Source organism: Desmodus rotundus, chromosome 13 (assembly GCF_022682495.2).
Source record: "Desmodus rotundus isolate HL8 chromosome 13, HLdesRot8A.1, whole genome shotgun sequence".
Taxonomy (NCBI): Eukaryota; Metazoa; Chordata; class Mammalia; order Chiroptera; family Phyllostomidae; genus Desmodus; species Desmodus rotundus.
This window is the reverse complement of record NC_071399.1, coordinates 33,774,887-33,919,065: the sequence shown is the minus strand read 5'-3', so window position 1 is coordinate 33,919,065 and position 144,179 is coordinate 33,774,887. Positions and strand designations below refer to the sequence as shown.

At 38.8% G+C, this 144,179-nt stretch overlaps 2 protein-coding genes and 1 pseudogene across 3 annotated transcripts; all 3 read right to left on the bottom strand.

The window, feature by feature from the left end:
* Window positions 1–16,432: 16,432 nt before the first annotated feature.
* EFNB2 (ephrin B2) lies at window positions 16,433–67,547 on the bottom strand. The gene is made up of 5 exons (XM_024578892.3): window positions 66,765–67,547; window positions 44,500–44,783; window positions 22,385–22,477; window positions 21,549–21,662; window positions 16,433–20,131 (listed from the first exon to the last, which is right to left on the bottom strand). Exons 1-5 carry the CDS (start codon window positions 66,884–66,886, stop codon window positions 19,743–19,745), a joined length of 1,002 nt encoding a protein of 333 aa, XP_024434660.1. The 5' UTR covers window positions 66,887–67,547; the 3' UTR covers window positions 16,433–19,742.
* Window positions 67,548–74,060: 6,513 nt separating this feature from the next.
* ARGLU1 (arginine and glutamate rich 1) lies at window positions 74,061–97,539 on the bottom strand. Of its 2 annotated transcripts, XM_024578868.4 has the most exons (4): window positions 96,945–97,539; window positions 89,216–89,441; window positions 86,867–86,950; window positions 74,061–74,896 (listed from the first exon to the last, which is right to left on the bottom strand). In XM_024578868.4, the coding sequence occupies exons 1-4, from the start codon at window positions 97,289–97,291 to the stop codon at window positions 74,732–74,734; spliced, it is 822 nt and encodes a 273-aa protein (XP_024434636.1). In that variant the 5' UTR covers window positions 97,292–97,539; the 3' UTR covers window positions 74,061–74,731. The 2 variants fall into 2 exon arrangements, with proteins under 2 accessions (XP_024434636.1, XP_071076313.1); XM_071220212.1 differs by lacking the exons at window positions 74,061–74,896; window positions 86,867–86,950 and adding an exon at window positions 87,242–87,435.
* On the bottom strand, window positions 97,498–133,333 carry LOC112321453 (small ribosomal subunit protein uS13-like; annotated as a pseudogene).
* Between the last annotated feature and the right edge of the window lie 10,846 nt (window positions 133,334–144,179).

Sequence of the window (144,179 nt, the reverse complement as noted above, 5' to 3'; positions counted from 1 at the left end):
GTGGCTTTATAGTAAGTCTTGAAATTGGATAATGAGAGTCCTCCAACTTTGTTCTTCTCTTCCAATATCATGGTGGCTATTCTGGATCTATTGCCTCTTCATATAAGTTCAGTTTGAAGAGAACTCGTCAGACCAAATCTCCAGAATTAAGAAATGGTTTATTTTAGGTCCAAATAAAATCCTATTGATTACACTACCAACAAAAATAAACAAAAAATTCCACTTTGGAATTAGTCTCACCCTATGTTAATGCTATTTATGTTTGCAATGTCTTTGCCTTAGGAATATCAGGAACTGTGAGCTCTGCAATGCAGGAAGTGCCAACTCAGTTTATTACCTACTGTTTAAGCCCAACTTTTAAAAAATTTTATGAATTGTTTTGAGGAAATCAAATGAAAACGCTTTTTGCTTTGAATATGTTAAAGTGAATAAAAAAGGAAATGGTGGGTGAATTATCTTTACAAGCATCCCTTTTCCTATTTCCAGAGAAAATACTTTTATTGAAAAACAAAATTTTCATATTCCCAGTTATGCCAGTGGCCATCTCAGTTCCTCCTCTGTTTTGCTTTGTTGTGCTCTGCCCCCAAATATTTCTTCATTCTCTTGGGAGTCAGGGGCAAAGACAGTAGTCCTCCCTGCTCTCTGATATGCACTGAGGCTTCTCCCTCGCCAGCCCATTTTCTTCCTTGAACTTTCTCCCTGCTTCCTAAAGACCACTCATCCTTACTGGTGTTCACATTATTAACACTGTAGCATAGGGTTTGATTAACTCTATTTATGTAGCACACCAACACAGAAGTTTATAAGCAAATTATACCCCTTAAATTCTTGCTGATTTGAGCCTGTGTAGTGTCTGAATAATAGAAAGTAAATTATAAGATGTATTAAGTATGTAGCATGTGCTCAGCTATGTCCAAGTACCTTGGAGCATGGCCTGTCCTGCTCCTTATAACAATCCTCTAGGGGTGTAGTTATAGCAGGAGGGGAAACTGAGGCTAATGAAGGTAAAGAAACTGACTCTGGTGGCGGGATAGTTGATGAGTTAGGACTGCAGGAGCCAGTCTGACTGGAAAACCGCTACTCTTAACTAAAAGAATGTGTTCAAGCCATTTTTAATAATGTCATACAGCAGGTCTCCTCCCGTAGTTTTCAGTTTGAGAAATGGAATGTTTGACTCCACTCAGTGAGTCAGCAGCATCCACAAATGTCGCTTTTTAATGAAATCCTCCCTGTAAGCTCCATGTTATTCTATGAGAAGCAGGGAAACACACCATTCTTTCACCAACAGGAAATGCAGATACTTTCACAGCACATTGCAGTTTTGGCAAATGCCTTGAAATATCATTGCCACTCATCACTACTTCTGGATTTCATGCAGGTCTTGCTACTTAATAAACTAATAAAGAGCACTGGTACAATTATTCTAATATTTTGGTAATAGTGTTTCAAGATATTTGGTTTCCAGTGTGATAAGTCCATTTCATTATAATTAGTTTCTTTGGTGTCCTATGGGTTTTATATTATGGTTTCTTAAATACTGTTCTTAGAAGGGGTCCATGGGTTTCACCAGATTGCTGGAGGGGTCTTTGGCTCAAAAATTGGTTGAGAGCTGTTTTACTGCCTCTTTTGTGTACAGAAATCATTTGTCCTCAGCTGTGAAGCAATCTTCTTAGAAAAGGACAACTAGCTTCTTCACTGAGACAAGTGTGTGTCAGGTAGATGAGGTGAGCCTCCATCCGTAGATGGAGGGTGGGGCCTGGCCAGGTCTGGAATCAGGCAGGTCTCACCTGGGAGGGAAGTCCCACCAGGGCTGAATTAGCTGGAGGCTAGTTTGCTGTACCCAAGTTCCTGGGAACACTAGGTAAGGAGCAGCCCCATCCCATTTATAGCCCCCAGGCTCCTCAGCATTTCTCTTTAATTCTGACTTCTGGTTTCCCAGACTCTGTTGATTCTCCCCAGTTTGTCTCCATTTCTTATGTCTGGAGTTTCTGTCTCTGCTTTGAGTCATCTGACTACTGGCTGCCGGAGTTCCTCTTAACTGCCTGCTCTCTGACTAAGCCGATTTTTCTAGAAATGGCTGGGCTGACCAAGCTGTCCCAAAGTCCTGATATGACAGAGACAGGTGGTAAAATAAAGTTCTACATGTCTAATCACAACAGTAGGAAATGCTAAGTTTCTTCTCTTTTTTTGTTTTTGGTCTCCTTCATTCATTTTTTTCACCCCTGCCTCAAACCCCTACCTTTTGGCAAACACCGACCTGTCCTGTGTGTCTAAGTTTGTTGGTATTTTTTTTAGATCCCACACTTAGGAGAGATGATACGGTATTTGTCTTTCTCTGACATTTCATAAAATGCTAAGTTCCAATCAGAGGTTAGTGTAAACAAAGATTCAGGCAGGTCTGATTTGGTTCGGTTTTCCCTCTGGGTTCACAGACCCCTGAATAATATCCACTAAACTGTCCATGGGCCCAGGTCTCAAACCCCAGCCGTGGATGATCAGAAAGGTAATTTGTGATTCTAGGATCAAACTAATCTAGAGTTAAATGGGCTCCCTATTCTGCTCATAACCCAGGATTTCTCTTGCATGTCCACCTTCCTTGTAAGCTTCTTTAAATTCCCCTCTGCACCCTGACCTGTGCGGCTTGGTTGAGTGTCATTCTGCAAAGTAAAAGATCGCCGGTTCAATTCCCAGTCAGAATAAATGCCTGGGTTGCGGGTTTGGTCCCCAGTAGGGCAACAGGCAAGCAATGGATGTTTCTCTCTCTAAAAGCAATGAAAAAAAAAGTCCTTTGGTGAGGATTTAAAAAAAGGAAATAAATTTCCCTTAGTGAGTGTAGGAGTTCCTTGGGAGCGGTTTACAATTCCTCTAGACTGCCAGCAGATATAGTCAATGTTTTTCTCCCTCTGCTCCAGTTAACTGTGAAATGGCTGCCCACTGTTGCTGAGTCCCAGAGGTGTCCAGTGAAGTCTCACCATGTGACACTATTTCCCAAGGCAGTGCTGCTATGCTTCCTGCATGAGATGGCCCTAGCACCATCTCATGATGTCACCATAGAAAGTCAAGCTGTGCCTTCAGCGGAGAGCCTAACGCAGTGCCTGGCTGGAGGTCAGCATGCTTAGCTGTTTTCTGAATTGAAGTGTGGTCTTTTGTTTTCACCAGGCAAGAAAGATTTTGGTAAAATTGCTCTCTTAATCTGTACATTCCTTTCCTCTTGGTCCCTGGCCCAGGAATGGAATGTGAGCATGTGAGGGCTAAGCTGGGGGATATGGAGGCTGAATCAGGCTTTCCCTCAGACCCTGGCACATGGTGTTAAATCAAACTGACGAGCCCCGTCTCTTTCTGGTTTCCCAGTGATCCTTTCCCAGGAAGCACTTCAGCTCCTATTATGTGTAAATCTTGGGCAGGCAACGCTGCTGGCCCTCTAGCAGCCCTAGATGGGAATGTGTCCTGGGGTGACAGAGTTTATGCATAGACCTAGATTCCGAATCACAGCTGAGTGACGAAACCCAATCCTGGAAGTGAACCTTGAGCTATCCTAAAGTTCAACTAAACAAGCAACAAAGTTAGCTGAGCCTTTGGGGGTGGTCTTCATAACAGAAATGAAACCTGTGGTTTCTATAAAATAAAGGCTTGCCAATATTATTTACATTGGCCTATTGTGGTAATAATAGACTAGTGGAAACAGTGCCAGTTGTAACTGGGTAAGGATTATTAAGGCAAACCTCCTGGGAGATAATAATTTGCAACTGTATGTTAATTGCAATTTTTAATGGTTGTCCTAAAATGAAGTGAAATGTCCTAAGAAGTGAAAGGAAGCAAAAGTTCCCATCCTGTTATGATTTAAAAAGAAATAAAAAATCATTTAAAAATTGTTTGTATCTTTACCCGTTCACTAAAACAATAATAGCAATAAAGGTAACAACTTTACTATAGACAGTATTGTTTCAAGCCCTCTATGTTTACTAACCCATCTAATCATTCACACATCTAACTACTGCAGCAACACTATGATTTTGGTAGTGTTAGTTTCCCCACTTTACAAATGAGAAACTGAGGTGCACACTCAGAAACCTATAATCATCATGCGGCAAGACTTTAAAAACTAAAACCATGTAGATGTAAGAATATTTCTCTCTTTGTCAACTGCTTTAATGACCTTAGTATAATGCCCATATTACCCTTAATTTCTTTTGAGAATCATGAAATTCCTCTAGCAGTGATTTTCAAAGTGTGGACTTTGACCTATAAGACATTGGAAAAAGTTGTGAAATAAATAGAGTTACATTGCTTTTATTAAAAAAAAACTCCTGAAAGTAGAGCAAAATAGTATACAAAATATCAGATTACATTACATATGACAATGGCAAATGTTTGATGAAACTATTTTAGTTGTATGTTGTGTGTGTGTGCATATGGTATGTGTGTGTTTGTGTTAGGTGACTGTCACATATAACTGGGTTACAGTCGAAAGAACATCACAAGCAGTGTCTGCAGCCTGTGCTTGGCCAGGGGCAAGGCTGTGAAGGTTTGAGCTCACGCTGAGTTAACTGGACCTGCCTGAAAATGCTTAGCTGGTTCCTTGTCCTGATGAGAGCTAAGGTATTATATCCCCTTGCCTTGGGAACAAAATGACAGCTATCTGTTTCTTTCATGGTGACAGCAAAAGTCTCATATTATTTTCATGGCATGAGTTAAACACAGAACCCCAAGAAATGGAGCTGCACACACAGCATGAGTGACTTATGATGATAGTCACAAGAGAGCTATGGCGACAAGGCTTCTTGCCCTTGTCCCTCTCATAGCCAATCCTGAACAGATCTGCACAGTCACTCCATCTCTGGTAACTTGAACTAACCTGGAAACAAGAGAGCCACTGTGTAGGAGCCTCTGTATGAGTAACTTCCTGGTGGATGTTACCTGAGAAGCAACAGCCCTAATAGAAGACCTACCTCATCCTCCCTTGGATTGAAATAAGAAGTATCCTTGTGTACCTTCTCCAAAGTTTGAAAGCTTCTTGGTGATTGGCTAAGCCATCTGCATCCCGTACCCTTTACACATAGCTGCAGCTTGATGCATATTTGGTAAATTTGAGGGGTTTGTTTTGGATGTGTGCATTCATTTTAAAACATAATTTGAACAGAACCATTTTTAAAAAATAAGGATTACTTCAAATAAATGTGTAGAAAGTAAGTAACTGATAGACAACATGTTTTGAGACATGTCGCATTCATAGTCAGCATATAGGTAAACTAAGAAATGAAAAGCATCCCTGAAGAAGACAGAAGTTATGGCCTCTGAAGCTGTATTGCTTTAGCCCAATGTTGCAATCTGGCCTCAGAAACTTCTCTGGCTATGCAGGTGGGATCCAGTAGCAGCAAAGTCTGTCCTTACCCCAACCCTTTGGGGGAATAGCTTTGGGACTGTGTGTTTTTGTTGCCTACTTATCCTAAAATTTGCAAGTATAAGTCATTGGTAGAAAATTCCCAAGAAAATTCCTGACTATTGTCAGGTGGAGAGATATGAAAAATTTATGGTCTTGTCATGGCTCCACTTTCAACTTTGAATCCTTTCGAAAAATGTGACGCTGCCACCAAGGTAAAATTAAAGGTAGGGCAAAACATTTCCTTGCTATGTTGCCTATTGCATCAAACTCTCTGTGTGTCCTCATTCTTGCCTTCCTGATAATAACTGCCTGCGTTTAATTACCTAATGTTATTTATAATGCTTTTAGCATGTGCTGTACATTATGACAAATGTTTTATATTCACTGTCTCATTTGATCCACACAACACCTCATGTGGTAGGTACAACCACTGTGCCCATCTTATGGTGAGAAAACGTGACTGCAGAGCTTATCAGAGATTCTCAAGTTCGTAAACAATGAATGACGGCCAAGGTCTGTGGAATTCCAGACCCCTGCTCCAAGCTCTGCGCCACTCTGGCTGCCCAGGTTCTTGGCTGGCACTCTTCAGCTCAGGACACAGGAATGTCCAGCCAGGGCCTGATCCCCCTTTTTTTATAAGGACACCAGTCATATTGGTTTGGGGCCCATCTGGTTGGCCTTACTTTAACTTGATTACTCTGTAAAAAGACCCTGTCTTCAAATATGATCATGAACTGAGCAACTACAGATTCAACCTGTGGATTTGGCAGAAGACACAATTCAGCCCATTTGTACACCCATTAGATAGATGTACTATGAAGATGGTCAGATTCTCTACCAATTTGTGAGAACCACACTATTGTGGTCTGTCCAGATACAGAGCCCTCACCATCCCACTGACTCTGGAACACAGTATTAATGCTTTGCATGTCCTTTAAAAGAAGTATAGCTTTTTTTAAAATCAGCAGCATGGGGTTACTTGTGGTCAAGAGTAAAATCCATCACAAAGCCAAGTCTTGAGATCAGCTATTTGAAATACAGAAACTCTGTCCAAAGATCAGTATTGAGTGCCTATTACATTCTAGGCTCATTTACATATGTTACTTACACTAATCCTCACAACAGCTCTTCAAGGTGGGAGTTAATAGACCTCTTTTCACTGATGAAGAAACTGAGGTTTCAGGAGGTTAAGTAGCTTCCTCAAGAACTAACAGAAAATAAGCAGTAGGAACTGGATTCCCACCACCATTCATTGCCAGTGGACATGCACTTTCAGCTCTTTCAGGAAAGCTGTGGCTATGATAACACTGCATTTTTGAAAAAGCCCCTTTACATAGCAAATACTGAAGAATTTGGACTGACAGGAAGGCTACCACCTGCAGATTTTGCTCAGTGCAGAAAGTAGGAGAGACATGGCGATGAGCAACACCGCACTGAGTTGCATACCACTAGATTCCACACACAGAGGGAGATATCACTGGCTGGTCCAGCTTGCTCTTCTTGGCAATGTGATCTCTTTCTAATGTGTTTTTATAATGCTCTGATTAAACCTCCCGTCGCTCAGATCCACAGAGTGCAAGCCCCATGAGTTATTTCCCTGCATGTGGAAATTGGCAAAAAGAAAAGGAAAGAGCCTGGAAGAAAACAAATGGATTCCATTTTCTCTCTCCTTGGTTATCACCATTAGCTATTGATTGTGTTTGCTGAAATAATTAAAAGCCTCGCCCAGGTTTTCAATACCTCTAAGAGAAAATTGAGAGTGTTCATGGTCCTTACTGTTTTGGGGAACTACAGCCAAAGCCAATTCTACATCTGGACAGAGAAGCTTTTGTTGCCAAAAAAACATTTCTATATCAACTTGCTATGAGCTGACGTTTTATTAGGAAAAACAAGAAAAACGGGCATTGTCTTCAGAAGGCCCAAGTTAAATAAACCATGTGTTTCCTGAGCAGACCTTCTAACCTTTCAAAACTGTTCATCAGATTAGACAGTTGAAATTGGGGGGTGGAGGGATTGAGATACTAAACAGGAGACTGCAGTGGGTGTGGTTAATACCAAAGCACATTTTGCAGTTTAGTGATGAGATGAAGAGGGCCGGCCAGGAGGAGTGCAAGCCCAAGAGGGCATACGCAGGAGGCCCCACAACATGTGGAACGGATGGCTGGGAGGAAGAATGAACCAGAAGTGCAATAAACTCATTCAAAACCAACTTGGCCATTTTTCCTAAGGCCTGATCTTTTGCCAGCCACTCTGTTTAAAGTCTCTGATCTGTTGGCTGAATCTCTATTTGAAACATCTGTAATATATGCAGAATAGTGAGGCCCAAATGTGTATTGAAGAGGCCTAAAGAGTAGGTGTCTACCCACAAACGGTGGCTTTTGAAGATTAGGACAGCCTTACCCAAGAGCAAGTGAACAACCACACATGTAGTGTGATCTAGAGAGATAGAGATCTAAGTTCCAGTTCTAGCTCTAAGGAGTTCCAAATTACAGTCTGGCAGTAAATATATAGACACACACGCCTCCTCATCCCCATTCCTTCTTCTTATCTGATAATTGGGATTATGTTAGAGAGTTTACATCCTTTAATTGAAGAGACTGAGTACTGCTTAAAAAGGAGCTACCTCCATGAAAGAGAAAGCATCATGACCAATCTTTGATGCTTGTTGGGGGAAAAGGATTCTTAGGTCATACTCCACTCTTTATTGAATCCGAACTTCTGGCTATGGATATAGGGAGCTCTATTTTATTTTATATTTTTGTTTTTCCCCAGCTTCATCAAGGTATAAATGTGAAAAATTGTAACATATTTAAAGTATAGCCATGATGATTTGATATATGTATGCATTTTGAAAGAATTCCCCCTATTGAGTTAATTTAACAAATTTATCACTTCACATGTTTATCTTTTTTTTCTTGGTAACAATGGTTAAGTTCTGCTCTCTCAGTAAATTTCAACTGTACAATACAGTGTGATCCTTTATGGCCATCTCATTATACATTAGAGCCTCAAAACTTATTCAACTTCCAGCTGAAAATTTGAACCCTTTAACAACCTCTCCCTATTTTTCTACCCCCCAGCCCCTGACAACCACTTTTCTACTGTCTGATTCTATGAGTTTGGCTTTTTTAAAAAAGACTCCACATGTAAGTTGTACCATGCAGAATTTGTCTTTCTCTGTCTGGCAGGAAGCTCTGATTTAAAATGAGCAACAAAGTTGACAGAACTAGTTTGGAAGAAATCCATAATTCTTAGAACAATTCATTATTTTCCTAAAATTTTATCTTTCTTAATATACAAAATGTATTTACCTAAAGGAATATGTTCCTCCTGAAAACTAAGATTGAAGTACCAGGCTGTGATTGCTACTTTGACAGCAGCTGTATCTTAGGCACTTTCTAGTTCTCCTGCAAAACTTCCTGCTCAATTTTTGGCAAATTGAGGAGTCATTTGGGGAGAAACTCAGTAAACATGAGGTGAACTAAAAAAACTCATCTCCTAATATTTATAAAGAACTGTTAATACAACCTGTTACTGTTTCCTAATCCCAGTCCTCGTGCATATAATAAGAACAGCGGAAGAAGTAACAAAGTATATGAAATTCATGAACTATTGCCTAAATTTTAGATGAAACTTCTACTAGACTCTGGATACACACTGTGATTTGCATTAGCAAGGTAACTGACTGTGACCAAGTGGCTTATACTTGAGTATCTTCTCTACTAGAAGCAAAAATACATGTCTCTACATTATGATCTCAAGTCAACAGGTCAGGAGAACAGGTTCTGGACACACTGGGTCCTGTATTGGAAGAGAATACACTAATGAACATGGATACATGTTAATGCATGTGACTTATTCCTTCCCAGAACTTGGCATCAAAGTGGTACATAATGTCTTAACAATTGCTGCTTAAAGAGTTACTACTTTAATACAACACAGACAAAAACAAAAGTCTCCTGCTAGTATAATATTTTTTCATCCGTTTGCTTCTTGTAGGTTTTATGGCTTATCACAGAGTAAAAATGTAAACAAACAGGAGAAAGGAGGCAATAGAATGGAGCAGAAGTTATATATTTAAACCATTAAAAAAAAGGGAAATTGGAAGGAAATCTGGCAGTATCTACAAAAATTTCCAATCTGCATTCCCTTTAGTACAGTAATTCCACTACTAGGAATTTCTCTTAAGGATATAGTTGGAAAGTAGCTCAAGAAATTAATCATGTATGAGATAGGAGAGGTGGTACATGCTCTGGTAATAAAAGATGCCCCAAATTTTCTGGCTCAACATGTCAGTTTGATTTCTCATAATAACACAGGTCTGATGGCAGGAGGCTCTGCTCCACACAGTCACTCGAGGACCCAGGCTGACCAGACTTTGGAACCTGTGGCACCCTCTGTCACAATAGCAGGAAAGGAGGCAAGCATGGGAAGCTTATATCTTCTCTTTTTTGCTAAACACATCATTCCCATTCTAGCCCTTTGCACTTAACTTAATTGCAAGTGAGGTAGGAGAACTAGAGGAGTATATAAATCATCTGAGGAGCCCCTCTCTCTCTGCCACTTACCGTGCATGACATGTTCATGATGTACTGTGTGTAGAAGCTTAAGAATCAAATTCTGCTAGTGGGTGATGATTTAAATAAACTGTGGTATGTTATGTGTGTGTGTGTGTGTGTTTTTAAGTAGACCTGAATGTACCAATAAAGAAAGATTTCTAAGATGCATTATTTACAAAACTTCTGGCTTTGGATATAAAAAGCTGACATTGAACAATGTATACAATCTCTATAAAGATCATTTTAAGAGAAACATGGATTTATATGCATGTATGTGCATACGATATTTTTTGGAGCCAATAAATGCGATTCTATTTATGATGGTTATTTTGAGGGATGAAGGAGGGGTTGGGAAAGGACACTTAAAATTTTCCATAGTGTAGCTATAGTAATATTTTATCCAAAAATTTAAAAGCTAAAATGACACATGTAACAGACAAGTTGACTACATTATGACATTCGCATTAAGTTTGTCAAGATTGATAATGTTATTATGCTTATTTAAGGGGGATTCTTTCTTCTTAGATGCTAAAATGTGGGAAGAAAATTTCATGAGGTAAGCAACTACTTCCAAATGCTTCAGCCAGAGAAGAGTGTGTGTGCATGTGTGTACAAACTCAGAGTGTGAATATATGTGCAAAATGTTAGTTGTTGAATCCACTTTGTAGATGCTTGGGAGTTCATCATCTTGGTCTTTAAACTCTTCTGTATACCTGAAGTTTTTCAAAGTAGAAGGCTAAGGAAAATAAAATGAAACTCAATGATAAAAAGCATCCCACCATAAAACAGGAAGCTTCCCAGATCTCCTGTCTTTTTACTTCAGGGTTGATGTGGATGGAGTTTGGCAGTAACCACATTAAAATCTCAAAAACAGACATCAAAATCTGAATTGAAGACACATCAGAGAAAACACTGGTGATGATGGTGTGTAGTAGAACGAGTTCTCTAAAAGCATTTCTATCTGGGCCTATAAAAGGTTAGGGCAACCTTATTAAGTGTAACCAGACTATTTAAACTGCTTAATCACTGTCATAATCACAGTACCTGCTTGGCCGGTAATGACGTTTAAAACATTCTGTAGCATATTTCAAACACTTTTCTGGAATCTGTTCTTCAAGTTAGCATACATGAGACTTAAAAACAATGCACAGGGGGCTGAAAAGCCAGATGACTTTAATTTATTCTCTCCACGTCCTTGAGGTGGTGGTGACTCAAGAAGAAAGTATGTCCCTCCAGGTCATTCTTTAGGGAGCGAGATATGCTGCCAGTCCACTTGACAGCTGCCTCTCCCTGTGTCCTTAATGATCTCTACACACAAATGTTAATGAGTCCTGCTGGTTGCATTACACACAAACCCTGATGGTTCCCACATTTGGCAATTCTCTGTAGCCAAAACCCTGTCCCTGTGGCATGCCGCAAGGGAGCATGAGAGAAGGAACCACCAAGGTGTATTTTTCATTGTTTGACACAGTAAACCATAACTTCCTCTCTGGAATGGGGAATAGTGCTTCTGCCACGTCCAGCAGGCATTTTTTATAAACCCGTATGTGACTGCTACATACAGTCTGAACTTCTGACACTTGTGCTCCTGGAAAATGGTGTGTTCCTGGCTTTTCCTGACAGTTGGCCAACAGTATGGAGAAATAAATTCATGTAAGTTAAAGTGAGATTAACACAGTCATTATTTTTATCTAAAATATTTAAGGGAGTTGGTAGCAGTCCCTTATCTTTCCTCTCCCCTTTTACCAGGAGGGAAGTTAAAAGGCAGAGACCTGGGTTTCTGCAGGAGGAGCCCTGCATCTGCTCTTCTGAAATGCTTACGCTGCTTGTAATTTGCAGGTCACTCTGGCAAACATCCAGGCACTCAGACTTTATTTTTTTCCTGCTGTTTTTCAGCTCAGTGCTAACTACTGTTAGCAGACATAAAGCTCTCTGCAATTCTTTCCTCAGAACTAGCTACAAGAAAACTACCAATTATAGCCAAGAAAGAGTCTTTCAAATACACATACACATTGTAATGTGGGCTGGAAACCAATTGGAAACATTTTGATTTGCCCTTTAAGGCCAGAGGCAGGCACTTAAGTCAAACTCCTAGGATGTTCTGAAGAACAGTCATACTAAATTTAGCATCTAACCAGCAGTTGGCATATATGTAATGAAAGATTTAAAAGGGGAAAAATTCAACCCAAAGTAACAGAAGATGCAGGTGGATGTAAACAGGACTCCTAATAAATATCTTAAAAAAAAAAGATACTCCAGAAATAAAAAGTGGTTATGATCATTATTACTTCTTACAAATGTGTTTGAATTGCCTAATTGTTATTCATGAAAGTTTTAAAATTGCTGACTGAACTTTGAACTCCCTAATAGGAGGAATTCTGTTTTTCATGTCGCTCCAATGCTTAGTACACTACACTGCCCCACATATGTGAAGTACTAAATAGATGCCTGTCGGTTAAGTGAACAAATTAGTGTGTGCACGTGTGTGCGTGTTCAGCAGACAGAAGCTTCTAGGCTTGTAGATAAGCATGAGTCGGTCTGGGTGGGCTGGTTGTTAGCGTTGTGGCGGACCAGTCCAGCGAAAGTGCTCCAGCTGAGAATGGCTGAAACCATTATTTCTGCCTCTACATCATTGCTCTCTACTCATCTGTAAGTGTTCATGGCTGATAAACTACAGAGATAATGTTTTTGGATACGTCATGTTTTATAAGCTACACATCAAAATGAGATGCATGTAATCAAGTTCACCTTGGGAAATCTCCATGAATATCTCACAGAACTCATGCTGGGAAGGCTGGCCTCAGCGGAGGAACAGCTATGCGGTTTGCCTGAGGTCTCAGAGGGAGCCGGCCCCTCCAGACAGAGGTGTCTGGACACCGTGGGCTGTATGCTTTATCTCTGAGTCAAATGACACTTCATCCAAAAGGTGGACAGGAATCTAAACTATGCTAACTTACACATGTAAAACAAAGAAATTTGGAGTTATGTTGACAGAAACCTCCCCCATCTGATTAATATGCAGATTACCCAGTTAATAAAGGACTAAGAGACCAAATACTTACAGACTGGAATGAAAGATGAGCCTTGAACAATTCCCACAGCTCTTTCTTCCCCTCTTCCTTCACTTGATGGATCCTAGAGTTAAACATTAATTTCTACCACATTTTGGGTTTTTTTTTTAATGCTGTGTTAAGGAACCCACTGTACAAAAATGACATACCTTTTTGTACAAAAAATGAAGAATCTTGTAGCTCTTAGCTTCTGTTGATTATACACAATTTTCTGTGATGACATTTATCTCCCCTACTGTTTTTGGGCTTTCAAAGATAGTCACCATAGCTTTAGAAACAAAATACACGTACAATCGCTCAGCTCATGATTAAGCATGAATGGCACTTGGGAAATAATAGCACTATTATCAACTAAAAGATGTTTTTCAGTTATATAGTTCTTTGCCACCAAATACAGAATCATAGATATAAATAACAAAGAAGGTATAAATAATAAGGATGTGTTCCACATACCAGCATAAAAACAAACTATTAAGTAAGTACATTAAGCTCAAGACTACCAGGAAGACAAAGGGAAGCTGAACTAAGTTAACTGGTGGAAGAGACCAACACCTAACATGGTTCCTGGCCCATGGTGAATACGAAATATTTAAGTAGAAGATGGAGGCATGCTTGCAGGAAATGGAGAATGTTTTTTAAGAAAAGAGAGCCACTAACAATTATGTACAAAAGGCTGGAAACACAAGAGCACAGGTCTCAGTTTAATCAATATAAATAAATTGTTGGTTATTGGATTTTCTGAATTTTGATGCTAGGAGTGGGAGAGAACCAACAGCAGAGCCCTGAGCCCTGACGTGGGTTTGTGGCGGAGAAGCAGTAGGTGAATGGTCAAATGCAGCCAAAGGGAAGGGGTCCACTGAAAACAACTCTAGTGGTATTCAGAGGTTTGCCTGTGGGATGCCGGGATAAATAGAAGCTTGCATTAAGATACTTTTGTACAGCTGAAAATGCTGAGGGCTTTGCTTCAGATCCTAGAAAAAGTTAAAAGTGACCTTTATTAGAGTCCCACCCTCTCACTTTACAGGTGCACCTGAGGAGGCATAAAACATGAAAGGATTTGCTGAAAGGCCGTGGAGCAATAGGCAGCAGAAATAGAGGTCTAGGAGTGGGGTCTCAGCTCCCATTCATTTAACACATTTTATCAACTAATGCTTTGTAGTTATATGTGTGGAGGGTTTTTTTTTTATGAGAGGGTAGTTGTTTTTTAAAATATAATTAACTTCAACAGAGAATTGTTTTTAGGAGATTCTATTAATCAATTTGTCACAGTATAAAAATCTTGCAGTGAATGAATGTATCTTTAGCTTTTGGCGCACAGTTTAATCACTAAAAAATGGTTCACGTACCTGATGTGCTATACTTTATCAAAAACAAATATAGTATTTTAATAGCCCCCAATCAATGTTTCTATACTTAAATGAAGGGTAGAAAATAATCTTTTCTATTACAACACTGAAAATTTGTCTCAAAGTATGTCTAGAGTATAAATATCACAAACATAATTGCAAATCCTCTGAAAACAAAAACAAAAGCAGATACTCAGGTTAGTGTCCGTGTACTACATAGCACTTCTCCCTCCTTTTGAGCCACCAGCAGGCCTATTTGCTTCCCAACCAAAAAGTAGAGTTATTCTTTTCTACATGCATGAACAAACTGAGTTTTCCTCCTTTGCATTTCACTTTTTAGCTTTTCCTGATTCTTCTAGGGGTTGGAGGCAGAAGACTGACAGTAGGTCAGCCACACACTCCAATGATTGATATTTTATTGATTGTTTTCCTCATGTCCATCATGAATCTTTACCATCGTGTTTGAATGGACAACTGTTTTACCAAAAAGGGAACTGACAACAGTGAGAGCTGAAGAGCGGCCAGCTGGCCGGAACGGCACCCAGTGATGCAGTGCAGTGATGTTGCAACTGCAGCTTCACCTCTCAGACAGCACCGAGAGTGTCTCATTATACCTCTGCGAGAAGTGTCTCTGAGACTCCTCACCAGATGAAAAGAAAAACAACCTGGCCCATTTGTCCTCTCTTTGTTGAGTTTCGCTTACTCAATTTGGAAAATGTGGCTTCAAAAACAAAGTGGAAACAATGACATGGTGTATTTGGCCATTTAAACGGTAAGAGAGGCCACAAAGTAAATGTTGAAAAAGCAGTACTTCTTTTTCTTTGTTTTGTTTCATTTTTACCCCAACTAATCATTAGTGATCTTAGTATATAAAGTGGAGCATTCGACTTAGTGACTTGGCTATAAATTGTGCCTCTAAACTTGGATTTGCAATGGAGGGTATTTAAATGCAGCAGAATAAAATGCTGAAGATGAAACTACTATTCCAGCATCAATTAAAATTGTGGGCTTCTGGAGTTTTTGTTTTAGGGAAGAGAGCATTTGACACTCATTTCTTTGGTCCAACTACTGTGCTAGGTAAATCCAGCAAGACCCCTGCTTCTAAAACCAGCCTTTCAGGAGAACCCCCTGAGGAGAGCTTTCAAAACATAAATTCTACACTTACTAGCACTATGAGCTGGGGCAGGCCAGGTGGGCCTGGAGAACCTTCTGGATCGTTGGCTCACTTCAGTGGCCTTGCACATCCTCCCTACTTAAAATACCTCCCTGCTGGTGTTAAGGACCAACCTGAAATAATGTTGAGAGAGACCTGAGCACTCGTCCCTACCTAGGAGCTACCTTTGCCACAGCTCCTGCAGGTGATGATGATCTCCCCTGAGGGAGGTAAGTCCGGTGACCAGTCTAAACACCACAAGGGCAAGGGAAAACCCTCCCAACCCTCTGAGTGCCTGGTCACCCTGGTCACTGTCCCCAAAAAGGCCAGCATTGAAAATGTGGTTAAATTCACTGCTGGCCTCTGGCTTGCCTCAATCCAGTATCACAAAGCAAAGCAAGCTTTTATCAATGTTAAAGTTTTACAAAGAATATTTGACTTTTTCCTTCCTCTGGGATTATTCCAAGAAGAAAAATGAAACTGTTGATAGCAAATTACTTTGTTTGAATGGAAACTAGATCAATCTGGATTAAGCACAGAAATAACAAAAGTGTATTTCCCTCCCTTTCTTCTCACAGCTCCCTTTGTAGGTTTACTATTCAGGCTGTGCAATCCAGGTGAAACTAGAGCCATGTTCTGTTCAGGATGATTAGGACTTTATAAAACTTTATGATAAAACAATACTTGTGTGAATTCAATCGTTTTCTGGGGAAACCATTGGGCTCTCTGCAGCATTAGCACTCCCATTATGTGCATGTCCTGATTTGTTTGAAAAACGGGCACAGAAATGTCCACAGGCAGAAGGCCCCAGATAACTATCATAATGAATAAATAGGGTAGAAGGTAAATTAAAATAAACAAAAAAAAAGAAAGAAAGAAAAATGAAAAAAAAGTAGAAAAGGAAAATACTTTGAAGGCACTTTTTCCATAGGAAAAAAATATTTTATTTTTTTAAGAACAAATTCAATTTGAAACAGTTGTGGGATATGACTTCACGGATTTCATTTTCTGGGGGCTAACTGCAATGTGGAACTAAAGCAAATTGAAAACCTATGACAGGCTATTAAAATAAAACAAAGAAAGAAAAAAATATTTATAACTCAAGCATAATACTGTGTTACTTACAAATTGGACAACAAAATTTTAAATAAATATTCATGGTACATAATTACGGCACAAATATGCAGCAATTTGGCAACCTTTTATACCATTTTTTTCCTCATTACAGTGCAAAGGGGAATGACACTGCCGTTTAACAAGCTGTAGCTAAATACATTGCAAAATTCAGATTTTATACAAAACATCTTGCTTAGACTTTATAAAAAACCAACATTGCTCTATGTACACAATCTGGGTAAGAAAAGCCATTTCTGTCTTGTTTGCATGTGTATTTTTTATTAAAAAGGTGAATAAGGCTACTGTAACACCCCAAATCCATATACAGTAAAATCTGAACCTATTTACAGCATCTTCACTTAAACATTATGGTGCAAATTCCAAAGTCAGGTGACTACGGATGATAATACAAGCAAGGCATTTACAGTAACTTTCCAAAGCTGAACCAACTTCAAATAAAGGGACAGTTGGTAGATTGTCATATTCTGCACCAGACACAAAACAGACGCACAGAACATTTTTCAATTGGTCGCAGGTAACTCTTCATCATCTGATTTTTCACAGTTTAGCATGTAACCAAAATGTAGCCAACCAATGATACACACATTTGATTTCATTAAAATCAGACTATTTCCCATTTTTCCCCTTCTTGCCCCTCTCCCCCATCCTAAAGGTAATTTTAGATGGCTTACAAGAAATTCTTGTATGAATGCACATAAAGGAGAAGGTTGGGGTGATGGAAAGAATTACATATGTACTGTGGCTGGTCACCATGGCAACCTTCCACAGAAATATGATATAGATATATATAATATATATTGCAGATATATATTATACATATATGTACACATGTATACCACACACCCATTCATACATAAACACACACACTTTGGACCAACATCATTTTCAGGTTCAGGAAATAGAGAATAATTTCTGTTGCAACTCATTTTTGCAGGTCTTCACTGGAGGTTTGAGAACCTTAAAATGCTGTTGCTACATTTTTTCCTCCCAATTCAGAAAGCAAAGTGTTACCATAGTAACAGGACTATGTTAAAGATGTCTATTTTGCATAGCACATAAAAAGTAGGTTTCCTGTTTACTCGTTTTGTTTCCCAAAAGAGAGGGGCTGGGGAGAGGGTGTAGGAGGAGGGAGCTAAAGCCAAACTTTAAGCTGAACCCCTCTCGATGTGACCTGGTGGATTCTAGTGAACACTTCAGCCATAAGGCAAGGGAAAACACAACGCAGAAAATAAGTGCCGGAACATCTTGTCATTGTTAAATATATGATGCAGTAACATCGATTTCCTGGTATTTGGGGCTTGTATTTCCTAGTCTACACTTACGTGAGATGCCTTCAGAGGACTTGGTTATTTTTGTATTTGCTCTCATTATTGTTATTTTTGGAGTGATGTCGTTTTTCCCAGAAGAAGCTGTCCAATTTTTTTTCCTTTTTAAAGCACTGAGCATTGGGACCACTTAATTGCCACAAATGAATTTCACATCTTCTGGTGTATATTGTGTGCAATCTTAAAATATATATTAGTAAAAATCTTTCACTTTATATCCCTTGTGTTCTATACACCTATTATAAATACGTCCTACCCTCCTTTTCCCCCTTGACATCATAATTTATTTCCGTCTTAAGGACTGTAAGAGGTTTGCCATATGTGCTTCACCTTGACACAGAGCACCTGTGTGCAGCCTCGCTCAGTACCTGCACCGCGGTCCCCGCAGCCTGGACAGCACCACCATAAACCAAAGTGTCATAAGGCTCGATTGGGGAGGAGGGGCGGGGAAGGGGCATGAGGGGGACAGGGGAATCTGACCTACCTTTCATATATGAGAATTATTTAATGATGTCAATGATGATGAAATTACAGCCTGTTTGACCTTTGGCTTTTAAACTTCTAGGTCAGATTTGGCTCTCTGCTATTTTCCTAAATGCTTTCCCTGTGTTTAATAAAATGTGATAAGTATAGCAGCTGAGTCTGCTTTAAACATCATCCAAAGCAGACTGACTTCCCTACAGCTTCGGAGCTGTACATCTTATTGCCAGTACCACAACAGTCCTGCGGGATCTCCCATCAGTGGCCTGCTTTCTCCCTTCCCTCTCCAAGCCTGCTTCTCTACCATCAATGCCCCTTTGTTCCACCCAGTGAAGAGGGACTATTTTTTCCCTGCACATTGCTATTTGACAAGAGTGAATCCTTTAAATACACCCAAGCCGCTGTGTGTGTGGTGTTGTGTATCCTATTTGCCTCTTAAAATCTTAGTGAAACCAAAGTGCTGTGCTACCTAATTGGTTTTTTTCCCCCATTCCCCAACTTTCTGTTTCAGAGGCAGCAGCGTTGACCTGTGTTTGCAAGACAGCCCTTTCTCCCAGCCCACTCCCTTCTATCAACTCCTAGTCTTCCTCACTGACAGCCTGGCATCTGGCAGGAAGGCTCCTTCTTAGCAAACACAATTTCTATAAATGTATTATATTATTATCCATTCAATTGTAGCTGTTGTTGCAAATGGTTGGAGCAAGAGACCCCAAACATTAATGTTCGATTAGTGATACAGAACGAGGTGTGAGAGGAAATCTCATGTGAAATACGGCAAGAGCCCTGGATAACAGGAGTGTGCAACAGTGAGGACTGAAAGCTAGAGCTCTTTACAAGCCCCACTTGGCCAGAGGTCTGTGCGACAATCGAGGAGCACACCCGAGGCAGAAGACGGCATTTCCAGGCATGGCATCCCTGGGCACCTACCCAGGATGCTCAAGGCTCTCTTGTCCACCAACCACTCTGTCTCTTCCCTTGGCTTCGAATAGGCCTGAGTGACTGTGGCACATGGCTTCGAGGATGAGAGGTGTGAGGCAAGCGCCACAGTCCTAACGGGCATCTTCTACACAAGTCTTCCAGCTGTCGGTGAGCATCTGTATTCACCACGGCCGAAACGCTACTGACTAGGTAAGCTGTCCAACTCAACGGGGCTCTTCTGAGAAGGAGTGTTCCCTCTCCCCCGCTGTGCTTCAGTCCACTTGAGACACAAGGGGTCATCCAACCCTCCATGGGCTGGTGGCAGCGGGACAGTAAGTTTCCTCCGGGGACGCGAAGGCACCGCTAAGTCTCAGACCTTGTAGTAAATGTTTGCTGGGCTCTGGGGAGGCATCTCCTGGACTATGTACACGGGGTGCCCATAATCCCCGCTGACCTTCTCATAGTGGGGGCAGAAGACACTGTCTGCAGTCCTCAATGGGATGATAATGTCACTGGGCTCCGAGCCATTGTTGTTGCCACTGCGCTTGGGCGTGGCCAACGTGCTAAGGGACAGTGTGGCTGTGTGCTGCGGTGAGTGCTTCCTGTGTCTTCTCCTATACTTCAGCAAGAGGACCACCAGGGTGATGATGATGATGATGAAGATGATGCATCCTGAAGCAATCCCTGCAAATAAGGCCACTTCGGAACCGAGGATATTATTCCCAGAATGTCCGGCGCTGCTGCCGTCTGTGCTAGAACCTGCACGGGTTGAGAAAGAACCAGAACAGTTATCGCTGCCCCGGGTGCTAACAAGCTGCTTTTAGGGCCTTGAAAAATGTGAAATTTAAGCAGGGCCAAAGATTTAACTGGCAGCTAGACTCTGACAAACCAATTACCTCGTTTAATTGCTAAATGTAAAAGGTAGAAGTCAGCAATCAATGTGAAAGCAGATGTGACTCTAGGTCAGATTTTCATGCTGGTCCCAAATCACATTGTTTCCTTTTCATACCACATGGATGGGCTTTGACAGTCAGCCCTTGATCTTGCTTCACGCCTTAATCCATGTCAGCCAGCCTGTGGCCATGGCACGGGTGAAAAAGGAAGTGGCCTGCACTGGTCCTCTTCTTTCCTCTAGAAACGGGGGCTTCCTGGGAATCCAAACCCCTGCCTTCTCCAGGCAAGCCCTGCCTACCCGCAGAGAGGCACAGGAACACCAGGGAGTGATGGAGCCTGGGAGAGTGTTCAACTCGTAACTCGTTTGTATTATTTGATTTACACTTAAAATATATTTGGAAGGCAGCAGAAACTCTTATGCTGAACAGACTGCCAACCCAAATGTTAAGCATTAAAAAATTGCCTGGCACCATTATATTATCCATTTATCAGTTTGTCACAAGAATTTGACACATCTTATCACTGAAAGTTAGAAATAACAACTCCCTTCTTTGACACTTGGAAAGAGACAGAATATTGCTACAAATGCTAAATTCGCATGACTACCAACCAGGCATACAGACTCCTAATACAAAACTGCTGATGTCTGCTCAACAACTACCACATAAAAAATCCATTAGCATGGTAACAAATACATAGCTATTTGTTAGAAGACTGTTAAGAAAATGAAGTTAAATGACAGCCAATTTTGTCTGGTATCCTCAACTTTTGCCAGGAATCTGTTTAATATTTTATATTACACTGAAAATATAAAAAAATTTTTCTACAATAACTGCCTAAAAAACATGGCATTGTGTAATATTTTAAGATGTTACCATCTGAAATGTAGAAGAGGATCAGTCAGGCACTTTGTGGATTAGATATAATTAGATGAGGGATTAGAACATTAATTATATATACATCAACATCGGCTTTAAGCTAGTGTTGCAAACAGCATGAAAAAGCATCAGTCAATGGAAATAACTTCGTTCTGAGAAAGCAGAGCTAATAATTGGCACTTTTATCTGATGAATTCCACTCTTTTGAATGTAGGACTTTTGTGGGAATGAATTATTTGTTCTTACTTAGTAATTAATAACAGCTAACTGAGAGCAAAGATTACTGACTTCGGTAACTACAATTTAATCCTACTGGTGTACATGTACTTCGACTCTTTTCTACTTCTTGAGATTCTAAGTGTATGGCGCACACAGACCTACACATACAAGTAATACTGCTATACCTGGATTTGGCTTGACAAAGGGACTTGTTGTTGAACTTCTTCCATTTGTACCAGCTTCTAGTTCTGGACGTCTTGTTGGATCATTATGCCTGGTTGACCCAGCAGAACTTGCATCTATATGGAAAACGAATGATTACTTATAGCACAGACATCTGATAAAATCTAGCTTTAGGATCTGGATGTATATCTCAAGAGGCATGGATAGCAGTGAACATAGGATTCTCTATGCAAACTACTATGAGATAAAAGAATATCATGTTCCTTTTAAAACAAAACAGTTATACTAGTTATTTCAGAGTTTTAGATTGTGAGGCCATCTGTGGAAACTATAGGGATTCTTGCACTTGGCAGGCAGAGCATTGCAGATGACATTTCAATTTAACTGAGCAAGTTGACTGACTACTATCCCAATTTCTAATTAGAAGAGTAATTTTTTCCTGTACAATAGGTTATCTATAAATGAAAAGGCTCAACAAACAAAAGTCTCTGTAGTTGAAATGCAGAAATGGGCAAAAATGCAGAAATTGAGTTTATTCTGGCTATTTTAATTTTGAACCACAGAGGTGTTTTGCTTTTAAGAAGAAAAAAATATATACACACATATATGGCAATAGACATTCTACCCTACCTGGCTGACCTCAACTTTAATCCCCAATAAAAGAAGTCTGTTACAATGACTTGAGGAAATCTCAGTGGCTCAAGGTACAGAGAGAAAGGTTTGCTTTCAAAACTAAACTGAAGAAGGACTGAAGGCGAGTGTTAGCAATACTGGTGCCACACTAGCTGGGGGCTCAACCAGATTACAGTGGCTTCATGAAGCAGCAGATGGTCTTTACCTTGTCCAACTTTCATGAGGATCTTCATGGCTCTTGTCTGGCACACCCCTCCCTCCTGGTTATCCAGGCCCTCCAAAGACCCATTTGATGTAGCTGATTAAAAATAAAATGGACAAAACAAAAAAATAAAGAAAAATCAGGAAATCAATAAGCCAACTTTACATGAACATGAAATGTCTGAAAACAATTTGAAAAATAAGAATCACTCTTAGTTACAGGTTTTCTGAAAGTATGGAATGCTGAAAGTCAAAAATAAAATAAAAAAAGAAAGAAAAATGGATACTGTCAACACTGCCACATGTATGCTCTCTAGTTTCAAATTTACTTAAGCACTTTCTTCTTCCATCATAATCAACTGATTTAGTAAGAGTATATATATAGATAGATAGATAAAAGGGACAGCATCTTCCAGAAAGCTTACTGACTATTTCGGGGTCAAACTCAAAAGAGCGAAGTAGTTAATACGGTAATTTCAAATGTGGTAATCATCACACAACACCTGCTTCCTCTACTACAGATTTCCTGCTTCAAGAACAATTAGCTTGATGTGCCCTGTTTGTCAGGCATCCAAGTTCTGTAAACACTAAAAGAGAGACTCCCACACCCCCTTTCTTCTTTCCCAGCCTCACTAGAGCTTAAGAAGTATATTGGAATTTAGTTTTTAACTCCAATTCTAAATTCTAAGGTTTGTCCCCTCATTTTGTGGTCGACCAGAAAGAATGTGTGTGTTATTATTACCAACATCAACTTTAGTCAAACTCTTTAACCAAGTCCCTGCTTTAGGACAACTCTGGATGGGCAGAGGGGGTCATACACATCCCACCACTTCGTTAGGGTCCTGTGGCAAACCAGGATATAAGGCAAGTATTCTAGCAGCCACTTGCCTCATTCCCTTTTCACTTCAAGAGGGACAGAAAGAGGAAGGACAGAACATCTGACCACTTTTGGCATTTCTTTTTTAAACAGTCTATGCTCTACTCCATTTAAACACATTATTGTCCTGTCCTTTTAGGACAGTGAGTTCTCTGAGTTGCTTTGTAACTAAAGCTGTAAAAAGATAGGCTGGCAGGTACTTCTCTGAGGAACAGGATTTAAATTACAGGTCAAGTTCCAGAAGAGAAAGGAAGGTGCTAGACATTTTTATTCCTCCAAAGTTCAAGGGGCAAGGCACAGAAGTGTTTCATAATACCTTTCTGCAATGTAAATTGTTCTCTACTTTGATTATCAGTCTTGTCTACTAATGTTATACTTTTAAAGGCACTGAAAAAGGGACAGACTTTCTGGTACAAATAAACCCCAAAGACATTTTTTTTAATGGGCTGTTTGTTTTTGTGGGCCAGCAAACAAATCCTGGATATGTGCATGTAAATATGCATATAATGGATAAGTAAATAAGCTGGAAAATAAGACAGTTATTTACTTGTCTTTGTATTTTTGAGTTATGAACTTTTACTTTCACTGTTTTCCTTGAAAACAATGGCTACCTCTTCTGTGTATAAATATCTCTTTGCTTATCTGAGTGTTTCCTTAAAGTTCTCAGTCTCACAATCATATCTCACTCTCCTGCTATTGCTGACACTGAGTTTCTCCTGGGAAACTGGGCAAAAGTTGCCATAATAATTTTGGGGGGTAGAAAGTTGATAGTAGTCTCTTGCAGATCATTGATAAAATGTTTAGCAGATAAACTAAAACAAATACTTAAAAACTAAAAAACGTGAATCTAAATAAATCATCCCACCTCCATTTTTTTATTCGACTCTTTCCCTTTTCCCTCCCTCCTCTAAATATATGCCTAAATTTCAAAGTACCTTTTTCTCTTAAAGAGTTAGAACAGTATGGCTATCTATGAGTAGATACTATTTCTGGATAATTATAGAGCAGCATTATAATCTTTACTTAATTATTTAATGTTCTCTTATTTGATCTTTCTCAAAAATTAAAATATGTTTTCATACAGAAGAAAACTACAAGATTGATGTCTTTTTTTTGTGCTGGTTTCAAAGGTTTTGTTTACTTAGATCAAGTGAAATCTTAATGTCTTCAATTCATATACACATAAATTCACCCATATGGAAAAGTACCCAAACTCAAAGTTAAATGACTATTGGGGATGGCTGGGGTTGGGGGGGAGTGGTGGTGGAGGGGGGAAATGGAGACAACTGTACTTGAACAACAATAAAAAAAAGTTAAAATAAAAGTTAAATGACTATCTTTTTCTTGCTTAACACTAAGCTGGCAAATGATAGTAATAGGAGCTGAAGGGTAATGCACAGAAAAAAGAATAGGGGAAAAATATAGATTTATTTTAATCTCAAGAAGAAAAGGTCAAAGGTTTAGGTCATAAAGAAAAAAAGTAAATGAAGAGCAGAGAGTTTGACAAGGCAAGGAAGAGAAGAATCATTGACAAATGTAATTTAAAATGGTATCTGCAGAGGTAGAAACTACTAACTATTACTACTTTGTCCATCTGGAAGCACAAGATGTGCCCAAAATTTGAATGACTTTTTCTTTTGATTTTTATTTGTAAGTCAATGCCTAGAGCTCCCTGCAGTTTACCCCAAATGATGTCTGACTAACCCCCCAAAAAAAGAACTCTACAAGTATTCATATGAAATTGAAATCTATAATTTATCATCCAGTGACTGTAAGGTAGAAGGAGGAAGGTTGTAAGAATGAAACTGCATTGCATCTTTAAAAGGTTAAATTTTGTTTATTCCTTGGGGGAAATAAAGTCCTTCAGCCCTTATAGTGCAGCAGGTCAAGCCCAAGGACCTTGACTGTTCATTCAGATAAACCAAAAAATCCCCAAGGAGACTGGATGGAGCAGACACAGACAGCCTTCACTACTCACATTACAGGAGCACCGGTGGTGGCAGATCGGCCAAGATGACCGCATCTACCTGAATCACAGACTTGTTTTAAGGGGTCCCAGACAAAGGGGGCACATGTGTTGCACGTGACTCTAAACTACGTTACCTCAGTGTGTACATGCAGAGAGAAAAGGTCAAGAAGCCACTCCCAAAAGGAGATAAGAGGGAACTGCAATCCATTTTCAAAGCAATACACATTTCTTCTGGCCAGGGGCCTTCTGTCCAGCCTTCCATTGTGGGGGTTGGAGGAGCCATGTCCAGCACAACCCCATACTCCACCCCAACATTGCTCTTCCACCTCACATTCTTTGTATTACATTCTTCTGATGGGGGACCTGTGAGGTGAGCATGTTGGCACACTGCATCCATATACCACAAATACAGTAAAGGTTACACCCCAAGACCAATAATGTAAGACAAAACCCAAAGAGACCTAGGAGAAAGGAATGTCCCCAAGAACCTAGAGAATTCCACCAAGTTGTAAAGAGGCTATGGCCAATATATGATTAATCTCAGCTCCTAGGGCAGTTAAGGCTTGGGATACATTGTGAGAATCATCATATATATATACAGCACTCAGGTGTGCAGAATGGCACAGGTGCCCCCTTGGGCAGCAGTGAGTAAGTCTAATGCCATTCTATTCTGCGACACAACTTTCCTCATTTGAGTTACCTCATCAGAATCCATGGCTGTACCATACCTAGTGTGGTTAAGGGCTATTACAGTGTGATTTGCTAGGTCCTTCATGGCTTCATGGGTTAGAATAATACCAGCAGGGGGCACAAAAATGGCTAGGGTGTAGAACCACCAGTCAGAGCACTTGATTCAGTAGTGTGCCCAAAATGAGTCCCAGTTTCAAGGGACACTTGGAAACGTATTGAACACTCACCCTGAGATATATGGTTCTCCCCAGGTGCAATGCCCAGTCCAATTAAATGGGAGGTAAGGCCTACCATATTGGCCACAGGACCACAGGGCTCCCCATGGGATGGGATGGGCCTGTGCCCCACTGATAGACTGCCCCCAGTGGTCTATTAGCAGTTATTACTGTTATCTTCTTATATAGGGCTGCCAGCATCCTTCCCATGAGCTGAACAGTCTCATTTACAGCATTTCTGCATTCAATACACATGGGCACAGGTTGTTGCACCTCTACCTGTAATATGGACAGCCACTCCACACCGTCCCACGGCTTGGTGTAGTTGGCGTGTTCCCTCATGAGGGAAAACACTTTTTCATGCATCAGCTCGAAGAGGTGAGGAGCTTTCCAGCCTTGCAGCCAGTCCCCAACATGTCTGGTTTGCAGGGTGGATCCACTATGGTAGGCTGGCAGAGGCAACAATGGGAAATTCAGTGCAGATCCAATAATCGGAATGGTTGCTGATGGCTGCTGGTATACCGGCCCACCCTAGAAAGGAGTTTCCAGAGAAGAGTCTAAGGGTGATATTATGTTGTCCCAGCCCAGGGCGTAGCAGAGGCTCCTGTGTACTTAACTGTAGGTGGATAGGTGCCACCCAAGGTCTAGTGAGGAGATCGCTGGGAGATGCTTGTCCTACCCTAGGCCATTAGTTCAAGGTTCATGGGCACTCAGAAAGGTGGGTCATCCACCCCTGAAATGAGCTAGAGTCAGTCTTCAGGGCATCTTTCAAAAGGCCATTGTACGTTTCAATGAGGCCAGTTCCAGTGGGCTTATATGGTAGACACAATCTACAATTTATATTCAGGGTGTCTGCCCATTCTTATACTTGATGTCCCATGAAATGGGTGCCTTGGTCGCTTTCAATGACATCCAGGTTTCCATAGGCAGCAAGGCTACTTTAGGCCTCAGATGGTGGCTCTCTATTGCCTGGGTATACTTGCAGCAGGTCAGTAGTTGGATCCACACACATCAAGGCATAGTGTGAGCTTTTGTATAGGGGTAGGAGACCAATGTAGTCGACCTGTCAGTGGGGTGTCCCCTGTCTCAGGCCACCCATATCTTGGGGCAGCCGGCAAGGTGCTTCTTTGCACAGATGGTGCATGGCTGACAGACTGTGACTACATCAGAATAACAGAGCAGTAGGCTCCAAGCTTTTACCACTTCCTAAAAGTCTTCTGTCCTGCATGGTGCATCTTTCAGTGGAGCCACTCAGCTGTATCTTCTGCTGGTGCCTCTTCCAATAGCAGATGTGTGCCAGGTTGTTGGGCTCGGTATTGCCAGGCCTGCAGAGAGGTCAGCATCTACTGACATGGCAAAGCGTTATTACCTTTTCCAGACTATGTTCATAAATGTCCTTCCATAAATCCTGACCCCACAGGGGTTTTCGAGCCACCTGACAATCATTTTGCTGCCAACGGGGCAGCCACAGGGTCAGTCCTCTGTATACTGCCCAGCTAGCTGCCACTGGTCCATGTTCTCAGGTTATGACTATCCACACAGCTCTCAACTCAGCCCATTGACTTCTTTGTCCTATGCCATCTTTTATCCATATGCTGTCCATGCTGGGGTGGTAGGCCACTGGCCTCCAGGGGCGTGGCTGGCCCCAGCAGGAGCCATCACTGTAGCAGGCATCCTCAGGTGCAGGGGAGCATCCCTCTTTAATAGTGGGAAGAGGAGCAGGGACCTCTGTGTCTAGGTCTTGGTAAGTAACCGGGCCCAGGAGCTGCTGAATTCTTGGTTCAGAGGGCCAGTTGCTAGTTTGCTACTCTGTTGGAGTTACACACTCCATTTAGTCAGAGAGGATGTCTGTGCTGCTGAGCCCTTGTGTCGATTTACAATGTCTTGTACCCGTCCACCAATGGGATAGGTAGTATGTACTTGAACCTCGGTCCGGTAATGTTTACCAGGAGAGCTTGGTAAACAGCATTCGCTTGTTGCTCTACTGGACGGTATCAAGCCTCCACTCCCTTCCAGAGCTGGGACCAGAAACCAATTGGCACCTTGGTGCACCCTTGCTGCTGCCAGAGGCCTCAGGCATAGACCCCAGGGGTGACGTGGACATCTAAATCACACACGTGAGACTGATCTATGACACCCAGTGCTGTCTTCATTGCTTGGTTAGCAGCCTTAAAGCTTTTGTCATGTTATTCTTCCCAATCCCAGGTGGCTCCTTTGTGGGTGAGGTGATAAAGAGGGTTCACTAGCTGAGCTAAGTGTGGTATAAAAACTGGCCAGGACCCTAACAAACCTAAAAATTCTTGTAATTGCTTTGGCTTTTGCGGGATATGGAAAACCTGAATCTTATCTATCATGGTGGCAGACATCATTTTGTCTCACTCAACCAAATACTACCAAAGAATTTGGCAGACAATCCAGGTCCTTGGATTTTGTTGGAATTGACTGCCTATCCTCAACCCTGAAGGTAAGCCAAGAGCTGAGGAGCAGCATACTCTAACTCTGTAAGAGAATCACAGTTCAGCATAATATCATCAGTATAATGGTACAATTTCACAGATGATGGTACAGTCCATGCAGCTACGTCATCAGCCACAAGGCCATAGCAAACAGTAGGGCTGCGCAGGGAACCTTGGGGCAAAACAGTAAATATGTCCACTGGCAGCCTTCTCAGGTGATGGCAAACTGATTCTGGCTTTCAGGATTACTATCAATAGAGAAAATAGGCATTAGCTAAACCTAATACATAATGGTATGTGCCCAGCTCATGGCTAAGCTGGTCTAGGAGCTTAGTTATGTTGGGCACGACTGCAAAGAAAGGGGGAATGACCTTATTTAGTTCTCTATAATCTACAGTTATGCAACAAGTTCCATCCTGCTTTTGGACTGGCTGCACCAGTGAGGTGTAGGGGCTGTGGGCTGGTCTGATGATGTTCACCCTAGCCAGTTCTTCTATGGTCTCCCCAATCTCCTTATGGCTACCCGGAAGGTGGTATTGTTTGGTAGCTACTATTCTACAAGGAGTGGGAAGTGACACAGGGGAACGTCTTGCATGCCCCCTGAAAACAGCCTTCACAACCCATGTTCAGAGGCAAAATTCCCCCATGGTCGTCGCAGATGTGCATGCCAGCTAGGATGTCAATTCCTAAGATACACTCAGGAGTAGGGGAAACATACACCTAATATGGGCATGGTGGTAAATACCCTATTCCAAGAGTCAGTGTTATGGCCCGCACCCAAATGGACTGTCCCCCTTAGCCATCAATGGCAGTTGAGCCCCTGTAAACCTCTCTGGGTTACCATAAATAAGAGAACATTCTACATCAGTATCAACTAAAGCCAACACTCTTTGTACATTCTTTGGGGACCAGTAAATAGCTACATGTGGCCTCTGGTCCCCACTGGGTCCCCATAAGTGGGTTCCTTGGCCATCTCCCTATGCAAAAACCTCTCCCCATGGATTGTCCTCTGGATGGGCCAGAGGCAACTCCACCAGTGGAGCAGCCATGAAGTCAGGCGAGCAGGGTGTCAGCTCTGGGGGCGCTGATGGGACCGTTCCAGTTGACAGTGTCCATTCTGATGTTTAGGCAGTGATGTTTATGGGCCGGAACTGTTGCTCAGGTTTCGGTTGCTGCCACAGACTCACAAGAATGCAGTTAGGCTTCTTGTCTATCTTATCTTTATCTACTCCAGTCTCTACCACATCATTCCATAGTTGTTTGTGGGTTACTTTCATTGGACCTTTCTGCTTATGTTTCACAGATTCTCTCCCTTTTTTCCTTCGTTGTCCTTCTTTCCTATCTGTCTTATTCTTTCGTCTCAGTAGCTCTATTTCCCCTTGGTGGACAACTGCCTGTGCCACTTCTTGTACAAAATTGCCCACCTCTGTGGACAAAATAGATATCAGGGTGCCAAAGTAAGCCGGGAATGCTGTTTGTACAACCTGGTCCCTCATACCTGCAGTAAATCTTTCCATACCTGGCCCCTTGGTCTGTGAGTTATAGATGGTATGTTGCATGCCCGGCTCTGGGATGAATTGCTGGAGTTCTAGTGAACTGGTCTGGTGTGGGTTAGAGGAGGGTAGATCCTCCTCATTAGGCCACACCACCCTACAGCCAGCCATTAGTCATATAAGGAGGGTAGTTGTGTGGCCAGCTTGGGCTCTGGCCCCATGAATTCTCTGCCTCAAAGAGGGATGGGTGGCGACAGAAGACATGTTTTAATTCATCCCCCATAAGCAAAATGCCATCAGCTCCTCTATGGCACAGCCACAAGAGCCACCTGATGATGGATCCGGGCCCTTTCTGTCTGAACCCAGCAGCCAGCTCTACTAGCTCAGCAGGGGTATAGGGGCGCACTCTAGTGTGAAAAGCCTGCTGGCAGAGGCAGCATTGGAGCACCCTGCAGTGCCCCTGGCTGTTGGGTCTTAATCTTGAGTCACAATTGGATGAGCTATAAGTTTCCCTTCTACCTCTGTCGCCTCCCCACTAGCATCTATTATGATTTCTTCATCTGAGACACTTTCATTTTCAGTTGTAGGATCCTACTTGCAAGGATTCTAGTCACACTGTGTCACGATCATTCCTATACTGCCATCCCCATAACCTGGCAAAGCAGCAAGCTAGGTTCCGTAATTGTACATTGGTCTGTTCTAATTGTGGCCCTAGGGCATCCTTATTGTCTGTCCACCATTGGGAGACACACGTTCCTGTCTAGTTTCAGTTCCCCTTCTAAACCACACCTCTGCTTTTGTCTGTCTCTCAGTTACTCTGTGGAGTGCTGCCAGCATTAACCAGCCCACAGAGGTGGCAACGTGGGGGAGGTTTTTCTTTTTCTCTAGGGTGCATGCTCTCCCACATGCTGCAAGGTTTGTAGGAGGCCACAGGGAGTTTCAGGGGCACCACCCCAACCCCGTGGTGGTCCCCTTGTACCAAGAAGGCTTGTCACCTTGTACAACATAGACTTTGCTGGCCAGCCCGGGATTCCTCCTGGCATCCCGCAACTCAGCATAATGTCACCCACGGTCAACTCAACTTAGGGAGTTTTGGGGGTATCCAAATCCTGCCGACAACTAAGTCAATTGTAACATGGGAGGGTCCAGCCAGGGGCCTTGAGTGCTCATCCAGATAAGCTAAAAAAAAACCCAAGGAGGGCTGGATGGCGCAGACATAGACAGACTTTATTACTCACATTACAAGAAGCACCCATGGCAGCAGATCGGCCAAGCAGGACCGCAACTCCCTGAGTCACAGACTTGTTTTAAGGGGTCCCAGACAAAGGCGGCACATGTGTTGCACGTGACTCTAAATTACATTACCTCAGTGTGTACATGCAGAGAGAAAAGGTCAAGAAGCAATCACACAGGACAAGAAGCCACTCCCAAAAGGAGATAAGGAGGGAATTACAATACATTTCCAGACTAATATACACTCCTTCTGGCCAGCCTTCCATTGTGGGGATTGAAGGATCCATGTCTACCATGACCTCACAGCCCTGGTGTTGCACAGAGAGAAATCCATAGATGCTACCTTTGCAGAGGTTTTAGGCAATTGAAGCTATTGCTGATTTGGTGGAGGGTGTGAAGAAAGGGGAGGGTGGGAGTGAATGGGGAGAGCTGGCTAAGAGGCAGAACATTGTGAGTGAGGAGATTTTGTCTCCTACATTCCTGGACTCTGCTTCTTTCCCCTTTAAGTCAAATTGGAATTGTAAAGGTTACTGGAAGATAATAAAAAATGTATTACTAATGTTAAAACAGTACCCAAATACTTGGCTATTTAAAAGGAGGTTAAAATTTTAAAATACAGTTCAATATTATGTCATGAAAAGATTTTTATCCTAAGTTAGAAATGATCTAAATTGTCATGGAAAACCCTGTTTTAATATATTACTACCAACTGAAATTTCAGCAGCTAAACTTTATAGCAAGCATAAAATAATTCAGAGTAACTTCAGCTTATTTTATATTGGATCCCATTGTAAAAATTAACCTCTCTCTTCCCTACTACCACCTTATCTGGGAGTATAGGGTGTGTGGTTTTAATTCTAGAGGTCTCCCAGCCCCCACCTTGAGAAACTGCAGAGCTAAGTGTCCTGTCCTGACTGTGCCTCTTTACTGGCAGAAACTGCTGAAATAAAGCCACAAGACTAATATTCTGATTTCTCCTGCAATAGCCGGTCACCAGGAAGCTTTAAAAGGTTTAGTGGCTGCCTTTGAAAAACAACAAGAAATTGCTAATGCTTGGGAATACTATCTATTTCCATTCAGGAGACAATTTTGCAATTTTTTTTATTGTTGATTGGAATGTACTGGGAATTTTTAACATAAAGAAAGAGTGAATATAAATTGTTACCTCATTATATGTTGTTTATACCTTGTTTTTCTTTGTATCTCTCTATCAGCATTATCTAATCCTACTATAATCAGTATTACTAAATGGATGAAATTACATTTAATCATTTATAGACAGAAAAATAACATTGTTATACCTAAGCTTTTAGTGCCCAGACTTTTTTTTCCCTTGGCCTGGGGAAAAAGACTATATAAAATTAAAAATTACTAGAAAAGTTTCTCCATCTAGTTAGAAAATAGGTTTAATAAAAACACATGGGCATTTTATAGCCAGCTTTTAAAAGCTTTTGCTTCAGGGATCTAATTGCATGTAGTGAGTATACTGAAATCACTATAGTGGTCCCCCAGGGCCTGATTTTCAGTGGGTGGTGATCATTGCTCAGCAAAAAGGTACCCTGAGTTCACACTGCTTAAAAGTCCTCTTCACATTTTAAAACTACATAGCCAACATCTGTGGTTTCCCATTAATTTGCACATGAATTTATCTTCAGATCTTACTCTCTGGGAATAGTATACTGGTTCTCTGAGCAGAAAACAGAGAACCAGTGAGTAAAACACTAGAAGGGCAAGAATATTTCTGGTTGTGTTTTTTACACTGTGCCCAAGGAGAGGAAGTAATATCACATTTAAACATGCCTTCATTTAATTGTTATTGCTCTGCACCCCAGAGGCCTAAGCTGCTGCACTGGATCTTGGCTGGTTTTAGTCTATCGTATCAGTAACCTTGTGCTATCACATGGAGAGGTCAACTGCTGGGTTGGTAATGATATATGGGCCACATTCACTAAAAGGGTAGGGATGAGGGTAGCTGCCCCAAATTCTACAGAATAATAGTTTCACTATGAAGGAAAATTCTTAGGTTGTAATGGAAAGAATGAATCATCAACATATACTAATAATGTGGAGGATATTTCAAATGATTTTAAAATGTAGCTGACTGGGATGGGGTGTGTTGGGGGGGTGGTTAATGGACACTCAAAGGCAAGTATTTTTATCAAATTCAACCAAAGAAGTCCACCAAAGAAAGACATAATCATACAGGGTCAGGAAAATCAGAGTTTAGTTTTCTAGCAAGAATGAAAACCTTGTATTTATATAAAGCTGTGTTTGACATATTCTCTCTTCTTTGATTATGAAACAAAGAGCATTTTATGAAAATTCTCATCCCATTTGTACTATCCTTTTCTACCACGTCTTCATATGCTCTGCTGGTCCTGCTAGACTTCTTCAGCCAGCTTTCCCACACGTTAGTCTCCTTAAGCTCAACACAGTCTTCTGAAGAACCAGAAGTCTACTACCTGGCAAACGTAAGAACTGAAAGAAGCAGAATCAAGTGAGGAAGATGGAAAGTAAAGCCAGGACATTAAAATAAACACAACACACAAACTAGGCTACTGTTTTCCTTTACCAGGGCTAAAAACTCTTTGAGTGTCTAAAGGGGAAAAAATGGGAATGAGATATGTAAGTTGAAAACAAGGAGGCTGATAAAAATATAATTACTCGATGCAAACACACAACCCAGGACGCTAAGCTCCGTGTACTTAACACCCTGACATCAGTTCAAATTCAAATGTATGATGCAAATTCAAAAAATGTACTCTAGAAACAGAGATGTCAATAATTCAAATGAATGCAGTTTAATGCCTTGGGTGTCCTGTTCTCCTTTCAGCTACCAACTTAAAGGGAAAAAAAATCAACATGGAAATAACATTCACTGAATGTCAAAAAACAAATACCTTTTTTTTTAAGTAATAAAATCCTCTGAAACAGAATCATCTGTATGATGTGCCAAAGGGGGAAGAAAAAATTCACTTCTAAGTTCTTCCTCTTTATGTGTTTTCTTTGTGGATTTACAGTGAAAGAAATGAGGGCTACACCATCATGACTTTCCAAGGGCCCTGTTATTTTTGCTTGTCGTAATATAAAAAATGTTCAGCATTCTTTCAAATAACATGTCATTTCATCCTATAATGTCTGATCTTAAAGTAAAAGTTTGATAAATACTTCTTAAATGGTCTCACAGAAGAAAAATACAAGGAAAGATATTTTCAAAAAGAAATACATATCCACAAAAGCTTTTCAAAAAATTCTCTACTTCATGAGATAGCTCTTACTGGCATTTGATGAACTGATTTTAGTGTGTGGGAAATAGTTCACAGTTAAAACACTGGATAAGCTACAAGTGATGTAGGATGTATGTGTTTCTCACTCAAGGGATCAATGTTACAGTATGAAGGAAAAGAACCGTTTTAATTAAAACCATATCACTATGGTTGTGTTTTGAAATTTTAAAGCAGTAAATCAGACATTAGGAAGAACTGGCTTAACCCCAGTGACTTCCATGCAACACAATTAATTATGCTTTCTTGCTAAACGGACAGTTTGGAAAAATGAATTTAAAAATGAAGTCACAATTATACCTTGCCTCTTATATGTTAGCACTTAAGTATGAATAAAGGTACCAGGTCTCTAGTATAAATGGATGTTCTTAATAAAAAGATACAAGTTTATTTCCACAATTTCAAATGTTCATCATTCCAAAAAAAGGAGTTTAAAAAAATGTAAAAACCTTAAAACAGTTTAATAAACTGTCTTTGTCTGTTTACTAAAAGATTTAATGACATTACTACTTCACCATTTTACATTACTTTTTTGGGAAGACAGGAGATAAAATACAATGCACATAGAAGATAAGACACTATGTAGAACTGAGTATTATACTTCATATCTGATACATCATATGCGACCTGGACATTGAGGATCAACCTATTGAGAGAATAGTAACAATAAGAAGTAATAAATACTACATGTAGAAGAAATTCTGTCATAGCTTACTCATAAAATCTTTTAACCATTAAAAACTACATACAAAAATTCAAATAATCATTGCAGATGCTAAGAGCCATAGTTATCTTTGATAAAGTAGTCCCAAAAAGTCACTGATTACATACAATCCAAATGAAAAAGATGAGAAGTAGTGAATGTGTATGTGCCTATGAATGTAAGAATGTGTACACCCAGGTGGTATATATCACTGAAAAAAATACACACTAAGCTCAACTCAGTACACTAATGCCTTTCTGAGAAAGATCAAGCAGTCCTGGCAATGGTCACCTACCCTCCGTACCCCACCCCCTTCTTTTACTAGAGGCATGACTAAACACATGATTCTTTCTGAGTGGTTTACTTTATTTCCCCTCAAAATATTACTTGCAATGCCCTGTTGTCTTTATTTTTAATAAATTCTGTTTAAAAAAATCCCTTGTTAAGTCTAAGATTTTATTGCTAAAAATTATAGTGATTTTATGCAGGTGGAATCTCTCATTCAGTAAAAACAAAAACAAAACCAAAAAACAAAAAAAACCTCAACATGAATCCATTAAAAGAGCTTTTCATCTGACATGCTTTAAGGGAGTTTATCTTACCATTACAGTGATTTAGACAAAACTAACATCATGAGCATGTGATAACCAACAGTAAAAGAATAATTACCTTTTATATGAGGGTCAATCTTAACATGGGCCAAAACCTACTAACAAAAAGGAATTGCGTTTTAAAAATAGTTGCCCAGGTGATCATTTCAATATAATAACCACACTCACATTAAAAAAAACAAATAAACAAAAAATAATGTGAGAGTTCTAAAGATAAACATAATCCCCTATTGTCTATATTAGCTTAATTTAAGTATTCAGATTTTTAAAAATGAGATGTACCGGTCAAAAGATAGTGATGATATCTAATGAAAAGATTCTGAAATATGAAGACAGGGAGAAGCATGTGTTTGAGTGAATGATATTTCTAGCCCATAATCCACTGCTCACTCCTGAGTTTTTAACAGTCTTAATCATTAAAATATCTTTGTGGAGATATGGAAATGTCTAGATAGCAAAGGGTCAGAGTAAAAAGTCCATGGTGGAGACGGGGTGCACATCCCACAAACCTCTTGCTCATTCTACTGTCACTAATCGCAGGCAATGATATTAATGACCCAGTAATTGTGAGACCGCAGCACTGAAGTGGAAAACATCCATCTGAGGCAGAGTTCAGCTCTGGGTGGCAGAACTTCACCAGCGACTGAATTAATGCTTGCTGACAGTTTAGAATACAACACTGCGGATGAGAAAATATGCCATTCTCATGGCAAAATAGTTTAGATGGACATGATGTTATTTGCTCTGACCATCCAAACACCAGTGGTAACCCTAATAAAAGGCCCTGTCTGAATTTGCCCTACACATGAACCTGATTTCATTCAGGGGACATGTCCTCTCCTCTAAGAATCCAGAGCAATTTTCCACATGTTTGCTTTAATAAAAGAATACCTTCATCTCCTGGTTTAATATCAGGAACAATGAAACTAGGCTACCTCACTAATGCAAAAAGCCATTTGCTAAGCACATCTGTCTTTTAGCAACACACAGCTGGGCTCCTCTGTGAAGTGATCAATTATGCGACTGCCAGGTTTTGCCAATCAATCCACCCATCCATCCATCCAGTCACCCATCCATTCATCCAAACTGCAGCACCTGTACTTCAGTAAGAAAATTTTTATAGATTCTTAATCCCTCTACTTGAGAGATTTTTATTCTTATAATTTTACTATTTAGCAACTTTTTATTGAAGGCCTTAAAGTGCTTGGTAACTTTTTTTTTTTAAAGGAGCATAGAGTTATTGAAGACATGGAAATAGATCTAAAAAAAAATTCAGAATATCTGACAAATTGCTATTACAATAATCTTATCACTGTGCCCCACTGCTCTTTTGGAGGTTCTTCATTCAACTTTGGGGCACATGGTTGAAGTTCATTACTACTGAAGTTATTTACACAATATAGGACAGGGCATCAGACAGAACATGTTTGATACTTGCATAGAGTTCATCAGGTATCCATCCCTATCTCATGGGGTTCTTTGCTATTTGCTATGGATGTGTTATGAATGTGTATATATATATATACTTTTCCCTGTAAGTACAGGCGTGATGTGATATATACAAATACTATCTTTCCTTTCACTGTGTATGCATTTCTGTGCTTAGTCACTTAGGAGACACTGCCATAAACTAATGGCATTAGTCTAAGGGTCTACCAGCCCTGGTTTGAGTTTGACTCTGACATTTCATGACTGTGTGAACTGAACTAAAACAACTCACACTTTCAAAGTTCCAGTTTTTTCTCAGTGATAAAAATGTCTCTATCACCTGTGTTTCAAGACTCCAACGTGAACCAGAGTATGTGAGGCCACGGCACTTCCCCCTGAGTGATCAAACACCCAGCCCAGCCTGAGACTTCATAAGGTTGAAACAAATGTGTGATTCTTAAGAACAACATAAATAAGTTTTTCCAAAGTAATCTTTTGTGTCTGTCTATGCTTCTTGGCTATTTCCTAAAGTGTTATATTTCGCTTTAAATTTTGATCTTTATGATGAATATTTAAAGGCTATTGAGAAAGAAACTTATTTTCTCTCAAGCTTATATTAATTCTCCAGTATTTTTCAATTATTTAAAAGTCTCAGTGAACTTTTAAAAAGCTATCAATACAGGTGCTAGAGATATTAAGGTGTATTTTATGAAATAGTAAAGGCGGCTTTATTCTGAGCAATTCCTAAATGATTTCCTGTTTTCCTAAGTAACCTCCTTCATTTCTCACCTATTCTTGTTTTGCTCTTATTTTGCATATGAGGTATTGGTTTCTCCCATCACTTTGAGATTCAGAGTCATCTTATTCTTTCACTGGTTATTTTGGGAGTTAGGAACAGTGCTCACAGCACTCTGTCTACCTCTAAATGAGATAAGCCATCACTACTACCCACGTGACACCATGGAACATGAACAATCTCACTCTACAATAGCCTTCTCCTCCTAAACCTGAGTGATCTGAAATAAGTATCGCAGCAGCCATGACTCCATGAGATGTGTGAGCCACAAGTTTCTCAGCACAGTCTCCAGTTAAGCAGAAGCCAAGGCTTTACTCCTTAAATGCAAAAACTGAAGCTCTATTCATCTTAAATTCAACAAAGAGTCTTACTGATAATACCCTGGGAGAGCCTTCAATACAATCAGGAAAGGATTTCACATTACGTTAAAAAAAATTAGGAATGACACATCTAATTATCAGATTAATGAAATGGTATACTTTCCCAGCTAGTGTTGGTGACAAGGCAACTCTGACACATTTTTCTCCTCTAGAAGAATGTTTATATTACATTAGGATGCTGCTAAAATTATCAATAGAAACACAGCACTTTATTTGTATATTAGGGAACTGAGAAAAAGACTGGCAAAACTGGTTAAATGGCAAGTGGGGAAAATACATTTGGAAGGTTCCTACCAGTCCATGTCCTTTGGGTCTTACAGAGGATATGCTAGCAATTCCACCAACCAAAAGATACATAAATGCATGTTCTCCTGGTAAGGGAAGCCCAAGGACAAAAGAACTTTTGTAACACTCCAAGAAGACAAAGAGGGAAGATCTTATAATTAAGTTATGCGGCACTACTGAAGCTTGTGAATTTCTGGAGTTTCATTTTATGGATAGTTTTCAAATAAATGATACTTTCCTTTAAGTATTTTATTTATTTATTTTTAGAGACAGGGAAAGGGAGGGAGAAAAACACCTATGTGAGAGAGAAACATTGACCAGTTGCCTCTTGTACATACCCCTCAACCAGTACCTTGACTGGGAATTGACTAGTTACTCTGCCTTGGAGGATGATGCCCAACCAACTGAGCCACAGGGGTAGGGATAAGTAATACTTTCTGAGCCCATCTTCCCCACCCCTAGCTTAAAGGAAAGCACAGGTTTGTCTTATCTTCTATCTCATACATCCTCCTCTACTCCAAAGAGACTCATAGCTGTACTCATTTGGTGCCACGGAGGTAAGCACTTTACACATACTTCCGCATTTAAACATATCATCCCAAGAAGGCAGGCACTGTCACCATCCTCAATTTACAAAACAAGAGTTGAGGCAGAGACTGGTTAAGTTACTTGTTAAGGGGCATTCAAGAACCCAGGTCTGTCTGCCTCCAGACTCTCAACTACTATGTTAATCTGTAGTTTTAAGTGATGTGTGTGTGTGTGTGTGTGTGTGTGTTCCCCAGACACCAAGATTCTGATGAACATTCTGTCACAAAGATGACAGTTGTAGGTTGAAAATAAAAATGTGTACAGATGCTTGAATTCAGTAATTACATGCAAGGTATCAACCATAAATCCTTATCCCAAAATCAGAGGACATAAGTGACAGGTTGTTGTAGCCATACCACTAAACTTGATGGAAATGTAGCTTTTGCTACATTTATCATATAAATAATTCATAAAGTAAAGCTATATATAATCACTTCACAGAGGCCACACATTCTTATATATTTTAAAAGAAATTTAAATGTGAAAGGACATTTGAAAGCTCCCATAACTATTTTGCTAGGAAAAATACAGTACATTCAGAAAATTTTAGTGCCACTTTCCATACTACTCCCCAGATATAAGTAAATCAAAAACAAAAAAAGAAGAAAAATAACACAAAAGAAAAACAAACAAATATATAGACACATTCAACAAAAATACAGGAATGAAATCTCTTCTTCTGTTTTGATTTTTTAAAAATAGTGTTTCATTATATTTGTGTCAAGTGTTTTAATTTATTTTGCAATTTTGCTCAGCAGTGGAGTCTATGCCTAAAAATAGCAAAGCTGACTATGGAGCCTTCCAATTTTATATGCTCTGATTAAAAAAAAAATTGCTCTGGAGAACTAAACCAGTGAAGGGCTAAGAAAGATGACTCTTTTAACTCGTTCAGTGTTTCTCAAGGAAGAGTTTCCCAAGACATGGAAAGTGAGGAGTGGCTTTGGAAGGATGGCTGTGAACATGGCCAAGTGTACCTTATAGAACAACTTCTAATAAAAACAATCACTAGAAATGCTGTCCTTTAGGCTGTTTTCCACAAATCCATGTCCTGGCTACGGATTTGAAGTAAAATAATATAAAAGCCACATAAGTTAAATTGGGAGGTGCTCTGAGCATGCGGTGTTCTTTGTCTAGCAACTGGGTCATGGCCACTGTTCCCTGAAAAAGTATTAACACAATGGCATTCATTCTCATCTACCTCTGACTCAATTTTTACAGTGTGATGAAAATCTCTTTGTAGCTATTTTGCAAGAATTTATGCTAAGGTTGGTTAACCAACCCACAGAACCTTTGCAAGGTTGGATGTTGCAAAGGGCCAACAAACCAGAATTGTTGATTCATTCAACTCTATGACCTCTAAAAAGAAGTTGTATACCAAGCACAGAAAGTGTCTACAGAAAACTTTATGGTACAAATATGCATGAAGGCTGAGAACATAGTTAGGAATGCTTTCCTAATAGTAACTGAAGTGTTTACTAACACAGAACTTCCCTTGACAACAGGCAACTTTAGAAATTTTTCCATAAACTCTTTTTAAATATTAAGGACATAATAAAAATAGCTATAGATTATGGAAAATGATTACTATATTTTTAAGGTAATTAAGAATCTGGATGCAACATAAAATAGGGCTTTTTCACACCAAATGATCTTAACATTCCCACCTTTGGATCATTTAAGATTAGGAGATTTCACTATGCAAGTTTGGCCCATTGCTAATTACTGAAATAGGTCACTTGAAAAAGTCAATTCTGAACATTAAGAAAAAATAACATATTTATATAAAATTTTGCCACATGTCGAAGCAAATAACCATCTACAAGAATTAATGAGGATTCATAGCATTTTGTCATGTCATGGGTGGACACTTAGTAGATTTAAAAATACACTTCCAATTAAAAAATGTATATTTACTTCTAAAATTCAAAAGTATGATGCCAGTTTTAAATCTGTTAACACTACAAATCAAATTAAATTTCATTAAAGAATTTATAGCAGCTCCTGTCCATTTCAATTGGAATAAAGCCACACTTTATATAGCAAGAGACCCTATATTGGATGTGCACATCTAATCATAAAATGGTTGGGACCTGGAGACCTCCATCATTAGCCAGAACAACAATAACAGTAGTTTCTAGAGAAGAAATTAAAATTCAAAGAGATAAAGTGACTTTCTTGTTAAATTCAGAGAGCAGGTCTGGAACCCAAATCTCTTAAACTCATCAAGGGAATTACCCCACACCAATCCAGTCCATTAGCAATTTGGACTGTTCCTCTCAAAGGAAATGGAGCACTACTTCAAAGTATCAATTTTCTTCTTTCTCCCCATGGGAAGAAAACAGCACACAATAATGATGATTTTCATACTGATACTCTTAATTATGAAGGTGCTTACTAAATAGACACTAAGATTTGGAATTAAGCCCATGTAGTATATATATATATTGTAGCAACTCAAAACACCAGTATTATTAACTGTCTCAAAATGAATTGATGATTTGAAGTATTAAAAATATACTTGTAAATTTTAGTACTTTTCATCATGCTACCCAGTATAGTACTATTTTAAGTAGAATGTGATTGTGTGGCTTGGGGGAGAAGGGAGGGAGGGTGAGGGAGAGAAAGATTATTTGATGTGGAAAGTAGTCACTTCTTAAAATCTCTTTAATTGTTTTGGTGCCTTGGGATTCTTGAAGAAGCAAAGAAAGTCAACATCAACTTTTTAAACTATTTTAAACCATTCATTCATTTCCTTTCCAGGGAAAGCTGTATATCAATAAGCTTTCCTGTAGGCCGGGTGAGAAACTGGCTTCTGCATTTTCCCAACTTCTGAAACATCTTCCTATGTCTGAGACCTAGAGGAAGTCTTTGACTCACTGTGGAGAGTCTGCATGGATTTCCCCCACACACTTCTGTGCTTTGGGCCCTTTACCCAGCCCTGTGACAATCACCTAACCAGCTGCATTCAAACAGCCTCTCATTGTTTCAAACTTGAAACCCTCAACTCTATTTTAACAATTCTTTTATCCCAGGCTACCACATGCTTTTGTACTGTAAATCATAACTCTAAGGAGAGTTCTGTACGCCAGCAGAGCTCAACTACCTGCTAATGAACCTAATATGAGTTTCCAGGAAAAGAAAAATAAGAGATGTCGTTATTGTGTGGATTACTATCATAATGAATTACAAATTAAGCTGTGCTTCTAAATACAAACCTATCATGTGTTGATAATAAGTCATTCATTATTAAATGCTCACTATATTAAACAAAAAGATGTTGCTAAAGAATGTGTTTATTTGCATTTCCTGCATATTACTTCAGACTAAAGGCTAACCCCATAATATTTGCTGAAATCCCACTTGCACTCAGTGGGAACTTACAGAATTTACAAAGCCGTCCTTACGAAGTCATAAACTAAAGTATGTAGAAGAGAATCTGGGTCTGTTGGCTGATCAGCATGAAAGAGCCAATCGGTGGACTTGGGGTGCAGGTGCAGTTCTAGTGACACACATTTAACACCATAGGAACATCTGATACTCTGGGGCATCTGCTTTTCAGGTACCCCACCCCAGGTTCTTTGTATCTCCCATCCTACGAGGGAATTAACCTTCTTACTGAGGTCACTTTTAATTTCCAATAAATGGTATGCTAAATATTAATGTCCCTGGTAAACAGTCTTACTTAAAGTGTCTTTTGAAAAAAATTGCCAGGCTTCCAAAAGTTTAAGGTTTCCGTTTATTTTGCCTAATAACTATAATGCATTTTTTAAAAATTTATCTATTATTTTGTACACTTTGCTACTCCATCTACCTGTTTCATCCCTCAGAATGCTTTAATTTTCATTTTATAATAATTATTTCTTTAACTATATAATTTAACACTCTCCCTTTTCCTTTGTTACTTATTCTTGCTCAGCCACTCTCTGTGAATCGAACTGATTTAAAAATAGATTCTCAGTCTCTGTGGCATTTCAGGTTTGCAGCAAAGGACAAGATAATTAGACAGCTATGACCACTTTTGTTTCAATTACCAATGTAGTAAAAAATAGTATGTTATTGAGTCCTAAATCACTATTCAGTGAATTATTGATTCTGAGCTTAAGAAAAAGAGCAGTTAGTAGGTTGAGAAAGCAGAGTTTTAACCTGGTCACCAAGAGATGGGTGGGTGCAGCCCATGGACAGCAGTTCACTGTTCCCTAAGGAACTGAAGTCTATGGTAACAGGTAAGTGGAGACTCCAACCCAGTAATGAGCAAAATTTTAAACCAAAGAAATGAAGAAAAAATTACTTCTTTGCCTCAGTGATGTGAACAGCGGTCTCAGTCACTGAGACTGCAGTGACAAAACCCTGGGCCTGGACCACCCTTGGCTTTGTGCTAGCATGTGATTTGCACTTAGTTGGCATGTGCTCCAGGGGGTGCATCATATGACTACACAGACTCATAAGTGGACAGCAGTTCAGATATAACTCAAAGGATACATAATATCTGTTCCTAAAGCAATGTATCAACTCATTGATAGATTTTTTTTTAAGTAATTGGTTGAGCAACACCAAGTTTTGTCATGTTCTTCAAATTTGTCTGTGCCCATGGATAAGTGTGGTTCACATGTAATGCCCATCCTCTGAACCTACAAGCTCCACCTCACTGATGCCTTCATGGGGAAAGGGTACATTATTCCATCTTGTTACTGTCAAATCCCTAGTGCTTAGGCACAGTTTCTGGCTAGAGTAAATACTAAATGAATGAATGAATGATGGATGAATGGATGAAGAGAAAAGTCACAGTACCAGATTTACCCATTAACTTTCACCAATGGTTCTTAAAAAATAGTTTTGTCAGTAGAGATGCTGAGTGTGTGTGTATACACACACACACATTTATTTCAATGCTATAAAAACTCTAGATTTTTTTTCTCTTTAGGTATTTATATTTAATGAGTAGCACTAGTACAGGGTCCCTCATTCAATTAAGGTTTCTTAAAAAAAATAGACAATTTTCAAAGATACACCAAATGTTTGCCACAATAATAATTTTAAGGAAACAAAAATTGATACAAACCTATTTAGCTTATCCTAATTTCTATAAAAATAATAAATAGAATTATACTTACATATAATGTAATAATCTTTGTTCTTCTGAAATTCTAGACCCCAGAGGTTAGGGCTGAACTCTTGAAACTTGATAGTGAATTTTACATCTTGGTCTGGTCTGGCACAATTGAGGAGAGGCGTGTTTTCCTTCTTAATAGTACATCTGTCTGCTTGGTCTTTATCAACCATATAAACTTTATAATATTCATACTGGCCAACAGTTTTAGAGTCCACTTTGGGGCAAATAATATCCAACTTGTCTCCTATCTGTGGGTATAGTACCAGTCCTTGTCCAGGTAGAAATCTAAAAGCATAAAAAAACACAACAAAACAAAACATTGAGTTGATAAAAGTTGATGTATTCACAATCACAATATAGCCAGATGACATCAATAATTCCACACTACAATTTGATAAATCCACACTTTTATTTACCAAAGTATCTTAGTTCAGATCAGCATGAGATGAATGCTTTTAGGAATTAAACTTTAAAGAAAAGAAAGAAGAAAGAACCGCTCTCCTTACCCTATGCAATAAGACCAGTCAACCTGCTGACATTTCTTCACTATCCACTCGCTTATAACAGTTCAGTGCTCCTTTGTGCAACTTCATAATAACTTTGCCTCCTGGTGAGTCAGACCTTCCCACCTGTTTGTTATTTTTTAACCATTGGCAGCTTTCGTTTATTGGGCATGCCACAGAAAGGTGGCATTAGTGCCAGGGAACAGTGGGTGCCCTGATACTTTGTTGTCTTGTTAGTTTCCATTGGTTGTTGATGTTAATTAACAGACAAGTTTCATCAAGAATGTTTCAAATTACTTATCATAATTAGTCAGTCACTGATCAGACAATGGGCTTTTTATTACACAGAACAAAAGAAATGTCTTACAAACCCATAAAAGATAACTAGAAATAATTAGTTGTAGTATTGATTCAGCTGCAAGATGAAGAGTCCGTGACTGGCAAGGACAGCAACTACTGTCCTTGCTCCACCAACCCTTTTCCCTTTCCCTTGAGATGTATTTGCTCCAATTAATTCTTAGAAGCAAATTTTTAGAACTATGACAACTGATACAATATCCCCTTAATGCTTACAGCTAAAAGCTTTCCCCCTCCCTTTTCTCCTCCTTGCTAGCCATGCTGCTGAAAGATCTTTCTTAATGGGGAGTTTCTCTGAGAAACTGAAACAAGAGCTTTCTAATGAACATCCTTCTACAAATGCTAACTCTTAGAAATCCCAGCTCTTTCCTCTGTAAGCAGCCAAGCCTTCAAGCTCATTAAAATATTAAAGCCCAAGAACAAAGCATCATGCCTGAATCCTTCCAATCCAACCCTTTATTTAATCGGGAAGCCCACCAGCCATGACAATTAATGGGTTGTAATTCACTGAGAGAAAGCCAGGACAATGAGGCACCCCTAATTTCAAATACGTACCGAGGAAACAGGTTATGATTTATGCTAATGAATCATATTAATTTTCTGAAAATGGCATGAGGTTGGTTATGAGGCATCACAGAACATAACAGAAATTACATTACAGAATACTATTCACGGCAGGGAAAATGCATGTTGCAGACAGTGGTTTGTCAGCTTCCTTGGGACATTGTTTTACAATCCCAAAGAGAGAGCAGTACCCTCCCCCCTTTTTTTACTGAGCTTTTTAAGCCAGGATATGTGACATTTATTCATTAACAAAAAGAAAAAGAAAGAATGAAAGGAAGGACAGCAGGGAGAGAGGGGAGGAGGGAGGGATGAAGAAAGGACAAAAATAAACTAACAAAGTTTCAAAATGACTTTTTTATAACAATGATGAACTTCATACAAACGTGTACATACTTGAATTTCTCTACAACTTTTAACAAATGAGGACCACCACTTGGTAAAAGTCCTAAAAATCTCTCTTTGACCTTCTTGACCATTTCTACAGTTTTCTGGGAAGAAACTTAGAAAATTCAGCTCCTGGAAGTGTCAGGACTCCCTGGGTATTCCCTCCACCTCCTGAGTGCCAGGTAATTTTTCTAAGTAATTCCATGTTCTTTGGGAATAAAACAAAAACTCTGGGTTCCGGTGGAGGTACCAGAGGACTGAATCAGAATGTCTGTGGATGAGGCTTTTTAGCCTTTACCCTGCCCCCCACAGGTGATACTGATGTGTCTCTGTGGTTAAGCGGTGGGGACACGATGCCCAGTAGTCAGTACAAATGACATACGGTGAGCATGACCTCACTCACCTGCCTGACACATCCTTTTTTTTCAGTTTTATTCTTTAACCTTCTTAAGAAAATCTTCACTGCATCCAAGAACCAGAAGCCAATTCCTGCTTGGGTTCTCACTCCAGTCCAAATACTTTCTACCCTAAATCTCTTCTTTTAGTAGCTGGCACAGAGCGATCTCCACATGTAAGTAAGTTGTTAGAAGTATTCCCAAATCACAACCAAGGCCTGCAGCCTGGATGCCTGTACCTGCCTCCTTTCAAAGTTCTGATCTTTACACTCATTAACTTTTACATGGACCACAGGGGCTTGCCCATGCTTTAGATATCAGGATCCTTAGCAGCCAGAAGGACACATTTTCTTGTCCCTCCAGTCAATTATTTTTAAAAATGCATCAGATCCAACCCCACCCCCACCCCACCACACACACAAGCTGTATATCATCTCTGCATATCTTAGAACTCTCCTACATCACACCCTATGTCTAAAGTTTGGCTCACTAAGCTCTTTCTCCATTCAAATTACTCCCAAGATCCTGTTCTTTCATGAAATAAATTTTATTCCTGTTTAACCAAAGACTCATCAGGTTTCCTCCCACCCAGGTAAGTAATTCCTCATGACTCTCTCTTCACTCACCGACTCTGAGTTACAGCTTTTACCAGTGCTGATGGGTGAGGTCAAGAATTTATAACGACATGGGCTGGTATGCTACAAAAATCTCCATGTTCTAGACCATATTTTCAAAAGGCGCAAATCACAAGAAACGTGGTAACAGTAGTGATGCGGGAGTGATATACGGGGAGGGTAACCCATGGGATGGCTTATCAAAATGGAAGGGAATGAGAGGAACCTCATATTTCAATAAGGTTATTTAATATGCTCATGGAAAGTAAGTCTCAATAAAACTCACTATTTCCAATGCTTTGAAAAGAGTCAGTTCACTTTTCAGAATATACTGTGACAAAAAGTAAAACAAGAATTTTATCCTTTTCCCGGTAAAAAAGTAATCGCTTTAAGAGTTCCTTAAAAAAATTATTGCTTCTGCCCTGGCTGGTGTGGCTCAGTGGATGAGTGCCAGCCTGTGAACTGAAAGGTCGCAGGTTCGATTCCCAGTCAGGGCACATGCCTGAGTTGTGGGCCAGGTCCCCAGGTGGGGGTGTATAAGAGGCAACCAATTAATGTATCTCTCATACATTGGTATTTCTCACCCTCTCTTCTCCTTTCTCTAAAAATAAATACATATCTAAAAAAAGAGAGAGAGAAACTGAAAAAACAATCCTGTTTACTATATAAAAAAGTCATTGCTTCTTTATTTAAATCCATACAAAAAGACCCAATACTTGAATGCCTCACAGGCTTACTTTTTAAGCATGTATAGATATATATAAACTGGTTACATAGCAGAGACTTTAATTGATGAAATTATAGTTTCTCAGCAGGCAAAGGGTGTGGCTGAGCATTGAGCCTGAATGAATCACAGATTTCTTGCATACGTCACCACTATGTGCCATGGAGCCCCTGAATCCACTTTCTTCCCTCCCAGGAACCTCACAGTTTCTAAGGCAACATGGGAACAAACAAGAGTAGTGTGAGTATAACAACTAAAGCAACTTATTTCATGCCAGAGCCTGAGTGATAAAAAAAAGTAGAAGATCCTGATCATCGGGGATTTACAATCTAACTCCTTAAGGGCAAGCGAGTCCCATGTGCATCTGATTCAATACTGAATGCCCAAGGGACTGACACATGGTGAAGGCTCAATAAGTACTGCATTAGTTGAAAAAATATGAAAGAACAAATGGAAACCAAAATATACACAAATAAAATTAAGTCAAATTAGGTGCCACAAACTATTTGCAATTATAGCCATGGAAGGAATTCTCAAGAGAGGACCACCTAGAACTGGGACAGGGCTGTGCTGACAGCAGAGATGAGATTTCCGGAAGGCACTATCCCAAGCATGATGGTGTTTCTGCAGAACAAGGAGCTGTGAAGATAGAATTTCAGGCCTGTTCTCTCTGAAAGGATTTATGAGTATCACAGGCCTTCTACAATCCCTTTGTATTAAAAATACAAGGCAATTAACCACCTCCAGAACCACTAATAACAACATGGCTGCTTTTGAGCACTTACTCTTTGCTACACACTCATCAAAGCACCTTACATCTCATTATCTTCATTTAATCACTGTACACGTACCTAACACACAAAACAGATGAGGATACATGTGTGCCAAACATGAGGCACAAGAGGAAAAGCTCCCTTTTCCTCCACACTTTTCAGTTCTCACTGCATTACATTAAAGCATAAATATGGTTTGTGAAATGCATTTTTTCTAAATTGAAATTTTTATAGCTAAGCCATAAAGTTATGGAAAATCAAGAAAAAAATCAATATACACACAAGCTTGTGAGCATCGCATAAAGTCTAGCTCCATGCCAATCACCTAGGTTGTGCCCAAAGCTGAGACTGTTTCTGACGTAGGAGAACCTGATACCGTGGCTCACAAAGGCAGCAATCTGGTATCCCTGCCTTTCTCCCAAGGAGGCCAAGAACCAGGTGAACCCCAGGAGGCCAAGAACCAAAAGGAACTGCCCAACTATGTGGAATTTGTGTTTGAAATGTAATATTACAGCTGGACTCTAGACAATTTATGAGAATCACTGAATGTAACTGAAAAGAAAATGGGGTGAATTTCCTAGTAATACCATTTTCGAATGGAAAACAATGTATCCCATAATGTCAAAATCGAGTCGGTAAACATAGAGCTCTATTTCTGAAGCTAGGTCATTATATTTAGATTTTGTTACCTCGAGATTGTTTAGAGATTTAATACTTTTGACAATATAGTACATCTATGCCCCAAACATTTTGTAATATGCAATAACATACTTATCCTATGTTGACCTAGAGACTGTCAAAAAAAAGTAACTATGGTGATGACAACTGATTAATTTTAAATTACTAAACTGACTATCCATAGTGGGTGTAAATGCAGATTGCTTTCTGTGTGATGAAAAAATTGTCCGTCTTGTAACCAAAAGAAGCATAGAGGCAAAGCCCCATAGTTTCAACTCATACCACACAAGTGAGGTTGCTTTCACTAAACTACATCACAAACAAAATTGGTTAGAGGTGTCATTTAATAAAGTCTGCTGGCTTTAATTCAAAACCCAAAACAAAGAAGACCAACAGTGCTTCACATCCTACATAGGAGAGAGAACATTGCCAGGCCAGTTTCTTCTCTGAGCCAGGCCACTCGAGGTCAGCGCAGATACCTCTGAGAAGGGGAAGCTGAATTTTCCTCCCCTTTGGGAGAACCTGGGGCTCAGGACTGCCTCCTGACATTGGTGCTGTAGCTTTGTGTTTCTTACTGGATTGGAGGGCTTCCTTGGAATGCTACGAGAGTGGGGCAGACTGCGCAGACATAGGTGACTTCTATGGTTTTCCCCAATGAATCATTCCCAAGCAAGACAATATATGTGATGACTTTGAATCAAATATAGAGCCAGCATAATGTGGAATAAAATGGAAACCCGAAGAAGGTTCCAAAGTTAACCTGCCGGAAATGAAATGATTTGATATAAGATATGTTTTTATCTTCTGATTACCTATTGAACTTAATCCAAGTTTTTAAAAGTTACTCTGAAAACCCAACTGTAATACTTCCATGGGGAATACTTTGAATCAATCCAATAACCTAAATTAGACATTACTATTTAATAATCTAAATTAGATCTCTCATTATCTAAATTACACATTTCAACTTTGTATTCATCATTGTAGAAACTATTTTTATAATATAGCCATCATGAAATATGGTATTCTTTAATGTTTTAATCCACACTAGGAACCCATGCTTGTTTAAAAAGCTTACAATAATGCTTTTAAAAGCATAAATCAGCCACTAAGAGTTGAGGGCTCACAACACCCAATTTTCTTTGATAGAGCAGAACATCACCTGTTGCGATCTCAAGTCTGGATTCTTCTATTGCCCAGTGTTGCATCATCAAGTCACCGGGGATAAATCAGATGGAGGCCATGGTTGCCAGACTGACTCAAAGTAGTCTGAACCTGGCCTGATGAAAGAGGATTCCTGGGAAGCCAGGAGCTGAGATGTTCAGGGATAGCTGTGTGGTGGAACCACAACTACACTTCCCAACCCTCTATGGACCCCCATTTCCCTTGCTTCTCTTTTCTCTCCTACCCACTCCTGAATTGCCTGAGACCATGACACATGCACATCAGGGCAACCACCCAATGACTTCTTTCACTTTTCTTAAGGTTGCCTAAAGTATCGTGGTAACCTAGAAGAACAGCCAAATCACTGAGTGGCTCTTGTATGATGTTAATAAATAGTCTGTGAAAATACACATAAAATGCGAAAGACCTGTATCTTCTAAAAAAAGCAATACAAGGAGGTAAATTATTGAAGAGTATCGCGAACTACCATACAAACAAGGGCAAGTCAATATGTTGTAACTGAACACATAAATATCAAGCTGACACAAAATGAAAGAGATCAGGATGAAAACATGTCGACGAGAATGACCAGTTTCTATGTCTAAACAAATTCTGGGTCAGGCAAAGCCCCTTCATCCAGATATGACAATGGTGTTTCTAATTCAAAAAGTTGTCAACTCAGACCCAGAGCCATTTCTATTTATTGTTATGAACATAAAAATCTATCTAAGTATCTGAAATTTCTGCATACTTCTGAAAGGCATTATTCACCTGAAAATAGGACCCTGGGACTCATGGAACAGGACCAATGCAAACCCTGCCAATATGCAAACGGGGGGACAGGAGATCCACACAGGATGGTCTATCTTCGGAGCAAACTGCCAGGCAAAATCAGATTCCTAAGTAAGCCGAGATTACCTTTTTCATGGACAATTACTTTTATTTTTCCTTTCATTTCAAAATTACATCATTAGAGTATATGATGTATACTCTAGAACTTTTAGCTTTCATGTTTTTCAGAATTTTCTGTAATAAACACTACATGATTTGTGATCAGATTGGTATGTTATTTTTGTAGTTTCAAAGAATAAGCTATGTCATATTCTCAACCAATCTTTCATAACCCTAGTTTTTAAAATAAGCATTTAAAATATTTAAAGCCTGTAGACTTTTTAACTTTTTTGACACAATTCCTTAGAAAGCTTAACTAAAAAAAGTTAATATTCTGAATTGTGATCTATTTAACTAATCAATCTTTGAATCCACAAAAGCTGTAGTAACAGCTAGTATGCAATGTACAACTGGTTCATTAAAATACACAAAAGGCATGGGATAGATACAATTTATGCTTAATCACCGAGCTGCACAGATCTGGGCACTGGCTAACATTTTAAGGACTCAATGGCAGCTTTAGGAACTTTAGGAACAGGTTTACCTTAGCAGTGGGCACACCAAAACCGTATCACATCATAACATAACAGATTTATTCACAAATCAAAGTTCTGTAAAGGGATACATTTTTAGAAAACATGCACTTTCCCATAAAATACTTTGATTTTTATTCTAATTAAATGCCAAATACTGCAGGCAGTCAGTTTATGAAATGCGTGAGTCTGCTATTCTGAATGAGGAAAGATACAATGCACTCTGCTGCTTTGCTGTAACTTACCACTCTTCCCAGCTACCTCCTGACAAAAGATACACGTTGCTCTAGATAAGCCCAAGCACTTGACCCATAACTTCACCGTGTACTTGGGCCTTGCATGTCTACATGGAACTAGAATGGCATTAACACAGAAGCCCAAAATTCCATTCAGAAATACCCTATGCATTTGGGAATATAAATACTCTGGAAGAACAACAAATTCACAAGTGTGAATTGAGTAGCACATTTCATAAGCAGGCAGAATATTCAGTCTTGCATTACTTTCATTCAATGATAGAATGCTGCTATCACTTAATGCGACATTTTCTATATGGCCCCAAAAGGAGAGTTTTTTATAAAATTAATAAATAAAAGCAGGACCCTAAAAAGACATAGGCAATTTCAGCCATGAGAAATACTCGGGGAAAAAATTTTCCTTTTTTTGTGGATAGCACTTTACTGCCCCCTTTTGCACTTTAACATCAGAACAAGTTTCTGTTCCAACTTACTCTGAAACCAGAGAGAGAATGGAGTGTAGCTATAGGATGTCAGGTTTCTACAGAATTAGGTTACCAGATCCCACTGCTTGGACTAACAAGTAATTACTTTAAAACTTCCAGCGAGTGCAACAGCACCACTATCTTTCTCAGTGGCTTTAAACTTCCAAGAAATAAAGTAGTAATTGGAGGCTGTAATGGACATTTTCTGCTTTAATTCGAATGTGTATGTGTGCTGGAACAATTGCCTGTTTTCACAGGTGCCCCTTCTTTCACACTTTTCTGAAACAAATATTATCTGCAACATGAACCTGATTTATTCAAGGGAAAGAAAAGGGGCATAAAAGCAGGCTCTACAATTTGGGACTATTAAAGTGTTATAAGTCTGAAAACTAATAGGAGGGGTGTGCATTTCAAACTTCACACCAATGACAAGCAAAATCTTTTCAAGAAAAGGAAAGATGAGAAGCACAGGAATTCAAATGCACTGTGAGCCTATAGGCACACAAACCAGTTTAGCAACTCTTCAAAGTGAGATGCTACAGTATTTGTGCCTCTCCACCTATGCATACACTTGAAAAAAGTATTAAACTGGTCTAAAGAAAAGTTTTATTTATAAAATTCTAATCTGCAATACAGAGCTAGAGGACCTCATTCTTGGCCCAGTGGCTGCAATTTGCATTTAACGGTACGTGTGTGCTGTTGTGTATCCTTTTATTTAAACTTAACCCATTTCCCTCTGTCATTCCACAATCACCATAGAAGTCAAAGTAATATTAAATTTCGCAGCTTGCAATGCTGCGCAACTGAATGAAAACGGAGGTCTTTTGATGTTAATCTTGTCTTTTATTTGTGATACAATGCTCAAAGCACTGGTGGCTAAAGTGGATTTTATTTTTAAATGCTCAAAGGTAGTATTTTCAACTTAAATTTTCTTTTGTGACTATAACACAAGAAATTAATTAATTTTTACCTAAACAATGAATTTTCACTGGAATAAAAACATGCATTTCACAGAAGGACAGCCTACAACAAGCTGAGGTTGAAAAGATGTCTTCAGAAGTCAAACTTTAAGTGTGTAATACACAGACATCATTTTTTTTTTCACAGATTCACAGAGACCAGTTAACCTAAAACAACCCTTACCCTAAAACTTTCACACACAAAAAAGGAAGTCATGCCATGAATTTTGTAGTTAGGTAAAGCAAAACTGAGGGACTTGAGCAGTAAGTCTGGGATGCTATGACGTACAGTGGGAAAGTGAACAAGACAGTGAATCACTAAGGCCAATCTTTGTCGTGCTGGCTTGACCACGCTGGCTCCATTATCGAAACAGGTATTTCACAACCCTCAGAAGCAAGAGACAGTGCAAGCTTCTTTCCCAACTGTAATTTATTTGCACCTGTATGGTCTTGTTCCAAACCATGCTTTTAGCAAGAGTCTATAAAGGAAGGTGGAACTCTTATTATTTATAGGTGAGGCTACAGAAAGAAAAATGGCTTTCATATAGAAAGAAATTTAAAGTGCATTTCCAGAGAGTTCTCTGTTGTTTTAGATGTAAGTGTGGAGATCTATTTGATCATCTACCCGAGTAAGAAAATCACAGAGATGAAAGGCACGTGTAAATCATACAGGCAATGGGCTGACATTTTAACCACGCAAAGAAATGGAATTGAGATCTTAGCACACAGCAGTATCAGAACCTGGAATTTGGGTCTACCTTTTCTATGACCCCTCTCATCCCTTTCATTCCCATCATCACATTTAAAACATTTTTTTTTCAATTTGGCTTTTTCAGAAAAACAATTCACCCATGTTTAATGGGTGAATAAAACTTTGGTGGGGCAAACAGCTCTGAAAGAAAGGGTATGCACACCAAGGGGGTCCAGGGCTTGCTGTTCGAGCTGAAGTGTGACTCTAGGACTGAGCTTGTCACGTTCTCTCTGGGCCCCAGGCCCCTATCCTCCCAATATGTTGCACAGAATGAGTGGTCAATAGGTGTCTGTGTAAAGAAAGAATAAATACTTTAATAAGTAAGGTTTAAGAAGAGACAAATTCTTCCAGTTCTCTCTTGATGTAAGACAAGATTCTTCTTGTCAGCCAAGCATAATAAGTCTAGCCACACAATTTACAGGGCTGTGCGTAATCGCTTTACAACCACCTAAATGGCTGCCTCCTGGACGCTTCCTCCTTCCCAGGCTCCAGAGCAGGGTCAGGGCTAGGCCTGTGATGGGCATATGACAGGAACATTTTCTTGTACCTTTCATAGCTGGCGACAACCCAGGGAGTACAGGGAAGAGAAACAAAGCAGGTTGCTAGATCTGCACTGATGATGTGCGAAAAGAATAAAGCCAATTGGGTTACTGACTTCTATACAGATCACCCCAAAACTGTGTATCTTAGAAAACTGTGAATGGCGCGACATTGTAACTTTGTGGACAATATATTTCCTGTTCAGTCATCATAAGCAGCCTGGAATTACCTTGACCAAAAAACAAAAACACCCCATAAGTTAAATACTCCTAAGTTATTCAAACAAGCTGCATTGAAGTAAAATGAAGGAAACTGGACAGGAGGAGGTAAGAGGATGCCCTGGGGCCCTCTAAAAGGCATAAAGATCTGGTTGTTTGAGACCTCCAGCTGGCTGCTTGGTCTACAGGTATAAGCAGACAATGAGTCTGGGGAAATGCCATCCGGGGAAATGTCATCCAGAGAGGATCACTCTGGAGTCAAGAGAACCCCAGGCCCACCAATATTTGTCGCCTGGCTTCCCAAAATAAACTGCTCCAAACTTGCAGAACATCAAAAGCCAGATGGGCTATACTGAATGAATCCACAGGCAAGCAGCCAGAATCCCAGTTTGCTGTAGAAATAGGCCTGGACTTGATTTGAGTCTTCTTAGCTCTGACAAGCTGGAAGCTGGCACAGCTCCCAAATCCAAAATAAAATGGCATTTAATTGTGACTAGACTCTAAAAAAGATGTCATACTATCTCCTTAGCTTGACACACGCTCTGCAACTAACCAAATGCAACTCTTCTCAAAAATCTAACTTTTTCTCCCAGCAAAGAAACAATCAAATATTTAAATTTTAAAAATGAAGATGTTAATAACCAGAGGAATAATATCTAGTAAGTACATTAATGTTATATACTTATTTTTAAAGATTTTATTTATTTTTAGAGAGGAAGGGAGGGAGGGAGAGAAAAAAATCAATGTGTAGTTGCCTCTCAGACGCCCCCTACTGGGGACCTGGTATGTGCCCTGAACTGGGAATCAAACCAGCGACCCTTTGGTTCATAGGCCAGCACTCAATCTACTGAGCCACACCAGCCCAGGCAATATTATATACTTTTATAATTATCTAGTCTCCATTGGGTACAACCATGTTATAGCAAAGATTTAAAGGCTCCATTTAGAATGGCATGCTCATCAGAGGAAAGACTGTAAGACAAGGAAGAGAATTATACTCCAAACTTTCTTGTTATCCACCTTGTGTGTGCTGCTTTGAGCAAACACATGCTTAATTTAGTACACCAGTTCTGCTTATTCCATGTAGCAGCGTAAGAGAGGCAGGAAATCAGGAGGGATTCTGGAACCAGAGTAATCAGGTTCAAACCCAGACTGTACCACTTATTAGCTAGAGGACTTTGGGCAAGATAACTAACCAATCTGTGCCTCAGTTTCCCCGCTTGTATTATAGGGATCATAAAATACCACTCTCAGATGATTACTTTGAAGGTTGAATGCATCAGTATCTGTCAAGCAGTTAGAACAGCAGTTGGCACATAGTAAGTGCTATATACAATTTTGCTAAATAAAATATACCATGTCCACCATGTAAGTAGGTTTCTAAATAAGAAATATCATTTAATATTAGTGCAAAAAAATGCTACATTGCCCATGCCTACAGGTTATATTTGTGTTTTCATTCAACAACCCAATCTCTTACTATACCTGAATGAATATACACAAGTGAATTCTGCCCCGGCCTTCCTCCATTCATGGTGGAGAAGTTGTAACAGCAGGTTCAGGGTTTTAAAATGTCACTACATTAGGGGTAGAAAGCACAAAAGAGGGCATATGATTTGGCGGTAGAAGGGAAATAAAAATGTGCCTTGTATAGTAGAAAAGTCTTAAAGAATACATAAAAGTCTGGCAACTAAACAACTACAATGTAGCATCAGAGACTTTAAAAGGTGAAAGTGCCATGTTATAATTTTTATTATCATTTTACTTATATTTATTTTGTACTTGAATGTCAAAGGCAAATTGAACCAGAGCTAGGCACATAATAGATATTCAATTAATTTTAATTAACAATAGCTGACATAAATTGATCCATTGTGCCAAGCACAGAACTAAATGAACTCTTTAAATCCTTGCCACAATTCTATTACTCTTTTATTCAGTACTATTATATTATTGTCCCCATTTTAGAGAAGGGACAACTGAGACATAGAGGATAATGCTCCCAAAGCTACACAGCTAAAAAAATAACTGACCTGGGCCTGGCTCATACAGCCAGATTCCAAAGCATGTACTCTCAACTAAACTGAAATAGCACTTGCCCAGCTGTCTGCTTAATCGAATTGCCTGACCTTTCCATGATCAACAGAGGCCTTTTCAGGTAAGGTACTGCTAATTCTCATATTAATAAGGTAGCTGAAAATCATTACTGGGTTCGCTATACCACGGCGCCAATTTGTTTCATTTGTGAGTTCTGTCTTTGAGCTACGCTCAGATAAAATAGTGTAGATGTTGGCAGATGTACACTTTCTAAACACACAGCACCCTCACCTAACATATTACTTTGAGTTGCTTATTTCAGACACCTACTGTGACCTTGCCTACAAATGCCTGCTGTCTCTCTAGACCCCTTCCCTGGGCTGCTTTTCTAGACACCCCTCCAGAAGGAACACCATTCCCTTCCTCCGTGTTCCAAGTGCACACAATTCCCAGGTACCACAGCACAAACTGCTTTTGCTTCCACGATTCCCTCTACTCTTAGGATTTAAATCTTTTGAGGGCAGAGACTGTTCTTTGTATTCTCAGAGCCTAGTAATAAGACCTCACAGTTCATAAATGCTTGTTGAATAGATCAGCGAATTACCCACTATCAATGACCCCTTATGGCCTCCAAAGGGGCAAGAATGGGAGCACAGAGCAGTGAAGCAGGACCAGATTTCTTCAGAGATCCCAAAACAGCCTTTAAGAGGATGATGACCTAATGCTGAGTAGTTTTCCAAAAAAGTTGATCTATGGCAATGGTTCTCAACTAACTGAGAACTAGTTAGAAACGTAAGTTTCAAGTCCCATCTAGACCTCAGGAAACCAGAAATCTTGGAGCGGGGCTGCAGTCCCGTTTTAACAAGCCCTCCAGGTGATTCTGATGCCCTACTGTTCCAGAGCCGCTGCTGGTCTATAAAGGTAGATCTCCAGTAGCAGGTGAAACGTTAACATACGTTTGGGTTGTGTCTGTTCATTCAACTAATACCGTATGTCAATGCTAGCTACTAGATAATGATGAAATAAAACAATTCCTGTCCCTGCCTTTTAGGGACAGGGAGGGAGGGTGGTGGTAAAGAAGTTATTAAGACCTGCATATGAATCATGACTGCAGTGTATAATGATCTTCCTATGCTGCAGGTATTTAAGCAAAGTGCTGTGGGATTAAACATTTGAAGAAATTATGTTGGATCTACTACATCATAAAGAGAGGGCACTCATCTAGGGGAAATTGTGGACTTTAGAGATTGCCCACTGTAATAAAAGATCCAATTTTTCCAGAGGTACAGGGGGATTTGGGACTGATGAGTGCTTGTTTTTATCCACAATGTACCCCAAATATAGTTCTTGTAGTTAAATGAAAACTGTCCTTTTTAAAATATCTTCTGCAGGTTGATACATTCTGAGCTAGACTTGAACATAATTGGCCCAGCTCCACTCACTTATTAGGCAGTTCCTGTTCAGGCAAATGTTTTCAGGCCAGATTCAGAAGCATTAGGATTTCAAACATCTGGTGGTGGAAGCACACTGGGCCTCACGTTCCTAGGCTAGAACATAAGAGGCTGAAGAGAAGTTGGAAGAAGACACTTCAGACACTCTGGCTCTGTGGGTCAGGGATTCTGATATGCACAGGGGTAAGGTATCCTGCAGTGGGGAGCTACAGCGGGGTAGGCAGAAGGCAGGGAGTTGTACCCCCCCATCCTACAATGCACACCCCTACCAAGCAAACCGAAGCCTAGGACATTTTCCTCCAACACAAACACATTGACATACTGGTTTCAAAAATGTGGGTAGCACTCATAATTATTCTAGGGTGATACAGGAATAATCCGCACATGGAAAACAGGAATGCCTCGGGTGCAATAGGTACTTAACTAGCAAGTATTGGACAAATGGTACAGGAACTGTAGGCAAAACTATATGCAACCAAACTTAAATGGAGAAAATGAACTGGACTGTTTAATAATTTTATATAGAAAGTATGAAGAATCTATAGTACTTGCAAAGTTTTCAAAGCAAGGCAGAGCACCAGTGGTTTATTCCCAGTGTTCAGAATGTCTGCCTACTACTGGGAATAGTCGCAACGTTTATCTATCCATGCTTTAAAGAAAGAAAACAGCACACTATTAATACTTCACTATAGCCCATTTCCTGTATATTCTGTTTAGAGTTACTAAGAGCGAAATAACAACTTGTTTTTCTTTAATGGAGCATTCTCCTACTATGTTTTTTATTTGAAGTCAGCAAGCATGCACTCACCTGTCACAAAATGCTTTGGGCTAGAATTACATGTTTGAATTTATACATGAAAAAGAAAATAAAGAGCTACTGCTGATTTGCTACAGGAGCAACAGAAATAGGTTTACCTGGCATTCAGTGAGCACAGAAAACATTTCATAATTGATTAGCTATTCTAGATTAGGTGATCAATTCTGAATCTGGTTAGCTAGATTCAACCATCCTTACCTTTAACACTTCTGAAATATGTTCACAGCAGGTAGAACAAACCTAAATGTTGGATGATTGTTAGCAAGCAAGTGGCAGGGCTTTCCAGCCTTCTTTCTTTAATCACTTTAACCCTGTTCCTAACAGAAAGCTAGAGGCCAGGGCAATCCAGCTTCTTCTTTTGTCATCTGCCTGCCATAAATATGCACCAGTTTGCAACTGAAAAGCTGAAGGAGGCCGAAAGCTTGCTGGACATTTATCATGCTCTGTTCCCTGTTAACAAGCAAATACTTTAGCTGAATGGGCTATTAGCAATCATTGTCAAATGTAGAATGCGAGGTGCTTGGATGTGACCAGCTTGTAAATTACGGGGTGTCCCTTCTGTCTGATGAATCTAGACAAGTGCAATGGATCTTTTGATATAGATTACTGAATTAAGTTAGAAAGGAAGGTAAAGAAGTACGCACTAGGTATGGCAGGTCTATGTGCAATCATTTAAAAAATATTTTTCATCTATGACAGCCACATAATAAAGACCAGAAAAACAGGCAATAAATACAATAAATCTACAGCCCAAAACAGATGGTTAAGTCAGCTGTCTCAGAGCTAGGAATAATCAATGAAATGGGTCTGAAATAGAATACTCAGGACTCATGAAGATTTTCAGACACTCACAGAATTAGTCCCCATGTTTCTGTTAAGAAAACAGCACTGAATCCCCTTGAGCTAGCCACTCCATCACAACAGACACTGGGGTGTTTGTAGCTTTCAGTATTGTCAATGTCTTAAGAGTTCAGGCTCTCCTAAGGAACTGCTAAAACTTTTTTTCAACGCCAAATTGGAGGCAATAGAGCAAATATTTCCTTTTTGGTTTGACCCAATTGCAGACGTCACTCTGCATGTAACTCAATCATGGCTTCAATGGCTTATTTTGTTTAATGACTAAAATGGAAAGTGTGCAAGGCAAAAACAAAAGTACAGCTTATTTACAAGGTTGTCCAGTACAAGGGGCAGTAAGATTCAACGGCATGGTGATTTTGTTGTTGTATTTAACTGCAAACTGGGCAGCGCTAACACTTTCGTAAGCATTTCGTTTACATGAAGGGCACCTATCCCATTCAAAGGATAAGACTCACATTTATGAGTAGAATACCACCTAGAGAGAGTCCATTGGTTTGGGCATATTAGATTACTAGTGATTGGAATAAAAACTAAATTCCACCTTTTATTTATTTTATTATGTATCTTTTTCCAGGGTGGGAAGGAAAAACCCAGAGAAGAGCTTTCTGCCTGAGAGAGGGGGACAACAATGTTTACCTTTTCTCTTCCCACTCGTGCGAGATGGCTTGGGGTCTGAGAGATGGCTGAAATCAAAAGGTCTCTGTTTTCTTTTCAGATAACTCCAGCCCTACCTATCCCCTCTGGTCTCTGTTCCTTCCCAGCATGTCCCTGCCTGAAGCCCAAATAGATTAAGGCAGGGACCGCCAAGTGCAGTTAATCCTAAAGAATGGCTGCCGCTGTTAGGCCAGGAGTTAAAAAGAAAAATCTTGCAGGTTTTAACAACTGCAGTGATCTGAAATTTTAATCAGCTCCAATCTCAATCTCTGAAAAAGGCAGTCAATGAAATCTACCTTTGCCATATTATCTGCCACCAATGAGCAAGAACTGAACAGCTTTTCTTTCCTGCTTTAACCATCCCAGGCCACAAGTAGGGCTTTCATACTTTCTAATCCCAGTTTCCAAGTCTGCGTGGTTCTCACATAATAGCCAACAGCCTGGAGCAAGGGCCTCCGCTTCTACACCCTTTTCAGAGACGTGTCATTTCTAACATCAAGCTAATCTATATGTTGCCATGGCTTCACCCTTTATCTGCCTTTACATCTTATGAACTGCATGGATTTACCACATTATTTTTATCTGAAAGACAGAAAATGGTGGTTTTATTGCCATACAATCAGATTACTGCTGCTAGTTTCTCTATGCCTTTTTACCATACTTCAATCAAAAGGGATCAGTTTCTTTATACTCTGCCCTTGATTTACATTACATCTGTAAAGACCTAGTCTGAGTTGTAATCCCCTTATTAACTATGACCAGGGTTGATTTGCCTAAAAATAAAAGCAAATTGTGTCAGACCCTTTCACTTTGTTTTTGATTCGGAACTACAAAATGGATTACTAAAGAAATCTTCAGAGTTCACACGGCTAGTATAGTACTGAATTTAAAATGAGAATTAAACAAGTTAAACAGGGGAGCCATGTCAACGGTTTACATTTTCCATCAAGGGAGAAGGGCTGAATTGCTTATGTCTTTGTATTATTTGGCTTTAGAGAGACAATGAAGCCACAGGAATTTTTCCAAGCTGTTCGGAACACTGTCCCATTCGCTATCCTTCCTTCTCTGCTTTTCTTATATTCCTCTCCCAGCCTCATTCTAATTTCTCCCCTAAAAAGTGGTTGGGGGGTGTAGTGCTCTTCCCTGAAAGAGCTAATTCCTAACTAGAAGTTTATAGTTCTATGGGTTCTGCATATTTTAATCAAAATATTTTAAACAGTTGAACACTCCTATTTAAGGCTCTACCCCTCTGACAAAGGGTGAGCTCATAAGCAAATCTATGTAGATGTACGATAAGTGACCTGAAAAACAGGCTCTTTTTGTCAGCAGCAAATGAAGGCCAAGATTAGGCACACAGGAGTACCATTTTAATCATTATTCTTCTTAGAAGAGCGCTTCTTTTTGTCTAATTTGCAATGCAAGAGTTTAAAAATAAAGTTTTCATAAAATTGTAAAGAAATATCCTTCTTTAATTTTTTTTTTCTTTCTTGATGAGGGTCTACAGTGTTTCCTTCCCCCCTCCACTGCCATCCCTATGACGCCTCACGGCAGTCATGCTGGGGTCTCAAATAGTTCTCTATTAGGAGAACACTCTGGGAAACGTTGCTCTAAGGTAGATAGATGTTTATACTCAACCTCCTGGGAGCTACCTGAAACATTTCAGGGGAAGGCCAAGTAGCAAAGATTTAGTCGCTCCTTTTGCAATGTCAATTTGAAGGTATTTATTGTGGTGGTGTGGTGATCCACCAATTAAAGGACTTATCTCAGTAAATTTACAGATAAGAGGTTTTATAATAATTAATCAACATACACATTATTATTTCCGCTGACTCCGTATGAGGAATCCATACCCATCTGTAGTTTCTGTGTGTGTGTATATGTTAAACTGACCTGGAAATGACGCCTGATTCACCTGTCCTCATACTGTTTCTTAGCCTAGGAGTCAGAAACATTTAAGAATGTTGAAGTCATTTGCATTTCTTTGCATCTGTTGGACAAGTGTCAACAGCTATGCTTTGTGAAAGATTTAGAACCAAGGGCTTAACAAATCATCTTAACCTCCAGCTCCCATTTCTGAGGCTTGAAGCTGTAATTGCTGAGGTTAAAATGTGCAGTCCCTAGACACTGATTCCCAAATAAATTCTCTTCTGGTCTGAAAGAAGGCTACAGAGCATATTGTGAGGTATTGCTTTAGCTCCATCTTTGTGCTCTCTCTGGCTCAGTTGTCCTGGGGAACAACGACAGTCCATTACCTACAGTTTATCATCCTGACAAAACGTGAGGAATGTGGATGTGAAAGCACTAACAATTCCACCCCTGGTGCTTTGTGCTTTTTTCTCTCTATATTAAAACCGACAAGATTAACCCAAACGCAAACTGTGGAGCATAGTTCAAGGGGCTATTCAATCAGCGCTGAATGTGCACTTGTTTACCTACAAAAATAAGAATTTCAGACACAATGGAAGGCAGGCTGGCTTATATATGGTATTGAATGGACTGTTTAAACAGCACTATCCATTGTAGTTTATTTTATCAATCTCTGACAGGTCTGTATTTATTCAGAGTCCGACTGTGGTAGAGCCCATGTATTATAGGTTACCTGGATATTATCCGGCTATTCTTTTCTATAAAGTTAATCAATATCAGGAATTCAGTATTATGTGGGGGAAAAATGACATGGGAAAAGCAAAATGCTTTGTTAACTAACTAGGATGTGGTGCATAGGAAGTAGCACCCATGGACATAAGAAATGAACGCTCAACTGAAATTTTCAATAGTCAGTGTAATTCATTCGAGAATACCATACCCGTACAGTTTCGTTCACTCTGTAGTGAAATCAACATATATTTTAAAAAGATAATTATTTTATTTGGCAAAAACATCATGTTTGGAAAAAACTGTTCGACTGAAATGTTATTTAGAAATGCATAAAAGCCAGGTTTGCTATTCTCTCTGAGGTAGGAAAAAAAAAAGCTTAAACAACCTAAATGGCTTCAACTGACCCACCTCTATCAGAGCCTATGGGTGCAATGTTAATAATCTAACAGAGCTAATGTTTCAGTATATAGAACTTCTTCCAACTACTGCAAAAACTCTCAGGGACGGGAGCATTGGACAGTGTGATTAAAGTGGATATGGAGACGGTGAATTTACAAAGGACTTTCTGGATGCTGTATCTAAACAGCTGCTGCGTGCTCCCTATGCCCACCACCTGCTAAAAAAGCTGACCCCTGAATGAAACAAATCTAATTACTGATGGTTACTTCATTACAAATGAATTATTCCTCAGTTCATATGAACTGATTTGAAACTTCATTGCATTTGATTACCTTCCTGCCACATTACACTGACTGACAAACTTTTCTCTGGAAATATAGACAACTTCCCCCAAATAAAGTGACCCCCTGACAAGAGACGTTTTTAGTCATTCCTCCAAGAAGAAATCTTTCTGATTTTCAGGCTAGCATCTACATACTTTGGTAAGTAGACCTTTTCCAGGGACAAATTACCCAGTCCTCGAAGCAAGTCATTATCTGGAGAACTATAAAAGAAATTCTACTCTTAAGGATTGGAGCAATCATGCCAACAGCAACATCAGCAGTGCAGGGAGGCAGGCTTCTTTCTCTAAACTGCAGGCCTCCAGCAGGCCTCTAAATCTGTGGCCACAGCTGGGAAAAACAGACTAATGCTAATCACCAGGACAGTCAGTAAATAGTCACCTCTACACACATTGGGAAAAGAAACATTAATGTCTAAACTTTACATTGAAATAATTATTGCTCTACCTTCTTCCCAAAGTATGTATTTTCTAATGCTCCTCCCAGAAACACACAAACTAGTGGTTAATAATGCAAAAATACACATAGAGCTGAACAGTGGAGAGGTGAAAGGGGGTTTCTTTAAACTAGATTTAAATATAAATTTAAATTAAGTCCTGATGGGGAAAAAATAAACTCCAAAAGACAGTACATCAGTGAAAGTGCAAAGAGTAACTGAGCAGGCAGCCTGGGGAAAGAGGTGAGGGGCTGGCACCGCGAGCATTGCGCATGGAAGAGTGACCTCTGTAGGCACAAAGCGAGCACTGGCTGGCCTCGGCCCGGCTCCCCAGGCCCGGCTCCCCAAGCCCGCCCAGCCTGGGCACCGGCTGCTGCGAGCAGGTCCGAGCCCGGCGCTTTCTGGCACCACCTGGTGCCTCCCGATTCGTTATCAGTGTAAAGATGTTACTAACACTAATTTTTCAGCAAACACAGTATCTTACATTAAAAAATAAAAAAAGACGTCCATACTAGATCAGGCCAAATGGAAGGAGACTGCATTAAGTAATTTTTGAAATATGAACAATGTTGTGAAGTGCCACCTAGTATCATGCATAAATGTATGCGATTTACAGCTGGGATACTTCTGATCCTTGTAATGGGGAATTCTTGGTTAGCTTGTTGGTGAATTTGAAATTGACCACTTTTAAAGGAGTGGATATAATTTTTAAAATTAAGATGTGATTCTAAACCAATCCCCCGTCTCTTTACCCCTAAAATTCATGGCCAACTTGCTCAATTAGGCCATTGCTTTTGCTTCTTATCTCAAACGCTTACTCCAGGATCCAGCCAATGTCTCCATAGTTTTCCCAAGTTTCCCAAGGCTAGAATTTCATGATTCTGTAAAATATTTTTGGCTGTGATTCAAAACATATACCAAGAATGAGGTGATATGCAATACTGAGTGCACAGACGACTAATTACGAGTTATTTAGGGATGGATCGCCTTTCCTAAATTCTAAATGTAACTATGGTGCTCACACTTGAAAGTTAATCTCCACAAGGCCCGTCTTTCTCCGGGCTGCACTTTTTGATAAAAGCAAGCCGGATCTAAGGATCCCATTCTTGTCCAGGTTCCCCGAGCATGAAGGCTTTATTTAGCTAGGGCCTTAAGCTTTCGCAGAAAGCTTCCTTACAATCAAGTCAGCTATCCGGACCGCAAAGAGTTCGGGGCCACTGGTTTAGAAACCAAGGGAGAGACCGATGTGCAGAAGGTTCTCCAGAAAAAGGCCAAGGCCCGACTCCCCGGCGGAGAGCCGAGGGCTCGCCTCCGGAGTTCTCCCGCGAAGCTGTCGAGTTCTCCCAGCACTGTCTGGCAAGCGCGACACCACGGAGACGCGCGTGCTCCCGGGTGCTATAGACGGCCCTGGGACACAGGCTCCTTTCTCTGGGGTGCGCCCCACTGCCCCGAGCCCGCCGTCCCCGCCCGCCCTCGGACCGTGCTCCTCCGAGGTGCAGCATCCCAGCCTCTCTCCAGAGCCCGCCAGCTCCTACGCGTCTGCCAGCCTAGTTTGTGGCCTTGTTCTCCATCCTCCAGAAGAAATAAGGGTCAGATATTGTCATCAGATACCTTCGCGGACGTGGCACCAGAGCCACCAGGGGCTTTTTAACGCCGGTGAGCTCAACGGGGAAGGAAGGTGGGGGGTGGTGCTCCTTCGGGCTGGCGCTCCGGCTGGAAGGCCGAGCCAGAAAGACTACCAAGTGTAATGTGGCGTGGATCGGGGACCGGGATCTAGGGAGGGAGCGGGTAATACCGAGGTTCTAGAAACAGGCTCTGAGGTCCCGCGGCCCGACCCTTTCTCCCGTACGACCCGCGCGGCACAGCAGACCCGCGGGCTGTGAGGGTGATTGCAGATGCCACTTACTTGGAGTTCGAGGAATTCCAGTAGATGGGCTCTAAAACTATCGATCTGGAAATCGCACTTCTGCATAAAACCATCAAAACTCCCCAACAGTACTTCCACACGGAGTCCCTCCTCGCAGCCATGGCCAAACGGCTTCCAGTCCCGCGCACTCGGGGCGGCGGAGGGACGGGGCGCGGGAGGGAAGCCCCAATCCTCCAGGCAGAAAAGGGGGAGACCGCAGGCAGCTCTGGGGCGCGCCAAGCAGCTCCAGTGGTCGCCGAAGCCAGGGGCGCTCTCCTTGGAGCTCTCAGGGCGAGAGGCGGGAGCGCACACGCGGGGCGCGGCGGCGCGGCGGGCTCGGGGATCCAGGTCGCCGCGCCGGACCCAGCTCGAACCGCCCGCTCCCGTGCGGCTCCAGGGTGCCGGACGCAGGTCTGCAGGGAGGGCACGCGGCCGGGACACAAAAGCGGAGAGACGACTAGGCACCGGCGGCGGGCGCTGCGTCCCGAGCGGGCCGTCCGGCACTATAGATCCAGGAGGGTGGGCAGCGGCCGGAGCGCAGAGGCACCGAGTCGACACGATTCCATGTCCCGGAGCTCGGAGCGGTGAGGGATGTCTCTGGGAGCGCGGGAGCCTCCTTACTCCTCGCGGCTCCCAGCCTGCAGAGTAGGCAGGCGTGTCTCGGTCCTAGCCACGGGTGCCGGACGCGCGCGAGCCTTTGTGTGCGGATGGGGCACCAAGACCCGCTCTACCAGCAGCTACTCAATCCAGTCTGCACTGCTGTCCCTGCAGAGGAGAGTCAGCGCAACCAGCCCGCTGTCAGAGCACTATAAACGCGGGGCCCCGCCCCGCACAGCTCAGCCCATTGGTCCTCCGTACCGCAAGCGCTCGTTGGTTGGGCAGCTGCACCGTCGGTCACTCTCCCCCGTCCGACATTGGGCGCCGCGAGGCGGGGCGCCGGCTGACAGGTGAGCACCGCCCTTGGCCCTCCGGCGGCGGCGCCGTCTGAGCAGGGGAGTCAGCGAAGGAGGGGGGCCTGTTGGTGCGCCGTTAGGCCCCAGAATGGCGGGGCAGGGCTGCTGAGAGGGACCGCCGAGCGGGAAAGGGGACAGCACGATGCCACCTGTCCTCGCTCTCTGGACACGACTTTATTGCCCGGCAAATGTCATAACTTTGAAAGAGGGACAACGTCGAGGGCGAAACTTTCCCTGCGGAGTCAAAGGCAATGCGTCTCCCGGTGCGTCTTCCTCCTTTAAATAAGATGTCCCCTCTGCATGGTCAAACTCACAACTCGCACGTGCATTCCTGCTCTAACTCCCACCAGGTCATTAAGTGATGCGTTTGAGACCTGATTTCGGTACCAAACGTCAGCTGGGGACCAACCTAAGTCAACGGAGCCGTACGATATAATGTAAAGTGACTCCAGAGGGAAAGAGGCGCTGGCGGGGCAGTAAGTATTGGGGCGCGTATACATCCTGGCCCCTCATCTTTCGTGCCTTTCTTAGCGCGAAGACAGCACTTCTTGCAAGTGCCACCGGCACGCCCAAGAGTGTTGCGGGACCTTATCTTTAATTAGCCTCCGGGACACACTGTTCCCCAAGGTGATGGGGAATGTAGGGGTGACGCTATCAAATAGCGCTCAAACGAAGAGGTGGCAAGATTTCTCGTCTTGAGTTCTCGGCGAAGTGCTTTTCGCAAGAACTTGGATGAGCGCCACCTAGTCGACTTCTTCCACGGACCCACAGCGCCCACTAGCGGCCAGTCTGACATCTCTGCGTGCGAGAGCACATGGTCTACCCACCCAGACGCAATAGTTCCCCCTCCTCCAATCCAGTCACGCAGAGAAAGTCCACAGGAGACTCTTAAGTGACCAGGAGCAGAACACAGCTGAAGTAAGATACAGCACAAATGTCCAACTCAGTTTGAAAAAAATAAGTACGCTGTATATCCACGACATGCTTTAAAAAAACCCAAATCCTGTCTACTCCAGGATTTAATGATTCAGACGCGAAGAACCGGGCAGTATTCCTGCAATTGTATTTCTTTTCCCAAATTATCCGCTAAGCTAAATTTAAAAAAGAAATTTCCTCGTTTAGATACTTACTAGTTTTTTTCACTCTTGTTTTTAACAACTTTTGAAGATTTTATGGTGTATTAAGTATTCGGTTTTTGAAACACATTGACGTACATTGTGTAAAAAACTTGTGGTCTACTTTAAGATCGAAAAACGTTTAGGATACGCGAGGTTGTAAATACATTTGTATTATTCCAAGTTGATCTTTAGAAAACTTTATATTCCTCAGTTGCAAATTTTAAATAAGCCTCCAACTTGAGGAAATAATTTTTTACAAAGACTCAAAGGCAGTAAAAGATTCCAAACCATTGGCAGATTGCTGGAGGACCAAAAAACCAGGAAGGGACAGGCAATACTACTCATAATTTTATAAGGGTTTAAAAAAAGTCTTAAATAAGCTTAAAAACATATAAGGGATTCATTTAAAATTTATTATAAAGCCAGCTTAAGGACTAAAACTGAATTATCTCAATATCAAACTTACATAGTGACGTTCAAGTTGTGACCTCTTAGCTCCTACATCCTCTCTTCAACTACAGGAAATAAAGGAAATTTGCAGTGTCTGAAAATAACCATGACTTCCATTTTAGGTAAATCAGATAATTTTCACATCCACAGCATTTTACCTTGGGAAAAAATGTAAATGCACATGTAAAAATTGCTTCCTATTTTTATTTGACCAAAAAATAAATCCTACACAAAAGATTTCTATTGTGTAGTTTTAGTGTGTGAATATGCATCACCTTACTCTCAGTAAGTACGTAATTAGCTGTAGAAACGATGAGAAAAGCATCAGAAGTAGCAACTTCAGGTTGCTAATGTTCCACTGCTGTTGAGTAATTTCAATTAAAACGATCACCTCAAACCGCATCATCATGCCAGGCCAACCCCCCCCAACAAGTTGTATTAGCATGTACAAAACACTAAGTGGAATTTTTAAGCATGGCAACCCCAAAAGAATCTATCACATCAGTTTGATATTTCTTCATATTTGGACTTTTTACAATTGTTGGTTACTTTTGAAAACCTGTTATATACCAGGCACATAATTAACCCCACACCAGAAGTAAGTTTTAGCACAGGAAGTTACTTTATTTCTGGAATTCAGGAGTTTCTAAAAGATTAATGAAAATTTTGGGAATTTCAATTATAAAAATTGATACACTTAATGTCAAATGAGGTGGCAAAATGTTTAATTCCAGCTTATAAAACCAGAGAGCAAATCAACCTTACTACTACTATTTCTGCTGATCCTTTAATTCCGGATCATGTGCTGATCTTTAGAACTTAGGTTTCTCACATATTCCTGGAAGAGTAATCTATCAATTCTAATACGTACTTCAAGAGACATCTTTAACATAACTTCTGTAAAAACAAAACCAAAGCCTTACCTAAATGTAACATTAATGAAAATAAAAATCTGAAATTTTAAGTACATGATTAAATGTTGTTCAAGCCATGAACTTTCTATGTAGCTAGCTCTAAGTATCTCTACTAAAACTGTATTTTGTTTCCTGGCATTGCATGCAGTATATTTCACGTAAATCACGTTTTTCTCTCTTCTGCAAATCACATTTTGCTCAATTTCTAGGAAGACTTTCTGAACAAGTAGAAAATAAAACCCTTTCTCAGATCAACTTAGCCACTCCTACCCCATCTACCAGCTTCTAAAATTCAGATTACACTTTGAAGTGTCTTAAATCTACTTATTTATGAGTTTGGTAGAAGTGTTATTGCATTGAGCTCTTATCAAACAAAAAATTTTCCCCTTAGGGAAATTTAATGACAACTCATGCCTTATAGACAACATATTCCTTATGAAACCAAAATACCATTATTTTCCACTATAGTCATTTAAATCTCTAGCCCAATCATTGCTTACATTATTAATGCACAAGCAGCACATGTGGAAAGAATAGTTATGGCTCCAACTACTTGGGCACCTGGTATAAAACTTCATTTCCTTATTTGCAAACCAACAGGTTTAGAAGACCAACCAAACTCCAGTCACCATTCCAAATGAGATTAGGTAGTGTGGTGGAGATACATGTGCAGATACCTAGCTGTGCAGTTTTGGCTCTACCACCTAATTGTAATACTTCAAAATCTCTTAAGAGCATTCGCACTTCATGGACTGACATAGACATACTGTATACGCTAAAAAGTTAAATGCTGCTCTAACATAGGTGGCATTACTGGCAGCAGTCATTAGGTAACGGATCTCCTAAAATGGGTCTATAAAATAACTTCTGCTCCTGCTTTAACCTACTTTACAGTAAGATACTCAACAGCATTTAGAACCAGCTGCAATTATATATTCCTTATGTTACTTGTCATTATTTAGTTCCCAGTAAACACCTGGAAAGTGAAGGAAATAATCATTATCCAAATGTATATGAAGTACAAACCTATTTTATTCTAATGCTAATAAAGCAAGATTTAATCATCAACAGTATACCAATCTTAGAAAATACACTGAGATACTATTAAACACTCATGTGCACCTTTGCCTGAGAAACAGCGAAACTGCCAGGTTGGTGAATGTGCATTTTAACTTACTAGCTTCACGCAGAGAAAGACTAAAGAAATATGTATTAAAAAATGCTGTTTGAACATCCTCTCGACCGCCACGGAGGATGCAGGAAAATAACCTTTTTTTCCCAAAGACTTCCATGAAGTTCAGTCACACATACACACACTTTTGATACTGAGTCACCTGTATCTTCTTCCAGTGTTTCCTAGCTGCAAATCAGTTACTCTAGTACAAATACACAATATATTACGATCAGGCAATTTACTCTAATCCTCTGAAAAGCAGTGAGGACAAATCTGCTACAAAATGTGTAGTGAAAACCTAAACCTTCTAGGTTACTGCACCACTAGCAATTCTGAGATTATGGACTTAATTTTTAAAAATTAAAGTAAAATAGCATAAATAACAAAAGTAATAGCCAAGGAAATCAAGACAATGGCAAGTTAACAAATGAAAAAGTTGGGCCTACTGCTTGGGCTTTCAACGCCCATTCTGTATTTCTAGAGTGAAGTCCTTAATTTCTTTTACTTTCAGTGGTCTTTTCAGATCCTTTCACTAATTAATAATACTGTTTTTTGAGTGCACATAAGACTACTGGAGGGAGTGACAGGCCTCAATAATTAAGATACCCTGGTCTTCTGAATTTCTCATGGCCAATTAATACAAAACGGTTGAATGGTTCTGGGTGTAAAGGAACAGAAAACTGAGAAATGAAAACAGCTCTAGTTAAAAAAAAGCTTTGGAGAAATTTAAAGTGACAAATGGAGGATCATTAATAGAAAATGAAGCATTAGAAATGATATAGAGCTCAATTAGCCAGGATGTTATGCTTATTTTACTTCATAAAATTAAAAAGTACAAAGCCACTGAAAATTCCTAAGGTACTGGTGGTCGTACAAAAAAAGTTATGTACATCTATTAGCACAAGTAAATGACTCAGTATTTTAACTGAGAGCAGAAATGGCCTAAATTGCTACATATTTATAAGGGAAACTGGAGCATTAAATCTTTCAATACAAACTCCTTCCCCTTTCTGCAAGCATTTAGTCCTCACACCAAGCTAATGTAAAGGTTTAGTTATACAACTGATTTAATTCTGCAAACTCCACAATCTAATTGGCAATAACTACCTTATTTAAAATACTGCAATAAAAATAAAGTCATCAGCTGAATCTATAATGCATTAAAAATAGCCTAAAAAAATGAAATTGTGAAGAAAGGCATATTTAATAATAACAAGGGAACATCTGAGCTACTAATAGACTGGGAGAGAATCTGAACTTTTATAATATGTACACAAAGGCAGTGAAAACAAATGAAGAAAACAAATTACTACACATTGTTGCAGCACAGAAAAGATTGGGTGTATTTTATTAACAATTACATCCTCTTTCCTGTAGCCTGGCACAGGAACAATTTCAATATCTGATTTGGGTCTCCAACAGCAAGCAGATACTATAATTATGTCACTAAACAACTTACTGTGATTTCACACCATATGTGGCAGTAAGAATTTTTTAAAAATTAAAAGGCACACATAAGTTGATTTTAAATATAAGTCCAGGCTACTCTTAGATACAATGTTTATAACACTTGTATAGCAAAACAACTTTAAATAAACATTTCCGAAAACCTGAACACACAGCTTAGGAACAATGGATCTGTATCCACCACCTGCCCCTCCCCCCAATTACATTAAAAAAACAAGTGTAAGAATCATGAAATAGTTAGAGCTAACCTGTATTCAGAGGTTAAAAAATAACTCATAACCAACCTATATTCTTTAGGTAAATGAAATGAATGTTTTAGTGTAATAAGTTACCATGTTTACTAAAAAGTCAGTTCTCACTACAGTTCATGCCTATTTAAAATTCTATCTCTAAAGATATGTAGACTGATTTTATTGTTCCTCACCACAATTACTTACTGAAGAGCTCAAACTAAAGCAACAGCATTTTTCTTAGCATGCACACACTAAGTACTCTACTGTTTAGTCATTTTAGTAACTTATGTTTTCACTTTTAAAGACTGATCAAACTGTCTCAAAAAATACTGGAGAACATTTTCTCTACTTTGATGTCATTTTTACACATCTCAGATAGCATTTTTATATTCATATTCTTTTAATATATGTTTTAATACCAGTACACTTAAAAGAAACATATGTAAAGATAAATGAGGCAAAGTCTACTCTGTAAGAGTCATCCGTATCACATGCAAACACAAAAACTTGTAGTAAGTTTAAATGTCCCCAAAATAAACGTGCAAGTACTCTATACTGAAGATGATTTGACTACTTCAGCCTTTTGTGAAAGTACAAAGCTAAGTTCTTTCTGATGGCCCACTAAGATTCTATGAATTTTAAAAGTATTTTTCTATAGTCTTTATTAAGTATCATTTATGGTGATAGTATTTATATCCTAAAACAGAGGTATAGGATTGAGAATTTAAGTCTTTTTCTGGGTGCTTAGTCTTTCTTAAAGATAATACTGATGTTATCATTATTGTATCAGCATAAATGAGTATTTGTAAAAATAGCCATTAAATACTAATTCATAAGTATATTTAATACACATATAAATCCTATGTTAAAAGTATAAATGAGTATATATATATAGCATAGTTCTAGGATTTGTAAATTGATGACCATCAAAAAGTAAACCACCCTCTTTAAGACTTAACAGAACTTAAAAAAAATTGCTTCAACATATGAATTTAAGACTTACTTTATTCAGCAAAATCATTTATTTACACAATGGGGAATGCTGGTTTGATTTTGTCAATGAAATAAAAACAAATTGAACACAGACAATACTGAATTGTATATATTTTGTATTAGAGCTGACCAACTGTTTCCTTACCTGTATCAGGAACATCAAGAGCAACAGTATCATGAGGACACTGATTTAACAATATACCACAAAGATCCAGCAACACCCCGGGAGCTTCCAAATGCAATTACCAACTTTTTCTTTTTTTATAAATATATAAAAAAACAAAAAGTCAGCAAAACCAGCAGTATGATGTAATAAACAAGAGTATAACTCCGAAGTCTGTGGGGTCAGTAAAAACCTTATCAGACCATCCATACTTTATAAAATGATCTGCTCTTTTCCAGACCACTAACACAGAATCCAAACAGGTGAAAAATATATCACTTTTTAGAAGACAACAATGATCTGATAAGGATTTGACTTAATGGAAGTAAGGGGAAAGAAAAGGAATTGCAGAGCATAGCCCCTATTAGAACAAGCTAACTTTCCAGATTTTCCAAGTTAAAAAAAAAACAAAAACAAAAAAACAAAACAAAAAAACCACTTCAACATGAAGCTACAATACAAAGTTTTTCCATTTTTCTTTGTAAAAAGTTCAGTTTGCAATTTAATCCTGGGTTTTTAATGAGAAGGACAGTTTGGGCCTTGACTTCCCCTTGCCCAGGATAATTTTTTGTTCTTCTTTTTGTTGACGTTGTCGCTCTTGTTCTAGTTTCATCCTTTCCTCATGAATCTTTCTTTGTTCTTCAACAATTCTCAACTGTTCTTCAGCCTGGAAGTTAAAAGAAAAAAGTAGAAATTTTTATGAATTCATGTCTTTTATTAGTAGTAGTTGGGAAATCAGGTGAGAATTCATAATCAATAGGCACATACAATAGTCTGTTTAATAAAACCTGGCCTAAGAGTACACCAAAATGAGAAGAAAAAATATTGAGAAATTAGAAAAAAATATAAAGGAATTATAGAAAAGCACTTACACATTTTGAAAATAGAAATTTCTACAAATCATGTCTTGAGATCAGTATACATTTTGTCCTATGATCTTTTTTTATAGATACCTTCAGTACCATCAGATTAACAGATTGGCAATTACAAACCAAGGCACAGGTTTATTCAGAGTATTTAATCTACAATTATGATAGCTAGATTTATAATTAGCAAGGCATAAAAAAATTATAGAAAATATCCCCACCCTACTGAAACTACATTATCCTGTTAATATAAAACCAAGAAATACTAAGGACTTCTTTCTTTGGAGAGGAAAAAATTAGGAAACTTTTTTGACTTGCCTGACTATAAAATTCTATCAAATTTCAAAAGGACTCTTATATAATTAACTCCTGAAGCACTTAACTCCTTCAGTCTTAAGCAACTGACTTCCCTACAAGGTTCTACAGAGTTCCCCTCTTTACCAAGCAAATACAGGCCATTCTCATCATCTCTTCCTCATCAAGTCTCTCCTTGATTCCCAAAGACATCATGCCCACTTCCTTAAATCACAACCAGGTACGACTCTACTACTCTCTCCCAGGGGACATTAGTGTGGTGACAATTTTGGTTATTACAACTAGGGGAATGGCTCCAGGCATCTTGCAGATAAGAGGACATGCATGCTGCTGGAATATCCTACAATAATGCATGGGACAGCCCCCCCCCCCCCCATCTAACCTCAAATGTTAATAGTGCCAAGGAAAACTTGCTCAAACCCTTGAATTTTTAATCTCATTATCAATGAGTTGTCCTTTTTTCTTCCCAGACCTGATATCTTGATCTTAAAACATTCACTGCATCCTTTGAATGCCTTCCTATTCCCACACTCAAATATTAAAAAGTCATTACTTCCATCTTCACTAATTCTACTGAAGTTATTTTCACATGGTCAAAAACTAACATGTTTAGTAACATTTCCCTTTATTCTTTCTTCTGTTTACTTGAACTTGAGTCTCCTATTTGACTCCATTGACAGGTAATGGACTCAGCATACAACATTAAATGTGTATATTTTATATTATGGGTAGAAAAAAGCCCAACTTTTAAATACATAATAAACAAACAGGTTCTTCTCACTTTTGGTTTTCAGATGGAGTAGTGGTGTTGATGGTTATGGACTAAAAGGTGAAAGATAAGGAAGTAGGGGCAAATCCACAGTAATCAAGGTTAAAGAGGAGGAAAATCAGAATTAAAAACAGTGGGACCCTGGCCAGCTAAGCTCAGTTGGTTAGAGTGTCAATACACCAAGGCTGTGGGTTAAATATCTGGTCACAGCACATTCAAGTATCAACCAATGATTTTTAACTTTTTGAAGTAACTGCACACTGCTTTCTACAGTGGCTGCATCAACCTGCATTCCCACCAACAGTGCACTAGGGTTCCCCTTTCTCCACATCCTTGCCAACACTTGTGTCTTGATTTATTGAAGATAGCCATTTTGACAGGTGTTAGGTGATATTTCATTATAGTTTTAATTTGCATTTCTCTGATGATTAATGATATTGAGCATTTTTTCATATGTCTATTGGCCATCTGCATGTTCTCTTTGGAGAAATGTCTATTTAGGTCCTTTGTCCATTTTTTAATTGGATTTTTTTTTTTTGATGTTGAGTTTTGTAAGTTCTTTATAAATTTTGGGTATTAACCCATTTTAGATGTATCAGTAAATATGTTCTGCCATTCAGTGTGTTGTCTTTTCATTTTGTTGATGGTTTTCTTTGCTGTGCAAAAACTTTTTAGTTTGATGTTGTCCCATTTATGTTTTCTTGTTTCCCTTGCCAGACCCAGCAATTCCACTTCTAGAAATTTATCCAAAGAAACCCAAAACACTAATTTGAAAGAATATATGCATCCCTATGTTCACTGAAGCATTATTTACAAGAGCCAAGAGCCAAGATTTGGAAGCAGCCCAAGTATCCATCAGTAAATAAACAGATAAAACAGCTATGGTACATTTACACAATGGAATATTACTTGGCGTAAAAAAGAAAACTTTACCCTTTATGACAGTATGGAAGGATCTGGAGAACATTATGCTAAGTGAAGTAAGTCAGTCAGAGAAAAGCAAGTACTATATGATTGCACTCATGTGGAATCTAATGAACAAACTGACTCAGACAAAATAGACACACACTCATAGACAGCAGGTTGACAACTCTGGGCAGGGGTTAGGGGCGTATGGAGAGATCAAGCAAATAAGAAAAAAAAAGAACTCATGAACATGGACAACACTGTGGTCATTGTGTGGGAAGGGGTTGAATGGAAGTGAAAGAGAAGGTATGGGTGGCATAAATGGTAATGGAAAAAAAATACAATAAAATAAAAGAAACCAGTGAATGCATAAATAAGTGGAACAAATTTATGTTTCCCTCTCTAAAATCAATAAATTAAAAAAATAAAAATAAAATAGTGGGAATCTGATGGACAAGCAAGATGGAAATGGAGTAGATTTTCATGTATTTCTAGGTCTTCGTAGTTTTACAAGGTGGAAAATGCAACATATACATACACACAGACATATATAGTGACATATATATATCTGTCTTCCTACTCAGATCTTTTTCCTAAGCTGCATTTCTAGTGGGTTAATGAAAACCCACCAGGGAAAGCTCTGGATACCTTCAATATTGAACATGTTCAAGATTTAAATTCCTCTAGCCTTACACTAAAATACATCGGTCCTTTCTATCTTCTCTACTGCCATCCATATTGTGTAGCTTTTTGTCTCCTCCGTCTTTCCCTGACCCCACCGAATAGTCGAGTTTGTTGATTCTTCCATTACGTTCTTTCATCTGATGTTTCTTTTCCATTTTCATTGCTACCACACCAGTTCTGAGCACATCTCTTACAAACAAAGCATTACTCTCTCACGCCCTCAAACTTCCAATGATTTTCAATGTGCACAAAATATGGCTTCATTTCCTAAATTAGCATACTACTTAGGACTTTCTATAATCTGGCTCCAACTGTGTTTCTACTATTCTCTTTTAAATTATCTTTTCTATCTTGCCTCCCCCTCCCTCCTTTGCTCATGCCATTTTCCTCCAACAGAAATCCTACCTGTACATCAAAATCCATTTCAAATCACCACACTCTTGCTTAGACTTTCACTGATAATTACAACAAAGAGAATTATCTGCTTCTGGTGATCTTTTAATGAAATCATATTCCAATTACTTTACCCACAGTTTTAATAAATCATCACACATTTGGGGTAAGAGGTTGGTAATGAATCAAGGTATAGTAAGACTCTTCATGTGTGTGCATGTGTTTGGGAACCCTTACCAACACCCAGACTCACTTTTTCCTAAGGTTCTAATTCAGCCCCTTGGAAGGCAGATTGGAACCTTGGGGAGTACAGGGTTTGAACATCACAACCTCAACCCATCAGAGAAATTTAATTACATAGCATTTTTAACCATATTATATTGATAGATATTCAAAGGTATAACCCAATGTTACTTTATGAAGAGTATTTTGGCAGTAGCTACTAAAATTGCATCTTCATAATACTTTTTTTACCCAGCAATTTAAGTTTCTGGGATTCATTCTGTAAGTGAACTTGCACACATGCAAAATTGTACAAGGTTATTTATTGTGAACATAGTTTATAAAAGACTGAAAAACCCTAATATTCACCAAAATGGAACTATCAATAAATTAAAGATCTACAAAACAAAATACCGTGTAGCTACTTAAAAAAAAAAAAAAAAAAAAAAGGGAATCCCCTATATACTAAAATAGAAAAATCTCCAAGTTTTACTGTCAAGTGAGGAGAGCAAAGTACCAAATGTATAATATGCTACTTTTGTGGAAAAAGGGGAAAAATAAAAATGTGTTTCTATCTGCCTAAATATGCACTGCAAACTCTGGAAAAACAAATAAAAACATAACAATATGCCTTTTAGAAATGGGAATGGGAAGTAGGTAGACAGGAGAAAGAGACAGAGGATTTTACTACTTTTTCTAGAAAAAAATTGAATTAATGCAACTCATTACCTAGTCAAAAATTAAAAGCAAGATTTTTAAAGTAAAGTAACTTCCTTCATGGACAAAAAAATACTAATGCTATGGAACTGAAATTACCTTAAGATTGGATAAAAAGAATAAAAGTTTGTTTCATTTAGGCCTACAAATATAGGAGATAAGTAAGTATGTATGTGTGTAGAGGGGGAACTTAATTTCTCTGACTACAGGTAACAGTGGAATCCCCAGTGTTAAACATACTCATATAGTATCTTATAAGTACTTGGTAATGGAATAACTTTTATAAATAAATGGAACCGGCAGATACCCCTTCTTTATGTATAAATCTTTGTATTTTGTTCTATTATAGCTTTAAATTAAGCACAAATGTTAATCGATTACACCCTGGCAAAACAAAACAAAACAAAACTAGACTACTTTAGTAAAAACCAAAGCCATCTCTCATTTTAATATAGTGGCTCTCACATGAAGAAAAATTGGTATCCTGCCTATCTGTGTGGTAGACTCTACCCCTTATTTGTTTGGCCTCTTCTAAACCCTATCATCTCCCTGCAATATATGCCTGACTTGCTGTTTCCTTCCTGATGGCCCCACTTGCTGGAGAATATACATTGTTCCTCCCTACTCGTTTCAAATTTATGCAAAAGAAAGCATTATTCCCAATGTGGCAAGAGAGAGGTAAGTGTATGTGTATATTCCTCAACAATACTAAGCTCTCCTACAAGAACTGAATGGTGGGCATCAAGAAGGTCAAAGAGAAAGCTAACTCTCACAATACTGGAGTAATTATACCCAGGACCCTGTTCTGATTCACAAAGATGGCTTTCAACTCTACACCCCACTCCAAAAATTGGTGGGATGAAATACACAAAGGCAAAACATACCATTGTAGTAGGGCCTATTCATCCCTTCCTGTATCTTCTGTCCCAACCTCCTTTATTTACTTAGAGGTCCTACTGCCTTTAAAAAAATTATCCTAAGCTTTCTTACACTGACTATAGTTTTTAGATTAAGGTAGTTCTTTGTAGCAGTCTCTTCAGCAAATAGGGATATTAAGTCCTACTGTCTACTTGAAACATGAAATTCCGCCCCCCCCAAAAAATCCAGATAGAAATATTTGTTATAACAAGTTATATGAGAAAGAACAAAAAAATACTGTATCTAGGAATCATGCCACTCACTACTCAGAAACATGGATTTCTGCATTTCAATCTCCCAAGACATATCCTGTTTCACTTTGCCACTTGCAATAATTTTTTTGGTTCATCGTCCCCTCCATAAGAACTATACCCAAGGCCCACTTTAGGTACACAATAAAAGAACATTAAAATGAAATTTGATGTAATTAGTTCTGACCCTTAGTAAACTATATATTAGTAAAAATTTTCTGAAGTTATTCATTTACAAGGTTAAAAAAAATAAGGATTAAAATAATCCCCACCTCTTGGGCCCATAGAAATCATTCATACCCCAACCCAACCCAACCCAACCCAACCCAACCCACTCTTTCTAGCCCCGTTCTTCTCAATTTATTTTAATTCCCCTTGTGTTACCTTTATAACCTTAAATATATTTTTGAAGCTTCAAGATTAGAAAGTGGAGACAACTGCTTCAAGAAGAAACTGAACTGAGCTCGGAATGGAATGTTATGCACAAAATCACTGCACTCCAGAATTTAGGAGAGAAATCTGATACCGTCAGGATTTTAGCACTCATATTAAAATTTCACAAAAAATCTGTGCTCATCTAGATGTGGTTCTTTAATCTCCTGTACCTAAACTAACTTTTGCCTGTTCTTTCAGGTCAGTTCTTTTATCTTGGTCACTATTCCCCGTTTGTGGAAGTTTTCCTTAAATGTCTCGTGATCCTCTACTATTAACATGGTTATATCCGGAGGTCTTCCCCAGTTACTACAACAAACTTTCTTTTCCTTCGTTTTTCCTCCTCTTTCTCTGTACACCCTTATCACTCAACAAGTTAATCTCTTCTCTTTACAGTGTCTATTTCCACCTTACCAATTTAAGCCTCTATCTTTTCACTGGCCTCAGAGACTTTCTTGTTTTCAGTCTCTTTCAAGCCACCCTATACAATGTCAATAAATAACACCCAAAAAGTTTTTTGAACAGTTGCCCAGAATACATTAACAGCAACTTAAATCAGCTTCCTATCTTATCAACGAGGGATAAGCCTCTCACTGATCAAAATCCTTACTTAACTTTCCCACCATTTCAAGTTAAAATATTTAATTGATATTTACATTTTGTGCCATACTATTAAAATGTGTATAAATAACACTATTAGTAACACTATTAGCTATTATAAGCACTGTGCTGTCTCAATTGATACATGCTACTCTTCTATAAATGCCCCATTTTCTTTCCAACTATGTTCGTTTCCTGTAACTGCTGTGACAAATTACCACAAATTGAATAGTTTAAAAGAACAAAAATTTATTCTGGAGGCAAGAAACCAGAAATCATTATCACTGGAACAAACTCAAGATGCTGACTAAGCCACACTCCTTCTGAAGGCTCTGGGAGGGAATCTGTTCCTTGCCTCTTCCAGCTGCCAGGGTTTCTTGGCTTGTAGAAGCATCACTCAAATCTTTCAGGCCAGTACCTTCAAATCTCTCTGTTCTGTCTTCATATCACCTTTTCCTGTATGAGTGGAGTCTGTTGGGTATCTTGACAACCTTTCATCATTATGTACTCTCTCTGTTCCTTTCAGTCCTAGTTGGCAGTATTTCTGCTGATATAAAGACTCGAAAACACTGTGGGTCCCCTATGTATACCATTAGACAAGAGGTACCTCCAAAGTTTTCCTGGATAATCTCATCTAACCCTGGCTTTTGTTAAAACGATTGCATAATCTCTTCAGCATCAGCAAAAGGTTTTCCAGCCATATACCCTTGGCCTTCTTTTCAGAGCAAGTTTTTCTAGCAGTGAATCTCCTAATTTAGCTTTTTTTTTTTTTTTTTTTTTGTAATCCAGATAGGCTGAAAAACTTCCCAAATATTCAGTGCTCATTGCTTTTTACTTACCGGTTCTTTCCTCAATATATCTCTTACTGAATTTTACTATAAACAGCAAGTACAAACCACATTTCACCTTCAACACTTTGGAAATATCTTCAGCTACATATGCAACTCATCACTTAAAGTTCTGACTTCCACAAAACTGTAGGACACAATTCAGCTTGGTTTTCTCCCACTATACAACAAGGACCTCTTCCCCTCCAGTTTCCAGTAACATGTTCATCTGCTTCTGAATTGTAACCAGAATGCCTTTGAAGTCCGCATATCTACCCAAAAGGCTTTTTAAATAAGTCTAGACATTATCTACCATATGATTGATTCTAAATTCTTCCAGATTCTACCTAATGTCCAATTCCAAAAACAATTCCACATTTTTTAAGTAATAAATTATCACAAAATAGGTAGTTGAAAACAACACAAAATTATTTTGAAGAGAAGTTGGACATCAGTATCCTGTGGGTTGTATGGTAAAATCTTCTGTATCCCTCTATATATGTGTAATGGCATTTAGGGTGTAGAAGATAATCTGGGATAAATACCCTCGTCTCAAAATCCTTAACTTCATCACATTTACAAGGACCCTTTTACTGGAGGGCAATATAAATTAACATTTACAGGTTCCAGAGATTAGGACATACTCATTAAAAAAACCTTGCTTACATTTTCTACGAAGTCTTTTCAGAAGTGTTTTCTTCATTGCACAGTGTTATCTGGTTTACTTTAAAATTAAATATGTGAAATACCTTTCATGTATGGTACTATTTTTTTCTCATCTCTCAAACTAGTGAGGTAAAACGTGTTAAAAGAACAATGAACACGGCTAATCTCCCTGTTTGATAAGGGGAAAACTACTTCAATATTAGAGAAAACAATCTGCAAACCTAGGATTTACAATCTGCACATATTTTAAAACTTCAAGAATGTCCCCCCCCAGTTAAAATTGATTTTTTTCTTTCTTATCAGTATATTTACAATTCATCAGAAATTGTCAGCCTGACTTCTTATAGTTTAGGTGTTTATATGCAAAGCAATTCACTAGGTTGCATATCCTGGCATTTTAAACAGGGGATAGTTTGACAGTCATTTTTGCTACTGACAGCCTTTTGGAAGAATACTTTATTCCCTATCAACATCTATCACCTTTCTTAGTCTGTTTCCCTTTCTAAATAAGTAAGAATCATATATATAATATCTGGGCTTTTGCCAGGTACATCATAAAAAAAAAAAACTGTGGAAAAGAAAACTTAAAAGTTTTCTAATTATTTGAAGATACTTGTACATTACCAGCACTAATGCAAGAACTAGGACCCAATCTGACAAAAAGCCAAGTCCAGTCAAGCCAAGCCACATTTGGATTATTTGATTTTGTGTCTGTTAGTAGTTTTTGCTTCCTTATGCACAGATAATATCCAATATCTTAATAAACACTTTGAAATTGAAATGAAATGAGCAAAAATTACCTTTAGTCCACAGCACTTAACATGATTTTCCTACAAGAGAGAGCCTATGTGGCTAAGCTAATTACTGGGACTGATCTTTGAACTTCTGCCATAAGGACATACTAAAAAGTTAGTCAAGAGTCTTGGCCCAGTAGTTCAGCTGGTTAGAGCAGCGGTCCCTAACCTTTTTGGCACCAGGGACCAGTTTCATGAAAGACAATTTTTCCATGGACCAGGGTGGAGGAGAGACAGGAGGCAGAGCTCAGGAGGTAATGCCAGGAAGCTTCACTTGCTCCCTGCTACAGTTTAGGTTTTTGGTTTCTAACAGACCACTCCAGGGGCTGGAGGGGGTTGGACCCTTGGGTTACAGCATCACCCCATACACCAAGGTTGCAGGTTCTCTCTCTGGTCAGGCAACATACAAAAATCAACCAGTAAGTGGAACAACAAAGTGATATTTCTACTCTCCCCCTCCCTTCCACTCTCTCTAAAAATCTATCAATAAAACTTAAAAAAAAAATTAGTCCAAGTGTGGTTTAAATATACTTTCTTTACTAATATTTTTACTTACAGAAAATGTAGAAACTAGAATAAAGTTACATATAAGTGTGCCAATTAGAGATTATTCTTAGCACTTTGGCATATTCTCCTGTCTATAAAATGTGCAAATATATTCTTGGAATTAGGATAATACTGTGTTTAGCTATTTTCCCCCTGTATTATCAAATATTTTGACTACAGAAAACTCACTATACGTAGGTGTTATAATTTATGTAAAACCTGGGTAATTCTCAAAACCACAAATAACATTGGGGAGAGCATCTTTGTCAGTTTATTTGTATCTGATTGAGTTTCCACAAGATAAATTCTTAGAAGCAGAATTTAAGTTTCCAGATATTTATCGTCATTTTCTAAAATGGTTATATCCATTTAAACTCCCAGGATGGCCATATCTTTGCCAACACCTGATACTAATGAAAAGAAGGAAAAAAAAAAAGCCATTTCTACTTTGGTATTTAGTATTAGAGAAAAAGAAAGGGGAGACATTTCATTGCTTTCCTATTGAGGTTGAGATATACTTCCATGAAATTATTATAGTTACTTCTCATTATTACTTGTGTGTACCTCTTTTAAATCTCTCAGTCTTTTTTTTCCTTATTAGTGAGATGGTCTGCTTTCTTAGAAATCTTCCCCAGGATATTTTCTTTTCTGATGTCTTAGACAGGCAGATTAACCTGTCTTTAATCTGCTTTCAAAACCTCACTTCCCATTCTCCCATTTCTTATCACATATACTTCTTTCTTAACTACACATAAAGTTGGTTTGCTACTACTACTGCTACTACTTTTTCCACTAGCCTGAGAGATCCCACACGCTCTTGCCTTTATTTTAATTCTACTTCCCGAAAGGCCTTTGACTTACTTAATTTCCTCATGCTCTTGTCTTCACCCTAAATTCACTTTCTATTGATCTATCAAGATTCAGCTCAGGCATGTCTCTCACAGGGTAATTATGTCAATTATCTCACAAAGTCCATACCACTTACCAAATATTTCCGTATCATCAGTCAACTTTCTCGGAGTTGTCCTTGTCCCCACAATTAATAACTTAAATGCATTAAGAAAACTTAATGCCTTGTCTATGTTTAATCTCAAACTGTTTTTCAAACATTAGTTTCTCAATATAGATTAGGTGAATAGTTAAGAATGGCCAATCTGTCTTCCTTGTTTTCTAGAAGCTAGAAAGCATCCCATTCTTTTTGTTTTATATAGAACTGTTGTCCCACATTTCTAGCACATTTATTATGTCTTGAAGCAAACAGAAATGTTAGTTCAACAAGATAAACTAGTACTACTGACATACCCAAGAAAGTCCCATGCTGCCTCCAACACTATTATATTCTCCTTCCTTTCTTAAATATCTATTATTTCAATGAAGCTTTCAATATGTTCCATGTAATATTTCTTAAGAAATGTGTAAAGATTATAAAGAGCTGTGCTCAAAAAACAGAGAGGAAGAGAAAAGGACAATAAAAATGAAAGAAACCTCAATATGTGCCTTGCATCTTTATATTAAACATTTTTTGTCTCCTACTCAACAAAGGATACTCTTTCCTTGAAAGCATATAAAACCAAATGAAACTTTCCTCCAACATCAGCAATAATTTCTTTCAACTTGCTGAACTAAACATGAGAAGCAAATTAGTATGTCCAGAAATTACCAAAACTTATCAAATTCAAACTTCTTTCTCCTAAAGATACCTTTCCACCCAAATTTTATCAGTAACATGAAACCAGAATAGTGTCACCAGTCTATTAGGTCAAATTCAAATGTTCAAGAACCATTGTGTGCTGGTCTAAGGGCCCATGGTCCAGTGACAAGTCTATAAACCAATAGATTTACAGGTGTTTTAGAAGCTTTTACAGTGGTTATTTTTCTAATACTTCACCTTAACAGTATTTTCCAAAAGTAGAAGTCTGAGACAAATTGAAATTACAATACAAAAAACCTGGCCAATTACCACCACTTGGGAAGCACTGCTCTGTAATACACTGGCTGACCTTTTCCCAGTAATGACACACAGAAAATCACATTTTTATGGTTCAAGACAGTAAACAAAAAAACTACTGGAGGATTATAAAAAGGCCAAGTAGTCCCTAGGCACCAACACACCCATTTTTGGTTTTTAGATTGATTATATCCATAGCCTTTTAATTCTAGTTTTCTTCTTCCTTGTAGTTTTCTCTATTTTTAAAAATAAACTGCTTTGTATCACCTTTTCCATCCCTATATCACATCATAATTAATTAAGTCTTTGTATTTGTTAGACTATAAACTTGGAATAGGAAAAAGCATTTACAATCTGGTATATTTATTATCAAATATACACTATTCTGTGTAGTAAGTGGAAACAAGGCAACTAATGCAGAGTGAAATGCTGCTTATTAGTTGGTTTAAATACTTTCAAGCTCTTCTTTCCATTTCTTTTTTTACGTATAGAAGTGTGAATAAGGTTGGAATAGAAAAAACTGGGAATGAAGAAAGTACAATTTTTCCCAGAAAACCTGTTTTAATCAATTGCAAATTTTGAAATTATCAGACTAATTAGAGTATCTGGATTGCCCCCAAATGGAGTAGTTTGTAACACAGTAGCTAAAATCTAGTGAACTATTCCACCCTTGCCTCACATCTCTTAAAAATGACCCAGAGAACTAAGTTACAGAACACACAATCATTCTGCAAAATATGAAAAAAGAACATAAAGAATTATTCATGTATACTTTATACATACCAGTTTGGCTTGTGCTTCTGCAATTTTTCGGTTATTCTCTTCCAGTATTCGCTCTAGCTCCTCACGTTTTGCACGTTCTTCCTCCTAAAGGGGAGGACATGTTAAGATGTTAGAAAAATAAAATGTTTATTTTTATTGATAAATATTTACTAATCTTCCTCTGCACTTTTTTGATCTGACTTACAGGGTAGCTTTATAGCTACCTTCTGTCTGACAAATGATAAACTGTGCAGCCACTAAAATTTGTTTCTAACCCTAAATTTCAATCATCCCTCCCAGTCCAAACAGCAACCGACTAAACCCTCCCTAATTGATAGGTTCCTGGCAATTATTACTAATACTTTAATATCACACAAATCAACAAGGACAACTACAAAACTGGAATAGTATTTACCAAATTAAAAAAATAATATAAAATATAAATAAAGTGAATATTTGTCTCACCAATTATGTATACCTACGTATTCTTTACCTATACTCCTTTAATCAGCATTAAAAGTTGAATATTTACTGTCTTGTCCAGTGTCCTGCAGAGTGTGCTCCTCGGCTGCCATACACGCCAGCTTCCTCTTTAAAATGATTTGTACTGTTAGCTTGGCAATACCTGCATCAGCAGCTCAACCATTTATAAAGAAACAACATACAAGGAAGGCTGAGCTGAGGAATGCAGATGTTTATGGTAAGAAGGAACAAAAAATGTAATTCATCATTCCTAAGGCAAACAATTAATAAGAAAAATACATTTACTGTTAGTGAAAAATACAAATGGTAATCCATACTTCATGGAACTAAGGGCTTCTTCCATGGGGAAAATGGACTTAACATTCAGATGTTGACAATTTCTAAAGGCAGCTTATCTTGTCATCTACAGTCTGAATTGAAATTCAGGAATCCAGTGGGTGCATAGTCAGGAAATAAAATTCTGTAATTTATCTTTTTCTTGGAGAATTTAATGAGATTTTATAATGCAAACTATATGAAGATTGCTTGATGGTTTGGGCAGTGTTCAGATCACAGCATACATAGTCAAATGATTTTAATATTTGGAAAGACTGTCAGAGGGTTGTGTCCGTGTAAAAAAAAAAAATTGTTAATCAAAAAGCACATGAAGAGAAAAAAATCTTCCTATGATTAATAACTCGCTACAAGACAGCACCATTACTCCAAAAATATCCTCATAATTAAAAGCACTGATACGAAAGTTTCATACATTCAATTGTATATAGTCTGTGATACCACCTAATAGACATGTATATCTAGTTAAAGATAGCAAAGGGAAAATACATTTGAAAAGCTAAGCTAACTAGAAAACAGAGATTAACATCAATATGTCTACAATAACGGCAAGACTAAAAATGACAATAGGCATATATTTTGAGTCAAATATTTAAATTCAAGAAAATATATCTACAGGATTTCCTGTAACACACACCAATTGAATTCACGTTCATTATGCAAACTCTGTTGAGGGACACCCAGTGCTGTAATTTGCCTTGAGTGTTTTAGTGATTTTTAACAAGTTTTAGGATCCTGGAGTAATCAGTGCAAATAAGCCATAAAGCTTCAGTAGCAAATTACTGTCTCACAGAAAGACATTTTCAACTTCTGCTCCAGCTGCTGATAAAACAAATCATGTGTTTAGCTTGACTCCAGACAAGGACAACCTGTTCCTTCATAACTCTCTAGAGAAAAAAAGGAGTTGTTAGTAGATACTAAAAAGTGGATGAATAATCTGGACATTTTTTCCTAAAAAGATTCTTTGAAACACATTAAGAAAATGGAGGGCCTTATGATCAGAATGCTAGAATTAGTCCATTGTGTCCAAGCAGAATTTAGGGAAGGGGGTTAGGGATAAAAGAAGGAAAAAGAGCAAGAAAACCTATTTATCAAAAGCAGGTGCTCTCATCACTCCATGTTAGGCCCTGCTCTTTTTAATCTGACTGAAGGCAGAAAGCCTCTCACAGTCTAGGTGATAAGAGTGATAAACAGAAAAGAATACATAACCACAGGTGGATTTTTAACCTTTTACCTTTACCACTCCGTGTCCCCCCACCCTCCCAAAAAAGAATGTAAGTCCTGCAGCCATGGCAAAAGTTTCAAACACTTCTCAAACATGTAAGCCAGTTCCATTAAATCAAAGTTTCCTTGAATATGTTTTATGCAAATAACTTTTAAATATCAGTCAGCACTTCTGAATAGGCTAAAAAATTAACTTTCGCAGCAATGTTAAGTTTAGATGAGAAAGGAATTAGTCTGTATTCCATCTCTTTCTGAACTGAGCAGGAGGCACACCCGACACTGAAAGTTTTGCCATGGACTGTCTCTACTTTCCAAACGACCGAGCGTTACCTCTCTGGCTTTTTGTGCTGCAAGCTCAGCTTGTCTCTGTCGCTCGAGTTCTTCGAGCAACTGCTTTTCCATGATGCGTTTGGCTTCCTCCACCCTTCGAAGAACTTCTCGCTCGATTTCATCCTTCCTTTTCTCTAATTCTTCCTCTACCCTTTTTGCTACCAATTCTTCCACTCTTCGTGCTGTTTCTTCCTCGATGAGTTTTTCTTCAATTTCCTGCTGCCGGCTAGCAAATAAAGTGGGAAAACATGACTTAAGATAATAAACCTAAAAATTAAAACTAGTCATAAACCTGTAAAACACTGAGACTGATTATAGGTTTCTATGATTTTACAATTCAAATTTCATGTAACATTCAAGGAAATAATAGATACGAGTGATGTAAAAATTCAAATAAATATAAAACCATGATTTTTCTTCTCTCACTTTCTGAATACAAAAAACTAGTATATACAAACAGCTTAATTCATCAGTTTTTATTTAGAAATGTACATCAAATCTGAAATAGGAAATCCACTTTTGTTACCAACTTTATAACCAAAAGACAAACTGGAAATATACAAATATGCTCCTCTGCCAATCCACCCAGTCTAAGTAAGGGTTGAGCTACAGAAAAGTCAAGAACAACCATTACATAGCAAGCAATTCAGACCAGCAAAATTCATTCTCCCTCTTCTTCCCCCTCAAGCAAAGTTGGAATAAATAGACTCAGAGATTCTGACTGCTAAGGCAATCTCTGTATAGCTTTTAGTGAAAATATAGACCATCTTATTCAGGTTCTGAACTCTATACACTTTATTGTACCTTTTCTTTTGTTAACTACTTTTCAATTAAAAGCTCTTCCAGAGATGGAAAAGTGGGTAAAAAAAATGTATTTGTCATCAGTTCTATTAAAAAGGCCAATGAAGCATAATACTGCTTTAATTTAATTATTTAATACCATTTGGATATTATGAACCAACTTATTTACTCAAAATAAAATTCTGCACTGAAAATGTGTCAATGATCACATCATTATAGCAGAAACCTTGCAAGTTTTATACCACTGATAGCCAATGATAGCCTCACGTGGTCTAGTCTGAAGGTCAAAATACAAATGACCTCATTTTGAGAGATGGGAAATATATTAAAATTCATTTCACTGCTTTCTTTCTGTTTAATGAAGACTTTATAGTTTCTAAGTGACCATTAAACACCCAATTCACTTCAGTCCTATAGATATTACGGGGGGTGATTCTATTCCCAAACTAGTGCTTTCATTTTCATTACTTATTCACAGTAATACCATCCTAACACCAGTGTATTTTTCACATTCCAATTTATGTCAATTTCTCCATTTAAACTCTACATTTTTTCTGTCAAGGAGACAGTAGCTACTTGAGCAAGCATAACTCCTTAGTTTCTAGATATCTACAATACCTAGAAGACGACTATTGCTTCTCTTTCTCTCTCAGATTTATTTATCTATTTATTATTTATTTATTTATTTTAGACATAGGGGAAGGGAGGGAGAAAGAGAAGGACAGAAACATCAATGTGTGGTTGCCTCTTGTGTAACCCGCAACCCAGGTATAGGCCCTAGACTGGGAACTGAACTGGCAACCCTTTGATTTGCAGGCCAGCACCAGTCAGGGATGCTGCTTGTTTCTTAGCAATTCCTCCCCACCATTACATTAGTCATTTTTATTTAAAAAGTATACTAAAGCCTAACAGGCTCTACCTATAATTCTTTTCTTTCATTCCTTTTAAACTTCCAACAAAATACAGCATTAGTGTTGTTTCAAAAAGTCTTTATAGCAGCTCAGTAAGAGAACAGATACCTACCCTCAACACTAAAACTGGCCAGGAATATCTAAAGGAAATCAGGCAGTAATTTCAATGGAAATTAAACTACATTTGCTATAGAAAAATTTTATCTACTTCATTCAGAGAAAAATAAAAATAAAAGATAAAACAAGTAAGACTAACAACTGCTGAACTGGAATGATGGGTATATAAGAACTATATTCCCATCTACTCTGTACTTTTGCATTAAGTTGGAAAGTTTCATAACACAGAATTTTAAAAGTATACACACCTACACATATTTTTTCTACTTGGTTCTTACAAAATTAGTAAATGCACAGAAACCTAATAAACTTTATTTTAAAATTTCAAAAATGATATAGTTGAACTCCTAAATATAAAAGTTCCAATTAACATTTTTCATATAAAGTAGAAAAGAGGGGAAAAAATGGGATAAGGCTTTAGGTTAGCTTATCAGTAGAAAAGTTGCCAAATTAACTTAGGTCAAAACGGCCCGATACATATTCAGGGTTTTTGTCAACCAGTCCCTAAGCAATAGCAATAGGCACAATGGCTAATAGGGCCACATTTCCACAGTAAGCATGTAAGCAAGCAAGCAAGAAGAAAAGGAGCCTAAATAAATTTAATTTATCACTTACAGCACAAAGCCAGATCAGCATGGTATTCCATGTCTCTGTATCCACTGATGGATACCAATTCACAGGGGCTGGATGACAGACAGTACAAGCACAGTGGTGGGTTGCTCTGCTGCTAAGAAGTCAATTCTAACTATAGGTCAGCAGTTTTATACCTAGAGGGGAGGGCAACTGGAAAGTCCCAAGCTCAACTGAACAGGGAGGATGAGAAATGACCTACTGGAGTTTCTCACAAGACTGCTTATCTTCCTTTGTTCCTGGAGGAACTACAGGGCAGCTCCCCATGACTATGCTTATGCCTTGCTGATATGTCCTGCTGAGAGACAGGCAAGGTCAGAGCCCCACGAAAGAACTGTTACCCTACAAATATTACCAAGAATATAATTTTTGTTGTTGTTATTCTTGGTGAGGTTATAATTGCTACTCCAGTAAATCAGAAATAATTTTGAAATCAATTTTTAGATCCAATGTTGAAAGGTTAAATATTGCTTCAACACCCCCCCCAAATTCAGAAAACCAATGTGCACATGTACAACTGAATTAAGCATTAGCTCCTCTTTTTTTTAAAAATTTTTATTGTTATCCAATTAGTTGTATGCCTTTTCTCCCCATCCCTCCACCCCACCCCAGCCGAACCCCTCTCCCTTCCCCTGCATTAGCTAATCTTTATTGATGAAAAATTTATCATAATCAATATTAAAGCAGTTATTAGGTTAATTTTTATAAGTCACAGAAACTTTCTTAAAAAAAAAAAAACTTAGTATCTTACAAAATATGTATCAATTAATACTATTGACTATCCACTCCCTAAAACTTCTGCATAGAAGTTGTCTGTCTCTAGAAGTTCTTTTATCTCTCTAATCTTTTCCTCAGGCTCTTCTGCTGGATCTATTCCCTTGCCAAGATTTCATGCCACCGATGAAAGGGTTGGATTAAAATCTTCAAGTTTTTCAATGGAAATGGTGTAACATGAGGTCTCCATTTTCTCCATGTTCTCAGTTGTTTGAAAAACACTAGTCAAAATCAATTTTAAAATGGCAACTATTAAAACAAAGCAGCAACGGCAAAACAGCACTGTTAAAGGAGAGAATGACTTTGTACAGAGCAGCTTGCAACAACATTCTTTTAAAATGTCTTTAAAATGTATCAACTCAACCCTAGGAGCTTCCTTCTAGGAATTGCTTCATAATATTAGCAAACTGCATTTAGTAAGTACTGAATAGATACTAAATACTCTGCCAACAGCTTTATACACCATGTCATCATTTACAGCTTTGATAGTTCCTCAGGCTAAGCAGTTCACTCACTGGGCTCCACCTCATTCATGTTGCGCTCTCTACTTGCGGAGACTCCAAAGCTGATAATCTTTAAGCACTGTACTACCCTTCACTGTTTCTCCAGGACAAATGTGAGAGGCAAAGGCATACACAAAGACTTAAATATCAAAATAATTTATTTTAAAATTTATAAAAATTTTTATCAACACCAGCTAGATGTTTGCCCTGATGTTCTGTCTCAAAGCCCTAACCTCCCCAAAACACGTAGTTCCATCTACTACATCTACTCATAAATGGTACTCTTTGCTCTCACAACAAGCTCTTTAAGTAGTCTTTGAAAAAACCCTCATACAGATCCCAGGGTCAGTTTAGATATTCTAACTTAGAAGACCCTCAATCTGTCATAGAGTTAAACACTAAGCATACTTGAAAGTGGACATCACAGGCTACATTAAGTTACTATGCCATTAACATTTTCTGATTTGGGGCAAGTCATTTTCAGCTGCCCACTTTTCCAACAGTTAATACATGTATACAGCATCTCAAAAAATTACACATGGCAATGATAAGGATACAGAGGAAGAGAGAGAGGGAACCACACTAAATTGCTGGGACACAGGGAGAAGAGGGAGAAGTTTTGAACTGAATTTAACCATGTGAATTAGCTATGCAAATATGAGAAAAAAAATTAAAGATCTGCCCTTTACGGCATTAAGATTGCAACTTGTAAGATTACATTTTATATTTCACCAGGCTTAATCTGACCTCACTTACATAAGTTATATTAAATAACATTATTTATTGAGGCCCATTATATAAGCATTGTCTTCAAACTTTAAATGCACTATTTCTAGTCTTCACAATAAGCAAGACAGGTCTCTCCATTTCACAAGTAAAAAAATCAAGCTCACAGGTAGGTGATATATTCAGGGCCTCAGAATTGTTAAGTAGCAAGCAATCTGGTTTCCAAATTTACCACAGAATTTTTAATTAGTTAAACCCAACAGAAGATTCTAATTTTACTGTCTATCTCCACCTCACACTGGACTTCTTGAAGGTACACGTGACCTCACTACATGTTCTTGTGGTACCCATTCTCAGTTTGCATCTTCTGCTTGTCTTCCTCCATCCCACTGCAAATAGAACATTCCCTAAAGTTCTTTTAGTCCATTGAACCAACTGCTCTTCTCCATCCATTCTCCCTGGATCATTCTATTCTCAAGGTTTCCCCCCCTATCTGGTCCCTATATCAACCTTGGGTAAAACCACTGTATCTAAAATCAGAGCCTACAGTGCAAGGGACAGGCTTTGGTTTTTCCCTCTCCCCTCTCCACTGGGTTTCTGACATTTTAACCAGTGTCTGAGACACAGTAGTTACATTAAATATTTGGTGGCTGAGTTGAAAGAATGAGAGTCAGTAAGTACTATTGATGCTTTCTGTCCTTATGTTTTACATCCAATTTTATTAGTTCTAAATGTTACTTAAATCTGTCCTTCTTTTCCACTCCAACAACTGCTCCCTCACTACTCCTGTGTAGACTAGTTTCTGTCCTGTACAGTAGTCAGGAATCTGTGTTTTTAAAAAGTCCCATGCCATTTACCTGCTTAAAACCTTTCCGGTTTCTAGGATGAAGTCTAAGCTCCTTAATATGGCATACAAGACCCTTCCCATGATTCCCAGCCCCTACCTTATCTCTCCAGTAACTCCATCACTTTAACTTAACACAACTTCATGTTCCAATTAACATTCACTCTTTCACTCCATGCTAGACCATTCTGTTCCCCTCCCTTTATTTCTCCTTTCGTCCACATGTAACCTCCTACATCTAACCTGACAATCTATCTTATTCGCCACTCATTCCTTAAGAAAACTAGTGTTTACCCATCCAAGATGCTTCCTGTCTACAGTCACATCACCATCAATGAATTTACCACACCATTATTTGTACCTACCTACAAGCTAGAAAAGGATCTTGGACAGGAGTCAGTCATCTTTATATTAACAGCACCTAAAAGAGTGCCTGGCACACTAAATGCTCAATGAACTGAGCAATATATTGGTTAGCTGCGTAAACTAACCGATAGGGATTTGTAGACAGACAACTTCTGCCCACTCCCAAGGTTCCAAAACGTAGGTCTTTCCTTTGTGTCCTTTGCATCGTTTCCAAGGCATTAGACCATATTAAGTAGTGCCTACTTCATGGTACCCACAAATTCAGTTTACAGGTGGTTGGTAGCTCTGCCCCTTCCTTCCTTCATAAATGCTAATGGAAGTTTACTTCCCCTATCAACTTGGAACTACATACCTCTTCTATTTTCTGATTTTCACCCCTGGATTTCTTCTGTTATTTATGTGTAGCTCGCTAAATGGTTCTAATTATTGTTAGCATACCAGGTTTCCTTTCACTTTTCCTACAAGTCTTAGCTTTCTAGTGAATGGAAAGTTTCTTTGAAGGTCTTTGTTTTCACACAGAAAAGTTATGAAATATCTTAGGTTAATTTTTTTAAATGTTCATCTGTTGATATTTGAGAGCTATATCTTTACAGTTAGTCTTGTTCCAGATCAAATAATTGGATTCTATATAATCAAGATTTGTTGTAAAACATTTATTTGTACTTGGTTTTCATATATATCATTGACAGTTCTAAGAAGTAAAGGAAAGATGAAAGCATTGTGCACATTTTGAAGGAATGGAGCAAAATACCTCTTCAGGTAGTGCTTCCTCTGTAATATTACTGCACCAGTCCCCAAAATGCATTTCTCTTTAGTAACTTTGCTCTTAGAAATAAGCTCTGCTGAAAAATCTACATAATACAAACCCAACTGTAGGAAAATTTAAAACCCACCAGACAACTCGGTACACATAAATTTGTCTCAGGAAAATTTTATACTCAATAACTTCCTGTCTCAGGAGTACTTTCTAAACATGCACTGAAGAACTGAGGAAGATCACTAGTCAAATAAGGGAAGTGAGCACATCTGTTTAACTACCTTTCAACATTAACAGTGGAAAAGGAATGTCCAGAGTAGAATACCATGGTCTTAAAACTAAACTAAACACTACATTTTAAAACCAAGAGTTCATTACTTTGGTATTATTTACACCTACTCTTGTATCAAAAGATACAGGAGAAATACATTTTACCCAAACAGTATTTGATTGTGAGTTTTCTTACATAAAAATTCTGTATGTGAGCAATCCAAAAATAAACTCAAATATTCAAGTGTTTTCTAAACAGCCAGTACACTATAAGGGGAAGCAAATATCAAGTTTATACCAAAGTCTGCTACAGAATAATATAAATCAAAGTTAAAAAGTATTTAGTAAAAAAGGGTATACTTTGATTGGTATGGTGGTTAATCAGGTGAATTCAAGCATCAAGTTTCACCCTACTGTACACTTACAGTATGTGCATTGTTTTTACACCTCAAAAAACAAAATAAAAAACCGAGTAGGCCCAAGAAAAGAAAAGCGACCGTGACATTTTAAACAGGAATACGTTCAAGAAAAATGCATTTTGGAGGGTTGTACTGTTGGACCACCAAAAAGTGTCTTATTTCGGGGAAGCCCAGTCCCAAATTTAAGCTGCAATACAAGAATGCTCTTGGCAGCTGCAATTTGCATCCCAAGGGTTAATTCCTCTTTGCTCTTCTTTAGAGGTACTACAAATGCTCTCCAAACACGTCTTCGACTTGGCTTACTGCTCGCCCTCCGGCCAACGCCACTCTCCAACCCCACTGCGAACTCCACCCGCTACTTCCGGCACACTCTACCCCTCTCGCGCCAAAATCGCCTTCTCCCCTGTAAGGTTTTCCTGCTCAAGCCCCACTAATTTCTCCCCAACCAACTCGTAGGGCTTTCCACAACCCAGTTCTGGAGCCTCTCTGGCCGGTTTCTGCGATCCTCCAACCTCCCTCTCGAGCCCCCACTAACCCAGAGCCCCCATTTCCCACTCTCCCCGCGCTCCAGCTCACTCCCCGGTTTCCGCCCCTCCCCCGCGGGCGCTCACATTTTTCGCTGCCGCTCGAACTCTGCTTTCTTCTCCTCCTCTTCTCGCTTCTGCTTCTCGTCCAGGCTGCTGCGCTTGCTCACCGTGCGCCCGAAGATGTCGATGCGGTCGGGCGGGGACGAGGCGCGCTCCCGGTCCCGCTCGCGCCGGGACACGGCCGTGTTGGTGGAGCGCGAGCGGGACCGCGACTCACGCCGCCGATTCCGTTTACTTTCCCGGGATTTGGAGCGCTTCCGCACGCGCTCCTTATCTCGGGACCGCGATCGAGACCGGCTCCGCTTCTTGTTGTGTTTGCTGCTCTTGGTGTGTTTGGAGCGGGACGAGCTCCGGCTCCGAGACCGGCCCATCCTTCCGGGCGACGCTGTGGCTAACCGCTGGCCTCGGGCCCCGCACGCTCCTGGAAACTCTCTCCTGCGCCTCCAGACACAGGCTGGCCGTCTTGTTGAATCCGGGGGAAGGAAAGCTGTCAGCCAGCTGACTTTCTGTCAATCCCTGAAGTGGACAGCCACCATGAAGGCCGCCTGCAAAGACAAGGCCGCGACACCAAAGCTCGCTAAGATGGCAGCCGAGACTGCACCGGCCGCCCTTCCCACAATGCCTCGCGCGAAAAGCGCCGCTGCGCAGCCCCGCCCTCTACGACTTTTGCCGAAAGCGAGGCGAGCGTCTCCGAGTGTGCTCGGCTTTTTCCGCCAGCCCCCGCGCCCCACCTTAGGCGCAGGAGCTGGAGTCCCTGGCTTCTGTTACAGTACACTTTAACTTTGTGGTAAGATGCCAGCACTGTAAGAACGAACCTATTACGTTTTGGTGCGAACGAGATCATGTCTCGGCATGAACTGGTTTTGTCAGGCAGACCTAAGTTACATCAGAATGAGCCTGAGCAGATCACATGCTCTCTGAGCCTAGCTTCCTCATTTCTACCACGGAGATTAGCTGGCTTTACGAGGTGGTCGTAAGGTTTACAAGAGATAAAGTAGGCTTTGATAAGTGGAAGCCTATGTTTAATATAGGCCTTCAGGTGTCAAGCGTTGTACTAAATGATTTCATTTATTAACGTGTTTAATTCTCATTTAAGGGATGGTAACTCTGAGGCCCAGAAGGTAAAGTTCCCCAGGTCACACACCTAGCAGGTGGCAGAGCAGGAGTGTGCAAAATCCTTTCAGATAACCAGTAAACCCACCAACTCATAGCCAGCAACGCTATATCCCTATATGTTGCAAAAAACTGTCACTGTCCTGAACAAGCAATAACCTCTTAAAAGTGAAATAAAAACATTTTCTCCACAAGGCGACAAAAACAATAAAATATTTCGGAATCAAATCTAACAAGTTACAAGATCCTGATGATGAAACCTCTTAACATTTGTTGAAAGGCGAAAACAAGACCTGAGTAAATAAAAAATGCATACCCATTTTTTGGGTGAAAACGCAGTATCAAATATGTGCCAGTTTTTCCCAAATTAAATTACAAAATTGGCACAATTTCCATCAGAGTCCCAAATTCTCTTGCAGATGAATTACAACTAACTAAATGATTTTAAATTTTATATGGAAGATCTCATACTTATGAATTATCAAGAAAACCTTGAAAGAGAAGAGTAATGTTTGCCCTGTAAAAAAAATAAATAAACACAAAAGTATTAGCACAGAAATAGCAAAATAATCAGTGTAATAGAAGGGTAATCTAGTCTTTTTCTTTAGATACATTCAAATAAAGTAACATTTAATAATTTAGAATGTTGCCCTGGCCGGAGTAGCTTGGTTGGAGCATCATCCAACTGAAGAGTTGAGGGTTTGATCCCGGACAGGGCACACACCCAGGTTTTGGGTTCAGTCCCCCATTGCGGTGTGTGCATAGCAGCCCCTGATGGATGTTTCTCTCTCATGTCAATATTTCTCTCTCTTCCTCTGCCTCTCCCTTCCTCTCTCTCTAAAAGCAATGAAGAAGTGTCCTTGGATGAGGATAAAAAATAATTAGAATGTGTAGAATTATCCCATTATACTGGAAATCTTTCAGTCAACCTATTATATATGTTGTGCATATACACAAACATACATTTTTACTCACATATTTGAATGATGCCCATCAAATATTAAAGACAGTTTTTCCAATTAGTTGGTATATTGGTTTCCTAGAGGACTTCAAACAGATGTTGTAAAATAACAGAAATTTCACTTACAGTTCTAGGGTCCAGAAGTCCAAAATCAAGATGTCAGCAAGGGTGGTTCTTTAACAGGCTCTGAGGAAGAATCTGTTCCGTGCCTATCTCTTAGCATCTGGTGGTTGCTGACAATCCTTGGCATTCCTGGACATTCCATGTCTTCCATTTTAGTATCTGTCTTCAAGTGGCATTTACCATGTGTCTGTCCTCTTTTTCTGGGATGAAAATAATTAAATTAGGACCCAACATAATCCAGTATGACCTCAGTTAACTTAATAACAACTGCAAAGACCCTATTTCCAATTAGGTCACATGAATTTTTGAGGGGAATACTATTCAATCTGCTACATTTGGATTTTTTAAAAACCTTTTTTCTTAGTATTTTTTTGCATGTCATGAATTCTTCTTAATAAGCATATGATGTTTTATGAAAAGAATAAAGGGAAAGGCTATGGCAGCCTAGCTCAGTATGTCACAGTGTCATCCAGATATCAAGGTTGTGGGTTTGGTCACCTATCAGGGCACATTCAAGAATCAACCAATGAATGCATAAATAAGTGGAGTGACAAATTGATTCTCTCTCTCTCTCTCTCTCTCTCAAATCAATCAGTACATTTAAAATAATTTTTTGTTGTTCGATTACAGTTGTCCCCATTTCAACCCCTCCCCATTACTCTCCCTTGCCGTTCCAACTACCCACATTCCACTTTCAATCCTCCCCCCAGTCGTCTTTGTCCATGAGTCCTTTATGCATGTTCTTTCAATGACCCTTCCCCTTCTTTCCACCATTATCCCCCCTCTCACCTTGCCTCTGGTCACTGTCAGTTTGTTCTTTATGACTCTTGTCATAAAGAGTCATTTCCATTACTCTGTTGTTGGTTTTGTTGATTAGGTTCCACTTATAGGTGAGATCATATGGTATTTGTCTTTGACTGCCTGGCTTATTTCACTTAACATAATACTCTGTGGTTCATTCTATGCTGTCCAGAAGGGTTAGGGGTTTCTTCTTTCTTTCTGCTGCATAGTATTCCATTCTGTAAATGTATCACAGTGTTTTGATCTACTCATTTATTGATGGACACTTAGGCTGTCTCCAGCACTTGGCTATTGTAAATTGCAGTGCTATGAACATTGGGGGGCATAGGTTCTTTTGAATTGGTGTTTCAGGATTCTTAGGGTAGAATCCCAGCAGTGGAATTGCCACATCAAAAGGTGATTCCATTTTTAGATTTTTTAGGAAATTCCATACTGTTTTCCACAGTGGCTGCACCAGTCTGCATTCCCACCAATAGTGTACTAGGGTTCCCTTTTTTCCACAACCTCGCCAGCACTTGTTGTTTATTGATTTATTAATGATGGCCATTCTGTGAAGTAGTATCTCATTGTGCTTTTACTTTACATCTCACTGATGGCTAGCGGTGTTGAGCATCTCTTCATATGTCTCAGGGCCCTCTGTATATCCTCCTTGGAAAAGTGTCTATTGAGGTCCTCTGACAATTTTTTAATTGGATTTTTTGTCCTCTTGGTGTGGAGCCATGTAAGTTCTTTGTGTATTTTGGAAATCAAAACCAAGGTATCATTGGCAAATATATTTACCCATACGGTTGGTTCCCTTATCATTTTGATGATGTTTTCTTTAGCTGTGCAGAAGCTTTTTAATTTGATGTAGTCCTATTTGTTTATTCTTTCCTTTATATCCCTTGCTCTAGGAGCCATATCAGTGAACATATTGCTGTGTGAAATGTCTCAGATTTTCCTGCCTATGTTCTCCTCTAGGACTTTTATGGTATCACAACTTATACTTAAGTCTTTTATCCATCTTGAGTGCATTTTTGTGTATGGTGTAAGTTAGTGGTTGAGTATTATTTTTTTGCATGTACCTGTCTAGATCTCTGAACACCATTTGTTAAAGAGGTTATTTTTACTCCATTTTATGTTTCTGCCCCCTTTGTCAAATATTAATTGACCATAGAGACATGGGTTTATTTCTGGGCTCTCTATTCTGTTCTATTGGTCTAAGTGTTTGTTCTTATACCAATACCAGACTGTCTTGATTACAGTGGCCTTGTAATATAGTATGATATCAGGTATTGTGATCCTTCCTACTTTGTTCTTCTTTCTCAAAATTGCTGAGGCTATTTGGGGTCATTTATGGTTCTATGTAAATTTTTGAAATGTTTGTTTTATTCCTGTGAAATATGTCATTGATATTTTAATAGCGATTGCATTGAATCTATAAATTGTTTTGGGAAGTATGGGCATTCTGATGATCTAATTCTTCCAATGCATTAACAATGTATATGCTTCTATTTATTTGTATCTTCCTTAATATCTTTCTTCAATGTTCTGTAGTTTTCTGAGTCTAGGTCTTTTACCTCCTTGGTTAGGTTTATTCCTAGGTACTTTATTTTTCTTGTTACTACAGTAAATGGATTTTCATTCTAATTTTTATTTCTGATATTTCATTGTTGGTATACAAAAATAACTATGATTTCTGAATATTGACTTTGTATCCTGCTGTTTTGTCAAATTCACTTAATAGATTGAGTAGTTTTTTGGAGGAGTCTATAGGGTTTTCTATGTACACTATCATGTCATCTGCAACAATGGCACTTTTACTTCCTTCTTTCCCATTTGGATGCCTTTTATTTCTTTTCTCATGTGATTGCTGTGGCTAGAACTTCCAATACTATGCTGAATAGGAGTGGTGAAAGCAGACATCCTTGTCTTGTTCCCAATCTTAGTGGGAAAGCTTTTTGTTTTTGCTCATTGAATATGATGCTGGCTTTAGGTCTCTTATACATAGCCATTATTTTGTTGAGATATGCTCCCACTACTCCCACTTTGCTAAGTGTTTTTATTGTAAATGGGTGCCATAGCTTATCAAATGCCTTTTCCGCATCTATTGATATAATCATGTGATTTTTGTCTTTGCAGTTATTGATGTGATGTATTATGTTTATTGATTTGCTAATATTTTACCATCCTTACATCCCTGGGATGAATCCCACTTGATCATGGTGTATGATCTTTTTAATACTCTGCTGGATGTGGTTTGCCATTATACCGTTGAGGATTTTAGTGTCTAGTGTCTTTGAGGATTTACGTTCATCAGAGATATTGGCCTGTAGTTTTCTTTCTTTGTTGTGTCTTTATCTGGTTTTGCGGTTAGGATGATGCTGGCCTCATAAAAAGAGTTTGGGAGACTTCCTTTTTCTTGAATTTTTTGGAATAGTCTGAGAGGGATAGGAGTTAGCCCTTCCTTTAGTGTTTTGTAAAATTCTCCTCTGAAACCATCCAGTCCAGGGCTTTTGTGTGCTGGCATTTTTTTGATTAGTACTGCAATTTCACTAGCTGTTATCAGTCTGTTCAGGCTTTCTGCTTCTTCTTGATTCAGTTTTCGAAAATTATATGTTTCTAGAAATTTGTCCATTTCATCCAAGTTTTCAAATTTCTTGGCATATTGTTCTTCATAGTAATTTCTTACAATTTTTTGTATTTCTGTGCTATCAGTTGTAATTCCTCCTCTTTCATTTCTGATTTTATTTTTTGGGATCCTCTGTCTTTTTTTTCTTGATGTGTCTGGTTAAAGGCTTGCCAATTTTATTTATCTTTTCAAAGAACCAGCTCCTGGATTTATTGATCCTTTGAATTGTTCTTATAGTCTCTCTGTCATTTAATTCTGCTCTGATCTTGATTATTTCCTTCCTTCTCCTTGCTCTGGGCTTTGTTTGTTGTTGTTCCTCCAGTTCATGTAGATGTAGGGTTAGGTTGCTTATTTGAAGTGTTTCTATCTTATTTTAGGTACACCTGTGTTCCTATGAGCTTCCCTCTCAGGACTGCCTTCACTGTGTCCCATAGGTTTTGGACTGTTGTGTGTTCATTTCCATTTGTTTCCAGAAACTTTTTGATTTCTTCCTTGATCTCATTGTTAACCCCTTCATTGTTTAATAGCATGCTATTCAGTCTCCATAAGTTTGAATGTTTTTTAGTTTTTTTCCTGAGGTTGGTTTCTAGTTTCATCAAAAGCCCTTGTGGTCTGAGAAAAAGCTTGCTATGATTTCAATTTTATTGAATTTGTTGAGGCTTGTTTTATGTCCTTTCATGTAGTCTATCTTTGATAATGTTCCATGTGCATTAGAAAATAATTTATATTTTGCTTTTTTGGTATGAAAGGTTCTTTATATATCAGTTAAGTCTATTTGATCTACTGCATTGTTTTTTTTAAGGCAAGTTAAATTTATTTGTTAAAATACATACAACAGTGTGAAATAAGAGTGTATAATAAATTTAGCAGGTGGAATGGACTTTGTTCTTCTCTGTACATATCACTTAAAAATAATATTCCATTTAGAAAATACATATGCAAGTCCCACATTTTATAATCACCCTGACTCTCAAAGTTCATGCATAGGGCTTTTATATCAGGTGACATTTTTCTTCAACCTTATCTTCCATTTCTTTTTATTTATTTATTTAATTTTTATTGTTATTCAATTACAGTTGTATGCCTTTTCTCCCTACCCCTCCACCCCACCCCAGCTGAACCCACCTCCATCCCCCTTCCCCCCTCTCCCCTGATTCCATCCACATGTCCTCTATAGTAGTTCCTGCAATCCCCTCTCCCCACTGCCCCCTCCCCACTCCCCCCTGGCCACTGCTAGATTGTTCTTAACTTCAATGTCTCTGGCCATATTTTGTTTGCTTTTTTCTTCTGTTGATTATGTTCCAGTTAAAGGTAAGATCATATGGTATTTGTCCATCACCGTCTGACTTATTTCACTTAGCATAATGCTCTCCAGTTCCATCTATGCTGTTGCAAGGGTATAAGCTCCTTCTTTCTCTCTGATCTACTGCACTGTTAAGATTCATGATATCCTTGTTGATGTTTTGAGTGGAAGATCTATCCATTGTTGACAGTGGAGTGTTAAAATCCCCTACTATAAGTGTGTTGCTGTCTATATTTTTCTTGAAGTCCTCCAAGATTTTCCTTATATACTTAGATGCTCCTATGTTGGGTGCATATATGTTTACAATATTTATGTCTTCTTGATGGATTCTTCCCTTGAGTATTATGAAGTGTCCTTCTGTGTCTCTTTTTATGGCACTTGTCTTGAAGTCTATTTTGTTGTATATAAGTATTGAAACCCTGGCTTTTTTCCCTTGTTTGCTTGGAATATTTTTTCCAACCCTTCATTTTCAGTCTGTGTAGGTATTTTGTTCTGAGGTGGGTCTCTTGCAGGCAGAATATGTATGGGTCATGTTTTTTTGATCCATTCAGCTCTTCTATGTCTTTTGATTGGAGCATTCAATTCATTTACATTTAAAGTTCTTATAGATAGTTAGTTATTCATTTTTCCCCTCTGCACTTGTGCTCCTCTCTCTCTCACTCTTTTTCTTCCTCTTCTTAAAGCACTACCTTTAGCATATCTGGCAATTCTGGTTTGGTGGAGGTGTATTCTTTTAGCCTTCTTTTTTTCTGTCACACTCCTTATTTTGCCTTCCATTTTAATTGAGAGCCTTGGTGGGTAAAGTATTCTTGGCTGCAGACCTTTGCTTTTCATTACTTGGAATAGTTCTTGCCATTCCTTTCTGGCTTGTAGTGTTTCTGTTGAGAAGTCAGCTGCTAGCCTTATCAGGGCTCCCGTGTATGTTACTTCCTATTTCTCCCTTGCTGCCTTTAAGATTCTCTCTTTGTCTTTGAATTTTGCCATTTTTATTATGATGTGTCTTGGAGTGTGCCTCTTTGGGTTCCTCTTGTTTGGGACTTTCTGTGCTTCCTGGATTTGTGTAACTTTTTGTCTCATCAAATTAGAGAAGTTTTCCATCATTACTTTTTCAAACAGATTTTCTATCTCTGGCTCCTCTTCTCTTTCTGGTATCCCTCTTATATGGATACTATCATGTTTCATGTTGTCCTGCAGTTCTCTTAAGCCCTCTTCTTTCTTTTTGAGTCTTTTTTCCATTTCTTGCTCTTTCTGGGAGTTTTTTTCTACCTCATTCTTCAGCTCGCTGATTTGATCCTCTACCTCATGTAGTTTGATTTCAATTCCTTCTACTATGTTCTTCAATTCAGAAATTGAATTCTTCATTTCCTCCTGGCTCTTGTTAATCGTTTGTATGCCCTTTTTCATGCTGATATAGTTTGCAGTAAATTCCTTGTAGCTTCCCTTTCGATTTTGGTACTTCTCACTGAGCTCATTGAGTTTACTTATAACCATGTTTTGAACTCAATATCTGGCAGTTGACTTGTCTCTATTTCATTTAGCATTATTTCTGAGCATTCCTCCTTTCCTTTCAATTGAGGGTAGTTTCTTTGTCTTTCCACTTTTTGGAAGACTCTTCTTGTTTGCTTCTGCTTCTTAAATTGATCTGTTTTGACTCCTCATCTTTGTTGTGTGAACTTCTATGGTAGGAGATCTGTGAGATTCAGTGGTGCAGTCTCCTTGAGCTCCTGAATTTGATGCTCTTGGGTTGCTGTTTATGCTGTTTATGTTGGCTTTATGAATGTAACTGAGTTTTGATTGTTGTTTGGTCTTTCTTTGGTGAGTTGTTCCCTCCAGCTGGTTGACTGAGGGACACTCCATCCACCACGTCTTGTATGCTGCTGTGCAGGTGCTGCAATAACAAAACCACAAAGCCCAGGAAACAAACCCATACCCACAAAAATAACTCCCACTTGCAGTCCCACTCTCAACAGCAAATGGAGCAGTATTAAGGGTTTAAATATATTAGACTACTATAAGAAAGGAGAGCAAATATCAGATGACCTACCAAAAGAAAAATGATTTGAGAGGATAGAGGGAGGAGCACTAATAGGAGTTGGTAATTGGAGCAATGCCAAAAGAGAAAGTAAAATTTACCTCATATTTAAAAAAGGGAATGAAGGATATGGAATGGAGTAAGAGAAGGGAAGTGTATAGTATTAGATTTAAACACAAATTAAAATGAAGTAAAACAAAATAAAGTGAGAGAGAGAAGGTACAGAGAAGCCACCGCTGGTGTGGCTCAGTGGTCTGAGTGCTGGCCTGTGAACCAATGAGTCACTGGTTCACTTCCCAGTCTAGAGCACATCCCTGGGTTGCGGGCCAGGTCCCCAGTCAGGGGTGCACAAGAGGCAACCACACATTGATGTTGCTCTCCGTCTCTTTCTCCTTCCCTTCTCCTCTCTAAAAATAAATGCTTTTTTTAAAAGAAAAAAGTAAAAAGGAAATAAATAATAAAAAATAGGAACCAAATTTGAGAGAAAGTTCCACCACAACACTAACAACAATAAATGACATAAAATTAATATAGGTGAGGTGGGTATAAGAGGGAAAAAAGAAAGAAAAAAAAGCTTAAGAGATGTCTAGAGGAAAGAGAATGGATTTTGAGATGATACAGGGAAAGGGAGTACTAAGAGTGAAGAACAAAAACCATGCTAAGACAGTGCAAAATTAAAATTTGAGACAAAAGAAAAAGAAACAAAGAAAGGGACAAAAAAAGAAAAAACAGGCTAAGATGGCAAAATCAAAATTTGAGATGCAAAAAGTGTAGGAAAGGGGAATGGTAAAATTTGAGATTTGAAATACAAAAGTAGTGAAGATGTAGAGATAAAATTGAAAAGAAAAAAATACATCTACCCTATCCTCAACCAATGAGCAAAGAGATTGCTAAAGGTAGAAAGAGAACATGGGTATTTTAAGAGTGGGGGGAAAAGGATGTGAGATAGCCACTGACACGAAAATGCGTTTTTCTTCATTGACAGGAAAATTGGGGGAGAAATAGTAAGAGTACAAAATGGAAAGAAGTTGTAGTAAGAGAGAAAACATAATTTAAAACCAAAATAATAAGAGGAAAGAAGAAGGTAAAATTGGGTAAGAGAAGTGACTTAATGTGCACAAATTTGATGGACAAGAAATGAGTGTTAAAAAGCTGTGCAGGAAAGAAAATATTGCAAATCATGGAGAAGACCACGGTGGATTTTGTCTCAGTAGCATCTAGTATTTACCACTGTTTTTTCTCTCTGGATCTACCTCTGGTGATGTCACATAGTGATCCTGTCTGAACTTAGGCAGCCTGCTTCAAGACTTCCAGGGATCTACTATCTGTGGCTGTCTCCTTCAGTTGTTAATCTAGTCACTCTGCACTCAGCAGTTAGGCTCAAGCCCCTCAGGGTCAGGGCAGAATATTGGGCTATTGTTATTCTTCAGGCTGCTGCCCTTTGGAGGGGAGTGGTCTGCCTGAGTAGGATGGCTGCTGCCATATGGGGATGACTCGGCACCAGGATCCCGGCATCTATTCTCTCAGTTTTACCTTCAAAAGCTCCATCTCCAGTCTCTCCTCAAGTTTCTCTAGTCCATTCTGCCTGCCCCCCACCCGCCTTTGCTGGAGCCCATGGTAAGTGGCTGCAAATGAAATTTTATGTACTGGCCCTTTAAATGACTCTTTGTGTTTCCAGCCATTCATCTCTGAGGGAGAGCAACCCTGCCAACTTCACCACTGCATGTTATCTGTGTACTTCTCAGGCTCTGGTGCTCTAGGCTGCAGATCCCAGCTTAGGGTTTAGACCCCACACTTCTCAGGGGGAACCAACCAACTACTTCCATATCCCTCCAGAGCTTCAGCTGCTGCCTTTGGCCACCCAGCCAGCCTTCTTGAGTCTCCACCACACTCTCTACCAGTCAGGTTTGCTGAAGCTGACTCTTCAGTCTGTCTGAGATTATAGGGCTTCTCTCTTGCTATTGTTCAGTTGTTTTGTTCCAGGTAATTTCTCTGCAATTTAGTTGTAATTCCAGATTGGTACTGGGAGGAGGTTAGCGTGACTTCCATTCTTCTTCCATCTTCCCAACAACCTCCTTCAATAAATAAAAATTTTGAAAACATAATGAGGGATATTTCTTTCAAACAGTACAGGAATGTGAGAACTGTCACAATCTAATATATGATAAGGATGATGATTTAAATTAGTGGAAAAAGAATGACATTAATAAATTCTGCTGGCATAATTAGAATAAAGTATTAAAAATAAAATACAATTAATTTAGATGTTTGCATCATAACAGGAACAAAACTAATTTAAGATGGATTGAAATCTAAATATATTCAAAAGCTTAAAATATCATTTTTAAACACAGTCATGTGAGACATAAAAATATGAAGCAATGACTCCACCACTTAGAGATTTGTTTAAGTACAAAATTCTATTCCCAGAGAGTCTCATACAGTGCTTGGGTTCCAGAATCTCCATTTCTTTTTATTCTTTAAAAAAATATATTATATTTATTTATTTTTAGAGGTGAAGGGGAGGACACAGGGAGGGAGAGAAACATTGATGCCTGAGAGATACATCAATCAGTTGCCTCTCAAACTCCCCCAACTGGGGACCTGGCCTGCACCCCAGGCATGCAACCTTTTGGTTCACAGGCTGGCACTCAATCCACTGAGCCACACCAGCCAGGGCAGAATCTTCAGTTTTTAACAGGCTCTCCGCATAATTCTCTTGTAGACATTCCACCAACCATAATTTGAGAAACACTGGTATAAATGAATAGGTTAATATCAATGTAAATAAAAGACAACTTTGGGAGAAAATATTTGCAATATTTAGCAAGCAAGGCATTAATAGCATTAGTATATAAAGAGTTTCTAATAGGACAAATATAACTCAAGAATAAGCAAAGTATATAAACAAGCCAATCCCAGAAGAAATACAACTGATAAAAAAATAAAACCTGATTAAAGAACCTATACCTCGCTAATAAACAGATAAATACAAATTTAAATAACAATTATTTGTGTATGTATTTTCCTGTAATTCATAATTATTTTAAAAATGAACTAATAAAGTGTTAATAAGGTAAAGGAGAGAGATGTTGAAGACAAACACCCATGTATACTGTTAGTAGTTTATTTCAGCCTTTTTAGAGTGTAATTTGGACATGGCTATCAGCATTTTAAGTTTTTACACCCCATGATTCAGACTTCTCACTTCCAAGAATTTGTTCCACAGGTAAAACAGCACAACATATATGATGTAACAATATATCATATAAATGACAGACAATTGAAAACAAGCTAAATATTAAAGGAGAAAAAGTCTTGTGTTCATTTAAACCTGTAGGTTAGCATGCTAACCTCAAAAATGTACTCTGAATATATGTTGAATGAATAATACATATTGAATTACTAAATATTATTTACTTTGAGTATGAGTTTGGTTCTCTTTTCTGTTGTTTTGTTTTTAGACTCTCTTTAAATTTTCTGTTGCTTCCCCTCCCTCATCCCCTTCTCCCATTAAAAGTGTTTCCTCCATTCATCTTTGAATAAATACAATACCCAAATGTGAGTAACATATTGTTCAAAAACATATCATTCTTAAGAACTACCTTCTAATGAAGCGATTACCAAGGAAATGCCTGAATTTATCTTTCCTCTTAATTCTTTACTAATTGTCAACCTCTTTTGTCAACTTTTCCTAATTTTCATCAAGTTTAACCTGTTGATGAAGCATCATTTATTCAGGTTGTAAATACTAAGTGCTTAGTTTGTGCAAAATACTGTACTAGTGGCTCATAGATTTATACCTATGCTTAACAAATAGGCAGAGCCCTTGGCACCAGTCACCAGTCTCTGGGTAGCTCACTTATCAACTGTCACTTTGTTGTTTCTTAGATCATCTTCCTAAATTTTTGCTAAGCTATTTGATACCATATTTACACCCATCCTTTCCTATCCCACTCAATTCCTTGCCCCTTGTTAAGTTAGTTCTCCTTGGTAGCACTTTTCATATTTGTAATTAAAAAATATTAATTAGTTATTTAATATTCAGCTCTCTCATAAAAAATTGAGCTTCTTAAGGGGAGGGGAGAGACCATGCTTGATTCATTCATTGTATTTCCAACTTTGGCCTACTACTTTACACATGGGAAACATTCAACAAAATATAATTTGAATGAAAAAACATGGGATGCATTATTCAGTTTCCCTTAGAATCTTTAAAACATCACTCCTTTTAAAACTGCTTTAGACAATTTAGAATTATAGACTATTACATAGTGTGCACATAGAAAAACTGATTGCCATCACAGTGACAATAAAAGCAGCAAAACTTTTGATTCATTTCAGAGTGGTTGGTTCTGCACAAAGCATACAGCCTTTTTTTCCCCTCTAAAACAACTGTTACTCTAATTCTTCATCTAAAACTATTGTCAGGAGGCACTATGGTAGGCAAGGTTAAGTGCAAAATTGTATGTATGCCTCTATGCAAATATTAAAGGGAAAAAAATCCAAGTTTGCCTAAGGAATAGAAAGGGAATATTCAGAAAGCAAAAAAAAATATTTTCAGATGGAGAGAAATACTTGCAGATAGTCCCAGGAGTGAAAGAGATCTATATCTTCTGCTCAGATGCCTGAAGAGCAAGGCAGCAAAAAGGCAAAGGAGCCCTTCTGGAAACTTGCTCAGACAGGAGGGTGACTAAAGCTGATCTCTGAGATGTGAGTGTGAGCTTGGCGGGCTCTGACATGGAGCCAGTCCAAAGCAGGAGACCAAATTTAGAGTCAAATAAGTTAGTGTCAAACCCTGAGTTAGTAAGGAGGAACTTCATTTAAAACGGTTATTGCAGGGGGTGGGGTGGAGTCTGGAATACTATCACAAAAGGGAGAGGGGGCCTATGGAAATAGGGAGAATGTAGTGACAGTAAATCTGCAAGTGCCTCCAGAGTTAGGCAAAAAGGGGTTTTCTTTTACAAAAAAAGAGTAAGCAAGGCTAGAAAGCCCTAGGTACTGGGGTGGGGTGAAAGGGAGGGTGGGGGAATGATCTGAAAATAGATCAGAGAAAGTTTTACTCTGGGGCCAGTCTGTTCACAGGAGGGCTCTCTTCTGGCTCAGGCTGAGGGTGGGCCAAACTTCAGGCACCTAGGGGCGAGAAAGAAGCTTAACCAAAGTTTGATTAACAACACTTTGTTTCAAGAGTTTCTCAGCTTTTTTTTTTTTTCCCTTTTAGGTTAGATGGGCAGACTAGAGGGGCTGAGAGTTGGCCAATATCTCTTACCCAAGGTTGGTTAAGACTCTAGTGAAGTCTTTTTTACTTGATGAGTAGGCTTTTGTTGTGACATATTGAAAATGACTACTCCCCCTCTACCCCAGCCAAACACAAGGGGATTTTTCTCCTATCTTCACTGTGGGAACCTGGTAGGGTACTGGAGGTAAGAATCCATGACAATGTGGGTGATCCACCCCAGGAGTTTTATCACTCAAGTTAGTCTATCCTTGGTTTTCATCAATTTGTTGAAAGTACCATTAAGTATTCCTACCTGTTTCTGGCTCCAGTGACTTCTGCTTTAAAGAAGCTAGTCTGTATAGTCTGTAGTCACCTCTCCCTCAAGTTTTCAGGGACATGGTTTATCCTGTGACCTCAATTTTCTGATGGAACTAAGAAACGTCATTGATTTTCAGTTCATCTTTTCTTGTTCTGAGGGATGGAGACATAACTTTCAAGCTTTTTGTTTTATTTTTACACTTAAACAATTGATTTAAGTGTAAATCAATTGAAATTGAATTAATTTCAAAATCAATTTTAAATTGAATTCATTTAATTTAATTCTCCTTAAAATTGTATACCAGTGACCTATGAATGTATCTGTTTTTATTTTTTTCAGGTAACACAATCTTTAAAAAATGTCTTTGAGCTATGACCCCTCTCTGTATTTCATTTTCCCATTTAATGAGAGCAACTTTTTCTTAAAATAAAAAAAAATTGAGGTATTCAAAGGAGTCCCAAAAGTTAGTGTCGCAGTACCGGTCTGTTGCTAGTTAACCAATTTCCTTTTGAAGCAAGTTGTTTAAGAATGGTCTACACTCTACCCTTCTCTCTTTCATTTTAGTCTGTAGTAATTAAATTAAACGTAAATTCCACTGTTTCATTTAAGTGACTTTATGGTTTTATTAATTTATTTTTTATTGTTATTGTATTACAGTTATCCCTATTTTTCCTCCTTTGCCCTCCTCTACCTAGTTCACCGCCCCCCCCCCCCCGCTCCCACAGTCAGTCCCCACATGGTTGTCCATGTCCATGGGTCTTTCATACTTGTTCTTTGATTAATCCCTTCCCCTTCTTTCCATCATTATCACCTTCCCCTCTCCCTGGCCACCATCTGTTACATGTTTCCATGTCTCAGGTTTTATACTGCTCGTTGGTTTATTTTGTTCATTAGATTCTTCTCATAAGTGAGATCAGATGGTATTTATCTTTCATTGACTGGCTTATTTCCCTTAGCATAATAGTCTCCAGTTCCATCCATGCTGTCACAAAAGGTAGGAGTTCCTTCTTTCTTTCTGCTGCATAGTATTCCATTCTGTAAATGAACAACAGTTTTTTGATCCACTCATCTACTGATGGGCACTTAGGCTGTTTTCAAACATTTGGCTATTGTAAACAGCACTGCTATAAACACGGAGGGGCATAGGTTCTTTTGAACTTGCGTTTCAGGTTTCTTAGGGTATATTCCCAGCCATGCATGGAATTGCTAGGTCAAAAGGCAGTTACAATTTTAGTTTTTTGAGGAAATTCTAAATGTTTTCCATGGTGACTGCACCAGTCTGCATTCCCACCATCAGTGTACTAGGGTGACCATTTTTCCACATCCTCACCAGCACTTGTTGCTTGTTGATTTATTAATGACAAATTATGTGGCCATTCTGATAGGCATGAGGTGATATCACATTGTGGTTTGGTTTTACTTTGCATCTCTCTGATGGCTAATGATGTTGAGCCTCTTTTCATATGTCTATTGGCCATCTGTATATCCTCCTTGGAGAAGTATCTATTAGGACCTTGCCCATTTTTTGATTGGGCTATTTGTCTTCCTGGTGTTGAGTCATATGAGTTCTTTAAATATTTTGGAGATTAAACCCTTGTCTGATGTATCATTGGCAAATATGATCTCCCATACAGTCAGTACCCTTTTCATTTTGATGCTGGTTTCTTTAGCTGTGCAGAAGCTTTTTAATTTGATGTATTCCCATTTGTATATTTTTCCCTTTATTTCCTCTGCCATAGGAGATATATTAGCAAATATATTGCTATGTGGGTTATCTGAAATTTTACTGGCTATATATTCCATTAGGACTTTTATGCTATCACAATTTATATTTAAATATTTTATAAATTTTGAGTTTATTTAGTGTATGGTATAAATTGGTGGTCTAGTTTCATTTTTTTGACATGTACCAGTCCAGTTCTCCCAACACCATTTGTTGTAGGGGCTATTTTTACTCCATTGTATGCTCATGCCCCCTTTGTCAAATATTAATTGACCATAGAGATGTGGATTTATTTATGGGCCTTCTATTCTGTTTCCTTGATCTATGTATCTGTTCTTATGCCAGTACCAGACTGTTTTGATTACAGTGGCCTTGGCCTTGTAGTATGGTTTTATATTAGATATTATGATCTCAACAACTTTGTTCTTTCTCAAGATTGTTGTGGCAATTCATGGTCTTCTTTTCATTCCATATAAATTTTTGATGTATTTGTTCTAGATCTGCAAAATATGTCACTGGTATTTTAATAGGAATTGCAATGAATCTATAGATTGCTTTGGTTAGTATAGACATTTTAATGATGATAATTCTTCCAATCCATTTTTGAATGGATTTTTGAACAGGATATATACTTCTGTTTATATGTATCTTTCTCAATTTCTTTCTTCAATGTTCTATAGTTTTCTGAGTACAGATCTTTTACCTCCTTGGTTAAATATATTCCCAGGGACTTTATTTTTATTTATTTATTTCTTTGTTGCTATAGTAAGTGGGATTTTTTTCTTACATTATCATTCTGATAGTTCATTATTGGTGTATAAAAATGCCATCAATTTCTGAATATTAACTTTATGTCCCACTACTTTTCCAAATTCACTTATATAGGTCAAGTAGTTTTTTGGTGGAGCCCATAGGGTTTTCTACATACACTATCATGTCATCTGCAAATAACGATAGTTTTACTTTCACTGTTCCAACTAGGATGCCTTTTATTTTTTCTTCTTGTATGGTCACTGTGGCTAGGACTTCCAGTGCTATGTTGAATAGAAGTGGTGAAAGCAGCACCCTTGTCTTGTTCCTGATATTAAGGGGAACATTTTTAGTTTTTGCCCATTGAGTATGATGTTAGCAGTAGGTGTTTTATATATGGCCAACACTATATTGAGGTACACTCCCTCTATTCTCACTTTGCTGAGTGTTTTTTTTCATCATAAATGGGTGCTGCATTTTATCAAATGCTTTTCTAGCATCTAGTGATATGATCATGTAATTTTTGTCTTTCATTTTGTTTATGTGATGTATCACATTTATTGATATGTGAATATTGTTCCATCCTTGCATCCCTGGAATAAATTCCACTTGTTCATGGTGTATGATCTTTATAATGCATTGCTGTGTCCACTTTACTAATATTTTGTTGAGGATTTTTGCATCTATGTTCATCAGAGATATTGGCCTATAGCTTTCTTTCTTTGTTGTGTCTCTATCTGGTTTTGGGATTAGGATAATACTGTCCTCATAAAAAGAGTTTGGGAGTCTTCCCTCTTTTTTGAAATTTTTGGAATAGTTTGAGAAGTATCAATGTTAGTTCTTCTTTGAATGTTTGGTAAAATTTACCTCTGAAGCCATCTTGTCCAGGGCTTTTGTGTGTTTTTAGTTTTTTGATTACTGCTTCAGTGAAGATGGTGGGTGTGTTCCCCACCCCTGCACCACATGTCTTGGTCTAATGTATAGTCTCTGATGAATTAGCTGTTTTTTCATGTGATGGGCCAATCTGTGTAAGAGTCATCTCTTTCCTGCCTGGTGTTGACGGCAGCTCTGTGTGAGAGCTGAGACTGGGCAGGGCCCATAAATACCTCTTTTTGTGCCAATTTCTAATCTCTCTGCTCTGCTGTTTTCAGTGGAATAAGGCCCAAAGAGGAGCCAATAGCATCTGATAACAGTTCCTAAAGAGGTCCTTTAGAATGTCTCTTTCCCCTGTGGATATGCACTGGGCAGGGGATTCTTCAGCCTGGACTTACTGTTCTGTGGAGTTTGCTGTCCTGCAGGTGGGGGTTGGGTGTGCTTTCCCCTTCCCTGAGGTTTGTACTCCATGCTGTATGTGGCCCTGCCTAGCTGCAAAGAATCTCAGGTGTACAGCTCTTGCCTGTCCAGGTCCTAGTCCACTCCTCTCACAGGAGGCTAAGACCCAAACCCTTCATTCTGCAAGCAGGCTTTCACCTCAACCCTGCTTGACAGCCATGCTGGGTGGGGTCCTGCAATCCCTTTGCAGTGCAGCCTTCTACACTTCCTGGCCAGGTAGACTCAATGGGTATGAACCGTGCTTTCAATCTGGCCTCTTTGCTGGCAAAGCAGCTGCACATGTGCATGGGGTCCCTTTCCAGTCACGCCTCCACTATCTTCTTTAAAAAAAGTCACTATGTGGTACCCACACTGCAGCTCTGAGCCATTGCCCAATGCTCTACACACTTCACCTCCCCAAAAGGCAAAAAGTCTTTCTCAGTCAGGGTGCCACAGCCTGCTGGTGCCTCTGACAGTTTTAGGAGATAGAATTTCTTTCTTGAGCTCTCCTAGTTAGTGCTGCAGCTGTGGATATGCTGCTTTTTATTGGCGTGCAGCTCACCAACCAAGAGAGTCCTAGACTATATATCCTCCCAAGTCTCTCCTGATCAGGGTTAGGGATTTCCTATGCGGGACCTAGGTCCCTTGCTCCAGGAGGGGTGGGAGCTACTAAGCTGTGTTTTCTCTCCTCTGTTCTTTCCTCTGCTACAGGCACCTCATGCAGGGTATTTCCCCTTCAACTCACAAAATAATCTTACTGGATGGTGTAAAGCTTCCTCTGTATTCCTTGGCTTCAAAAATTCATATTGGCTAAGATTCCGTTGATTGTTCAGGTCACTTGTTGGAAAATCAGCTGGAAATCCATGCTGCAGGCATGAGCAAGTGGGCTTAACTTCTACCTACTCAGCCATCAACTTCTCCCATCTATTTTGTGGTGTGTATAAGTAGAGGGGATTAGCATTTATTGGCAGATTATTATTTTTAAACTTTGAGGGGCATCTGAATTACCTAGAGACTTGTTTTAAATGCAATTTCTTGCTCAGTTTGTCTGGGTGAGAGGTGATGAATTTCACGATTTCTCACAAGCTGATGTCCAGGCTGCTGTTCTATGGCCACATTTGTCTCAATTAATCCCCACTTTCGGATAAGTACTCTGAGACTGAAGAGGTGAAATGGCTTTTATACAGTTCCACAACTAGTCAGTATTTAACCAGGTTTTTCAGGCTATAGAAGTAGGGAAGAGATGCCCTGCAGTTAATTTTCCTATTTTCCCCACAAGAGCAGCTCTTTACTTAGACCTCTGTATAGGATACTGTTGTGAATTTAATTGTGTCCCCCAAGTGTTCAAATCCTAACTCTCAGTCCTGTAAATGTAACCTTATTTAGAAATAGGGCCCTTGCAATATAATCAAGTCAGTATGAGGTCATACTGCAGTACGAGGGCCACAAATCCAGTATAACTGTTGTTTTTATAAGGAGAGGAAAGATGAGTGAGTGAGTGAGAGAGAGAGAGAGGTGGGGGGGGAAGAGAGAGGGGGAGAAGAAGGCCATATGGAGACTTAGCAGAGTTTGGAATAATGTAGCTACTAGCCAAGGATGCCAAAGATTGATGCCCACCACCAGAAGCTGGAAAAGGCAAGGAAGAATTCTCCACTAGAATTTTCAGAGAGAATGTGACCCTGCTCATGCATTTATTTAGAACTTACAGTTCTCATCACTGTGAGACAATTAAATTCTGTTGTTTTAAGCCTGTAAGTTTAAGGTAATTTGTTATAGCAGCCCTAGGAAACTAATAGAAACGTAAAACCTTGATTTTCTATGATTCTATGTGTGTCTGTCAGACCTGCTGGATTGTCATCAGGCAAATTTAGTGGCTGATGAGAACACTTCACACCAACACAAGCCCTCATCCCATATTTTTCTTCTTACTTAGCTTAATAAAATTAGAAAGATAATAACATTTACATTATAAAGTAAATCAACAATGTACTACTTTAGAGCAGAGAAGCCCCTGGTTTGCTTAAAAAAAGTTTTAAAAGTAAAGTTGTATTTTCCTTTTTTAATTATATTTTATTGATTATGTATTACAGTTGTCCCAATTTTTCCCCATTTTCCCACCTCTTCCCACCTCACCCCAACTCCCTCAGGCGATCCCCACACCATTATTCAAGTCCATGGTCATGTTAATAAGTTCTTTGGCTACTCCATTTTCTATACTGTACTTTACATCCCTATGGCTATTCTGTAACTACCTATTTGTACTTCCTAATCCCCTCAACTCTTCACCCATATCCCCACGCAGCCCTCTCATCAGGTGCTCTCCAAATCCATGATTCTATCTCTGTTCTTGTTTGCTTAAGTTTGTTTTTTAGATTCAATTATTGTAGATATGTATTTTTGCCATTTATTACTGATGGTTTTGATCTTCTTTTTCTTAAATAAGTCCCTTTAACATTTCATATGATAATGGCTAGTGATGATGAATTCCTTTAGTTTTTTATTGTCTGGGAAGCTCTTTTTCTGCCCTTCAATTCTAAATGATATCTTTGCTGGGTAAGACAATCTTGGCTGTAGGTCCATGCTTTTCATAACTTTGAATATGTCTTGCCAATCCCGTCTAGCCCGCAAAGTTATTTTTTGAGGTATCAGCTGACAGTCTTATGGGAACTCCCCTATAGGTAACTAATGGTTTTTCTCTTGCTGCTTTTAAGAGTCTCTCTTTATTTTAAACTCTGGCATTTTATTATGATCTATCTTGGAGTGGTCCTCTTTACATCCATCTTGTTTGGGATTCCCTATGCTTCCTGGATTTGCATGTCTATTTCCTTCACTACATTAGGGAATTTTTCTTTCATTATTTTTTCAAATGTATTTCCAATTTCTTGCTCTTTCTCTTCTCCTTCTGGCACCCCCATTATGCGAATGTTGGAAAGCTTGAAGTTGCCCCAGAGTCTGCTTACATTATCCTCACTTTTTTGGATACTTTTTTCTTCTTGTTCCGATTGGTTGTTTTTTGCTTCCTTCTGTTTCAAATCATTGATTTGATTCTTAGTTTCATCCACTCTACTGTTCTTTCCCTGTAAATTGTTCTTTAATTCAATTAGCACATCCTTTTTTTCTGACTGAGTCTGTTTTATGCTGTTGAGGTCTTCACTAAGTTTCTTGAGCATCCTTATAACCAGTGTTTTGAAGTCTGCATCTGATAGATTACTTACCTCCATTTAGTTTAGTTTTTTTTTTTTTCCTGGAGTTTTGATCTGTTCTTTTATTTGGGTCATGTTTGTCTCCTCATTTTCGCAACCTACTTGTGTTTTTTCTATGTATTAGGTCAAGCTGCTATGATTCCCTGTTGTGGTTGCATGGCCTAATGTAGTAGGTATCCTGTAGGGTCCAGTGGCAACAGCCTCCCCTATCACCCAAACTGGGTACTCAAGGCACACCCTACATGTGAGCTGAGTACACCCTCTTCTTGTAATTGAGCCTTCGTTGCTGTTGGCAGGTTCAATGGGAGGGATTTACCCAGCCCAGTCAGCTTCAAGGACTATCTGTGATCACTGACCACCAATCTCCACCCTCTGTGGAGGATCAGCTATGCAGGAGCAGGGTGGTGGTGCAACGACATAGTCTGTAGCTGTCTACTGAGTGCACAGGCTCTGGGGTTTCCCAGGTGGTGCAGGCCAAAGTCAGCCTCCACCTGTGTTCTGCCCACAGCCACCCTACATGAGCTATCAAGCAATCTGATATGGCTGCTTCTTACTCTGGGCTTGGAGATTCCTAGGCGAGACTAAGCTGTGAATCCAGGCTGGCTGCTGCTATTGCTGGGCCTGGGGCCACTTAGCAAGAAGTATAGGGGAACTGGGGTCTCACTGAGGACTGCTGTTGCTTGTTTGAGAGAATTTAGGTAGTTGTGAAGAATGAGCCAAGATCAGCAATTCATATGGAAAAGTTGCTATTAACAGTTTGGGTGTGCCAATATGTTGGGTGGGATGGAGTCTCTGGGAATCTCCAAGGCTGGGTAAACAGTGTTGGCCAGGCTGATGGAGTCTCAGATATGGCACTAGCCTGCTGGCTCTGTGGCTCTGTGTGGGGAGGGTTTAGAAAGGGGAAAATGGCTTTGTCGCTTTTCTGTCTGAGAGAAAGCTGTCCCTCAGCTTTTACCTTCATGCCAGACACTTCAGTTTCTCCCTGTATGCCACTGGTGCCTTTCAAGCTGCTACTCCTGTGCTGGGACTCAGAGAGAATGAGTCTGAATAAATCCATGTGTGGATGCTTTAAGAGGAACTGCTTGGAACTCCCTAAGTTTCTTCCATTGACTCAATCCCTGCTGGTGTTTGAAGCCAAAAGATATGGGGACTTATCTTCCTGGCACTGGACCCTGGGCTGGGGGACTTGTTATGGGACTGGAACTCCTCACTCCTAAGATATTCACCACATGTGGCTGTGGGACCTGTCTGTTCCACATCTCTGCCCCTCCTACCAGTCTGGGTGGATGTGGTTTCCTTAAGTCTATAGTTTTCAGACTTCTATTCACCTCAATATCTGATGGTTTTGGGTGGTAGTTCTATATTTTAGTTGTAATTTTGATGTGGTTGTATGAGAAGGAAAGCTGTGTTAACCTATGCTGCCATCTTGCTAATGCTGTATTTTTCAACACATTTTTTTTTCTCAACAGGAAAATGTCTTGTATATGTGTCATTAACTGCCTGGATATTTGCTTGGGAACTATACTGCTAAGCAACTGCTTATCATCTGAAAAAGTCGGGACATTGAAAAAGAAAAACGTCTTGGGATTGCCTTATATATTTGTTCCTCAAAGAAACTGTGCTATAGAAAGCTAAAATTCAGAACCAGGTTTATTTCATGTCTATTCTCAAGTCAAGTACAGGACTTTGGCTTTATTTGGCCTTAAGTGAAATGAAATAGACTAGGAATGATTTTTTTCCTCTTCATGCCCCCTTTAAAAGCTTTATTAGTAGGGAAAAATAGTGTTTATATTTCAACTGCTGCATAACAAATCACCCCCAAACTTAGTGGTGTAAAACAACCATTTAATCATGGTCCAAGATTCTCTGGGTCAGGAATTCAGACACAGTACAATGGGAATGACTTATCTTTGCTCCACAATGTCTGGGGGCTCAGCTAGGAAGGCTCAATGGCAGAAGGCAGAAAAGGGAGCATGACTCAGTGACCAGAGGCCACAAAGACTCACATGTCTGATAGTTGATGCTGGCCATTGCCTGGAACCTTAGCTGAGACTGTCAGCTGTATCACCTACATGTGGCTTCTTTGTGTAGCCTTGGCTCCCCCAGAACATGGTGGCCTTGTAGCAGCTCTTAACATGAATGATCTAAGTAAGAGAACAAGTGATACAGACACTATCTAGCTTTTTCCCTTGTTTCTTCAGAACCTGTTTTGCTCACTTCTGATATATTCTGTTGGTTATAAGTAAGTCACTAAGGTAGGCCCAGATTTAAGTGAAGGAGATTTAATACTGCCTCTCGAGGAGAAGTAGAACTCTTTTTGATGAGAGTTCAAAGAATGTGTGTCTAAAAATCATCACAATGCCCTTTAAAGTCAATGTTTCACATAACATGTAATGAAAATGGTAATATATTCTAGTTGGAAGATACTGTCAAGTTCCTGTTTGATTTTGAATAAGATATTGTATCTCTCTAGCCTTCACTTTTCTCAACTGCAAGATGAAAGGCTGCACTAGGTGGGTTCCATAGCTCTTTGCAGAGCTATGATTTTATGGCTCTTCTTATAATTGTACCAAAAAAAACCTTAGAGGGTCTAGTCTGAATTTCATATCTGACTTTTATCTGAGAAGAAGCTATTATACCACTTAGGGCAGAATGCCATTGTAGTGAAGAATGAAGCAGAAACACATCTGACCACCATTATTCAATTCTAGTTCTTACGATTGTGATTACCGGTAGATGTAGCATCCATCTATTGCACGTGTTAGATGCTGTTTCTCTGCCTCATTTGCCTTATTTGCTCTGCATTCTCACTGTGACCCTAACCTTGGTATTTCTTCAGGTACCTTTAGAGGGATCTACTCCCTCATGTGGAGATCTCTCAGCTTCTGTAAGAGCCCAGGGTCAAGGCTGTTGAGCTTCAAAATCAAGCTTGGTGTGGTTATCAAAATAGGAAATAGTCAGGAGGTAGGAGGGCTGGAGGGTATGGGTGTAATGTCTGACCTGACCAAATGAAATCCTTTGTGAGGTATATTGCCACCAAACTCTAACTAGATGTATTGGTAGTATATCACAAATATTGCATTGAGCATACTTATTGCATGGGACATACTTTTACCACAAAATGCATTGTTTATTTGAAATGTAACTGGGTAACCGGTATTTTTATTTGCTAAATCTCAAAACATAAATGACATATTCTTCCTGATTTTTCCTTTTGTCAAAAAAATTTCCCCAGGCCCCCCTGTGAATTGCTGAGAACTGCTGATTATATATTTCAAAGGTAACCCCACCCAAACCCTTCAAATTTGTCAAGATGGGCTCTTTCCTATAGAGCACTATTTTGATTCATTCTCTGAAGAAAGAGGATACCTCTGTAGGAAGAAGTCATCTAGAGCATACTACCACCAATTGACTCACGAATTGGACCCAGTACAATCAGAGACCCCATCCCCTCCTCTGTCCTTAAAATATCAATATATGTCGAGCCCACTGTTTTCATACTAGTAGTTGTTCCAAGGATGCAGCCTTGAGAGAGTAATATGTTTCTAAGATCATCTGGACTGAATAGGTGACTGAACCCTGGTTAAGACTTCTAGCCTCCACACACATTGTAAGATTCTGGTTGGCAGGTGTGGAGATCTACTTGTCTTGTGGCAACCGGGAAAAGCCACAAGACTGTAAGTTCCCTTGCTTATTATACCTGCCACCTATCAATCGAGGTGGTGGGCCTTTCTTCTGTCTCTTCCTGCCCTCCACGTACAGGGGGCCAGGTAAACCAGTAGCCTCTCCTGCAATGTATGTTGTAAAACTTGGGGATTTTTTGCTTGTCTTTTTGGTGAGAAATCATGCATCTCAACATAGTTTTATTTTTATTTATTTTATTTACATTTTTTATTTACTGATTTTAGAGAGAGAGGGAGACAGAGAGAGACAGAGAGAGAGACACACACATCAATTTGTCGTTCCATTTATTTATACACTCTTTGGTTGATTCGTATATGTGCCCTGACCAGGGATTGAATCCTCAACTCTGAAATATAGAGTTGATGCTCTAACCTGCTGAGCTATCTGGCCAGGGCTCTCTCATTGTAGTTTTAATAATTATTTTTCTTTTTATGGGTGGACATTTGTATTTTTTCATATATTTAAGGGTTGCTCACATTGGTTTTTCTGTGAATAGTCTATATCCTTTGCATGTATTTTCTTTTTTTTTCCCATAAGTTCTATTTTCCCACCAATTCCTAGAAACTCTTTTATATCAAGAAGGTAAATTTTTTTTCTTGGATGAGACTGAAAATATTTCCTCCCAATGTATTGATATTATCATGTCTTTCCACTACTGATATTTGCTTATTTTTGGCTTATGGATTTTTCATATGCTTATGGATTAATTAAAATCTCTTCCCACTGTGGGAGCTATGTCTATTTCTCTGATTTCATTTTGTGAATATTGCTATTGGATATTTAGTGCATTATGAAGTACACTTCATGACACTTTTTATAATTTGGGACCAGATTTCTACTCTCTCTGATTTTAATATCAGAACCAAAGCTTTCGAATCGATTTAGTTGTATTTTGCCCATCTTTTTATTTTTACCTGAACTTAATCACTTTTATAGGGAGTGTCTCTTGTGCACAACATAGTGTTAGATTTTGCTTTGTGATAAAATCTGATGATCTTTCTCTTTTATTTTTTATATGTATATTTTAAAAGATTTTATTTATTTATTTTTAGAGAAAAGGGAAGGGAGGGAGACAGGGAAAAAATATTGATGCATGAGAGAAACATCAGTCAGTTGTCTCTCGCACCCCCAACCAGAGACCTGGCCCACAACCAAGGCATGTTCCCTGACCCTGGAATCAAACCGGCACCCTTGCAGTTTGCAAGAGGATGTTCTACCCACTGAACCACACCAGTCAGGTCTGAAGATCTTTCTCTTTTAATAGGTGATTTAATCCTATTTTCATTTAATGATTAATAGTTATGTTTTATATTTTCTCTGTCACATTATTTTATGTTTTATGCCAGTATTTAGGGTATTTTTAAAGTCTTTCACAATATAATCTGCTTTCTTTGTGGAAGGAGTTCTTTAAGGTATATATACTCATTTTATTGGCTACTTTTATGTATCTATCTAAAAGTACACATACTTTTTAAAATTTATTTTTAGATAGCATTGTTGCCATTAGAATTATCCCCCACCTCTTTTTCTTTTATAACTTGATTTTAATCAGTAAATATGTATTTCTTAGTATTTGTATTTCAACAGTGTACTCTACTTACACTTCTCTTACCTAGTGTGTCAGCTTTGAATCACATCCTCCCACTCTCAGTGATCAACATATTGACTCTACTTTCCACTTTCTTCCCCTGCTCCTGTTTGTTAATTGTGTCATCTCTGCATCATCAGTGCAGATGGCATTTGTGTTCTTCTTCCCCTTCATTTCTGCAGTACATTTAGACTTGGTCCTTCTGCGATGGTTTGGGTTGACTGAAGTTTGTTCTCTGAGAGTTCCTCATGGATGTCTCATGGGAATTGTGGCCACTGAGTTTGTGCAACTTCAAAACTCTGTCATCTTTGTATTTCAAGAATAACTTCATTTACTATGAAGTCATTAGGTCATATTTTGTTGTTGTTGCTGTTTGTTTTTACTCTTAGAGGTACTTCTCTGTTGTCTTCTGGTGCTGACCACTGCTCTGAGGAAATCAGCAGTTAGACTGATCATTCTGTCTACCTGACCAAAGGAGTCTTTCTTTAAGGTTGGATGACTTTTCTAAGATATCTATTTGCAATGATGATACTGATGTAGTTTCTCAAACATAGAGTCTGCTTTTCTCACTTAGAAGCAGGTTTGCTTTGCTTTTATGTTTGGAAAGTTTATTTTTAAATCTGTATTTAATATGTTTTATTTTATTACTATTGTTATTGTTATTATAGGTGTAAGGATTCTAACCATGTGTACTTTTTTTCTTTTCCTTCTTTGTAGATTTCATCTTTCCTCTAATCCTTTTAAATTTTTAATATATCTTTGTGCACTTTTCTTATTTCTATCTTCTATATTTTACTACATTTTCAATAATATCTCTTTTCTTTTGCCTTCCAATTTATCTTTACTCCCATATGATGTTTTTCTTTTTTGTGTGTTGACATTTCTTACTTGTGTTCTCATGTTTCTCTTATGGGGTCTTAATGAAGACTATTTCTTTATTAGATTTCTTTTTTTAAGAGTGACAGTTTTCCTTGGTCACTGATAGCAAATAATCTCTGATAGAGTTTAAGAAGATAAAGCAACAGACAGAGCCACATGGCACTAATTGTATAAAAATGGGAAAAGAGAGAAGAAATAAAAGTGTTTGTATATGCATAAAATATTTCTGAAAGAATATTCAAGAAATGGTGACACTGTGCACCTCCAGGTGGGGGTAATGAATGTTTGGGAGATTCTAGCATAGGGGATATTTTTTCATGCTTTTTGTAACTTGAATTTCAAACCATATGAAATTATTATTACTTTAAATGGAATGAACCTGAAGCAAAACTTAGGTCAGCTGGAAATATATATGTGTTAAAATACTCATGATAAATTTTTAAGATAAGGATTAAAAATAATGTCAGCAAGAGGTCCCTTACTTTATTGGACATGAAGTTTGATAGATTTCTAGGTTTAAGTGGATTTAGGCCAAGGTTAGAGATGCAGATGAATGGGTTGGAATAGAAATGGAAGAATAGTCCTTGCCGCCCCCCCGTCCCCAAACTCAACCCCTGGATTGGGTCCAGATCCTATTTCTTCTCATTTTTGCTTTTATCTCCTCTCATCTGCATGGTTAATTTTTTCTTTCTCTGAAGTTAGTTCATTAATGTACAAATACATGGAATTAACTCTCATTGAAAGAAAGAAAGAGAGAGAGAAAGAAAGAAAGAAAGAAAGAAAGAAAGAAAGAAAGAAAGAAAGAGAAAACAAACACGAGAAAAGAAGGAAGGAAGGAAGGAAAAAAGAAAGAAAGGAAGGAAGGAAGGGAGGAAGGAAGGAAGGAAGGAAGGAAGAATCCCTGATTCTGCATTTCTCCAAGCAGTTCTACAAACACGGATTTCTGTTTTTACTATTTCTATGTCTTTACCACTATTCTCCTTACCCCTTATTCTCTTCAGTTGGGGTCTCTACTCCTCTACTGCAATAGCTCTTGTCTTTGTTGTCAATGGCCTCCAGCTCACCAATGGTCCATTTGCAGTCCTGTTCTTACTCACCCCTCAGCAATTTAGAGCAGATCCTTCCTTCTCAAAACACTTTTCTCTTTTGATCTCAGGGCATCATACCTTGTCCTCCCTCACTGGTCATTGTTGTGCATTCTCCTCCTCTCCCACCCCACCTCTGATTATCTGTTTTATACTCCCTCCCCAGGGGAGTCTCCAGGCCCTGATTTCCATGTGAATTTTCATGATCCTCCCAGACTTGTATTTCCAGCCCTGTTCTTTAAACTGAGGTCCAGACTTGTACAGATCCTACAGTGGATATCACCACCTGAATGGAGAGTAAGAATTTTAACCTTAACATATTCAAAACAAAACCCTTGTTGGTCCTTACTGGAACTTTCTGCATCCTCAGTTTTTGCCACCTCTGTTCTTCAGACCATCTCCAAATTCCGTGCTTACCTATATGTCCAATAAATCACCAAGTCCTGTAAGCTTTTACTAAGGTACATAGCTTGGGTCTGATCCTTTCTCACCATCTTTGTAGGGTCCACTTTAGTCTCTTTTAGATGACTCCAAGTTCTCCCTAACTGGCCTCCCTAGTCCTGTTTCAGGCTCACTGTCAGTATTCTGGAAACAAAGCTACAAAGGTGCTCATTTAAGTGATATAAATCAGACCACACTCTTTTGCTAGAAAAATCTTAATTCATGACCTGCAAAGAACCCTGTCTAAATCTCTGAACTGCTTACTTATTTAGGCTCAGCTACTTTAGCCTTTTTGGTTGTTCCCCCAAGTACCAAAGTTATCCCTGCCCCGGGGCCTTTGCATTTGCTTGGAACGCTACTCCAGACTTTCACAAGTTTATTTCCTCACTACAATTGGGACTACTTTTCATTATCCATCTTCCTTTTGCTTCTTTCATGTGTCTGCTCATATATCATTCTTCACAGAGGAGGCCTACTCTCTCTCATCTCCACACTGTCACTCTTCTGCTTTATTTTGCTTTGTTTCTCTTCCTGCTTATCACAGTGAGTTCATTGTCTTTGCCTATTACTGGAACAAAAGCTACCAAACAAATCTTGTCCATCTCATTCAGTACTACATCCCTTGTGTTTAAAGCAGTGCCTAGAGCATAGTATTTACTCAATAAAGATTGATTGTATGAGTACAGGAGTAAATGAATGGAAATTCAGAAACTAATAAATACTGCTTTAAAGACTCACCTGAGTGATATCCAAAGGCTGGGGCAAAACTAGACTCTATCCCAAAATTTAAGTCTGTGATTTTCTTATTTGTTTGGATGAGTAGGGACTCCAGCTCATTTTAAAATAACTAACTTTTCTTTCAATTGCTTAAATTTGTTTCATAAAATTTGGTTCCACCCTATAGTGACAGGACTGAAATGCAAAATCATGCATTCTTAGCATCAGTTTATATCTGTGGGGAAAGTTATTTTTTCCCCCTAAAATGACTATATATCATACTGTGCCTCCTCCTGGCAAGAGTCAGATCATTGTATGTTAAATGTGATGCTTCTTGGTCAATATCAGAGCTCTTTAGCCAGTGGGGTGGATATGTGTGTGTGTGCTTTTGTTTGCATTTATTTTGAAAAATTTAGATGTTGGATTAAAAGCAAAACTTTATCTCAAATGACAGAGAATAAAATTTAACCATTACTATTATCCAGACCCCTTTCTCATTTCCACAATTAGAACTTATTATAGGGACTTCTGTTAAAAACAACAACAACAACAACACAAAGTGAACACACATAATTAACAATTTCCATAATCTCCTCAAACTCCAACAGAATATCAGAAAGGTTGTTTTAGTACAAAGATGTAAAAACAACACAAAAACCAAAAATCAGGACATGAGACAATATCAGAAGAGTGATGAATTCCGAGCATTTTTATAAGTTGGAAAGTGGAAGCAAAATGGTAACTAGTTAGGAGAGGAGTAGAACCTGGAATTTAAACATTCAAGAAGTGAGCCAATGGAAGCAGCCCGTGTGGTAGCAGAGAGGGTACAGGCCTGGGGAAAGGAGGAGGAATGGTTGAAAGTCTGCGTAGAGAACAGTCACCTTGCCGGTTGTTGCTTTCCGTTGATCACCAAGTGACCAGTTCCCCATATGTCTGCAGAAGACAAAGCCAAGAGGGAGATGAGAGGGTGGAAACTTGACAGATGGAGACAAATGTTTTATGACAAAAATATTAATAAATTAGAGTATATTACAACCCAATGTAATTTTGTCTGTACCATAACTTATTTTAAATCAAGGAATTAGATGTTTACTCTCATTTTATGCACATGATCTATGTTGTGTATTTTGTGCTTGGTGTTTCCTATGTGTTGTTGTGTGTGGTATGTGTTGTTGTGTGTGTAATGTGTGGTGTTTTGTGTTTTTGTATGGGTGGTATGTTGTGGTGGATTTGTGTGTGGGGGTGTGGAGGGTATATTTGTGTGGTATAGTATGTCTGTGCATATTTTGTGTGTGGTGTGGGTGTGGTATGTGTATTGTGTGTGATGTATGTTTTGTGTATGTGACATGTGTTTTGTGTGTGTCTCTCTGTGTTGTGGTTTATTTGTGTGCATGTTTTATCTGTGCATAGTGGTGTGTGTTTGTGTGTGTGGTCTGTTTTGTCTGAGTGTTTATGTATATTGTATGTGGTGTGTATGTTGTGTGGGTGTATGTTTTACATATGTTGTTTATGGGGTATGCACATTTATGTGTGTGTATTGTATATGTTGTGTGTGTGGTGTGTGTGGATTGTGAATGATGTTTGTGTATATTGTATCTGTGTTATGTTTGGTGTGTATGTTGCATTGAAGATGTATTGTGTATATTGCATGCACATTGTATGTGGTACATATGTTAAATATGGGATGTGTGTATTATGCATGTTGTGTGTATGAGGGGTGTGTGTGGCATCTAATCTTGTCACCTGCATCTCTCACAGTTTTTTTAGAAGAGTGTTCTTTTTATTTCAGTCGGTCTTCTAATTTTTCATAAACACATTATCCATACTTTCATTTCCTTAATATTTCCTTTAATTGAAATACATTTTTCTTTCTCATAGTTACCTGTCATTTAAGTCAGGCTAAAGCCTACCCTCTTTTTGGCATCCTCTTTGACCTTATCAGTCCTTTGTCTTCCAGACCGTTAGCCTGTACTTCTCTGGCACTTAGCATATGTTGCCTTGGCGTGTTGTTTTACTTTAGGTAAATGTATCCTCTGTCCAACTAGAACTTGTGTCCTACTTTAAAATTTTTGTTTTATTTTATCTCATTTCTATGTAAAAATGTGTGACATTATTTTACCTGATTGTGTAACAACTTGGCTATACAAAGTGAGTAGGAGGCAGTTACCTCTGGTTTTTGGTAGGCAGTAACTGACCTCAAATCATAGGTATTGCTGTTTTACATTCATCCTACCTTTTATGGTATCAAAGTTTACTCCTGCATATTTATGTGCTGATCTAAGATTTAACTTAATGAAGTTCATATGCTTTTTTAGAAAACAGAAATCCTCAACAGATGAGTATTTTTTCTTTAGTAGTTTTATTTTTAAATAATTTTAGATTTAGTAAGAGTTGCATAGGCAGTACTTCTTAGAATATTTCTGTTTAAATACATACATAAAAATATTTTTACCTAAAATAGAAACAAGATATATTGCTTTGCAGTCTTTCTTTGTCTAAATATATATATGTGGATATCATTTGTGGCAATATGTATCTACCTACATAATCATTCTTTTTTAATAGTTTTAAAATTTTTTATAGTTTATTTTTATTGTATTTTTTCCATTGCCATTTAACCCCCTTATATCCTCTTCCACCTCCCCTTGGCCCTCTCCCTCTCCTACATCACCACACTGTTGTCCATGTCCATGAGTCCTTTATATTTTTTGCTCAATTCCTCCCCCTCCAACCTCATAGCTTCCCCTGCAGAGCTGTCAGCCTGCTCTCTATCATTGTCTCTATTTTGCTTGTTAGTTCAATTTGTTCATTAGATTCCACATATGAGTGAAATCATATGGTATTTGTCTTTCACTAACTGGCTTATTTCAGATTTATCCATGCTGTCACAAAGGGTAACAATTTCTTCTTTTTTATGGCAGAGTAGTATTCCATTGATTAAATGTACTATAGTTGTTTTATACACTCATCTACTGATGGACACTTGGGCTACTTCCAAATGTCGGCTATTGTAAATAATGCTGCAATGAATATAGGGGTGCTTATATTCTTTCCAATTAGTGTTTTGGGTTTCTTCAGAAGTAGAATTGCTGGGTCAAAAGGCAGACCCATTTTTAATTTTTTAAGGTCTCTCCAAACTGCTTCCACAGTGGCTGAGCCAATCTGCATTCCTATCAACAGTGTCAAAGGGTTCCCCTTTCTCCACATCCTCGATGGCACTTGTTCATTGATTTATTGATGATGGCCATTCTGAGAGGTGTGAGGCGATATTTCATTGTGGTTTTACTTTGCATCTCTCTAATAATTAGAGACATTGAGTATTTTTTCATATGTCTATTGGCCATCTGTATGTCCTCTTTGGAAAAGTGTCTATTCAAGTCCTTTGCCTATTTTTTAATTGGATTGTTTGTTTTTATGGTGTTGAGTTTTATAAGTTCTTTATAAATTTTGAATATTAACCCATTTTCAGGTGCATCTGTAAATATGTTCTGCCATTCAGTGTGTTGTCTTTTCATTTTGTTGATGGTTTCCTTTGCTGTGCAAAGCTTTTTAGTTTGATGTAGATTCATAGAAGTAGAACAAATATTTCAAAAAATATATATACAATCACAAAAGACCCTGAATAGCAACAGCAATCTTGAGAAAGAAGAACAAAGTTGGAGGAATCACTCTGATATCAAACTATACTATAAGGCCATAGTAATCAAAACAGCATGGTGCTGGCATAAAAACAAACACATAGATCAGTGGAACACAATCAAGAGCCCAGAAATAAACCCACACCTTTATAGTCAATTAATATTTGACATAGGAAGCAAGCACATCCAATGGATTCAAGGTAGTTTATTCGATAAATGATGTTGGGAAAATTGGACAGATATATGCAGAAAAATGAAACTAGACCACCTTCTAATGTCACACACAAGAATAAATTCAAAAATGGATTAAAGACATAAATGTTAGACTTGAAGCCATACAAATCGTAGAAGAAAACATAGGCAATAAAGTCTCAGACATTGCGCATAACAATATTTTTTCTGATATATCTCCTATGGCAAGGAAAACAAAAAACATTAACAAATGGGACTATGTAATCATTCTTAATGGTTTCAAGGAAATTAAAAATGTACCATTATTTATTTAACAAATCTCTTATTTGGGCTGTTTATGCATTATGCAATTTATACTTTTTTCTATTTAAAAATTTTTGTGAAATTAAGTGTAGTTAATTGCTTATGTATTTCCCAGTTTATTTCCCTGGTGTAGATTTCTAGATGTGAAGTGACTGAGTTAAAGAAAATGCATTTTTAAAGACTTTTGATGTACATGGTGGGACTGGCCGGCAAAGATTTTAACTTTGCTCCAGCTGCACACATTAGAGTTTATTACATGTGATTCCTGTACTACATTGAGTATTATGTTTTCCATGTTTTCAAACTGGTTGACAAAAAATATTTCTCCTTTCTGTTGATTTGTATGCTTCTGATTACTAGTGAACACTTTTTTAATGTTCAATAATTGAATATCAGATGTTAAATAAGTGAAATTCTTAAGCCTTGATGAGTGATAGGATGTTAAGTGTGGAAAGAAGCGTGGGATAACTGACCTTCAGTAGTTTGGGGTTCTGTTGGAATTTCAAGGAACAGTGATAGAAAATGCGTGAGCAGACTTTGGGAGACATTTCTAATGAAGGACCTCCTTTGGGTCTGGGTGTATTGGTGGGGCTCAGAGGACATGCAAAGAGAGATTTTCAGTAGGCAGTTTAGTACACAGGAGGCTGCAAGTCAGGAGTGAGTCTGGGACTGGAGGTAGGAAATAAGAATCATTAGCACACAGATTTTAGCAAAGATCAAAATTTTGAAGGTGACCAGCAACTGGTAGCCATGGAGTGGAAGAGCAGAGGTTTGAGGAGATGAACAGTGAAAGCAGAGTGGAAGAAGACAGGTGAGGGTGTTACTTAGCTTTCAAAACCTTCAAATGCCATATATTAGCAGTAAACAGGAAGGTAAATAATCAGACTTGAAGCATAAATGATACTTAAAGTGGCTTATGTTTTTGACTTACTCTATTAAGTTTGGCTCACATAGATCAATTTCAGTGCGAAAAACTGGTGACTCACTGCTTTAAAACATTACTTAATTTTATATATTAACTTCCTTTACTTTTATTAATCTGAGAAATAAGAAAAAGTCAAGATTTATTTTCTTCTATGGCATACATTCTCTCAGACCTTCACAGAACAGCTCTTGTGAATCTTTCCTTCCTGCCCATATTTGAACAGGTGTCCCTTTATTCATTCTAGGTGAACTACTGTTCATCTTTTCCAAACCTTATTTTTCCAGGTTACTTCTTAGTGTCTTGATATTCCAATAAAGATGATTTGTGAGAAGGGGCTCTCATGCTGACCCTGTGCTTTGAACCTTATTTGCAGCAGGAGGCATCCTACAATTTTGTGAGAAGTTTTGGATCTTTTGTTCCATTGCCATATTTCCTCTGAGTGTCTGCTTCTTTCTTTGTGTACTCTTTTCCTGTCCCTGTGGCTTCATCTCCTGTTCCATTGCCCATTCTGGACATTATTACTACCGTGAACCTCAGTAGACTTTGTATTTACTCTTTGACTCTGCTTCTCAGAGCTCCAAATAACTCCCCTATTTGTCAGTTTATAGCCCCTGCTCCCCATCTTCTGACTTAGCCCATTTGGAGTTCTTTTGCTGAACCTCTGTGGTTCCCCAGAATCTGTTTAGATACATAATTCCTAAGGACGATCTCTTATGTGGTGGTCATAGGGGCTTCTTGATATCCTCTTAGCAATGTACGAACTAGGCAACAGTTTGCAGTAAGTTCATTCATTCATTGTCATCTCATGTGCCAACTCTCCTTTTTCTGGCTCACCTGATCTGGAACCCTTCTCCAATAATTTTTGAACCACATGTGTACTGCATTCGTTTGACTTGAACACTCCCTAATCACTCTGTGACAATGGAACCTCACTCTGTTTTCAACTCCTTCCTCCCTTGCTAACATTCTCAATCTCCTTATCCTTTTCTCTCTATTATAATTTTTTTTGGTGTATAAACTATTTAATAACAAACAAAACCTACAGATTTGTTTCTTCTTGGACATACCCACAGTGCAACCCCAGCTGCCTGCAGTCTTGGTGTGCTGGCCTTGAACACAAAGACCCCAGAAGTGGCACAGCCCTCTGTGGGCCTGAATTTTCTTCAGCCACTCCAGGTCTTCATGAAGCTTTTTTTTCCAGACCATTGGCCAGAACCTGGCTGTATATTCTATCCTTCACATCCTTCTGTCTGTTCGAGAACCAGATGGCATGGGTTCTACATAATGGTAATCACCCATTCTACCTCATCCTCTGTGAGCCCTCCTGCCCTCTTGGTGAGGTCAATGTCTGCTTTCCACAACACCACATGAGCATATCTTTGCCTCACACCCTTAATTGCAGTGATGGCAAAGGCTGTTTTCCATCGCCCATCAATATTGGCGTTGAGTACTCGCAAAATGTGCTGGAACTTCTCAGGAATCATTAGAGACATGGCTGAAGCTGGAATGTAAGCCTCCTGTGGAAGAGCTCTCTATTATAATTTATGACAAAACTCTGACTTCTATTATAGTCATCTTCAAGCCTGGTTAACCCACAGACCCAATTCTCTAGCTCTTCTGTAACTTCACCTGTGGGAAGTTACAAGTTACCTGGGAAAATTTACACCAGGTGGAAGGTTTTTGATGAAAGTTCATGACCACGAAGCCTCATGTGAACACTCAGCATTCTCTCATTGTTCTACATTCTCCTAAATATTTCCTGCTTTTCAACTGTTTTTTGAAACTTTTATATCCCTATGGGGAACTGTTCCAAGCATGGGAAATATGGCTCAGCCCCCACTCGGAAAAGCCAGTGAGGAGTGAGGTTGGCGGGCAGGACCCACGTCCATGGATAGGTTCTCCAGTGGGAAATCAGGCCTGCATTGTACATAGGCTGCTATGAGACTTGCTGTTGCTAAAACTCCTTCACCCTGAGGCAGCAAATGTTTACTGAGTATCTTTATCTTCCCAAAATCTGGGCTAGACCTTCCAGGTATGGAACATAGCCGTTTGGACCATTTCTCCCTTTACATTGCAAATATCCTCCTTTGATGTATTCAGCTACATCCTCTCCTTTGTCTGCAAAAGATAACCACCCAAAACAAACCTATGCATAGTAAAAGAGGACCATCTTTGATGTAAGGGGCCTAGAAAAACAATAAAAGCCTGTCAAGGCAAGGGTCAGGGCACTCTCCTCTTAAGAGAGTGGCCCCACCACCCCTTTTTCTCCACAGGATTTCTGTAGTCCATGTGTATTTATATATTGCAACCACAACACCGGATCCTGTGAGCCGGGATGCACATCATATCCCTCCCTTCCTCTCCACTACCTTCTCTGTTAGCTGTCAACGCTGACTTTCAAGCTACCAGATAGGAAAACCTCAGTTTTCCTTTACCAAAGCTATATACTATGTGCCCCTCCATTATGTTATGAGTGAGACACCACTGCTGTTTTTTTAAAGGCAAGCTCCTTCCCTTCTAATCTCTGCCAGTCTCCTTCTCCTTCCTTCTCCCGGGTTTTATTTCTGAAGTTTTTTTTCTCTCTCTCTCTCTCTCTGTATCATGTAGTTCTTCTATACTGGCTCATTCTCATGGGCACTTCTGTTTTGTTTCATATTGTTAGAAGAATATTTCACTGACCTGTCATGCTTGTCTGCCTTCAAGACCATTTTTCTACTCTGTTTTACAGCAAAACTTGAAAAAGTTGTCTACATTTATTGCTGTAGCTTTCTCAATTACTATTTTTCTTTTTTAACATGTGAGATGATACACTATAAAATGTAGCATGCATTCAAGAGTATGTAAAACATGTGTATTTGTTTTTATATACTAATTTATGTTATTTGTATAAATATAAGATATACTGAGAAATCTCTATGTTTAAAATAGGACATCACCGGCACCTTACAACTCCCCTGTGTAATGTCCCTTAATCGTATACCTTCGCCTGCCCTCATGGAAGTAACCACGTTCCTGAATTTTGTGATGATTATTCCTTTCTCTATAGTTTCTCATTTGTGTATGTCTCCTGGAACTACACTTTCTAGTTTGTCTGTTACATAAAACATATTATTGTTTCTGAGACTAGTTTATGGTTTTTTGTTTTTGTTTTACTTAATATTATTAAATTTCTACTGTGTTCATGTATGTAGGTGAATTATGCTTTATGTATAGTATGGTATTATATGAATATATTAGAGTATTTTTTTACAGTTGAGGGATATTTATATTGTCTCCAGGCTTTCCCCCTTTTATTGGCTAACACAGATAATGCTTCTATGAATATTATTGTATATAGCTCACATGCAAGAGATTCTCCAACAATTGAGTTGACAGATAACTAGGTTGCACATTGTCAGACTAACTAGACATTGCCATTTTTTAAAAAAGGTAGTTAAACAAATGAACACTGCCCAAAGCATTTCATAGGAGTTTCCATCATTCCATACCCTTGACATCCTTAGTATCATCAGGCTTCTTAATTTTTTTCAGCTGTTGGATGTAAAATATTGGTTCATTGAAGTTCTAATTTGCATTTCTTACATTGCTAATAAGGTTAATCATTTTTTAAAAATGTTTATTGACCATTTGAGTTTCCTCTTTTATAAAATTCCTGTTTACATCTTTTTGGTTGTTTTTTTCTTATTAAGTAATGGGAATTCTTTATTTTCTATGGTACTCATTATACTATATGTATTATAAAACCTTCAGATACTTTGCCCTGTATTTTTATCCTCTTTCAGACATCTTTTGATGAACAAATGTTCTTAATTTTAATATAGTCCAATTTATCAATTATCAATTATCAATATCAATGTTTTATAATAAATGATCTTTGTGCCTTGTTTTATAAAATCCTTGCTTACCTTGAGATCATAAACATCTTTCATAGTTTTCTTAATGTTTCAAAATTTTGCCTTTCATAGCTAAGTTTAATTTATCAATCAAATACAAATGAGGCAAGTGGTCTAGTTGAAATACAGAATTGGAATTTTAGAAGTCCAGTTATATGCTAAAATTGTCAAAATCTAAAATTAACAATTTTATCCTAAACCTCGAAAGTATAAAAACTTAGAAGACTCATTCATTTTTTTAAGGATTTTATTTATTTATTTTTAGAGAGAAGGGGAGGGAGGGAGAAAGAGAGGGAGAGAAACACCAGTGTGTGATTGCCTCTCACGCACCCCCTACTGGGGGCTGGCCTGCAACCCAGGCATGTGCCCCAGCTGGGAATGGAACCAACAGACCTTTGGTTCTCAGGCTGGTGCTCAATCCACTGAGCCACACCAGCCAGGGCAACTTACTCATTTTTTAAGCTTATAACTGCATCATATTGTCCCACATTGCCAGTTTTCCTATTCACTTATCTGCTATGATTTTGCCCTTCATTTCTTCTTCCATCTAAGATCTTCCAACTTTCTACTGCCTTTAGGCTTTCCTATAGTGAGAGACTTCCAGGTGCAAATTTTCCATCTCATAAAATGTTTTTACTCTGCCCTCTCCTTAAAAGATATTTTCAGTGCTCTACAATTTTAGGGCAATGGTGAATTTTTGACAGCATCATTCTTCTGTCTACTGGCTTCCACTGCTGCTGTTGAGAAATCATCTGAAACTCTGATTGCCACTCCATTAAACGTAATCTGGCCCTGGTTGGTATGGTTCAGTGGACTGAGCGCCAGTCTGTGAACCAAAGGTTTGTTGGTTCCATTCCCAGCTGGGGCACATACCTGGGTTGCAGGTCAGCCCCCAGTAGGGGGCACACGAGAGGCAACCACATGTTGATGTTTCCCTCCCTCTCTCTCTAAAAATAAATAATAAAATCTATTTTTAAAAAAGGTAATCTTTTTTGTTTTTGTGTTGTTCTGGTTCCTTTTTTTAAGTCAGTTTTTCTCTTTGTCATAGGTGTTCTTCAGTTTTTCTATACTGTGTACAGGTATGCATTTCTTTTTATTTATTGTGGTTGGTATTAACTGAGTACTTGAGTATACATACTGATGTCTGTGGAAAATTCTCAGTAAGTATATCTCCAAATATTGTTTTTCTTCACTCTTTCTCTTCTCATTACTTCTGAAAGTCTAATTAAACATATATGAATCTTCTCAATGTGCATTCCATTTTTTTTTACTTCTTTTTGATATTTTAAAAGAAATGAAAGGTAAATAGGCATTAACTGAGCAAAGTCAGGGAAAGTTGTAAAAGTATTTCAGAGGGAAGAGCATGCAGTTACTTGAGAGAATGCTTTTGTGGCTGGTGCTCACAAAGAGGGGAGAGGTATAAGATAAGGCAGAGATATAAGAAGGAGCAGGTTGCTTAGGGTATTCAGCCAAAAAGCAGTGAGGACCATTACAGGATTTAGAATGATGGTAACAGGATCAGATTTGTGTATTGAAAAACTCACTCAGCCTTTTCAATAGAGAATGGATGGGAAGAGGGCCAAGCAAAATGTCAGGAGACCTATTAAGAGGTTATCGTAGTATTCAGACAAGATGTTAGTGTGTCCTAAGGTGGTGATAGTTGAGGTGGAGAGAAAGGGGTAGAATGAGATATTTGAGACAAAAATCAACAGAACTTTGTGTTTTAAAAGTTCTGGCTAGTATTAATACAAAGAGGAGGAGACAGAAATAAAGGACATACTGTGATATGGAAAGAATGAGGCAGGATTATTTTCAGACTATACGCTTAAGGAATCTCAAAGCATCATCTCAAAAACCATTTGAATTAGTAAAGTTATTTAGTAATCCTAATTTTCCCTTTTCCATTTACTTTCTCACTTTCTAGGTAACTATTTCACCCCTTTTCATCTCTCTTCAAACCTACAACCTCTTTTCTGTCTTCCTCAGTGATTTTTCTTGCTTACTTTCCACTTATGACTGTGCTTTCTATTTCAGCAAAAACTAAACACAATCAGAAGAGAATTTCTACATGCTCTAATCATCATACCTGCCTTCCTATTTACATAAGTATTCCTTTATAATTTATCTTTTCTTATGTTCCTAGAGATGGATTATCCTCACTAAGGCCGCACCCTCTACTTACTCACTGGCTTCCATTCCCTTTGCTCCCTGATTCTTGCTTTTCTTTTGGCATCATCATTTTGTCTACTCTATTAGATTATACCTGCCAACACAGAAATATAATTTTTTCTACTTAAAACACACCCTTTTGACCCCATATATCTATCAAGCTATGACTCCATGTCTTTGCTCCCATTTGCAGTAATACTTCTTAAAAGAGTTGTGTATACCCACTGTCTCCAATTTCTCCCTTCCCGTTCTCTCTTGAATACACTCAATAGGTTTGTGTTCCTACTTCACTACTGGACATGCTTTCATTTAGGTCATAAGTGATATTCATGTTGTTAAATCCATGTGGACAATGGCTAATGACTTAATGACACAGGGGTAAAAATATCTGACCCTAGACTCAAGGTAGGATGAACTATGTGTACAACTCCCAAGTGTTTTCAGACTGAAGCGTGTTTCTGAGGAAACTACATTCTTGCTGGGCTTTTCCTTCTTCTCCATCTGGCTTCCTGTGCTCCCCATCTCCTATGATCACTCTCTCAGTAAACCTCTTGAACAAATACCTTCTCTCAGGCTCTGCCTCTAACAGCCCAGTGTAAGACAGTTCTCTATGCCTCATCACTGGATGTTCCGAGAAGAACTTTCCACATTTGTGTCAAATATTAAATGTTCCTAACTATTGTAATTAACCTTCACTAGGATTCCAGCCTATCATGTGTCAGAAATTTTTGGAGGTAGTAAAGTTCTGCTTAGGTTCTCCTCTCTCTCTGTCCTCATTTCCCTCAGCTGAGGATATCTTGCTGTTAAAATTATAACTAGCCTATAGCACAATTTCCAAAATCTAATACAAAACTGGTACATGGCAGTTGTTCAGTAAGTATTTTTAAAGGAAGGAATTATTTTATTTAACCCTCTGATGGACTTTATCCATTTACCTCTATTGCTCTTGTTCTAGTTTGTATCTTTTGCCCGCTAGGATCTTTAATCTTGAGTAGATGTTGACTTTTCCTTCCACATAAACAGGACATCAACTAAAAAGATACAGCCATTCTTCTAAAAGACAAGCTCCGCAAAAATGCGAAAGTGGTCTAGCACACATATATTCATAGAGCAATCTCTCGGCAAATATGAGTTCACTTGTTAGTTGATAATATCAGAGAACCACCGTGGTTAGGAGAGGTCTTAATGGCATTTATTTTAGTCACTTCTTGTTCTAATCTTTCCATCATTTGATGAAGCAACACAAGCATGGACCCCACTACACAGGCATGTAGTAAGGTAGTAAGGTTTATTAAACCCATTTCCTCATAGCCTTGTCTATCTTGGGATGGCTCTTATTGGTAAAAATTTCTTCTTTCCTGTTCATGCATCATCATAACTTCTAATTTCTATTTACTGGTCTAATTCTGATTGGAGCAATAGTAAATACATCTAACTCCTCTTCCACAAGATAGCCATATAGATATTTGAAAATAATTATCCTATTTTCTTTGAATTTCTTTAATATAAAGTTTTATGTCCTTATTGAAATTCAGCCCCTCTAAGGTGTTCTGATTCCCATCTCCTCTGGTTTCTCAAGGACTTCTATTCCCTTCCTGTGTTCCATTGTCAATATCTCCAGTGCAACTTTCCTATTAGAACTATACTTAATCTTGGATAGTATTCCCCAACTCTGTCAGACTCAATGTTCTTCTCTGTAACCAAAAGTTTGCAGCACACTCTTTTCTCTTCTAAAATGAAATTCATTGACATATAACTTATACCTAGTAAAATATTAATAGAATGCCTTAGCCATAATAAAATAGAGAAATAAAAGAAATGCAATTTATAACATATTTTATATTATGTAAAATATATTTTAAAACCAAGTACTTGGGCTATGTGGTGAATAGCTTTTTAAAAGGCTCCCCATTAAATTATACCTTTGTGTCTTCTTTTCTCCTTGAATGTGGGTAGACCCAGTGGCTTTATACTAATGAATAGAATATGGCAAAATAGTAAGAAATCACTTTTAAGATTACTTGATAAAAACTGTGACTTTCATCACCTCTCCACCCCCATCCCTGCTTTTGCTTTCACTCTTGCTCTTGCTTATTCTGATGAAGCAAGGTTCTATAAAGAGAGGCCTGTGTTAAAATGAACTAGGCACAACCTCTGCCCCATTGCCAATGAAGAACTGAGGCGCTCACTTCAACAGCCTGTATGGAACTGAACCCTGGAACACCCACCCAGGAGTGAGCTTAGAAGTAGAGCCATCCACACGTAAGCCTGTCTTGAGTCTGTTGCTCCAGGTGATTTCTTGGATGCAGCCTTATCAGAGACCCAGAAACCCTGAGCCAGAGAAACCAGCTGAGCTGTAGATTCCTCACCTGGAGAAACTTTGAGATAATTAATGTTGTATGTAGTTTTAAGCCACTAAATCTTAGGGTAATGAGCTACTCAACAGTGGAAACTGACAATCCACAATGAAGTTTTGAGATGCTTGCATCTGTTTCTGGGAATCATTTGGATTTAAGAGAAATAAGATCAGAAGTCAATCTGAAGAGAAAGGTCAGGAACAGAAAAGAGCAGATATCTGAGTGGACACTGTTTGAAATCAATGTTGGATTAGAAATTAATTTTAGGAAAACCAGCATTACTCTAATTTTTTAAAACTCAGCCCCTCTATAGCCCAGTGATCTTCATAACATGTATTCTATGTTAAACAAACAAACAAAGCTTTAACCAACAATAAATCCTTAATGTCTTACTTCTTGGATGAGCACTGTGATTGGCTTATAGGATTTAAATGTTTTCCTGGGAAAATGCTATAATCCTTTTAAGAGGCATACTATTAACACCCTTTTGAATAACTTCTCTCCCCATTAAGTGTGCAGTAACTTTTTACTATAGCTGTACTTTTTACCTCCTCTACTGAACATCAGGATGCTCCATTTTCCCTATTTGATTGTGTGAGGCCCCTCCTTCCCTAGTAACTTTCAGGAAAATCTCAGAGGTGCTTCAAAATCTGTGGTATTTTCTCCCCGAAGATATAAAATAAGAGGATGAGGAAACTGAAAGGGTCAGACCAGATCCCCAACCTCCAGACTGCTAATGACCCAGTCAGGCCAGTTTCCAACCCTCTGGGCTGCCTATGACTCAGTTGTCCTCACTAGATTGGTAGCCCAGGGCTTAGTTGGAACTCACTCCCACCACACACAATAGACACTTGGCGCCAGCCACAATAGCTGGTGGCCAGACTGACCCTCCTGTACTTTTGGAACAGCCTGACCTTTACCTAACCCATTGTCCTGGGAGCATCCTGCAACCCTGATGCACCCACCTGGAAGAACAAGACTAACCCCTCCCCTATTCCCTCACAAACTCCTCGCTTTTTCTTTTAAAACCCCACTCTTGCCTCCCCTGGTGCTGAAGTCCACCTGACTCAGCCCGCCTCTCAGCGCAGCATCAAATAAAGGAGATCACTCAGTTCCTCCCGCCTCTATTTCTCCGACATTTCTAACAGAAACTATCCTTAATTAAAGTTAATAAACTGATCATATATCAAGACAAGTTATAGACTGAGACTGTTAACACAAAACAAGGAGGAAGTTTTGTAATCTTATAAATGAGCTCGACTTTATTATTTGTAATTGTGGGGACAAAATAATTTTTTTGTTCTGATGTACTCAGGGATGGTAATAGTATCATAGAAAACAAATATCCTCTTTGTAATGCACCATGTTGTAGAGAGTACATTCAGGCTTAATTTCAGATAAGATATATGAAAATTGTGCAGTGCTCAGGACTATCTGCTCTTTGCAAATTGCTCTGCACACCTTTTCTTTCTCTGCTGAGCATCAGGAAGTCCCTAGCTCCTGCCTACTAATTGCTAGTAGTTCGCCTTCAATGATTTTACCAATAAGAAATGCTCCCCATAAATTTTTAAACTCCCTCCTGAGTGGCGTTACCCCCCATTGAAAATCACTGCTCTATTATTTCTTTCAAATTCATCATCAAGTCCTGTTGACTCTACTGTCAAAACAAATCCTGCCATTTGCAATATGTGATTAGTCCTTGAGCACGACTCCACCCTCAGCTCAGGAAAAGTGCATAAAATTTAATCCTGAATCAATCAATGTATTACATTAATCTGGTGGCAATGGTCTGTTAAGGGTTCATGACCCAATCAGAGCCAATGACACATAATGAAGCTTTTACTCAATATCTTGGGAAAGAGACTTTGGTTTTCACAGCCAACTTGAATCATAGAGGCTGTAAGGTGTAGATCTGCTAGAGTCATTTTGCACCTTGTGAAGCCCATTGTAAAAATCAAACTCATGGAATACACCCTTGAATCTGGGTTCCCCATAGGTGATTCTTTCCATGCTCTTAAGTCCTGCTAGATTTATGGAAGAGGAAACTATATTTCTACTTTATGGTTAGGTTAGGGGATTAAATAAAAATAGGTCTGGGGAGAACTTATATATGTAATCTGTGATCCTAGTACTTTCATAGAATATTTTCATTGCACTGCCTTCATCCCTGAACCAGTTATGTGTTCCCAAGGCTATCCTATACCTTCAGGAAAGGGAAGAAAAAGCAGGGTCAGCACACAGCTATGCAAAACACTTTTCTAGTAGCAATTATTTGGTTTTTTTTGGTCTGTCTCTCCTTACTGGAAACTAATCTTCATAAAGGCAAGAATTTTCACCTGTTTTGTGTACTGCTGTATCCTCAGTGCCTAGAAGAGTGCTGCCGAGAGATGGAGGAAGATAAGTCTTGGTTGCCTGGTTTTCTATATTTGCCACCTAAAGAGTATTCACTGATATTCACTCCTTTTATGTCTTGTTTTTTAAGCTTTTATTTATTTATTTTTAGGGGTGGGTAAGGGAGGGAGAAAGGGAGGGAGAAAAACATCAATGTGAGAGAGAAACCTCAATCAGTTGCCTCTGGTTCGAGTCCCAAACGGAATGTGCAACCAACGCATGTGCCCTGGGAATCAAACCACAGACCTTTCACTTTGCAGGATGACGTTCAGCCCACTGAGCCACAAAGGTCAGGACTATATTCTGTTTTTAACTTTTTATTATGGAAAATTTCTAATATATACAAAGTAGAGAAATTATAAATGAATTTCCTCGTACTTATTACCAACTTCACAATTATTATAGCCAATTTGGTTTCATGCATATTTATTTCCACTCTCCCTCATTGACCCTCTAAGGAGATTGTATTAAAGGAAATCCCAGATGACTTCCATGCACTCCTCATAAGAACTTCTAATTTCTGGGATACTACTTCCTTGTTTATTATCTGTTTTCTTTCTAGCCAATCCTTCTTACTCCCTGATCTTACAGGGAATTGTGGAGTTGGGATGATCCTTTGGAGTTTTTCCACCTAAAAGTCAGGGAAATGGGTGTTTATTAGTTCTCTCCAGTCATAAGCCAGTTATTGAGTGAAGGCTGCTCCCCAAGGAGTGGGCATGAACTTGGGTGAAGCTATCTTCAGCTGATGTAAGACGGATCTGAGTAGCTTACCACAGCATCCTCAAGAGTGCTTATGCTGTCATTGTCATTACCTTCATAGAATAGTTTTGGGCATAGCTTCCTCAAGACTAGGATGCTATAAGAGGAAAGTTGATGGGATGTATCTTCATCCATTCAGGCTGTTACAATAGATTACCTTAAACTGAGTGACATAAACACTGAAATCTCTTTCTCACAGTTCTGGAAGCCAAATTCCAAGATCAAGGAGCCACCAGATCTGGTGCCTGATGAGAATCTGCTTCCTGGCTCATAGACAGCCATGTTCCCACATGGCTGAGGGGTAAGAGAGCTTGGTACAGTCTCTTTTATAAGAGCACTCATCATGTTCATGAGGTCTTCACCCTCAGGACATATTCATCTTCCAAAATTTCCACTTTCTAATACAATCACATTGAGAGTTAGGTTTCAACATATGAATTTGGGGGACACAGACCTTCAGTCCAAGACAGCAAGATGAAATACAGACTCTATAGCTGATCTTGAGACCACAAATGACAGTCATTGTCTCCTTCCTCTACTACCAATTCCAGAGTGCCTGCTCCCTCTGTTGGCACCTCTGCTAGTACAGGTAGCTTACCTGATAAAATGACCTTCATTTCCAAGATGGATAATCTGCTAGCCTCAATGTGCTTCTTAGGCTATGGATGATGCATTTATTTCTTACCTTCAGTATTGGTCGTAAACAAATTTTTCTCACCCCTGTTGTGTCAAAGTAGGGGCATCTCACCTTGAGGTTCAGGGTCAATCCC

Coding starts and splice junctions, on each gene's coding strand:
- EFNB2 (XM_024578892.3), bottom strand. CDS start 66,886: ATGGCTGCGAGGAGGGACTCCGTGTGGAAGTACTGTTGGGGAGTTTTG. Junction 22,478..44,499: donor CAAAGATTATTACATTATAT/GTAAGTATAATT, acceptor ATTTTTAATCAG/CTACATCAAATGGGTCTTTG. Junction 21,663..22,384: donor CCTCATGAAAGTTGGACAAG/GTAAAGACCATC, acceptor TTTTCCATATAG/ATGCAAGTTCTGCTGGGTCA.
- ARGLU1 (XM_024578868.4), bottom strand. CDS start 97,291: ATGGGCCGGTCTCGGAGCCGGAGCTCGTCCCGCTCCAAACACACCAAG. Junction 86,951..89,215: donor CAGCACAAAAAGCCAGAGAG/GTAACGCTCGGT, acceptor CCTCCCCTTTAG/GAGGAAGAACGTGCAAAACG. Junction 74,897..86,866: donor CAGAAGCACAAGCCAAACTG/GTATGTATAAAG, acceptor TTTAACTTCCAG/GCTGAAGAACAGTTGAGAAT.